This window comes from Acanthochromis polyacanthus, chromosome 1, assembly GCF_021347895.1.
Source record: "Acanthochromis polyacanthus isolate Apoly-LR-REF ecotype Palm Island chromosome 1, KAUST_Apoly_ChrSc, whole genome shotgun sequence".
NCBI classification, from domain to species: Eukaryota; Metazoa; Chordata; class Actinopteri; family Pomacentridae; genus Acanthochromis; species Acanthochromis polyacanthus.
In genome coordinates this window covers 20345540-20489718 of record NC_067113.1, presented here as the reverse complement: position 1 = coordinate 20489718, position 144179 = coordinate 20345540, and positions in this window count along the sequence as shown.

Sequence of the window (144179 nt, the reverse complement as noted above, 5' to 3'; positions counted from 1 at the left end):
TCTGTGAACCTACTTCTGGTTGACATGTCAAAGTCTGTGCCCTATCAGACGATTCTTTTCAAAAGTGACCCAGATCGCAGTTTCTTGCTGTTCCCCTGCTCAATTTCTCTACTAAGTTTCCTGAAAATCAGTTTGCGTGTTTTTGTGTACTTCTGCTGGCAAACAGACAACAGTGAAAACATTACCTCTGTCAAGGTAATAAAGAAAACAAGTGAAACTTAACTAAAGGGATTTTACTGAGTGAGATGACAGCACATAATCTGTCAAAGTTGTACTGAAGCTTCCAAATCACGCTACAACTGCTCAGAAAAACCTTGAGGAAATGACAAACAGACAAAGCCTTGACGTAGCCTTCAAGCCATCAAGATCCCAATCCAACTGAACATTTACGAGATACATTGAAACAAGCCTGATCCACAGACATCCCACCCCACAGGGCTCTGTCAATGTCCTGCTACTAGACGCTACATGACACCCACAGAGGTCCTTGCCCATGTCGTGACTGTTTTAGCAGCACAGAATGGGCCAATATAATATTAGCATTATGGCTGATCAGTCACTACCTTACTATGTTACAACAGAGTACATACAAAGTTGATTTTTTTGCCGTTTACGCTCTGACTTCATCACTTACAACAAGTTCACACTGAGATCAGAACACCACAAAACCACATCAGATACTCCGTCTGACAGCAGCTGTTGGAGAGAATTTACTATATGTGGACTGAGCTCCAGCTGTCTGGTAGCTGTCACGTGTCAGGCACATTAGTCATGAAGGGAATAGACTGTCTGCTGAGGCTTTTTTATGTGAGGGCTGACATAGATAAACACAGCAATACACTTGATATTCTACAGGAGGCCGAGCCACACAAAGTACAGCATACCAAAAGCGCTAAGCTCACGACTTGAAATAAACAAACCCCACTCATTAGTTGCTTCGTAGCAACACGAACCAATGCGACAGATGATTTGTACACAAATTTAAGGTTAACAATGAGCGCAGCTGAGTTGCAGCAGCATAAACAATAAAGCAGCCGCTCAGAAGATATAATTAATGGTGACATGAAGATAAGTAAAACAAGCTTCCCCATAAACCTACTTTGAGGTACAAATTAGCAAAAATTAGCATCCATCACACAATATAACTTCGCCCAAAGGTAATATCTGTGAGAGAGCATTTTTAGTACCCCATCAATAGGGACAACAATTTCCTATCACTGTGGTGTGTTATGTATCTAAAGTTCCTACCTATTGTATGTTTCATTTATCTTCTCATTTGGCTTGCTGTCACAGTAGCAGCACAACAAGTTTATCTAGGATTCGCCCACTTATCATCAAATTGTCTCGGTTCCCTAACATCTGGCATGAGCACTAATTAGGGTGTTTTTTTTTTTTGCTGTTTCTTTGTGTAAAGTGGCCCTTTCAGTTGTTTGGCTGCACTTAGAAAATGATTGTGTGTCTGGACATATTTATTCTGTATTAATTTTTACTTTGAAGCCCTGTGTAGAGTCTGAACACTTCAGACTTGGGCAAAATCTGCTTGTAAATAAGATTAAGGCAAATGTTAATGTCACATACAGAAAATGTACACAACTACAAGTGCTTCCTGTGAATACATCTCCACTTCAGCTGTCAAGGTCAATGCCTTGCCATGCATTTAAAGAAAGTGGTCCAGATCTGCACTAAAGTTTAACTGCTTCTTCCTTTCCCCAAGCTCCATCTCGCCACTAAATTTCATAAAAAATCAGTTTGGTAGCTTTTGCATAATTCTGCCAGCAAACAAACAGCACTGAAAACATTCTGTCAAGGTAATAAAAAAAAACAACAAATGCCAGTCACTTGTTTTGGTAACAGAAACTGAATGCTTTTGCTCTTGAACCTCATTTAACCGAGGATGAAACTTAACTAAGGAGATTATTCTGAGTGAGATGACATCCTGTAGCACATAACGTGTCAGCGTGGGACTAAAGCTTCAGTTTGGCCTTTAACGTTGTGGTTATATAAGGTTTAGTGGTCTGAAATGCAGCACCATAGTCTAAGGGTGTGCATGCGATCGTGCAGGAGCGTGCATGCACATTTATGATTGCATGTGAATCCGAGACATGCCCCTGGTTGCAGTAGAGTGTGCATCTCAGGCAATCCATAATAGATGATGAAATTTGGCAAGCCGTCCAGCCTTATGGTCCTTTCCTCCTCCTGCAGCTGCTTGTTTTCCCAGAACTCATCTGTGCTGCTGACCAAGAGTTGTGTGCGCATGTGTATGAGAGAGAGAGAGAGAGAGAGAGAGAGAGAGAGAGAAACTGTGTCCGTATGTCACTGTCTTTGCCCACAAGCACTTCACGAGCATCTTTCCATTCCTCAATATGTCAGACTTGAATATGAAAACGGGCAACTTTTTCATCACTCAACCACCATGTGCACATATGGCCACAAAGCTGATGGTGAATGTCAAAGTTGAGTGGAAAGGCCAAGGAGCAGTGACAAAGCGACAAAGCGCCACAGACTATAAATCCAAGCCACACTGTGGTGACAGACACAGATCACAGTTCAGTTTTATCCAGACCAATTAGCAGTCTGATGTTAGAATAGATTTTGTTGTACAGATGTAATGTCATGTCAAAAATCTCCATGGATAGTTATTGGTACATACTGAAATACTGTGTTGAATTATGCAATCTGTGCAAAAAATAACAATAATATTAAAGAATTTTATGAGGCAAGGCTGACACCGTCAATAGTCATCTGCTTTAACATTTACTTACTTATTCAAACTTTCGTACTGAGGTTAATTTAAATGAGCTGCAGCTTATTTTTTATTTTGAAATGAATATTTTTAAAATTATCCTCATTTTGCAAAGAATAGTCGCATTTTATTTCCAAAGATTAGATACCTAGCTTTGTTCAGCTGTAACAAAACTCACCCACCAGCACTAATGAACGCATTACTTCTCATTTGCTTAATTGCTTAAACAAAACTGTGCATTATAGTTTTAAGAGGCTTATTTGTCAAACTATTTCTTAGCGTAACCAAAAACTAAGTGGCAGTTTTTTCATATGTACCATGAAGATATGAGAGTGGTATTGATCTTCGCATGTCAACTATTTTTCTAGAGATGCAGCAATACGGTTTTCCCACTAGAGGGGTAATATTACATGCATTTCAGGTCAATTCACAATTAGTTTAAGCTCAATATAAAATAGTTTACCGGCACCATTTGACTTCATTTTATTGTGGGGATGCAGGGATGCAGCCATGTTTCACTAGTTTGATTACTGCAGTGAGCCCATGTTTTATCATTGCTGAATGAAATAATGGTAGAAATAAGACTTCTAATAAACCAGAATTGTCCTTTAAGTGATATTTGTAATCTGGTCCGTGGGTTTGGAGGGCAATTCTGTGCCTATTCCAGACTGGCTAACTTTGATCAAGAGTTATCAAGGATGGTCAGTGATGTATTGTTGTAATTTAAGTAGACTTTTCATGAGGTAAGGTGGCCTCGGGCCTCCTGGATAAATTGTTTCAAAGTCATTGACCCACAAAGTTCTAAGTTTCTCCCTTTCTAGCACACTTGCATCCATACAAGCAGCGGTAAGTCGTGTGCCGTGATTGATGGGATAGGTTGGGCTGGTAAGATGGGATGCCTGTGCACAGGCTGTACAGCAGCTGTTTTCTCCAAGCTCGAGGAGAGCATAGACGGAGAGAGTATGTGTGAAAGTGAGGGAGAGAAAGAAAGAGAGAGAGGTCGAATAGAAAGCGAAGGGAGGGCAGAAGGAGGGAGAAGAGATAAAGCAAGTCTACCTTCCTCTTGCCCTTCAGGCAGACCAGGTGTCTGTAGCTCCACGCTGAGTCGTACCACAGAACCTGGCACGGCTGCTCTCAAACAGGTCCTCCTCATCGTTCTCCCTTTCCCCAAGGATGGCCGCAATTAACACACACAGAGAGTGCACAGTGTAGAGAAAACATGCCGAAAATGACAACGCCCCAAGCCACAGCACATGGAAGGGAAAGAGAGAGAGGAAGAGAGAAAGACAGAGAAACAAAAAGAGAGAGAGGCAGCCAGAGAAGCACACCGGAGAGCTTGTTTTATAAAGGTGCAGGTGCAGGATTTGAGTGACTGCCAGGTTGCACTCTCCTTTTGGTTCCATATTAACGTTGTCAGCTTTTTACCTCCCCTCTCCTCACCTGCACCGCTCCATTCCTCACCATGTTCTGCTGTTTGCTCATTTTCAAGTGCTCCCCTCACACCCAGACGCTACACGATACACAGCAGTACAAGAAAGTTTGGCAGAAACTTTCCGCCTTGCAGCCATCCTTTTTGAATTTAAGAAATGTTTTACAGGTTCCATAGGAAACTAACAAGGCATTCTCGAATCAAAGCTGACAGCAGCATACATTTCAGTACATTAACTGTTTGAAAAGGTCAAAGATACTTACACTTTTTGACAGGATGCCACTCATTTCTGATGAGTGAGGTGTAGGGAGTGCAGTGACTTGGTGAATAATTAGGCACCTGTGTGATGAAATAGCAGAGACGCAACGCTGCGATTGAATCAGATGTTGCAGTATGATAGAAAATGCTTTTCTGACTGTACAAGAAAGACACAACATTGTCGATGTTTTTGAACACGCCATTAACATTTGTTCATCTACCTGCAGTTTTTGTTGTTTAATCACCAATTTGGAGTGCACTTCTACTGAAGCTCTGGAAATCACAAGAAACAGATTTAAAAAGAATAAAAATAAGCAATAATGGATAAGATATCCTGATAAAAATGGCCAGTATTGCATCTTTCCATTAGAAAATCCCTGCCTGACAAATATCAGCATAATCTTTCTCATGTCAATTACTAGTTTTACCACCCAAGCTGATGACAATGCCATGCTGACAACATCAGGTTTTTGTTTTGTTTTGTTTTTTTTAAATGCAGACTAAAGATAAAGCCAGAGAAAATATTTAAGAAATATTTTTACAAACTGAATAGGACTCCAAAACACTTGTAGAAGACTTGCAAACGGACCTGTGAAATTTGTATGTACCTGAAAACCTTTCCCTTTTTTTAATGTAAATTTGGCATTTATGACTTCATGCTTCTGATAATCGGTACAGATGGATAGGAGGCCAGAAAGGGCTCCAATATTTATTCTTTTAGCTCTGTTTTTGGTCTCCACCAACCTATTTGGCTCTTGAGCAGTTAAATGTTTGTCTTAGAGTGACAGTCAAAAAAAAAAATTCATGAGAAACATGAGCGTGAACCAGAAGAGCAAGAACTTTAAAACAGTCGAAAAATGCTACAAAGAAGAGCTGAAAGAACTCCCTTTAATCACATGCAAACAGTCATGTGATCCATTGTTGTCATATTATATATGAGATGTGGTTGTTACTAATTACTCCTAATGACAGTACCGGGCTTATGTCTAATGGCTATAAGTCTAACTAGCTAGAAAAAAAGTACATGTTCAAGCTAAAAAATGGTTGTTTATAGAAATAAATTATACGCACAGCAGGTGTTTGCACTGTCATTTAAAAAGAGCAGGAAGTAGGCACCTCACCATAGGCCTGTTGAAAATGTCCCTGCACTGGACAAATCACAGTAAAGACGCCTCCAATCCCAAGATTCTACACTTCTGCTGCTCCGAAAGCCTCAATATTTATCTGCGTAATCAGCTTTTAAATTATCATTCTATCACATAATCTATTTATTTTTGTCCCTACAGATGTTTGTCGTCATATTAAGAGCTACTTTTAATCAGTGAGACAGATGTCTCTCATGACAAAATCAAACTTCGGAATCTGCTGAAAGGCACATGTACACATGCAAGCAGTCATCACTGCTCATTTTCATATTTATGTGGATTATTTCTATGAATAAATAAATACGTCCTTATTCAGTCTACTACTGCATTTTGATGAACGCAAAGTGGAAATTTAAAATGTGGCATTTTATGCAGTTATTTGATTTTCCTCACACCTGATTACTTCATGTTATCGCATATCGTACAATGAATCAAATCTCCACTCAGATTTGAATAGATGAAGAGGGAGAAAGAGCTTTTTGTCACTGCTATGTAGGATTCAGATTTTTCATCATGATGAAAAGTATTCCAGTCCTCTATGAGCTATAAGGCCATGCTTGACAGAAGCTGAGCTTGGAGAGGAAAAAGTTTCACAAATGGCCAAATGTCACTAATTAGTTTGAACTCTGCATTTTTGATGAAGCCAGTTGGTGTGGTGGGGTGGTGGTGTTGGCAGGGGGCAGCAGGAAGAGGGGGAATTGATGGGCTGTGCCTCAAAATGTAAATTAAACAAAAGGCGGGAGTTCACATGACAGCTTTGGAGGGGCAGGGCTGGAGCCTTCTGATTTTCTGTGTGAGAAGGAGAACAAGTGGAGCACAGTGCACCAAACATTGGCACATGGCAAACAGCTCGGAGGCAGCGGAAGCAAAATAACTTCTGTTCTAGGGAACAACAAAGGAGGAACAAACAGCGTGGCCCACAACTTTTTGGTCCTTATTATTCTGTGATTTCGTAATCAAGAGGATGGGATCTGATCTACAAACCATGGACAGCTGGTTCATTTCCACCGCCGGGCCTTGTGGGAGATGTAGTTTCTTCTCTCAACGACATATGCAAATCCCAACTGTCCCTCCCCTCTCTCTCCATAATTGCCGACTTTTCAGCAACAGAAGGAGGCCCATTTGTGTGTGTGTACATGTGTGTGTGAGAGCGTGTCTGTGCATGCAGCCTATGCTCTCGTCAGGGTCCAGCCTTATTTCAAGGGATAAATAAAAGATGCAGAGTTCTTCTAAAGGAGCCCAGCAGAAGGTAGACACAGACAGGCAGATACGGAGGGATTCTTCAGAGAATCTGTGCTGTGCATGGCGCTGCATCGATTCTCCATTTGGGTTTTGCAAGGTTCAAACACACTGCATTGTGGGCCGCAGATTGTGCTGCCTGGGCGTCCCTCAAGTGACATGTAAAAAGCCGGCCCCCCATCTGCCTGACAGATTTGTGCGGGCAGCCCCTGAAAGCTTTGGCAGAGAGAGACAGGTGGGGATGGACAGACAGACAGACTGAAGGACGAGTGCCACTCAGCACCCCTCAGCTGCCACCAGAGAGGAGAAAGTGAAGCTAACTTTGCTGGTGACAAAACTGTGGCGGAGAACAAATAAAACTTTGTCAAACTGAGACAACACTCTGAATGTGCACCGAGCTTCACAGAGTAACTTGATTGCTACACCTGTCTATAAGCTCCTGGAAGCTCCATAGGGCAGGAAACAGACCTGCTGATGATACACCCTGACAGCCTGCATCAGGGTAAATTATGGTAATAGCATGCAGTCATCTGCCTGGTGCCATTTGACTCGACAAAAACACTTAAACACTCCATCTATTTCTCTAAGTGGGAAGCAGAGAGGCCATCTTGGATGGGTGGGCCTGTGGGTTTTTTGACAGGAACAGAGCAGAAGAAACCTAGTGACGCTACAGTGACATCCCACAGTCTGTTCAACACAGAGGCAGGCGGACTTGCCTCCTCAAAACCTGCCAGCATAGATGGATGTGTTGTCATACATTTAATATGAGAGTGCTGACATGAGGGGCTATTTCTTGGAGCATCAATCACGAAACCTGGAAATGTAGGTTTTTCAATCCATTTTGTTTCTTGTTGCAGCCAGTTTATTTTTCAGTCCCAGATTTTTTGCAGATTTGTTGCATATAGTTTGGTGTGGTAATGTCATTCCATTTGTGGTCCTGGCAATATCAAAATTGAAGACTAGATAGCAGAGCTTATTATGGAAAAAAAATCTCTGTTCAAAATCTCAGACCTGGGATGGGTGGACATTTTGGGAACTACAATTACTTGCTTTTACATCTTGAATTATTAAGGATGTTTGTTACCAGTCTCATGTCTGGGCTTTAAGTCTGGAGAGCTGGAAGATTAGTAGTATAGCTTAACCCGTTGCGCTTCAGTGTTCCGCCCGCGGAACACTTTGAGATCTGCATAAGCATTTCCTTAAATGTCTGAAGCTGCAAACGCGATTATGCAAACACTATACACCCATGGAAAGCTTAGATTCTCATGAATCCGCCGGTATAAACCACTTTCAGATGTGATTACCACAGCGGGTAATATAAACACATTTGTCTGACAAACAACGAATATCCATCCATCCGTTCTCTATACACGGCTTCAACGTACACAGCGCGACTCACATTTGTGTGTTCATTATTACACACAGATGAAAATATTCCACAAAAAACGGCCATAATCCAACCTTAGACATCCAGACGAAACAAACCAGTAAAATATTTTGTCTAAAACATGTCTTGAAGTCGGTATATAATCCACGAATAGGTCGTTTTCGAGGAAATGCACCTCGCGATGCGCGTCCAATATTCCCTGTATTTCTCGTCATATTTTTATTTACAAATAAAATATTAGCGATTTTTTGTACTGAAAACGGCTGGAATTGACTGCACCTTATAGGGCTATCATAAAAACTGGAAACAGCAAGCCTTTGCTTGTCAAAAGTTCAGGAGTCCATAATATCACTAAATTCCACATGATATCTTGCTTATTTACATCTATACTAACAAACCGATATAGTTTGCGGGACGGTGCATCTTAGCCAACAGGCCAGGCGGAGTGACTTTCCAAAGTTTCAGCTGATTTCTTGCAATCTCACAGTGGCAACAAATATCTTCTTCAGGCTATCGTGCACCAAGAAATGAACCATGTTAATTTGTACCGTGTTTTTGCACTATGAAGAAACCCAGGTTTGTTGCTACCTTCTATTGCAAAGCTGTTCTAAGCTAAGCATCTCCCTGCTTCTTCAATGTGCACATTGAAAGAAAGAAAAAAAAATCCCCGGCTAAACAGCATTAGACATGCTTTTAGTCTGATCACATTAGGGCTGTTATGGGCCTCGATGTAATGACTGTTCAATCAAATCAATTCTGCCATTCAAACTGGGAATCAATAGCGGTATGTTGTTATTACGAAATGTATCTTGTTGCGCGGGCGAGCAGCTGCTCTCCCTCTGGGAGCTTTCTCCTCAGTATATATATTTGTCCCTTCATCTCATCCTCTTTTTTTTTTCCTTCATCTCATCCTCCATCTCTCTGCTGAAACTCTAGACAGGGCTATCTGAATGTCAGGCAGACAGAATCAATACAAAACATGTCAGTGACAGGTTACTTTTCTCTGGGTGTGTTGTCAGACTATATAAAGAATCTGATTCACTGGAATGATGGGCAGAGTCAGAACTGCAATATCAATTCCTGGACCCCCCAAGATATCACAATCATTATTATGTTCTACGTTACTAACCTAGTGTTATATAAATTAAAGGAAAAGTAAGTAAAATAGCATAATGTTCCAATATAGAGATTAAAACATAACAAAAAGATACCAACTAAAAGACACTGTACATCCAGTGGCGAAGAAAGCATCGACTTTTACAGAACGTTGTCATTGGTTCAAGGTTTCATGGAAAGAAATAAATCTTTCTCACAGGCTATCACAGGTAATCTGACAAATCAAACCACTAGCCACCAATGAAAATGAATTTCATCACCTCACTGAGCAACAACAGAGTTTAAAGAAAGCCATGTTGAAATGCAGCCTCAAGATGAAGAGCAAAGCAGAACTGTCTGTCTGGTTGAAAATTTAAAGTCTGTTCATATCCGACCACACCCAGCATCACAGATGACTGTGCTTTGGTGCCGTCAAAAGTGATTTGTGCATCTATAATCACACACTGTGGAGAAGTGTCTGTATTATTAAGGGAAGAAACTGGACACCACTGGAGATCTGCAAAAAAATATTTTCAGCTGGTGCTCGGTTGCTTTATCATTAAAACACAAGCAGCTGAATGCAAAGAAAAAGACCAGGACATTGCTGGACTAAAATTAAGGTCTGATCTGTCACCCTATTTTCTGGTTCGACAACATAAATCAAGATTAAACCACGCTTACAAGGTGCAGCGCTACATATTGTTCCTGTTGCTACCACCATTCCACCAGTAAATTCTAAGCCCTCAGAAGACGAGTACATAAATTACATAATACTGTATGTGAAGGTTTGTCAGTCTGAGAGCTTGTCAGATGTGTTTACCCTCTATAGCATCTCCGGTAGATGTTTAAATTAAAAACAGAGACGGAATACTTCATTTCATCTGCAGTGTGAACTGTGCTGTGATATATTCCAATAAAACAGCAGTTCCTTATTTGGTAGCAGACATTTGTTATAACAAATGGACTTGTACCATACATTCATTTTAAAGAAGACAGATGGACAGGCCAAACAGCACAGAGCAACCAGAAGCAACACATCAGAATTGCATTTCTGTGAAACCACCTGCCTCTCCTTTTCCATATACATGTACATATATTTATGCTTTCTCCTCTACATTATGCTGAATACTGAGAGGAGAAATAGAGCCACAGGGCCTAATTAAAGACCCTATCTTTCTTGTGCAGGGTGACTGGTTGAGGTCTAGAGGAGAAATGCACTAACTACCTCCATGCGCACACATACACAACAGTTATTAAAAAGTAATAAAACTACAAAAAAAAGTCTATGTAAGGTAATAGAGATAAAAAATTTGAGAGAGAAAGGGAAGCAGGGCGAGAGACTACATCAGGCCACGGCTGGGTGTGAGGCTCAGTGAGATAAATGTCACTTCTAACCCTCCGCTGGCCTATAGAGCACAAATGGAGCGACCGCTTCTCCTCTTATCATCAGCTGCACACGCACACACTGCTCTCTCCCCCTCGCTCTAGAACAATTAGCTTTATGGTGGCTCAGAGCCTGTGAAATGTCATTCTGCCAGGTAAACTAGCTATTATATCACAAAGGCTGCAGCTGAGTCAATTATGCAGCATAGGGAAGAGGGGTAAAGAGCAGGAGAGGAAGAGAAGGGCCCGAGAACCGGGGCAATGAATTCATGGGTTCATCAAAGGAGAGGGCAGAGGGGTCACCGGTGAGAGAGGCCGGGAGGTAGGGAGGGAAGGGGGGGGGGGGGGGGGGGGGAGAGAGAGAGAGAGAAACAGAAATGGAGAGCTTCAGTTCAGTAGGTTGTCAATGGTATGCTAATATGACATTTACATCAGAGGAGATCACATCATCAAATCAAATAAGACGCTAATTTAGCTAAAAGGCTCCATATGCGTTACCAGACAAAAGCCTGGATACACCTTCTCATTTAATGTTTCTTTCTTTATTTTCACGACTATTTACGTTATAGATTCTTAATAAATGATGGTCCAATGAAATGCAAACCCAATGGGACGGCATGTCGCTGCAGGATGCTGTGGTAGCCATGCTGGTTCAGTGTGCCTTCAGTTTTGAATAAATCTCCAACAGTGTCACCAGCAAAGCACCCCCACACCATCACACCTCCTCCTCCATGCGCCACGGTGGGAATCATGCATGTAGAGACCATCCGTTCACCTTCTCTGCGTCACACAAAGACACAGTGGGTAGAACCAAAGATCTCAAATTTAGACTCATCAGACCAAAGCACAGATTTCCACTGGTCTACTGTCCATTCCTTGCATTTCTTGGAACAAACAAATGTAGTAGTGGTTTCTTAGCAGCTATTTGATCATAAAGGCTTGATTGGTGCAGTCTCCTCTGAACAGTTGATGTAGAGATGTGTCTGCTACTAGAACTCTGTGTGGCATTTATCTGGGCTCTAATCTGAGCTGCTGTTAACTTGTGATTTCTGAGGCTGATGACTCAGATGAACCTATCCTCAGCAGCAGAGGTGACTCTTGGTCTTCTTTTCCTGGGGTGGTCCTCACGTGAGCCACTTGTGGATACATTCAAAGTTTTGACAATTTTCCAGACTGACTGACCTTCAGTTCTTAAAGTAATGATGGACTGTCTCTTTACTTAGCTAATTGGTTCTTGCCATAATGTGGATTCTAACATTTGTTAAACAGGGCTGTCAAGTGTGTACCAACCTGACATTTGCACAACACAACTGATGGTCCCAACCCCATTAAGAAGGCAAGAAATTCCACAAATGAGCCTTGACAAGGCGCACCTGTGAAGTGAAAACCATTTCAGGTAATCAAAGCAAAGGGTGGCTATTTGAAGAATCTAAAACATAAAACATGTTTTGACATATTTCACACTTTTTTGTTTACTACATAATTCCATATGTGTTCATTCACAGTTTCGATGCCTTCAGTGAGAATCTGCAATGTAAATAGTCATGAAAATAAAGAAAAAATGAGAAGATGTGCCCAAACTTTGGACTGGTAGTGTGAGTGTTTGTATCACTTGCTCTGTCATAAATAAACTGGCTAGCTAAAAATGAAGGTCACATACATATTTGAGATAATAACTTCACAAGCATGCCAGAAATCAAGCACTGGTTACACATTAGGTGCGTAATTGAGTTAATTCTGTAGTTCTGTTTGAGAAAATAAATAATGAATGAGGCTCAATATATGTAATTAGATCTTTTTAACTAGCAATACCAGTTTAAAAGATTTAAAATAATCCACTGCATGTGCAGCAGCTGCATTCAAAAATGTACTTTAAGTATCAAGGGTAAAGGAACTCACTTTGTAAACAGGATGACCCCTCTTCATTATTTATTCTATTTTTGTCTAATTAATAATGATGCAACAGTGAGTAAGCTGTGTTAATATTGCAGTCAGGTCATGTTGAGCTACAATCTGTTAGTTCAATTTAGAATTTCATATATAATACTTTATAAGCTGAACGTGATTTTTTTAAAGTTGTTAGCTGCAAACTAACTAATGGGTACAGCTGTCAACTAAACATCAAGTATATGCATCTCAAAATTGTACTCATGGGCTGTAAGTGTACTCAAGTTATATTCCACAGCTGCAACCAAGTGTGTCATTTATGTACTTCATGTTTTGCCGAACATCAAGACACATCAGAGTGAGAATGCGATGGAGGGATGGACAGAGTGAACCAAAAGCCGTGAGGCGACTCTGTGTTCTAAGAGCAGGCTTGTCACAGACGCTGTCCTCTCAGCAGAGTGACCAGATGGAGCCTGATGCTCAGGGCACATGAAGGTGGCCCCTGGGGGCCTCCCAGCCCACCCCCTCACTGCTCCTCACCCCTGAACTAGGGCTCTGGCTGGGCAAAAAGGACCCGTTCTCCGCCTCTCGCCTGCTGTGTGTAGGCCACTCTCCCCCAAATCCCCCTCCCGTCTACCCCTTCCCTCCTGCAGCGGACAGTGCCCAAATGCCAGCACGTCCCACCTGGGCCTAGCCAAGCCTGTCCCTACTGTCAGGGGGCAGGCGTGACACGCAGTGCCGAGAGCACTCACCCCTGACAGGAACACAATGGCCCAAGGACTGGCTGGCTGACTGGGCTAGGTACAGATAATACTGTTAATCGTGCAGAGTGGCAAACAGCTTCCCAGAACAATGAGAAACCGGCAGAGCGGTGATTGGAAAATATCTCCCACTACTACCATACACGCACCCACACAAGGCATACATGAAGACGCACACTTACACTCCCACGGATGTGTACGAGAATGTGCACACACATTCGTGCACATACAATTTAACATGGAAAAATTCATTTGCGCTTGTAGCTACCTCTGAGCTCGTATCAGCCCAAGGTGTTCAAGCCTGATAGAGATGAGAAGAAAAGGAGATTCCTACCTTTTTATATACAGAGGATGTGTAAGTCACCAGAAATCCTCCAGCCTTTTCTCTCTTATAATCTAAGTTATGGAACAATGAACGCACATTGCTCTGAAATTCCGAATTTGTTTTCTTTGGCTTTTTTTTTCTTCCTCTGTCTGTCTGTTGAAAGATATTATACACAAATATATTGTAAAAGAAGATAAACTTGTTCAAACATTTCAAAACCTTCATTTATATGCAATGGGTCCTCCACTGAAGAAATGTAGCACATCCTATTCTGTGTTGCATGCTCAATGCACTGAACCAGCTAGAATAAACAGTACCAAAATACTGATGATGTATAAAAACTTTGTGGTTCTCCGTATAAAGTTTTCAAATAAAATGAAAAAATGATATAAAACTTTATCACTGCAATGTTTGACATTCTAGTTGCTACATGCTCTATCACAGCATTTTCATGTGTACACTGTGGAAAGTTCCACATGTTAGTGTGATTTTGTTATCACCCACACCATCTTCTGTGGGCCTTACCTCACCTTACATTTACTCTGTACCTACAGTACATGCATAAATTGGATTTGGGCAGGTTCTGTATGTCTTTTTCAACGAATGTAGCCTACATGTCTTTTCATTTCCCCCAAATACAAAGAAAGACTTTTGGTTGTTTGTGACATGTGAGTCAATATTTATCACCCACAAGAAGACAACAAGTACTGTACATCGCTACAAACATACCATCTGCACTATAAAGCATGGTGGTGGCAGCATCATGATGTCGGGATACTTGCCTACTGGACAGTTTGGAAAGGTAGAGTAAAATAAATGCAGCAAAGTACAGGGAAACCCTAGAGAAAACATGATGTAGTCCAGAAGAAAACTGTGAGAAAAATTTGTTTTCCAGCGAAACAATGACCCAAAGCATGCAGCCAAAGCAACTCAGAAATGGTTTAAAGACAACAGGGTGAATGTCGAGTGGCAGAGTCACAGCCCACACCTCAGTTCAATTGAGAATTTGTGGCGGGACCTGAAAAAGACAGTTCCCATATGTAACCTGACAGAGCTTGAACAGTTTTGCAAAGAAGAAATGGGGTAAAATTGCATTGTTAAGGCTCTTTACGGCTGATCCACACAGGTTCAATGCTGTAACGATACCGAAAGGTAGAATTACTAAATGCCGTGGGTAAATACTTAAGCTATCTATTAACATTTTAGGATTTTAACTAATAGACATTACTTTCTAGCGACCTGTTTCACTTTGACATGATAGTCTTTTTTTGTTAAAAAAGCCGATTTATACTGATCGTGATTCAAAGCTGAAAAGCAGTGAAAAGAGAAAACTTCAAAGGGAGGTGAATACCTTTATAGGCACTGTATCTATCTACCTGTGCTTCAGTAGAGTTCAATGTGTCAACAGTCTACAACAGCACAGTTACTGACACAACTTGTATTAGGGTATTATATGTTAAACATAAATTGTGGCTTTTATCATACCTCAGTACAGGTCATTTACTTTGTGGATTTGCAACGGATTATCCTAAGAGGTCGTGATTGCAGATTGGACTTCAAATATTTCTATATTGTCGGTGGAATTTAGGAAATCGTCTAAATTCTCTAGCCATGCACACCTCTCTTTGAAGAGTCAAAAGTTCTGCAAAAGGCTTTGGAGTCAAGATTTAACTCCGAGAGTATCTTTAAAGTGATAAAATTACACCGATTTCGAATAAGCAGCTTCACACTTGTGAACAGCTCGAGAGAAATTTGCTGTTTCTGCTGTAAGTTTCACCTCAGGTTGTACTGTACATGCAGAGACTGTATATGTACTGTATATCTCCTTTCTGTATTTTTAAGTTTTCTAGGAGACTCATTGCCATACAGTCAGGCTGTTGTAGCCAATTACTGCTGCTAGCTGCTCAGATGTCGTCAAATTGAGTGGCAGCTTCCCCAGCTCGCCTACATCTGGGGTGTGAGGGGTATGTGTCGCAAACAGTCACACGTCCTCGAAATCCACTGTTTATCACCTGCTGACATTCATATTCATGTCACGATGCCTGTCTGGCCTGAGATAGGATTCAGTTAGTTCACTGACCAGCAAGGCTTTGCACTGTCTACTATGCTGACGGCTTACAACAGCTTTAACCAGTAAGGCTTTCAAAATGTTCGTCATGTTCTGTGTGATGCAAACCAAACGGTTTCAAAAAACGTTTGCCATGAAGACGTATCATCACATACATAGGCATGGTGATGCTGCAACAGAGAATGTAATTACATATATTATATTCTTTTCATGAATATGTAAAAACTAATTATACATTAAACAATTCCCTTTTTTAACATATTTCTTGTTGGTTTGCTTTTAAATGGGTAATAAAAATGCCTTTTTAATTATTTTTTTTGCCCAGGAATCTACAATCAACATCCAATAATAACAAAATAAATGAGAAGTTACTAAAAATTAGAAACCACTTCAGATTTTAGTCATGTGCATCCTTTTTGCTTTAATTATCCCTGAGATGTGGCAAATTAAACGGACTGAATGCAATTTAGAAAGGCAGACGTGCATGTCAGGACAAAAAGCATTTAATGGCATCCAGTGAACTCTCTGTAGACCCCCATGATAAAGCTGTAGTGAGACGTGGATCAGGGCATTTCGAGAGCACCTACTTTGACATTAAAAAGTCTGAGCCACAAAGATTGCTCCTTGAGCTGGCCAGTCACCCAAAAGCAACTAGCCTTGGTCAGGGAGGTGACCACCAGCCAAACAGTGATTCAGAACCTGCTACAAGGAAAACCATCTCAGCAGGATATTATCACTCTGGCCTTTATGGTAGAATAGTTACATAGAAGCCACTCTGAGTAAAAGCACATGACACTAGATTTTGTGTTTTAATGGCATTAAAAGACTTTAGGAGAATGAGGAAACACATTCTTGGATCGTATGAGCTGAAAACTGAACTTTTGGACAGAACTCCATACACTATGTCTGGCAAACACCTGGCACTTTTTATCATCTGGCCAATACAATCTTTACATTGAAGCATGGTGGCAGCAGGATCATGCTACAGGAGTGTTTCTCTGCAAGAGACAGGGACATTGGTCTGAGTTAGGTGAAAAATGAACGCAGCCTGAGACTGAGGTAACACTTGTTTAAGCATGACAATGACCCAAAACAAATATTTAAGAAAACCAAAGAGGCTTAAGTTCAAGTCTCTGACATTACTTAAATGGCCCAGCCAAAACGCAGGCTTGAACCTCACACAACTTCTGTGGAGAGGCCTGAAAATGACAATTCATAGACGCCTCCCACCCAATCTGATGGAGTTTGAGAAAATCTGCCAGAAAGAACTAAACAAACTGCCCAAATCTTGGTGTGTATAGCTTGTAGAGATTTACCCAAGACACAAAGCTGTAATTGCTGCCAAAAAGGCTTCTATAGAGTACTGAATGAAGGGTCTGAACACTTTAGGAAATGAGAACTTTCAGTTTCTGCTTTTTCACACATTTGTGAAACTGATGAGAGGATGATTTTACCTACAAGGATTTTAAATTATTTCAAGTTAAATATACAACACTCTTTAGTGTTGAAATAGGGAGTCTGGACCCACTGTATATAGAATACAGCTATCACAGACAGCATAAATAATTCATAGATAGCTGTTTACTTTATGCATGTACAGCATGTCAAAATATAAAATTGCCAACTCAATTCATTTGTGATATTTTAATCTTTCTTATATGATACCAAACAACTTACTCAGCTTTTTGTTCCTATGCATGTTAACCTTCGTGATGGGATTTGGCCCACGTCTGTGTGTGTGTTTATTCATGTGTCTGTTGGTGTGTCTGTGTGAATCACATGGGGCTTCTCTTCCCTGTTTGGCTCAGATTTTGGCAGCCCTCCGTACTCTGCCATGCATACGGAAACATGCAGGAGTGGGCCTGGAATCAAGGTCAGGCCTGGAAAACGATGTAGCAACACTCCTAAGACCTGACTTTCTGCTGAGTTTGGCATTGTGCTATCCGTCCCTCGAGGCCACAGCCAGGAGTCACCCATCATGCTTATCCAGACCAACCTGTAATGAGCTCCTGGAAGACAGTCCAACTTAGGGATAGCGTTTGGAAATGCTTGGCATGGCGGTTCTGTAGAAGAGACGACATGGTCCTTTGGCACAAACACAAGGCCTACTCCAACCAACCATAGATTAAATGTTACTTAGTGAAAGCTTCCGTTGTTGAAAGAACTCACTTCAAGAGATGAAAAGAATTTCTCCTAAGGAAAAGATAAAAACAGAAACATATTACACGTGATATTCAGTAACTAAGTATTTTTATAAAAAACATTGTTTGCCGCAATGTCATCCAATCATCATTCAAAAAACTCCCGCGTTACTTCCTCAAATGTCAAGAGGCAAGAGAGCATAGACAGAAAGTACAAAGACACGGAGATCAGAGAGCCCCCTTACCACTTTTGTGCTGACCTTAAAAGGAGCAGCGCACTGTGCAAACATCTGGTCCATCAGCTGGATCCTATGCATCAGCGGGCACAGGGACACACTGGGACAGGTTGGCGGCTGCCTTTGACAGCAACAGTTAATTTCCAACATAATCAATTTATGTGCAGCTCCATAATAACCATCTGTGTTCTGTACGAGGAGGACAGTCCTGAGGAACAGAACAGTGCTGGCTGCTCCTCCTCTCCATGAGCGACGCCAGGAGCAAAAGGGAGGAGAAGGAAGTGGAGGAGGCGGAAAACAGGGAGAAGAGGAGTTAAGGAAGTAGACTGGCGGGGTGGGAAGCTGAGATGCTGGGTTGGCGATGACGGGAAGAAGAGTTAAAGGACAGCAGCAGCGAAGAACCATAGAAGTAAACTAACGGAAGACTGAGGGAAAAGAGGAAATAAGAGAAGGGAGCGGAAAGTAGGTGAGGAAGAAGAAAAAGGAGAGGACAGGGAGGAAGAGAGCAGATGATGAAATTAGGTGACCATTTTAAACACAGTCAAGGACAAGGACAATTTATTAGCTGAAGTCAATAAGGTTAAGAGGATAAGAAAAAAAAGCGTCTCCATTCAATGTAGCTTTTCATTACGGGATGCAAATACACTGAACGAAGCGGGTCTCCTCCGCATATCCCCACTATAAATTTGGTTTTCCTACAAGGTTAGCTCCCTTGGCACTTGAAGCCCACTGCATCCTCATCCACCTCCAATGTCAAAATTTGCCAGGGAAGGTGTCACTCAGGCGATTACTGAATCACCTCAGTGAGCCAATTACACTGTGTGCTGTCAAAGCCAATAGCAAACAGTGCCTCACACACAGACGCCCACAGCTTGGCTAGTGTGAAACAAAACATGAAAACGGAATTAAGCTCCGGTGACCCTTCACCCCACTACATGCAATTTTCATAAGAGTAATCAGCATAATGTGCTAGCTTCTGCAGATAACTTCTGACTTGCTTTGACCTTAAAAGGAAGGGGGTTTTTTGTTTTGTTTTGTGGGGGAGTAAGCCTCGCATTACATTTGAACAATTACACTTATCGGTAATTTTACTTTAAAATCATATGTATATGTTCAACAGCAGGATACAATAAATGACTGTTATATATATATGTATATATATATATGATCAGATATTATGTATGTATGTATGATATGTTTGATATGGTTGTTTTAACATCTCAAAGTTTAAAAAACACATTTTATGTGGAGTTGTGTTATATTTGTTGATAATTACTTTATATTTTCTAACTAAACTTAACACAAAAATTATTTCCCTGCTGAATCAGGATATTTACTCATCCAGTATCCTGCTCCAACCTGAACCTAAACCATGGAATTGTTTTGATTCTGGTGAGAAAGTAATGCTAATAAATGAATAACTGTCACTAAAATTTCCCCACTTGTTTTTCTCAGGTGACCCACCTATACAAATAATTCCTTCCCCGCTTGTATTTTGTGCATGTGCGTGCAGAAGAAGAAGCTAAACTTATAGAGCACACAAACACATGAATACAGCTCAGGCGCACACATATATCGACACCAAATCACACTCAAACATCACAAGCCAGCTCGCATCAAATCCACCTGCCAGTGTGAACCTCAGGTGTGTGATGCGGTCTGAAATATATATTTTTTATACACCACTACTGCTGCATCCAATCTACTGGTAGCCCTCAATGCAGTCCATCCAACCTGTCATGCATTATACATGTGCTGTGTGAATGTCCATGTGTCCCTGTACATCCTCTGCCGTCCTAATTGACATGCAGCGGGCCCGAGCAGCTGTGAAGCTTTCTCTGCATGCGTGCGTGCATGTGTGTGTGTGTGTGTGTGTGTGTGTGTGTGTGTGTGTGTGTGTGTGTGTGTGTGTGTGTGTGTGTGTGGTGTGCATAGCTCTCAGTAAAGCCCCTGCATCCTCTAGGCCACCTGGACATAATGGCCTTCAGCTGCCACCATCACCACCAACACAAGCAGCAGCAAGAGCTGAGTTAGAGACCCATTTCTAACACATGCACCCGGATTCTCTTTACCACGCATAGACCAATATGGTTGTTCATTTAGCAGAGTGCAGGATGAAAACGGACAACATAGACAAACCTGCTAGCACAATAGCGCACCCATACACACACACACCTACACTGTCCAAACAAAGTCTTAAAATAATATAACGTGTGTCATAACCCTAGAATTTTAGATGTAGTATGTGAAATCTACAGAAATGATGAACTATGCAACAGAAAGCTGCAAAATCCATTTTTTTTATGCTGGAGGTCTCATGTGAAGGTCTCCATGGCAAAGAGAGAGAGAGAGATGTGTCCTTTGCAACATCAGATTTGTTTGCAGTGTATATATGATCTTGAGTGTATATGCGTGGGAGGAGGGGGGGGGGGGCTTCTTTTTTTTTCAAATCCTCCCTTTTTCCACATCTCCAAGCCTTGGTTCTATATTTTTTTTCTTCCTTTCCTGTATCAGAAGCCTTTGATTCTGTCCTGCTTCTCAATTCTTCATGGAACTCCAGCATTTCAAAGAGTTCTTCTTCTCTCCCCTCCTCCTTCCCAGGCGGAGTGCTGGCCAAGTCTGGGAGAGGGACTGCCCATCAGAGGTTGGCTGCTATCAGCAGGGGGCCGCATGTCTCCAATTCAGGTCAGCCTTGGCTACAGACGGGGACTTAAAAGCAAGCCACAACACGTCCTGTGATCCCAGTAAGCACGCTTGTTAGTGGAATTGATAACGGACCCATACACCTGGGTCCTCTGAAGTTGGCATGGCATTTTAAAGGGGAAGACAGGGAGCCAGGGCAGCCAGATACCGCATGCAAACGTGTCGAACCGAGGAAAGGAGGGATAGGGGGGGAAAAAGGTCTTTTTGGCATGTGACGAAACAGAATATGTTTGGGGGAGCGACCTAGAACATTGTGGAATTATGTACAAATACAGGGCATATGGCATGGAATCATTCTGAGAATCCTAAATATGTGCTGGCTTCATCATGCTACCCCCTGTAATTTTCTTTCACAAAGTTTGAGTAACATGTAACTGTGAATACCAAAAAGCATGTACACACTTGAGGTCTTTATGCTGTATGTTTACAACAACACAGTGAAATGTGTACTGTATATCTGATCTTTGCATTCTGCTTGCATGTATGCATTTTTTTTTTAGAGGCGGCTGACACAGTATGTCCCACCATTTCCCTTCCAAACAACAGTAACACAAGCACCATGCTCAGATGCCACATTTATGATAATCAGAGTATAATTCATTTATTGGGTCTACCTTTGCCATGTGTTGACCCCACGGCCATGTTGCCAGCTCACATCTGGGCTGCATGGTGTGCCGCTCAGTCCTGGATGGGATTTGCCCCTGGTGATGGGGCATCTGGGAGACCAGATGAAGCTGAGGCTTGATGAGTGCTTTGTCTATTATGGATATGGGTCTTTATGGAGACATTGACAGCTGCACATTGACAGTCTCCTGAGCAGGAGGCCTACTTCAGCAGTTGTGCTCTTTCTGTTGTCTCGAACACAGAGAACAAACATAGAGCTCTGAATATTAGATGGATTCTCTGCTTGCTACTGCAGACATAAAGTAAAACCTTAATTTTAAAGGAGCGTGATGGTGTTTTTTTTTTTGTTGCGGTTGCTTTCAAAAACCCTTATCAGCCTCGTCACAAACCTTTTTAAAACATATTTTTTAGACAAAGAAGACAGGAGCCTAGATTCATAATGTTCAATTTCAAGTGAAGAGAAGCCTCCAGACCACACATGCATATTAAAAAAAGCAGCTATTGCAGCCTGCCTAACATCTCTCACTAATGCACACGTTTAGCAAAGGCTGCGTGGAAGATGCACCCACCACTATCAATGCATGTTTCTAAAAATTATGCCAGTCAAACTGTCAAAATTATCATGAATGAACCTATCAGTGCATCTGTTGTGTGCCCTGACACTCCTAAGTGATAGGTTCTGGGTCGGAGCGGTGGATGGAGAGAGCTTGACGAGGAATGCGAATGAAAGATTATCCACCGACAAGAGACATGTAGCTACAGACCAGGCAAGCCGAGCTGACGTTCTCCAACCTTCCCTCCTGCCCGCCATTTGTGAAGGATTTGGGGATTTCATAATTTCCTGTTCTTTCTGAAAGGGGGATGGCAGCACCTGGTCCACACAGCTGTACTTCATTTAGAGAGCAATTTGAAAAGAGCGAGGGGGAGAGGAGAGGAGCGAAGCAGCCTTGTCATTAAGGGCTCCAGAATGGCCTCCGTTTGTTAGACACATGGCACAGAGTTAATGCCGCTGAATGGGGAATAGGCGCTGTTGATGCTGTCACAAATTTCTCATAAGTGCTATGACATCTGAAAAAGCCACTCCAAGAGCAGGGAGGGGGGGAAATTCAAATTTTCCTTATCAAAGAGGGGTTTTTTTGTAGGTAATTGACAGCTGTGGCTAGGATGTAAGCATGTGTTTCTGTCTGTTAAGATGGATATTCTATTTGTGTACCATTTCATCTTTCATACACCTTGAAGTTTGTTGGGTATGCAGGTGACGGCGGCGCCGGAGTTCGTATGAATGGGTTGACAATGAGAATAATAACCAGATTGTTGGTAAACTAAGGTGATGCAAAGGTTTGTTGTGCGGATGCGCAGCTGCCTCGCCTCTTCAGAGTTGATCTAATTGATTTTGACGTGCACATGTGGAGGGGAGAAAAAAAAAGTGAGGCGGGATCAAAGGCAAACGCTTTATTGCCACATCACAGGCCCCTGCTGCATTTTGAATTCTACCAATCTGTCCAAACAGTCAGATAAAATCCTGCGATGAAGAGATGCGCTGCTCTCTCTTTTCTCGTTCACTCTCTCTTCCCCTCCCCTTCCTCTCTCTCTCTCTCCCCCCCTCTCTACATCTCCTGCCTTCTTTGCTCTTCCTCTGCTTTAGAGTAATTCTCAAGTGGTAATAAGTGATGCAAGAGCCATCGGGGCAGCATGAAAACACTGATCCACAAAGGTAAAAACAACTTCCACAACAACTTGTCAGAGACTTGACAGATGTTAAAAAAAACTGAAGCAGGAGGTTGTAAAATTAAACTTTGAGAGTAGCAGAAACAGCCTTAGATACTCTGGATCTCTTACACTATTTGAGTCAAAAGTGAGTTTCCAGGCAGCTATAAATGCTGGCCATTCTGATGACAGAAAGTGACCAGCCAGATCAGAAAGTGGTGGAAGTGAAGTAAAATTAACTGAAACGTCATTTTGAATTGGTGGTGCTGACAGTGACTTCATGCAGGCTGTGCAGCAGCTACTGCGAGTAGTTTCACTCGTAGCAAAAATGGAAACGAAAGCTTTATTGGCTTTGCGTCTCATTTAGCAAAGCAGAGTTATGTAAAAACTGGATGGTTTGTCAAAGCTAATATGATAGCTTTCTCCATTCGTGGATTCTCTCATTTCCCTCATGATAACAAAGTCAAGGCAGCTTTCTGTGAAAATGCAAATGTCAAAATCTATGTGAAGCATCAATTGTAATGTGGAAGATCTTATTTCAGTCAGAACTTGTGCTGTTATTAATGTGTAAGCACCTCAATCTCAAAACAACCGCTACAATCTGTATCTGTAAAATCTCTTTAAAATAAGGTCCCGTTTAAGTAGAACAGCACAAGAGAAATGGTCTACTTTTCACACCTCACAACCTAAACACACAGTTGGTGTTTTTGAGGTGTGTGCATCACAGCTGTCTTTTTCTGTAGTTAGCCATCTTGACTGCTCAGTGAGCAATGGGCTCTGTGCTCGCTGTTAATGGGATGTTAGCGTGTGGATCTGAAAGCATGTGCCTATGTCTGTGGGCAGAGTGTAATAACAGAACCACAGTTGGACTAAGCATGCTGAGCTCGAAGGGAGAGCTGCATAGAAAAGATGAGACCAACATACACACAGGCAACAGTGACACACACATACACACACACACACACACACACACACACCTGCCAGGTGTGTGAGGAGGCTGTGTGATATGGAGCCAGGCTTCCACAACCGACCAGTCTCAGAGTGCTGTGCTGCTTCACAAATGAGTCAGAAACAAATCCTGGTAACAAGCACACCAGTGGAGAATATCTGCACTGAGCCCAGCCATCCACTGCCACAAACAGCTTCTTGTATAATACATTTGATCACGGAGTCTCACCTCATACTTGCCCGCCTGCTCCAACATTCACTGACACTGACATAACAATGATGGATTCCTCTGCAAGCACTGGAACCTAGAAGCATCCTTCACACACACACACACACACACACACACACACAAAAAAAAAAATCCAACAACTTGATGAGATCTGTATGAAAACTTGTGAGTGGGCTCTGCTGTTTGTCAAGTGCGCCTTTGGCAGGGCAGTGGTGGTAGTGATGGCTGTGGGTGGTGGTGGGGGTGGAGGGGGTCAGAGGGGGCTCTTGGCTGCTCTCCTCCCTCCTGTCAGCCCCCTCTCTCGGCCAGGCAGGCAGGCTGTGTTGGGCTGCCCGGCTCCTCGGTAGCAGATGCGAGCCCTCATGTCAGAGGCAGGCAGTGGCCCGACGGAGTGCCGCTCGTGCTCATACCTCATTGAGCCATCTCCCCTAGCAGATGGCGCGCTGCTGCGGGCGCTCCTCTCCCCGATAATTACCAGGCCTCGCCACAGATGGAAATGTCAGTCAGCCTCACAGGTCCTGGTTCCTGCCACTGCCTCCGTCCGCGGCCCCTCTACCTAGGCCGGGCGCTGCCAACACTCACCATGTGTTCTGTGACTGCTGACTAGGCAGGCAACAAAAGAGAAATCCACCCACATGAATATTCATGCAGGGATGTTAGGTGGCTAGCTGTAGACCAGACTGGGCACCGGCAAATAGTTGGCCAGGTGCGGGTTGTGACACCGATTTCCAACCTTTTTTGTCTTCCACTTCTATACTGTGTCACTGTTCACGTTTCATAACACAGTGCAGCAAAGAGTGCCTTGATCAATCTTGCACACACTGGAGAAGGAAAGGTGAAATTGTACCTACTGCTTTGTACAGTTGTGGAATGACATATTTAGGAGATTAGGATAACTGTGTTTGCAAAATGGATTAATTCTAGCAGATGCCAGGACTAACCCCCACTTATCTGTGATAAGGTGACCAGATGTCTCAGCTTGGCAAAGGCAACACTCTCCGAGTTTTATTACTCGGCGCCAAAGCATCCCCCGAGAAATTTCTCCGTGCATTCACAGATAATCTACCTTCGCAGAGAACAAGGCGACAGGGTTTTGCCTCTTTGTGTATTTGTCCATGTAAGAATTTGTGTGGACGTGTTGCCTGGATGTAGAAAGCTCAAGAAGATTAAACTAAAGTAAATACCTTTGTGCCCAAGTGCCAGCATTGTGAGGGGAAAAAACAAAGTAAGTAGTAGTTTATTGGAAAAAATCACTTAGGAGTACATGTCTTCTAATGATGTTTCCCAAAAGAAAGCAGCAATGAAATTATTTACTCATCTCAAATGAGTTTGTTTGCTTCTCAATAGGAATCATTTATTCTTTTTAGCATGTGCCAGAGGGAAAACCATGATGTCATTCAAAAATGGTTAAATATAATCTGTCGATCAACATTGTACCACCTTCAACAGAAAGGAAATACAGCTGCTGTTCGCTCCCATTATATATATTTCAACTGGGAGAGCTTAAAATCCACAATCACTGATTACAGGTGATGTCTATAATTGCATGTTATACTCAAACAATAACAATTTATGACCCATATGTCTTTTTACGCTCTGAAATGTGATAATTTTCCTACTGCATTCCAGTCTAGGGTGCACTATTTCACTACAATGTTGTCTGCAGGTCGAGGAGGCCCACAGAACAATGCAAACTGGCAGTGGTTAACTGAAAAGGTGAAATGAGTCATAGTGAAGATGACTTTAAGTTGATGTGTGGTGGCGACATCTTGCTATTTGCAGTGCACCACTGCTGACAGTTGGAACTCCAGCCACAGAGCTCCCTTTGCAGGTGGTGAGGCCAATGCTGTTGCAGAGCAATGCAGCTATCAGCTTCAAACACAGATGAAAAATGTCACATCAGCTCACTCATACTTTAAACCCAACTCTAGTGTGGTTTTCCTTAATGACTACAGATGGTTAAGCAAGTAAAATTCATCTTGAATGCCATGAAATAGGGAGATAGAACTGGACCATACTTCAAAAACAAAATCACGATAATTATATATATGGTCAAAAAGGAGTCAAGAGCAAATTTGAACATTTTAATATTTATTTTGCCATTGACAAACGGAATATGTCAGAAATTTTTTGAAGAAAATTACAAAATACAAACAAAATCTGCAAAAACCAAAAATTGCTTTCCATAAAACATCTGAAACATCTCAGTATTCTTCTTTTTATACCACAAAAACAAAGCAGTAGCTAAAAGTAATCCCTGTTAAGTAGCTTACCTTAAATCCCCGATCAGATTGTTCAAACAGGGTGCTAAATATTTAGGTAAATATGCTAAAAAAGGATCAGATTTAGGTACTGAACCATAAATAGCAGCCGCACACTTTGGCTAAATAGCTGTCAGACTTCAAACCCTTTTCTTTGAACCTTACTGTTTTTGTATTTAATGATTTCTACCTTAATACGGAAGAAAACGTCACGTAAACTGCTTAAGTTGCCGTAAAAAAGAGAAAATGCTGAGACACTGTGGCATGGCTGAACCCAATTTGACCTCTCTTTGAAGGGTAGCTGAATGAAAAGACACATCTTACTGACATACAGAATATGCAAATGCACCCCAAAGACCAATCTGTCACTTAATCTGAGGCAAAACTGAAGACATAAATAACCATATTGGCATCTGTGATTAATGAGTTCGGTCGATTATCTGCTGTGCAGTGAAACTGTAGATAAAGTTTTGATCATCTGAATAGTGTAGAAGAATCTGTTTCATCATGGGGATTAATTCTAGCCCAACTGCCAAGTTCTCACTCACTGATCTCTTGTTAGGCAGACTGAGAGATGAAACTTGAAAACATATGACGCAACATGAGTGAAACGCAGTCAGCATAAAATAAACAGAAGTATCCAGCCCTCAACAAGGCTGAAAGTTGTTAGCACCTCAATAACTCATACTCTCTGCAAAACAGTACCCTGGAAAGTGAAAAAAGGCAAGTAAAAATCCTGTTACTAACTAAGAGAAGACAAAAATGTATAGACAGGTGTGTGTATATAATCTGCCTGCGTGTTGTTTGATTGCCTCCCATTTAGCAACCACTTATAAAGCCTTTGTCAAACCGCAAGAGTATAACCTCTGATCATAATTAAAAGTGGTCAAATGAGACTCAAGATATCACACCTTTGTGTTGTACAGATGCAGTTCAACAGAATGGCATCAGTCTGCCTCCCTTTTTCTTTCTTCTTTTTGTCTTGGGCTGACAAAGCTGGCCCCTCATTTCCATTCTGCCCATTATGCAAATGCACACGGATCACATATTGGTTCAGATGAGTAAAGCAAGTGCAGAGGCCAGGTCTCCTTTAGGACCAAGTGGAAATTTGCACTTAAAAGCCATTTTGTGTGATAAAACAATGGCCCAGGTGCTGTGCCCTTGACCAAGGGCTTTATCGTCTCCTGTGAGGCAGAAAGTTGGTGTCACACCTGTTTCAGCCCCTTTCTGTGAGCTCGTGGCCCGGCTCATTCAGTCTGGCTGACAATTGAGTACAGATGATGCTGTCAAAATGAATGAAAGGTTTCGCTGTTTTCTAACCCCTCCACTCCACTGACTCATCGCAAATTTGTTGCTTGTTCAAAGTGCGTGTTTTGTGTGCATATTGAGGATTGCTGTGACAGGTGTGAAAAATCATTCTTTTTTTATAGTGATGCCTGTTTTTGTGGATACCACATGCTTATTTCTTTCATAATCTTGGTTTTCATTCTTGAAAAACAAAGGGTCGACAAAGCTCTTCGACCTTGTTAAATATTCTACATTTTCATTAACTGTTTATTGTTGTCAAGGGGGCACTGCGTTTGATAGATTAACAACAGAGGCCATATGTTATTTGTTGCCTGGCAAGATTTCCTCTCCTCATGCAATTCTGTTGTTAGGCCACAAACAAAGCTAGATCAGAGAGATTAGCACCCATCACCTAATGCACTCAATCAACAAATCACCTCAAACCCTATCAAACAATACTGACGTTTGGCACCTAACCAAAGAAGAAATCACTCCTCTGAGGATTTTCTCACATAATCTGGTAGGATTTGGTGTAAACAGCAGACCTTCTGTATACAGGGCTATAAAATGCACACTCAGAGACCTGAATCTTTTCACCAATTAGCTTGCATATACTTTGCCTATGCAATATCTGTCTATGTGATAAACTCCTTTTGTCCAAAGAGACAAGTGCATTCAAACCACACAGGAACAAGAGCAAGATATCATCAAAAATTGACAAAAAATCATGTTCCATGTTAGAGTACAAGTGCTTTAAAGATTTATCTTTCTGTTTTCTGAATAAGTGCAAGCAGAGTTGTTGAAATTAAGTCTGAAAAGCTGGCGTGGAAGATGTAGTGAGGTACAGGAGTCCAATAACAAGGCCAAAAGGTAGGGTTTAGCCATTGCTTAGAGGTGCAAAGAATAGCTTCCCTTCACTGAGAACACTGTAGACCAGCGTCAGAATTTTAAACAAATATAACAGCAAGTCAATGATATAAAACAAGAAAGTAGTGGGGTCGGAAGACTTAAGAAGGTAGAATACCAGGTGGGCAGCAGTCTTAAGGATTTGCTGCAAAGGTCTGATGGCAGATGCTAAAGCATAGAGGGAGTTGCATCAGTAAAGGTGGGTGACAATAAGTCCATGGGTGAGTAGCTGGGATACTTTCCTAGTAATGAACAAATAAATTAACCTGATTATTAAGTAAGAATCGACAGGAGCGAGCTACTGCTTCAATGCCTGCCAAGTATGACAGGTCAATACCACTATAATAAAATTCTGCTGACATTTTATTTTAAATATTTTTGGATAAAACTCTACAGCAATCTAAAATTGTTAAAAATATCAATCCATTCTCATCTTCTCATGTCAATCCACATTTACGCACATGTTTGGTGTAAGATCATATAATGTATGATCAGGTTCCCTACACTTTGAGATATTTTCAACTCGATTCCCCTGATGTCTCCACTACCTGCCTGGCAACCTAACACAAACAACGAGATTCTAGGGCATTAACATGTCCCACACAAACCCCCAAATTCTGTTTTTTGAACCGTAAATAAACAAATAAGATAAAATAGGTTAATTTGTGAACTTTAGAGATGTTGGCAGATGGATTTTGTTGCCTTCACATAGAGTTATACAAGCTGTTACCCATTTCATAGACTATTATAGTCATAGACTATTATGAAATAGACATAAGATTGTATCTTTTAGTTTCTCTGTTCACAACTGAACCGTTTCTTTCATAATTTAAAACTTTTCAAGTTCATATAGAAAAAACGGCATCCCTTACAATGTAGTCTATTTCACTAAGTCAAAAGTTAATACGAAAATAATGATTATTAATTATTCAAATACATTCTGGTTGGAGACAAATTAACAGGCACTCTCATCAAGTCTAAGCATTTAAAGAGAAGTAAAAGAATGTCAGTTCTGTAGTGAATGCACATATAGCTACAAGCTTCCCTTTGGGGTTTGTGCATAATTATAATTTTGTACTAGTTTGATAAGATAAGGAAAAACAATGGTTGTGAAAAAAATGTTTTAAAAATTTGCTCTCAAACTGCTGGAGCCAATTATTTCCCTGTGATGAAAGCATTCCTTTATCAATAAGGATCATACTACGCAATTAACACTGAGCGCAGATAACGACTAAACAGTCTCCACAGTCTGAAAAGGAAAAGCTGTTCTGCAGAGCTATGCGCATTTGCATTGCACTCACATAAATTCCATTTCATTCCGAGTATCACATGCACTCCTTTTTGCAATCTGCACTGCACTAAGGGCCTGCTGCTTTCACAACCTGTCCTGAAGAGAGAGTAAGTGAGAGAAGCTGTCTGCGAAGGAGGGAGCGAGCAAAAACAGGAAAAAGAAGTGCAGAGTAGTTGAGAGTGGGTGTGTGCGAGTGAGTGAGAGAAAGTAAGAGTTGGGTGACCTTGTTACCAGTTGGGTTGAGTTGGACAGGCTGGTAGGAGGTTGCTGTCTACGGGGAGGGACAGACAGATGCTCGCTCTTCTCCCTGGGCAAAACATCTCGCCTGGTGCAGGCAGCACACAATCTGGCCCGGGCAGCTGTAACCCTAATGATCACTGGTGGCGCTGCACCTGACCGACCGACCAGCTCAACACTCATTCAGCCCTCCCCTTCCTTTCCCTCCACTCCCCGGCCCTCCATCTCCTCTTTGACCTCCAATACCTCAAAACTCTGTGTAGAAACTAGTTGTGCTTGCAAAGCATAGAAGAAAGAGGGTGTGGCTCATGTAAAAAGGTGTCTTAGAGCAGACAGGGGGCAAAATGTTGCTATCCAAGTGGAGGAAGCATTTTGTTGCGAAGAGAAAGATGAGTGATCAAGGCATGATATTGAATGCAGATATAAGAAAAAACATGAGAAATACAGCATGGAGTGATTCATAAAAAAAATAGATCAAGGAGTAGGAGTGGAAACACATGTAAAAGGCGAAGGAATGGAGGATACAGAGGAACGGGGGGTGTGAGGAGCTCTCATGCTTCCCTCCTGCTACCACTGATCCAGTCTGAGCTGCTTATCGGGTCTCTCCCACACCGCTCTCTGGTGTAAGGGCTCAAACTCCTGGGGCTCTGACTAGCTGCCTGGAAATGTGTCTGGATGAATTGTAATGTTCAATATGTATATATGGATGGAGGATTGAGATTAATGACGAGATGGATGTGTACGTGTATTGTGATGGCTAAACAATGCATTGGCATATTAGATACAGTATGTGTATGAGCGTCCAACGCCTATTGTTATACAAACCCCCCCCCCCCACACACACACACACACACACACAACAATATACACATCAGACTTTGCCAAGGACAGATTGATATAGTCAGAGGCGTATTTCCATCAGTGTCCCTGGTGTTCATGCATACTATTAATATTATCGAGACAGAGCAGTTATTCATAACACTATAGCACAAGGATTTTGGGAAAAAAGGAAATAATTAATTGGAATTATGGATAAAATCTCAGGAACAACACCAGGCGGATAGGTCAAGCTGTCACCTATATTAAATAATGCATAATTTCTTTCTTTCTAATCACAACTGCTCATTTCGGCTGTAGAGGGTCACTTTAAAATCAACTTCTTCCTCTTCCTTTTTATGGTATTAAGTTGTAGCTAAACTACAAATAGACTGCACTTATGCAGAGATTTGATACCTCAGTGAACAATTACAATATTCTTCTCATTCACTCATTTTTCTATAGTATTTTTTTCATATTGGAGAGGAATTATGGTTTTACCAAACATGTTTTTGTTCACTGTGAATTACGAGTTGTAAGACTCCTAATCCATATTAATCAAAGCTGAGCTGTTGTTTTCTCTCGCACACATCACACACACATACACGGACACACACAGCACATAAAAGGTCATCCACAACAACCTCCTGTGGTAAACATTTTAATCCCAATTAATCGCTAATTCAGCTCATCACTCTATCTGTTCATTTCTGCGAGACAGACCAATCTAGATTTGCACGGGTGACGGAGAGCTCATCTGCTTCGTGAGCCTCAAACATGATGAAAAGAGAGTGACAGAAGATTGTTGGTTTTTTTCTGGTCAAGTGTGTACTTTCAAAAGGGGGTGCTAGTTAGCTTCATTTGGCTCCTCTGCCTGCAGTGCACGGAAACGGTTGGAACCCTTGTTAGGCTAAATTAAAGAGGATAGAATATAGGGATAGAGGATGTCACTTATTCAACACAGAATTGCAATGATTTAGTATGTTTTTATTACAAAACATATAATAATCGTCAAGCAATAAAATAAATGTTTATAGATAATATCTTCAGAAAGTCCTCAAACTCTTTTTTTCCCTGATAATTAATACATCGTAGCATGTCCTTCTTAGCAAAACTGACCAGAGAAAAGATACATGAAAGTGTGTGTGTGGTGTCAGAGGCAGAAAGAGCAAGAGAGCTCTAGATGCCAGTGACAGAGAGAGAGAGAGAGAGAGAGCATCTGTGAGTGAGAAAGGAAACGGACTGAGAGCCTGAAAGTGCAAGAAGGGGGATCGCGGTTGTGAGTGTGTTTGGAGATCGGCCTGGGCCAAGAATGTGTCCGTGACTGCTGCTCTGTGTATCTGCCTTGCCTGGGTGACACCGGTGACACAGACATTTCCCAGCAGCCTCCTTGCAGTCCTGAGCCACTGCTGATCTTCCGGGAGCCAATGAGTACACACAATCACACACACACACACACACACACACACACACACACACACACACACACACACACACACACACACACACACACACACACACACACACACACACACACACACACACACACACACACACACACACACACACACACACACACACACACACACCACCCAACACTATCTCTCTGTCTTTCCCCTCTCTGGGCCCGGCAACAGGCTCTGTGCTAGCCTAAGCAGAGCAGGACTGTCAGAACCATATGACCCCGGCAGGGCTTCACAAACCGTGCTGCTGCACTGCAATCATACTGCACCGGCCAACACGGCTCATGTTCACAGCATGTTTCCAGCACAGCAGCTCCTCCTCTAGGAATCGTGACCCATCCATCAGCTTCGTTTGGTGATTTGTGGAGGTTTATACGCTGCCGTTGCACAGATGAGACTTCAGTCTGCTCCATACTGATGTTGCAAACTGCACTGTATGGTCAACGGGAACAAAATGTGAATGAGTTCATTTTTAAAAAATCGTCACTCATCTACCGTGACAAAGTTTCCATATCCAACTTATCAGCCAAAACATCAGCAATTCTGTTGGTACATAGATTTTTTTTTGTCACATAATTTGTGACAAATTCATATATAAACAGACAGACAGACAGACACCGGACAGAGGAACAGGCAGACAAGCAGGCCCAGGAAACTTAAAAATCCACCAGCCAGGATCTGGAGAGTTCACATCCTCCTCAAGCAGCCCAGCCGTCTATCTACCATGTTTTCTTTATCAGCCCCTCGTCATCCGGCAGCCTTGCACATGACCAAATTAGTCCCAGTATCAGCCGTTATCTGGCCGCGGATGGCCTGCCTGCCACACCAGAATCACTCTCTTCCCAGCCCTCTGCTACACTGGCTGCTCCGGACTGAGGAAACCCAGGCTATGAATCCTGGGTTTGAGCCTCAACAGACTCCGCAGAGCTCCGGCACAAGGAAAAAGGCCTCGCTTCCTTTTAAGGCGGCTGGCCACGCTTTGGTTTATAAATATATGAGATATAAATTATATATTTATATACCAAGTGAGGGTCAGTCGGTTCCCTGAGGTAACATGAAAAGCGCCGGGAAGGTGGGAGAAAAATAATAAATGAGATTGTTGGGGTATAGACCTGGGGATATTTGCTTACTTTAGGTTCTGCCGGCAGCAGATGTACACCGACCTTGTAACTTTGAATTTCTGGAATGGCTGCGCTCAGTGGACGCCCTGGCAGAGTGCGCTCCTCTGCGTAAGCAGAGCTGAGGGAAGATTAGAGTTTGCACTTGGCTGGTATTACCACATGAGTCACTCATGCCCTGCATGTGACGTCTTAAGTAAGTTTCAAGTAGCAAAGTCTCAAAGTAGAAGATTAGCCACTGGCATATGTATTCATCTTACTTCATGTAGCATATTTCTTCTTGGAACTTTGAGCAATGCAGTCCCATGACCTTAGGTGTACTGAAGATTAGTTTCAATTTCAAAACCACTTTCTGAAAAACTCATGCTTAATTAGAGGAGCTAGTAGTCCTCTCTGAAGAAGTACGGATAAAAGAGTCAATGAAAAATTTATATAAAGCGCTGCTGCTGTCTGTCTCTTTTATGTGATATTCAGGGTAGAAAATATCTTAACTGTAGTTCAAAGAAGATATAAACAGGAGTACACAGCATACATGCATAGTTCCAAACACATGCAAATGCATACATACACACACATACGCAAGATGCTACAGAGGCCCAATAGAGATGAGGAGAGTGTATGTCAGGGGGACAGGATGGATGCGAAGAGGTGCCAAAGACCACAGCACACTGTCGGTGCCAAGCAGAACTGAGCGCCCACTGTCATCCAAACATAAATAAAGTGCTTTTGGCTCCCTGCAGCCACCAGTGTGTGCCGTGCATCCGCCAAGCATGTTTTTTCTAACAAAGTTAAAAACAGGACAAATTTGATGCAATCACTTGCTGGAAATAAATATGTGCCATGTCTTGGACAGATAGGGTGTGAATCAGATGGTCGGTCAGTTATTAAGTTTCTTAACATAACTTCAGGATAGATTTGCTCTTCAGACTTTTAGAAGCCTTGGAGGGAAAAGACACAAATTGGACACATTGCACAGATTTCATCCTTATTTACTTCTTTGCAGATATGCAGGATGCCAACAGGAGTCGCACATATTGAACCATATGAACAACTTATTGATTCTCTTCACTGGGCAAATGAGACTTAAACGTAAATACATTGCGCTATTATGGCCGGGATCTGCTCTTAAATTCTCTCCATGTTGACTAAGAATGATGCAACATTATGGCTAATCATGCAGGAGACAAATCACTAGTTCTGTTCAGTTATTATTGAATTTGTTTGTGCATCGGATACTGTCTGTGCGAGGATGTGTGTGTGTGTGTGTGTGTGTGTGTGTGTGTGTGTGTGTGTGTGTGTGTGTGTGTGTGTGTGTGTGTGTGTGTGTGTGTGTGTGTGTGTGTGTGTGTGTGTGTGTACTGATGCTCCTGTTCCAAATAGCCTCAGGCTCTATTCCCACTCTTCACCCTTGTATCAGTGCTGACTGATTAAGGTCCTGATCTCCACTGCTTCTTGAACAATGCTCACACCAACGTTGCTGCCCTGGCCCACGACTCTTGGGTGGCTAAAAAGGCATATTGCCATAGCAACTCAGCACGTCCTCTGCCAAGGAGCTGACCTGCTACTCACATGATCAGCCAACTAGTCTCTGTCTCTGTTTTGTCTCACTCTGTCTCTTCCTTACCCTTACTGTCTCCCTGCCACATCATCTCCTCACCTACATCCACACTGCTTCTGTTTGGTTTCAGATAGCTCCCCTGCATATAGAGTAGGGTATAAAGCCCCATAAGCCCCTGCTCTACGCCATACCCTGTTTGGATACTATTGACTTTAATACCTCAAGATCAAAGTTGTAAATCCGGGAGTGGGGGGATATAAGCTGGAGGAATTCATAGTGGCAACAGTCACCGCTGCTAACACTCAAGTGCCAAATTGCAATAACATTTACAGCGTATTTGTGAACCAGTGCCATTTTACTTCACAAACTGAGATAAGGTGTACATTACAATATGGGACAAGAGCACATTAGCACAAGCTCAAAATGTTTAAAAATGTTTCTCAGCTTGTATTTATATCTGGAGAACAATATAGACTTGTATAAAGTCTAATGTCTGAGAACCTCCTTGGTATCAAACCCTCTGTGTGATTTGCCCTAACCCAAATGGGACCTCCAGGGTCCTTCGACTAGGTGTCAGTTCGCACAGTCTGCTTTAGTGAAATCCATCTCCTCCATCACCGGCAGTGGAAGCTGACTGGCTGACTTTCTGTCTTGCTGGCTGGCTGGCTGGCTGGCTGGCTGGCTAAGTGAAACCCTGGCCGGCCTGTGATCGCTCTGATGTGGGGATTTCTTCCGGCACTGGCCACTCAGCTCCATTCCGGAGAAGTGACTCCTACAGGAAGTAACACATTAACAGAACAATCAGGTTCCTTGTCAGGGAGCTTTACACTGCCAGAGCCTGCCATTAACACCGCTGGGAGATCTGGTCAGCTGATAAGGCCTGACAGATGAAATTCACAGTAGGATTTACAGGTTGCAAGGCTACATAAATCCAAACTAGGGCCGGAGATGGCTACATTTATTTGGTGTCAATTTGACAAAAACTGACTTAACAGCATCTAACACTGAGATGAAAACCTGCCAGAGGATTTTAGGTGAAGAAGAAGAAGATCAAAACCAAGAGAAAATTGATCCCTAATTTTATTTTCCTACAACTCTTAACTCTGGAACAATATCATCATCCAAAGCCAAAGTAAAAGCAGAGATTAAGTCTGCAACTCAGTAGGTAGTCCTTGACAAACCCAAGTCATGCAGCCAAATATGACAGCAAAGCTAAAAAAAAAAACAAAAAAAAAAACAAGCCAGTAAGAACAGGCTTGACAGCATGTGACTATGCTCTCTTAGTTTATTCACCAACTTTTTCCTTGGCTTCCTGAATCCTCCCCCATGATGATGTCATGTCACCCACATCACGTTCAAACTGCAGAAATGCCCTGTGGTGATTTGTTATGGCTAACACCAGGACCCACAAGCAGAAAAAAACAAGCCAAACTAATACCAATGAGATATAACTCATCTGAAGCTGCTAACCAACAGATACACATCATCAAGGCTGATTCGATGTTTGGCATACCTGTAATGGTACTTTTGAAATAATATTGTTTTGCTCCTGGGAGATAACGTTCAGGTTGACATTTACAAAACTCCCACAACTCCTTGAAATTCCTATCTAATGGGCTATTGGCCTTTCAAACATTTACTGTTGAGGCAAATATTCAGAATATGCAGTTTGGTATCAGCTGTAACATATAAGCTGTGAAAAATAATTGGACTTTATTGTACCACATAAAAAGACCACAACATAAGATTTTTTTTTTAAAAAAGTCTCTTTCTTTCCTTCCTTCTCTCCCTCCTCTCTCCAGCCTCTCCAACCCTTAGAGGGGAGGAGAACACAGCCGTATGTGTGGCAGGTGGACTTCCTGTCTTTGTAATTAGAACCAAATTAGGTTAAACTGCAGTTCTTCCCTCAGCCCACAGTCCACGGAGAGCCTCTGCCCCTGCACCTCCAGGCACACAGAATTAGCCGGGCCACACACTGGGAGCCTAATGGACAACCGTGTACACCATGGCTGCTGCTCGCGAGCTCGATAACACCTGCACATATCACACATGCCATGCTCTCTCATCATTAAACACTGCATTATATAGCTCCTGAGCGTTTACACGGTAGGGCTGATGCCGATGCGGTTGTGCAGGTGGGGTTGTGACGTGAATAAAGCTGGGGTCCTATTGGTGTGAGATGGAGTCTTTATTTTGGGTGTGAGCAGAGCTCTAATTGAAGACTGATGGATTTACATTAATTTCCTCCTCACACCTGCCTCCTTTATCTGCTCTCAGATAGCACAGGAGCGATGGGTCTGCTGGCCAGCCCGCCAGCCTTTCTATTATGAATAATGGGCAGAGCTGAGCGCATGCCTCTCTTCAACGTACACAACCACACAGAGCACTATTATTCAGTGCAGTTGGTAGCACAGTAGCAAATGTACCTGTGAAACTGTGAAATCCAGCCTGCTCGGGCTGCCAATAAAAAAGAACAAAACAGGGAAGAGGACAGGTGCAGCTCCTCTCCTGCTGTTGTCTGTGCACATTCCACACAGCTCTGACTGGTCAACAAAATGAGCAGCTTTTTCAAGTGACAACACTGAAAACAATAGTAACCAAAATAAGTTTGTCCATGGTTGGCAGCAATTCAGCACCAAAAAAATGTGATAATTAACCAGGATCTGTCTTTTAAAGCTGAAGGGTTAGAAGTTTCGACGTTCGACTGAGGCGAACATTAAACCGTCCCTCATCTGTCTGTTTGGTGTTGGAGGGGGTATCTGACCTAACATGGAATCTGAAGGCTGGGAGGCCAGGGGCTAATGGTGAAGCACCCCGAGCTGTCAGATGTGACTGACAGAGCTAAATGCTCCGCAGAGATGACAAAGGCAGAGGAGGAGGAGCTGGGAGGACAAAGCAAACTGCTGTGTATGGGAAGTCAGGAAAGGGAGGGTGAGGGTGGAGCAGGAGGATACGGGGTGGAGGCGGTAGGAAAAAGAAATGATGGAAAAAGAGGAGTATAATGTCTCCTCCAATGGTTCAGGGCAGACCCCGCCAGCTGGAGAATAATTGCTGAGTTGGGGAAGGGAGAGGAGAACAGGCTCACATGATTGACTTGTCATTGATCATAATCTTAATTGCATGCATCCAAATCCCTTGGGTGTGATTTGTCCACTTGGCACGTGTGCATATGAGTGTGAGTGTGTGTGCATATGTTCGTACATGCATGTGTGTTTATGTGTCGATGTATGTTCATATGTATGTAAACACAATGTGTCGGCATACAACATTAGATTACAATAAACCATCACACAAAGAGAGGAAGAGTTTGAGTTGAGTGTTAGTGTTTTTGCAACACATGGCTGTTCACCAACCTAATCTGTTATTTTGGTTGACCATATAAAACAACAGGTGTGTAAAAAGTACATTATGACATAATTGATTGATTGATTGATTAAATATGTGCAATAAGGATGCTTTTGAAAATAACGGCATTAATAGTTGGCTCAATGTGCCTTATTGCACTGTACAAACTGCTCAAATTTTGTTTTGCTGAACTCAACAAAGACCTCAAGTCATTGGCCAGGCCTCCAAACTCCCCAGATCCAAATCTGATCAAGCACCCACAGGATGCATGAAAACAAGCCCGATCCGCCGAGGTCCCACCCTGCGACCCACAGGACCTCAAAGGTTTGGCTGCCAGCGTCTTTATATCAGACAACACAAGACATCCCAGAGGTCCTACGTTTGTGGTTGACACAATATTAGGCTGTTGTGCCTTTAACAGAACAGTCTGACTGAAAATAAACTTGGCTTATGTTTTCATCTAATCAAGGCAATACATGGACATTTTACACGTATATTTGCTTATTATATGTAAACAAACCTTCTAAAGGAAAAGTGTGACAGCAGCCGGATCACTTACCTGCTCTCTTGCCCAGAGTTGGATCAATACCACTTTTATATCTGTGTGTTCAATGTGAGCTTCCTTCAGCTGTCATTTAACTCATAACAGTTTGTCTGTCTCTGTCCAAAGGTAGCAAATTCTGCCTACCAGCAACTTTAATGCCTTTAAAATAATACTTGGATTTATGAGATATAATGTACTAGACTATTTCTTGGACAGCCCCTAACAGAGTCATGGAGAACAAGAAATAGAGCAGCACATAAATCCTCATAAAACCGCAGTGTCATTTTGAAAGTAAGCACTGATTCTACAAGTGAGACTCTTAGTGATCTTTGGAAGTCCTAGTACGCAGTCAAGCTTCAGGTTTTCCAGACTGTATGCTGAGGTGAAATACCTAGCTATTCATTTACAAGCATCAGAAGATAATAATAACTACGATACATTTGGGAATGTTAACAACAGTCAACAAAAGTTTAGCTTTTCCTGCAAAACTGGATCTGTTGTGGTGCAAACATGAAGAAATAGTTGCACTATAAGACAACCTTTTAAAATTATTTTATGCTGTATATGGACATCAAATTGCAGCGACTGTTTGCCAGTTGCCTGTGTTGTCAAATTCTAAATAAATAATTCACAGACAAGGCAAAACACAAATCTTTGGTGAGACATAACACTCTTTTTGAGTCCTCGGGTAAAGAAAACAAAAGCAGTGGGGCATCAGTGGAAACACAAGGCAATTCTCAGATGTAGTTTGATGAGTAAGTGAACCCACTGATTCATCCTTTTTTCCAAACACTCTATGTATGTTTCTTACAAATGACTTGACAGAAAATGATCAGAAAAATGATCTCATGCAAGTACACACCCGCGCACAGACACACACACGCACACGCACACACACAACAAAGTGTCCACTCATTCCCCATGTGTTCCCTTGTACTATGGAGCGATTGATGTGTGGTTAAATAGCAACTCTACAGTGAGAAACTGACCTTTCTTTATTGCTTTCCTTTAGCATTTGCACAAATGGGATTTCCATGTACAGACCCTGGTGAGCATTAACACAAAGGCCAACAACTGGAACAGTATTGTCAATGCCAATGGAATTACTCCGTGACTAGCAGGAAAAAATACACACCACCCTGCTCTATTGTACACACTTGGACCAGTAGCCTTAATCATTCACTGAAACCGAGGATAACATCTCTGGCTCTTGACATGCAGGCCCATTTTAAGTGCTGTATATACATATTATATATACTATCGCTTTTAAATTACGCTGAGAACAGAGACAAAATGTTGTCAGGTAGAGGATGTCTTGCATAAAACAGCTCTGTCTTCCGTGTGTGTGTGTATTTTTGTGTCTATGCATCTGGATGTGTAGTCATGTGTGGCATTTGGTCAGAGCGGGTGACGTTTCTGTGTGTAACTAACCTTAGGGAGCTCAGCTGTGGGACAGCAGGAGGGTCTACAAACCACTGGCCAGTCATGTGACCTTTGACACTTAGCAGCCATATGCTGTGCAAAACAGGAAAAGGCCAATACTATGAGAAACAACACCATTTTGAGAAAGACGTGTTGCTGCTGATTATTTTTAACTGCATTTATTCAGTCACTTTTCAGTATTACAACCACTGCCAAAGATATATCGAAAAATCTGAATATATTAAACAATGGCTGATGCTTTTTTTTGTAATTAAGGTCAACTGAGCCTATAAACAAATAAACAGGCAAACAGACAGTGAGCTCAGTAACAAAATAGTCCTGTGTCTGTGCAGACATGCATGGATATACATGTGTGCATAAGTTACGGGTGAAAGAGGGAGAAAGGGGGAGAATGCGGCGAGAGTATATGTGTCAGCTGCCCGAGAGAAGCAGGAAACAGGACAAGGTTAATGTTCTATGACAGACAGAAGCCAGCAACTCTCTTTAATGTTGCTCCCATTAGGGCGCTCCTGGTGCTTGCATCCCACTCTAGCATCCTTTAGAAGACGCCGCTGCCAACAACTGGTGGGAGAGCAGCGGCGTGCCAGCTGCCAAACATGACATTTGCTGGCTAGGCCACTGAACCCCAGCGGGTGACATCTGCAGAGCAGCCTTTCATCCCCTCGTTGGGTACCTGTGTGGCCCCCGGCCCCTGAGAGCCAGGATGAATGCACTCACTCTTCCTCCCAGCTGGGTTCCTCATAGCCACAGGGCCACAGCTCTGACACACATGCACACCGACAGATATACAGTACACACACATGCACGCACAAGAATGTGTAAGTACATGTGTTCAAACACCCACACACAATCAAACGCACACTCATATACTCACACAAAAGCACACCACCTCTACCTCACAAACACCTCTACACAACAAACAGCTTCCAGCGTCAACATCTGCAGCTCTGGGGGCTGCTTTTGTTTCCCCCTGTCGTTTCATCATCAGGGGCTGGCAGTCAAGTTGCGCTGCTATTGTTGTTATTTCAACCACAGACCTCGCTGCAACTGGCAACCAGGGATGCTATCTAATCCTCACCAGAGGTTGATCAAATATGCAAACGCAAGCTGGGGCCGGAGTGGGTGAACACATAAAGCAAACAAGCCGAGGAGGAGGAGATGCAGAACTGGAGACAGAGCCAGTATGTGGGAATTTAGGAAAATGGCACAAGTCTAATGTTGAATGCAGACACAAACAGCCATAACATGCCATTCAAAAAGTTCAAAGTATGACTCTGACATCTGTCTACAGATGTAATTTACCTTGTGGTTCATCGTAACGATCTATAAATCTGCTGATTTGCAACTCGTTCAGGTTTGAGTCGTGCACATAAAAGGCTGGTACATTTTACCCATTTGTGCAGAAACATTTGCAATCTGTGAGTTATTAAAATAAAATGCTACCATTGCTTTTCAAGTCTCAATCAAAAAAGTGATGTCCCAATTCCCATCTCTGCACCCCTTTGTTGTGATGGTATAGCTGATGCTCAGGATTGATAACTCTCAGATCTGTCTGCTTCATCATCAACAGTGGCAAAGTGTTCCTGTTTCTCTTTCTATCTCTTTAATCAGGCTTGATCTTTGACCACTTGTTGTTATGAGTGGTTCCGTGTAGGGGTTCTGCTCCCGGCTGACATCCCATTAGCCCCACATTAGGAAATTCTAATCACTGTGCCACCGGGACGCTGGGACTCACAGCTCCTATTTCACTTAACCTCCAGCAGGAGAGATCAGACTCTGCGTCTCAATGTTTGTCCCTAATTACCTCCCTACAGTGAGCTGCCACACACAATTTAATCCAATTTTCATCCCCTCTCATCTTTAACATCTCACAAAGCAGTCACACATGCATGCAATGGTTTATATCTACAACCCATGCGCTTCCCACTGGTGTTGTAATCACATGTTGGATCTGCATAATTCGATCAACACTTGAGTTGACACCTGTCACTTTTGGTTTTGTTTTGTTTTGAGGCTGCTCACATCTTTAGCACAATCTTTAATGGTGGTATAATATGAAAGACAGACATCCTGGTCCCTTCACCTGAAGCTGGATTGTGACAAGGTATCCACAAGAGGCCATCTTTGTTCTCTATGTGGACAGCAAAATTTAATTACGGTGGGTAATCAGAATGAGTTATATCAAATGAGATCTCAAGGTCAAAGTACTGTAAATCCATGAACGTATTTTTAGCAAATAGTCATTTGTATTAAAAGTATTTAAAAAATCATACCCCGTAATGGCCTAACTGTTCCCTAAAATACATAATTTGTGTGTTCAAAGCATACAGAAACAGTGAACTAAAATGTAACTTAATAACAAAGAAACATTTTGCTAACTTAATTCTCTAAAATTGAAGGGGTGGCAACAGTTTCAGCGAGCATTGCTAGTATGCACAACAAAGTGGTTGAGGGTTTAAAAGTGTTGGATTGTTTTTTTTTACTGTGTGCAGCTGGCATATTCTCCACATGTCTACTGGGGATTTTCAATGGGTGTGGTTCTCTCTGATCCAAAGATCAGAAAGAATTATCTGTAGATTGTTTTGGCCTCTTACCCAGTATGTTGGGATTCCTGATTTAGTCTCAGGTGCAGATTAGGGGAATGTCGATACAATGGTTGACGTCTGGCTCACACATCGAAGATTCCACCTGATCATCTCGTTTTGCTGGGAAACCTTCTACCTATACACTATTCTAGATCAAGAGTAACCCCCCTAAGGTAATGGCCTCACCCAGGAGTATACTGCACCCCATCATACCACAAAAAGCACTCAGGAACAGCTTGAGGAACACAACAAAGAGCCCAAGGCAGTGACCGAGCCAAACTCCCCAAACCCCAATCCGACCTCGTGCTGGAACAAGCCTGATCCACGGAGGCCCCACCCAACAACCCAGAGGACCCAAAGGAACCTCTGCCAACACTCCGGTGCCAGACACCGGAGGACATCCCCAGAGGTTGCACTGTTCTGGTGGCACACACCAGCTGCCAACACAACATTAAGCTGGTGGTTTTAATGTTGTGGCTGATTGGTGTATGTGTCCAATGCATGTTAGGGAGTGCAGATATCAGTCTTCCTCCTTAATCACTGCCGTGTTGAACTTGGTATTTGCTTGCAGTTAGCCTATTTGTTGAAATAAATTCAATTTGTGCACATTGAAGAGTGGCTGAAGGGTAGTATTTTCCAAATCCTGTACAAAAACGATCTCACAGTGTTTCCCCCCAAAGTTTGGATTTGTACCAGAGACATATTTTACAGATGTTGCGGGATAGCAAGAAAAAAATAAACTGGGGACACGTGGCCAAAAGAGTACGCATAAAACAAACATGCACATAATTTTGTTGAACACTTGCACCCTTGGGGGTATGAACAAGGCTGTGCAGCCATGTACACACTGTGGCAACCAAAACAAAATCAACCACTTCTTTGCTTTTCTCTTCAAGTTATCATTTGTTGATCAAACAACGTGTACGACTGCATTTGTATTGAGACCATGCTGGTTCAATTTCATTTTTGCATTAAGACCATACTGGTATAGTTTCAGCAAAAATAAGGGGCCAAGCTGTTTTGGGCGGAATTACTCTGTTGTATATTTCAACATCTCTTTGTTGTTTTTGTCATATTTTTTGCAGATGATAGTGATTTTTCCCATGCAAGACAAATCTGGAGTCAACAGTAGCAAGCAGAGATTAGTTCCGAATTACAGGATTTAGCTAATAACGGCTACCAAACTATTTCCTGCTGAACCAAACCTTTATCAGAACAATATTAAAGGAGCAAAATATCACTTCACTGCATATAGAGCCTAAATATTGAAGGATCTGTGTCAGTGTGAACAAAGAGACATGACTACACAATGTAAATTTTAGAGATTTCCACCAAGTGCCAATGCCTTCTCCAAAATTTGACTGAGTTTTGTGTGTGTTCAATTGCTTGCATCTTTGCCAGCCTGATTCTGAGCAGGCATGCTTGTGTGCATATGTTTCTATATTTGCATGTTTATGTCATGGTGTGTGTGTGTGGTTTAAAACCTGTGATGGCATCCTCACGTGTCCTCCTGTGTAACACAGTCTTGGTCCTCATTATCATTTCTCTCTGGGCCTGTTCTGGTGTTCGGAGCCCCACCAGAGGGGCCTTTGGCTCGGTGGGAGAGGTGTTGGAGGCGGCCTGGCCCCGCTGTGCTCCTTCCTTCCCCCTCCACAGGGTGCCAGGCACAGCGTGTACCACTGGCAAGCCAAGCCTGACAATGAGGCTGTCTGCACAGCCAACACCGTGTTTGAACAGGGCAGGGGGTTGCCACGTCATGCTGAACACACACATGCAGGAAGGCCTACTTGCACACACAAACACACACGTGCACACTAACACATACATCCCCACGAGGCCCACTCCTGGTGGGTTCGACACATGTTCGGAAGATGCTACAGAGGTGAGATTGAATGTGCGGAGTGAGTTTCTGCAGGTGAGAAACATCACAGGCAGAAACGTATAAAAATCTGTGCTTCTATTAAGATTTATATCAAGCGTTTGTGTTGCATTGTTATTGCGTTATGGCAGATTGAGAATAAAATGTAGGACAAACACTACGTGCATTCATTTAATATACTATTAATGCAGCATAGGATTAAATCTTTTAAAAAGTTTCAAATAAAAAGTGACTGCAGTTCACTGTTTTACTATCCAACTCTGTCATCCTTGATGCGGTAATTCAGTCTCCTCCTCCCTCTGACTTCATAATTTCAGCATATTGCGTGTTCCACATTAAGTTTTGATTCAGTCATATGTTCAGCTCTCAGGTGTGCCTCTGAACCATGAAATATTAAACCTATGAATTCAAGGAGATGTCACATTCTGTGTTTCATTCATTATGTACCTCTACACTACATTGTTGACTCTTTGAATTCTAATAGGTACGGATAGGAAGAAGTAGTGCAATCTTCATGTTGGCTTGACAACTTGTTCTCAGCATCTGTTTAGTTTATAAAGTCGCAACTTTTTCGCAGCTTTTTTCAGTTGTTATCTGGACAAAAATGAAAATCTGGTGAATGTTAAAATGTTAAAAGAGCATTAGGAAGGCATCCCAAAAATGTAACTGTGTGAATATTGGCTGGAAATGTGTTAACATGTGAGTGAGTGAGTGAGTCTCCATGTGTGAATGTGTTTACACAATCTCCTCCTTTTTACTCTTCTCTCTAAGTGTCACATCTCTTCTCAAAGCCATCCGTGGGAGTCGATCCCACTCACAGTCCCAAATAAAGTAGGGCCACTGCGATCAGATATCAAACACTGATTCCTGCACATGCATGCATATTTAGACACGGGCACGATAAAGACACATACAAATCACTGTAGCCCTCACGTATCAGATTGCAAAAACAGAAACGGAACATTGTGTCTGTCTCTGTTCTGCAAAAACATCAGCAGCCCTCACAGTCTCCTTCCAATCTTAAACTCTCCCTCGCTCTCCCAGGCAGTCAGGGGAGACGGGGAGTTCAGTAGGGGAAGAGATTGGGTTACCATGACATAAATCTCCACGTCTCCTTCTCCTGTGTGTGCGAGAGGTGGGCAGCAGGGCGACGAGCCTCTTAGCACCAGTGTCTTTGGGAATGCCGGCATGTTCCCTGGAGGAGATAGAGGAGATAGGCCTGGCGCCTCCAGAGGAGTCTCTCACCCTCACTCCCTCCATCCTCTCTCACCGTCTCTGCTTATCTCAGGCAAACCACAATAGGGTTTTGTACACTGGAGCAAAGCGTGAGGCTTCAGATGGCAGTCGAGTATGATATGCAGGAGGACGGAGGGCTAGAGAATCACTCCTTCTGTTCCCCACAACGATATGGTACAATGCAACACACTACACGTCTCTAATGGATGAAGCACTGCTCCATGTTTACCTGGCATACATTACGTGCACGCTGCTTTTGTTGTTTGCACTGAATCGCCAAACACGGTCGTTTTTTAGTGCATGTTTTTAAATGAACCCATGGGTGCTTCTTTTAGTTTTTGTCTAAAGTATTTGGCGCTTTTGAAGCAGTTGATGGTGTCTGGCAGTTTTCAACCACTCTCACGGACGCTTCAAAGTATTTTTTGTCCACTATATTTGGTTCAAACTATATAGACACACAAAACACTGGTTCCAGTACCATGGCTCAGATAAATAGCTGTGTTACCTGGACTATACAAGCAGAGACAGGACCAATCACATGAGGGCTTGACCAGGTACAGGCTCATGTATGGGAGATTAGATCTGGCTCAGTAAAGATTTGTACCCTAATCACCATCTTTACAAACGGTCTGTTGGCTGCTGCTAGTAAGAGCATGGGAGATCAAAGAGGTGATGACACCATGCAGCATTATGATGGACTGCTGTAGCAAACAGGCACATGCTTGTGTCAGTATCTGTCCCATTAAGGCGATGAGTGAAGCCCATCTCATTTCTGCCAAAAACACAGAAACACATCGTCCCACTGAAGCCTGTGTAGCGCATCACTGCACAACCTGGAAATACTTAGGTTGAACATAAAGCACAATAAAAAGTTGACATGTCATTTATGTTTCAGGTTTTTTTATTTGTCGTAAAGGTCAAACGTTATCAATCTACAAAATACTGCCGGGCAATCACATAGAAGTCACCCTAAATCTTATCTGCAGCGAGCTTCACAACCTTGATGATTGCAGAGGCCAAAGGCTCTGCCCTTTCTTGTATTTACTCGAGGCAGGTAAATTGGAGAGCCAGCAGCTGTAATAGGAAAAAAAGCCTTGGAGACACTTGAGTTCCCCTGACGAAGAGAATAGCAATTATTCTGGAAAATCAATTTTCAACCCAATCTTTCTCCCTTATCGACCAAGAGGCTCCTTGGAGGTTGAGAAGGTGACAGGAAAATTTATATCCCAGACTCTATTAGCCGAGCTCTATTTGCTATTACAGAGATGCCCCTTATTTTCGCCAACATTTGACTGAGCATAAACACTGCGGCTGAGCACATTTAGCTCTGCTGTCTCACTGCTTTGGGTGTATATGAAAATGGATTTATTTTTCTAGAAGCTCATTCATTTTCATTGATTGAATGCCTCTTCTGACTTGGTTTGCTATTATGAATCCCATTTGTTTGATGGTTTGAAAACAGAAAGGGTTAGCAAGGAAATGAAAACTTTGATACCTGCAGCTACTATCTATTGGAAGAGACTCAGGTCCCCTAAGTTTGAATTAAATTAAATCTAAGCTGTAGGTGCTGCTATTGCTTTCCTTCTTGTGTCTATGCATGTGTCTGTGGGTCCGTGCACACACTAACACATGCACCTAGTGTCATACCTCTTCATGATTATTCCCACAGTCTTATCAATGTTTATTTTCCTTCTTCCAAAAGCCTATTGCTCCTGCATTCTTTGCATGTCACTCCCTGACCAAGATTTATCGCCATGTTTATCCCATTAATACGTCAAGCCATTATGTAAACTGCTGCAGTGATCATTTTGACTGGCTCGCTATCACATTGGTTTGGTTTATATATCTTTTGCTTTTTTCTCTGCATCCATCCGTCTCCCCTGTTGTTATTTGATTCTGTCTGACCACCTGCAGAGCTTCTGTGCATTACTCTCATGTTATTCGTTCATATGTACACATTAAATAGTGTACATGTATATGCACGCGTATGTGTGTGTGTGTGTTTTGACATCACAGAGAGGTAAATTACAAGTGGCAGCGCTCTGATATGGGCTAATAAAACTCCCTGATCTGGAAGTGCTAAAGGCTCTTTCAGCATACACCCTGCAATATAGCCTGCTAGCACTCTCCCTCTCTCTCTCTCTCTCTCTCTCTCTCTCTCTCTCACACACACACACACTCACAGACATCCCCCAAGACTACTGTGGGGCCATTTTCATGTTTAACTATAACTCCTCAAGAGGAAATTCATTACATGTTGTCTGTTCACCATACCCACACACACAAGAGCGCACACATGCGAACAAAAACAGTGACACGACCACACAACCAGTATGGGGGAAGACAAAAACACACATATGCGCACACACTATATCCTTCCCTCCATGTCTTAATATCCTGACGCAGCAATGGAAAAGGGGGACTGGAGGATTTACAGTGCTGATTCTGAGAAGCAGCATTTGCTTTTGGTTACCAGGGACCTCTGTGGGTTCAGCAGGCAGAGCTTCATACCCCCCCAAAACTTGTGTCCCTCTCTGTCTCCTCCTCCTCCTCCTCCTCCTCCTCCTCCCTCCTTCGATCTCTCAGTGGAGAATCAAACTGTGTGTGCATGTGTGTGGGGGTGTGTTTGGTGAGAGGACTGACTGTTGAAACAGATGCCGGTATGTGTGTGCCACCTATGTCAACATGGCCGGTCTCCGGACCCGATGCTGCTTGTAGATAGGACCCTGCCCACAGAGCCACGGAGTCTAGACTCCAGATGTGTTCACACATACACACACACAGAAGGACCAATGCCAGTTCAAAGCAATAATTCTACCAGATGACAACCATCCACTTACAGAGTTCAGTGTTGACAATAATCCTACCCTCTTGAAAAGCGATCACAAAATTGCAGATTCTCTTATTTATGACCAACTGAGGACATCTTCGCTGTACACAGTAAGTGGGAGCGAAGTGCAGAAACGCCCTATCACAATGACATTTGGACGCAGTTGACAATGAAATAGCGTTGGCCACCATGTTCACGTCTGAGCAACACACTGAATCAATTTCCAGCAGAAATTTTTACACAAAGCATGCACACGCAGTGCAACGATGCCAGGTGACGCTATAGCAAAGAGAAACTTTATCCGATTGTTTATAACTTTTGCTGAACATTTAAGTCAATATCAAATGTGTTCTTTCATCGTATTGTACATTTAAATTACCCACTGCTTCCCTCAAAACTGCACTGAAATAAACAGAAACATATGCTGGTCGCATATGTTCAGCACTGCTTTATTTAGACTGTTCTATAGCGACACGACAACAAGAGTGTTTTTGTGAAAAAGACACATGGGTAAATTGCAACTGTTATACAAAACAAGACTTGGGAAGAGGAAAAGTAAGTGTTCAGAGCACAGATGCACCCGCTCTCTTGCTATCTCCTGTGCTTGTGGGTATACTGCCGATCCAGCTATTCTTGTTGGTTTGTTAATTGTTTGTCACCCACCAGGTGCCATCTGTCTGTAGTCCCACAGTCCCCGAGCCATGTGGGCCGGCCTGCCTGGCGCCTGCCAACGTCACTGACCTGGCAGCAACCGTCCACACCTCCGTCACACACCTCCTGATCCGTCTGGGATAAATAGCTTCTCCCTCAACTTCTGTGCCGCCATCACGGCTTCCCAATCTGTCCTGTGTTAGAAGGGGGAGCGGGAGGGGGTGACAGGAAGAGACGGGGAGGGAGGGAGAGAGACAAATGAGAAGAAGGAATGGTAGATGGTATGGATAGAGTGAGAATGAACAAGAGATGGAGACGGATGTGTGCGGAGATGAAAGGGTGAGACGTATATACAGTGATAGGATTGTTTTGTGCTTTTTGCTCTGTTTTACAACGAAAAGAGCTCGAAAATCACACATTTGTGTCAAGAACCCCGGCATACTGTGGATATCAGATTAACAATTAAATGGCGATTATAATAACTCTGCCGTAAACACCATTTTCACCCAAAGTTTTAACATCAGCAAAGCATTGCATCACCAGAAGTTAAGGATTTGCACAGCATCAACTGCACTTCACCACTGTAGGAGGCACTCCAACAGGCAAGGGGAGGTACCTTCACCTGGCCTGATTGTTGGGGCAGCTGCGTGTTGAAAATGAGATCAGCTGCTTGCTCACCGGGATGTATGCGGCAGTCTGGAACTACCCAGGGCCCTACTGTACCAGCTAGCATACGGTGGCCCCAGTACAATAAAGACAGGGCGAACAGCCCCTCTCTCCCAGCCTGTCTGCCTGCCTGCCATCCTGGGGCATGTTGGGTCACCTTGACGACTGGGCCCGGTGAGGGAGCCGCACCCCACTTCAGGGCAAAGAAGGAGCAGTATGGGTAATGAGGCGTTGCCATGCAAGTGGAACAGCTTTTGAATAACCGCCGCCACAGATACACACACACACACTATTCTATTTGTGTTTTACAGAAGGGACACAGCTTGTAGGAGAAACCTCTCTGGAGTTCTTAGTCCACGAAGGAGGAGATTCATGGGCATCATGGTGGAGGTCAGCAAGTCACAAGAGCGTTCATGCACAGATAGCTCCAATAAAAAAGAATAAATATGATGCATGGTTTGTATTTGAAGCATGGAAAAAGTAAGACGCCTGCAAGTATTTTGTTATTACTCGATGTAGCACCATAGAAGGGACAAGATCCAACTGTTCTTGTGTGGTTCTCAAGTTTTCCAGGCTTAATTTTTCATTTTTCGTTTCTTGTAGTCACTGCCTGCTCTTCATTAAGAAATACTTTGTGAGAGGTTACAGGGGTTTCTAATCCATCCAAGACCAAAACCCAGGTGAACAGTTACATTAGAGGGAGCCAACACATCGAGCTGAGAAAATAGCGTAAATCAGTCACCCATGAAAAGATGGCGGAAAAAAAATAAGATTTTCCAGTCCAGCATGGTCTCGTTATAATGACTGTCAGAGATGAGGTTTAATTCATTCCGCATCTTGGTCTCATAAATGGAGGGAAGGTACAGTATTCCCTCATGTTGACTCAATGTTAAACATTCGCTAATAGCCTCCGAAACTGTGCGGCATCCCATGAAGCCACTGGAATCCTGCGATGGGTTGAACAAGCCCCTGTGGGAATTTTATGACTAAGTCTACTCACACAGACACCCAGTCACAAGTAATGTACACTTATAATCACCAACACAGATGTGCCAATTGTTCATGGATGCTGTGCTGCTAATTTGAGTATAGGTGGAACATTGTTGTTGGTTTTTTTTGCCGTAGCAGGATAGAGAATAAGACAGAAAAGAACTGGTTTATGAAATAACAACAAGAAAAAAACACCCTTAAGTGAAAAATTGAAAACTTAAGGTTACTGACCGCATACGGACACAAATGTGCAAGTTTGTTTTTCATTAGTTTCGCTTGTCTGAAAGGAATAAGCCTCATATGTCCATGTCTTACGAAAACAAGAGTCCAAAGTAGCTGCAGTACATTGGATTCATTCCAAAATTTGAGCATTTCATATGGGTAATCAAATGTGTTTGTCTTTTTGTCTTAAAGTGTTTTTCATGTGCATAAGTGGTGCATATATTAAACAATAAACCACATATGAACTTTAGTAGTCTTCTGCAGAAAACCAAAAGGCTTCCACTTTGTTATTCAGCTATTCCTTCTGTTTGCAATTGGAAACAGCCCTTTACAAATATAAATTGCTAAAACCCGTTGGAAACCACACTGAGATTCCACAAATGCGTGCACCATATCGGTATTAAGCTGCAAAGCCATAATGCAGAAAAATGGACCACAGAAAAAGTTTTTATTTTCACAGGTTTCTCAGGATGATGTACGATTGCTGGATGTGTGTTCATTTTTTTTATTCCTACGTTTCTTTTTCTTCATGTGTGTCCTCTCTGAATATTAGTCATTCTCCTGCAAACTTTGCTGCAGATGCTGGCAGGTCTGGCCTGAAATGGTTATCAGAGCCAGATCCCACTGGCCAGCTTTCCAGTAACACTCCTACATGGACATGGAACCAGAGCCGGGGTTGAGGCTGAGACTGGGGCTGGAGTTGGCGCTCGGCTGCCAGGGGACAGACGCCAACAGGCCCAAGAAATTAATACCAGCAATGGGGCCTCACCGAGGTCCAACATGCAGCTCCAGCTGGAGCAGAGGAGACGAAATGGATGACTGGCAATGATGTCACGAGACAAGGTGGCTTGAGGGTCCCAGCGCCAGTGCTAGTCATTCCCCACCTGGAACTGACAGCAGGAAATCATCGCTTCCTACTGATGAGCAAAGCCCAGAGATGGATGCACTACTTTGCTTTGCTGAGAATTTGCGTGCCAACTTGACAGAGATTTGATTTTTCGGCACGGCAAAATATGTTAAAAAAGAAATTTGCATAAAAGACAATCAGTCCATCTCGTGTAATTATCAATCAGCCTTTTTTCCCCCAGTTAATCAGACTTCATTCAAACTACGAAAAATGTCAGCATAAACACTATTACTTTGCTGTGCGGCAGCAGAATCTCCAAGCCACTCTAAAGAAAGGGAGGGGAGGCATAACAACAACGAAGAGTTAAACTGAACCACTGCTGCCAAACCAAACCACAGCTTCCTGACATTTGCTGCGCTCATCATTTGAAGCTTAAGTTGCCAAATTTGATTTAGTTTGACACAACATATTAATCACCCCAATGGGCAATCACAATATTATTAGAGGTTGGACAAAACTTGATGAGAAAGACTTGATAAGACAGATGACTGTTATTTGCATTCGGACTGTCATGAATTTGAGGCGTTTGGTCCTCCGGCATCCGGCTCGAGGACACTGAGGTTGCGATTATACTGTGAAAACAATAAAATCACATCACAGTCGCTAATCTGTCACTGTACATTGCAAACAGTTAAGTGTTACCATCATCTGCGTGTTTTTGTAATGAGCTCTGGGGGACAACCAGGGCAGTTTTATGAGCTGAAATCTAGATCCCGGGTGTCCAATCACAACAATGAGGTTTAAACATTGGGAAATCGTTTACGTTGCTTTGGCTCAGGGGGAGTTTCGCAGTATCTCAGTAAAGTTATCACAACAGAAGACTACTCATGCACGCACACAACATGCCACTAACCCAAGTCTGTATAATCTAACTAAAATGTGGTTTCTTAATACTACAGAGCTGAAGAGAACTCCGTAGATTAATGATTAGGAAAAGACAACCATTTAATTACATTCTGCTTCTGCACAAAAACAGTATATATTCATTTTAATCTGGTGACTTCAGCATTCAAAATAGCAGCATGAATGCCTGCCTTCTAATTAATTTGTAAACTGCATAATTGACTTGTAATGAATCAGTTCAAAACATTTCTTTCTGTGATAAAAACTTCAAGTGGAAAGAAACAATCAATCAGCACAGCATTTGTTGCAAAACTAATGAACCAAGACAGATTCCTGTCAAAGAAATGAAGGCCAACATGTTTCAATAAGGAGGCTCGTTTCTTGTTCCCATAAATATGTTATCGTCGGTTATGCAGAGCTGGAAGGCGTCCAATTCGAGCCATGAGACAACATATTTTGTGTGGGCTAGCTAATAATGTTTGCCCCCACTGCAACTATCTATTCCTGCCCTGGAAAGAAAAAGTTTTTAAAGAGTGGGTGGAATTCATGTACAGTAAAGGGAAACGTGCATTCTGTCATGGAAGGAAGGAGTCGTGGTGTAAAGTCAAATATTAATTGTAAAAAGACAGATCTGTAGACGGCCTAGCTCACAGTGGGATGAAGAATTTCGCTCACCCACACTTTTAATGGAAACAGGCGGTGAGCGTTCAGCTGGGGACAAATACACAAAACAGCAGAGCTTCTGTTTTCTTTTCCACTCCACTTTTTTTTTCCTTTCTTTTTTTTAAACCGCCCAACACTCCCTGATGGCGTATCGTCCTAAAACTGACCAGGCTTGAAATATGACAAGTTTAATACGTCCTACATCACCGCTGAGCGCGATTGAGTTACTAGAGCAACAACTGGTCTGCAGCGGAGCTCTGGGAGCAGCAGCGAGAACATAACCTCCTTGTCAGAAGGGTTCAAAGCCGGGGAGGAGACTGAAGGAGTGTGTGCAGCAAGAGAGCAGAAGAGGAAGGAGGCTTTCGGGTTTGCATTCAAGGCAGCAACTCTGATGACAGGTAAGGAAGAAGAGGACTGGTTGGTTGCTGCTGTTGCAGTGTGGGTGGGTGGGCCACCAGGGGAGGCAGAGAGAGAGAGAGAGAGAGGGAGATGAAGGCAGGCAGGAGGGAGTGTAGGAGGCAGGGCAGGCCTACCGGCGCTGTCACCAGCCCCGGCGTGGTTTGGATAAGACTCATGGAACATGTGGGGGAATCAGCATGAGGCATCACACCTGGAGGAAAAGACAACTAAATCCAGCCCCCAGTACAGTGGGCCCGGCTCCACCAAGTCTAGCCAGCATCTGGAATGGATATTTTGGAGATGCAGCCGACTTCACAGCCCTTCACGGGTGCTTCTCACTCTACCTTTTGTTTAAAAAAAAGGAAAAAAAAAGAATGAAGAAAGAAAGAAGCAGCGCAGTGAAAGGTTGCGGTAAAATAAAACGAGAAGTCTCTCCGAGGATTTGTGTTTATAAATAAATGCTGTACTCAAAGTTTTTCTCATTGCACGCTATTCCAATCTGCTTGGCATAATGTTATTGTGTTGTTGATAAAATAGTGCACTTTTTCTTAGAATCGCTACACTCCCTTCACCCCCAATATGCTTCCACTTGACTCCTTTGGCTTTAACAAGTGTACAGATGCCAGCAGTTTTTTGGTTACAGTAGCTTCAGTCTGCTTTGCCATCTTTCAGCACTTCAAAGAGGAACAATGTACCCACTCACACTCGAAATCCAATCTTGATGTATTTCTTACATTTCGGGGGAAAATACTCAAAGCGGTGGAGCTTTAGTTTAAACCGAGAACGCCGCACAATCAGCGAGAAATCCCAGGAAAGGTGCAACCCCGACACATCAGGATGCACGAGGAGGAGCGTGATGCGAAGCAGCGGTCGCGGTTTACGCCTGCTTGTGTGTATATGTGAGTCTGCGGGGTTTGTCGGGGGCCAGCCAGCCGTGTTGTGACTGGAGCAATCCCGGCCACAATGTTTGTTTTACACAGAACCGCTCACTCCACCCAAATAATCAGCCGCTGTGGGCCTTTCTAATCCCCACACAAAGTCAATGGAGCCAGGTTGAGCTGGCGACAGCCGCGATAAGATACTCAAACACAGCCTCTTGATCTACGAGCCACGGCCTCTCCTTCTCACACCCTCTGTCCCCCTCCATTTGTTTCCTCTATTGCAATTCCCAACGTGACACGGATTTGAAGTTCACGGGTTGCATTCAGAAGCACTTGGCTATGTTTATTATTTTCCCTTCCTTCTACCTAGCTGGTCAGCTGAATTTTGTTGTTTCCCTCCAAGCTTTTTTTTCGCATTCTTGGAGCGCAACATACGAGTCAAAGTGAGCCGCCGTGGTCTGACAAAGAAAAAAAGAAACACCCACTCGTTTGCAGAGGAATGCATATTTGAATTAGTGTATTGTTATGGTTTTGGCGAGGCTGGTACTCGCTCGGCAACTCCTGGTGCGCGAGTGTGATTCTGTATGTGCGTGTGTGTGTGTGCAGTGATGGAGGTATGTGGTAAAACATTCATTAACATTCCATTCATGACCTCAGTATTATGTCCACAGTGAAGGAGAGCATATATTTGCCTTTCACACTCTTGCATGGGATGAGGGGAAATGATAGAGCATTATGTGTGTCAGTGTGTATGTGTGTGTGAATGAGATAGAGAGACAGAAAAAGGGACAGAGCAGGCAGGAGAGCGCAGTGGGGAGAAGGATAAAACACAGCTCACTGATACACCATAATCTATCTGGAACCATGTCTCAGTATCACAATATTTCACACATTTACGTATCACAAATTTGGCAGTGGCAGCCTTCTCCTCAGATCAGTGGAGTTATTTCTGCCTTGTGTACTGGATGCTGCAGGACGAGATACAGCTCGCGACGCACAGATGGGAGAGGCTATAGCTTCGGTACCACAGTATCACATGCAAAAATGTTTGGTATGTTTTAACACAGATAAAGCTGACATATTCCGAGGCGTTTCGCAGACAATACCCATGAAGGAACAATCTCCCATCTGGCAGTGCAGTCTCTCTGAAATCCTCTCTGTCATGCTCAATGAGAACTGGAGAGACAAAACATTCTCTGTCTGTATATCAGTCTTATCAAGGCTGTACCTTGGGCCTCGCTGGATATCAACAAACATCACCTTGCAGGCTAGGACTTTTGAAAAGAAGAAAAAAAATCCTGCACTTTACGTTCGTAGTTTGAATTTATAAACATCTCTCCACGGTTTGATGGCATACAGAAGCCGTTTATGTATTCATCTCGGGGTACAAGTATGGGATTGGATAGCAGCACAGCGGACAAACTTCTTAGCTCTGGAACCACATGTACAATTTCCTGGTTAGGATCAAATCGATCAGCTTTACACTGTGTCCTCTTCCTTCCCACGCCTCAAGCAAAGAAGGATTACTCTCTGAGGCCGGGTTACCCTGCTGCCTTCAGAGGAGGAATGTCAATGAAGTCACTGCTGTACTGTTTCTCTCCACATGATGGTGCAGAGGACAAGTCTCCCTCCAGACAACATGAAAGCTGACATTTACCTTTAGCTTGTTGGATATGCGTGTCCACCACACACAGACATGCCCAGACGCTGCCGCTTTAAAGGAAGGGAAAGCTGCTTCTGAGCGTTTTCAGCTACATCAAGAAACCAACCTACATGGCACATAAAATATTTATTTGTGCAAGCAACATGTATGTAAATGGAAGTGAATATGAGGTCTACATAATCACTGTTAATTATGTTTGCATTGTTTGTATTGAGCAGATGCAAATTTGTCCAACGGCTTATGCTGAGTGGGCAGTGCGGGGTAGAACAAATGCATGTTTTTGCTAGTTTTATTTTAAACAGAATTGATTTATTCACAGCTGTATGCACGGTTGTATCCAAACAATGGACGGACCTCAGCGTCTTTTACTCAGTCGCACAACCCAGAATGACACACAGTCCTTGCCTGTGCCTCCGTTTGTGTGTGTGTCCTTCCTGTCTGAATGTAGTCACACCTGCACTCTCCGTCATGATGTTATCAGACCCTAAACACCTGCTCCACTGTCTAAGGTCAGCAGCTACATAAAACTGACTCCTAGCACAGCGACATGGGCGTCTGAAAATACACTCGGTGTGTGTATAAATAAAAAGGGGCATGTTTTCTGTCTGCGGTCATTTATATGCAGCTCATGTCACCTCGCACATCGCTCACAGGTGTCATACAACCCAGAGTATGACCTGAATGGAAGGAGGGGTGGATGGAGAGAGAGTCAAAGAGAGAAAAAAAAAGAGAAACAGGAATACATGGCTGCTTATAATTTGGTGCTGTGCGCTCAAACATCCACAGTTTTTACAAAACATTTTGTTTCTGTGATATAAAGTCTCCATCTATATGTTGACAAAAAGTCAGTGACTCTAATGCAGTAGAGTTTTTGTCAAACTGTTATCTACTGAATATCTGGTCATGGTTCACTATGCATTCTGTATGTGAGCTGAAAAAATATCAGGTGTGAAATGGGGGAAAAATGGTTGAAACCAATCTGCACAGCATTATTTCAGTGTCTGTGCACAGGACAGAGAGAAAGTACTAACTAACCTACCTTTCAATGTGCAAGACTGTATCCAGAAAAAGTTCTGACAATGGAAAAGAGCAAACCCTCAGAAGGTTAAAAGGCGGATTGTTTGTAATTCCCTGATTTACAGCACTGATCAGAGTGAAATCAGTGAAAATAAGAAGAATTAGAGGATTATCAACTTTATAATAGTTCCTGAAATTATCGAGTTTGGCTAAACCAACTTTATTCTGTATGTCTCTTCTTAATATTTGTCAAAAATAAACAGTTTTAATTGAACAGATTCTACAACTGTCTAACTTAGTTGTGATCAGCAGTTACATGAAAAAAAAATCTGCTAATTTTTGGCTGAAACTGACTGAACTCCAGGCTGCATTTACACAAGACATATAGGAAAAACGTGAAATGTGAAAGGCAAAATATATGTAGCATGTAGAGTCACCATTCTTTCAGTATTTGGTACATCGACAAGCACTTCAAAATGTTACACATTTTGACTGCATTTTTTTTTTTTGGTAAACCAGATAATAGAAGAAAGCCTTTTGAAAAATAATTGTGACATTGTACCTTTGTCATATTGCACAGATGGTATTTTTTTGTGAAAAAGTTCTGGCTATTTCTAGGTGTGGTTGTATCATTTTCATAGAGGTGCAGGAAAAATAAGTCCACAGTGAGTAAAAATGGAGCAAAAACAGCAGAAACTGTTGGAAGTTTAGGTGGTTTAACAAAACAGCAGAATGATAACAGAGTAAATTAAAATGAAAACAGGGAGTCTTTACTCACCATTTTTCTCGTTAACCCATTTCTCTGTCTTTTTTAGACATTTATAATCATTTATTCATATTACTCAAGAAATATGCTCTGTGGGCTTATTCACAGTCCCACTGACTTTGATTCGACTTCAAACAAAAATTAAACTGAACTCATAAAAATACAGTGTTGCACATAAAAAGCAAGTAACATTTCATAGATTTACATTGTCTCCTTATGTGCCTGATGATAACAGCTGAAAGCTCTCACGGGACAGAAAATGCACCAGCAGGAAAGTCTTAAGAGGTCTGCAGAAAAAGTTTAACTGAGACAAAGTGGAAGGCAACAGACTGTCAGATGAAGATTTCAAAAATATTCCAGTGAATGCATGACAAAATTAACCCCTTTACGTGCATTCGCTTGAATGTTCTCGGGCCAGTTCCAAGGCAGTATGGGGTTCCCTGGTGACATCCTGCAGTAATGCGTTTGAGCCACCATGCTTGGCCCTGTTAATGAAAAAATGGCATTTCAATACTTGCAGGTGATCCCATCTATCTATAACCCATACCATATCCTACGACTGAAAGCTAAGAAAATTTGCAAAACCACTTTACCTGTGTTTATACACCATTAGTCATGCTTTGCAGTTGCTTTCTGAATCTTCTGATATAGGACGGTATTAAAGTAAATTAACTGACAATTTGAGAGAGCCTCAATCCCAAACTCTTCAAGTCAAATTCTGCTGAAACAAACACAATTGGTTATTCTTCTGCCAGTACTCAGCAAAAGAGTACAGGCTACCTGAGTGGATGCACTTGCTTCCATTTCTCAACTGAAACCATAGACTGTATATCTAGTGGACATAGCATCTGGCTCCAGAATTGAAGCCAACCCGGAAGTGTCAAAAACTTGCAATATCACGCCGTCCGCTAGGGTTGGCTCCAAAAAGCTTTGCTCCATAGACCCCAATTCATTTTTGGAGAAATAAAATTTGATAGACTGATTTTCTACAGCTCAGGACTTTTTTCCCGTTAGTTTTCATGGTCAAAATGAGAGATCAGGGGGCCGATCTTAAAATAAATCAATACTGAATTTTAAATAAATCGTTAAAGTTGGTGGAGCCAGGGGGTGTGGCTATACTTGATAGACAGCAACAGAAGCCTCTGCGGTAAAATGTGGGTGGGATAAGAGAGTCCTCAGCCTATCCTGCCCCTAGTTGCTCTCCGGTCCAGTCTGTTTGATGACGCTTTTTACGTCACTGGCTCCAAAAAATCCAAAACGGTGACCAGGAAGTAGCACAATCTGTGCTTCATTTTCTCGGCGTTGAAACCAACGGGTGACGTCACGGTTAGTTTACGCCTGACCGAAACCCTACTCATGGAAACGAAATACAACTTAATCCAACACCTACAAAGAGGATGCTTGACTTGAAGCTCAATCTCATTATACAGGCTTAATGGCAATAAAGGCCCAGAGACACTCCAGTTGTTTTAATTTCTTATGTATTGTATAGAAAAAAAACATATTTGCTCTCACTTTGTGGAACTGTATGAAAAACACTGTTAATAATTACCTTAATATTCAGGAAAGTTAACATTAAAGTGCCTATTTATTTTACCAAAATAAATGTAAAAAACTGACTCAAGCAGCAGCATGTGTTTTTAAATGTTTTGTGTTTCATTTTTAAAGAAAATCAGGCCGGTTATGTCTTTGTTGCTGGAACTTACTCTTTTTGAAGAATGGTCCTCTCCAACTAAAGACAGGCTCGCATCCAGTTTGACTGAGTCACTTTCTGTGTTTGTTATATTCCAAGCCGCCTACTTTTGACCAGAACCCTCCCTTATTATGTTCTACTCGGTGAATTGAATTGAAAAATGGCAAATGGCCATCGCAACACTTGCAGTGTGTACATGTGTACAAGCTGCTGACAGACACTTAAGTTTGAATGGAAAGTCTGGCTAAATGTGCAAAGAAAAAAAAACTGTCAAATCTGGAGTAAAAACTCTTTTGTATGTGTAAATATGTGTGTTTGTTTTGCCCAATCGTTTTCATGGAGATATTTTGTTCATATCAAAAAGGATTCTCAAAACTCAAAAAACTTTGCCAAACCCAGTTTTACTTTTAGCAAACAAACAAAACAACAGTGTCACTGCAGACTATTTTGCAACCATATTTTGCCATCAGCTGTATTTACTTTTCAGATAATTAATTGGTGAAACGCAGTTATTAATAAACAAGACAGGCCACAGAATAACATCCTCCAGGTTGCAAAGCAAAGTGTATGGGAAAAAAAAGCTGCTATTGTGGAACAGGTTCTTAACAAGGCTGCAGGACATCACCGCACTGGTTGGATTACTGTGTGTAGATAGTGTGGAAAAAATTGCATTACATTGTTGTGCCTGTTGGTGCTTTCGCTCAGCAATACTTCCATTTTCAATCCTTAATGACAAACAAGAAAGCTTTTCTGATTGAAAACAATTCCAGCACTTCAAGCCATAACAAAAATCATGACAAGAGCGTTTTCACCAAAAGGAAGACATTTCACGCACTGGGAGCCTTTTGTGATATTTTCTCTCCCTCCCTCTTACCCTCCCTCTCTCTCCCTGTCTCTTTCCTTTGTGTGCGTAAATCATCTCTTCCCTGCGGCCTGTCTGTGATCATGTTGATGGGAAACAAAGAAATCATCTTGAATGGCACATTAATTTCCTCCCTTCTCCCCCTGCCCTCTGCCTAATGAAATCCCCTCTGCCACGGGGCCTGAGGAGCCACACTGGCAAGTCGTCACCAGCCAGTAAATATGTTTACCTTGGAGCACTACGCTAATGGACTGTTTACTAGGGGGAGGCAGCAAGGGGTGTTACAGAGACCAGGCACATTGGGTCTGGGGTTGTGTGTTCCTCAGACCAAATGACAGCTCTTTTGCCTCCCCCCAACTCCACAAAACCAACAAACCACCAACCACCTGATCAAGAGCGGCTGTCAGCGATAAAGAGTTCAGACTGAGGACCAAAAAGCAAAGAAACATGACTGGATTACAATGAGGTACAATAAATCCAGAGTTGGATTTGTGATTGAGGATGGAATTTCAGTATGCAGAAGTTTACTTTTGACTGTGTAGTGATTTTTGTCAGCAAGTATTTAGCATACCGAGACTGTGCCGCAGTGCATTTGCTAGCCCATTTAAGTGTACATCTAAGTTATTTTTTAATAGTTTTCCCTAATTACAAACTTAGAGGACAATTGGAGCCCTTACTGTCTATCCTGGTTGACATATAATGTATACCTTGAATAAACAGCTAGCCTAACTGCTGCTGCAAGTCAGGAAATCTCCCCCAAACCAGATCTTGGCATTTTCTGTGCTTCTTGCATGGCTTTGCATTTCTTTCACAGGTGATTATATCCAAAAGAAATATAGGACACAGAGTGGGGCCATTCCCTGGCTGCAGGGGGTCATACGTGAGGTACATGATAACAAGGAGCTTGCCCAAGAAAGCTGTAGTCAGTCTTTAATAACTTACTGCAAAGACAGCACAAGTACCATAACAACAGCATTATTCTCACTCAGAATCAGTTATAATTAAGTCATGGTACCAAAACAAACATGCAAAATAGAGATGAAGTGGTCTAGTGTAACCTAAAAAGTGGAACTCCTAAAAGGTGCTCTGTGCAACATTCAGGACGAGAGATACCAGCATCTCAGATCAAAACAGACAAGTCAGCCACATCCCAGCCTTTTCTTTCACTTTCATATACAACCAAAAGAGTCACGTACATCCAAAATCAAGATCCAACAACCAGCAATCCATCCTCAACTATGATCCCAAACAAGCAGTGAGCAAAAACATCAAACAGCTGTGGCAAGTTGTTGTCAACCAAAGTACCATTATCTTCACTTCATCTGCCTTCCTTTATCTCCACTCCTTTTTTCCAGTTCATATGTATCTGTTTCCTCAGTTTGTGGGAGCTGAGCAGTGACACAGGTGAAAGAAAAAGGAGTAGCAGAGGAGCAATTTGAGGCATCATAAGACACTCATGCTGAGTTCAAGTGCATCAAAAGCACATAAATTAGGTTAGTAACACAGATAAAATACTCTTTTTTAATTCTTTGTTGTTGGGGCGCTGGATAAATGCTGGTTTTTAGTGTGAGGAGGGCCAACAGTTTCAATGGGAGGGACTCAGATGCACTAACGTGCTAGCCTAGCCGCGCTAGACAACCCACGGCAACAAATTTAATTCTCTGCCAGGGTGGGTCTAGTTACCCTCCAAGGCTCGAGGCTGGATTCTCCTAAAACTGGCCGGACGAATCACCATGAAGTGTAGAGTCAGAAGGCGGGCGTAACGAAGTGACGACAGAGGCGCGACGATTCTGACAGAAACAACCGGCGCACAATAAACAGTTATCTTTCGACTCGGCTTTGGCCACAGCCCTTAAAGATTTGAAGCTAAAATTTAACTTGAAAGATAAACAAAGGACGGCACTTAAGTGTTTCATTGAGAAGAAAGACGTATTTGGACTTATGCCGACGGGATATGGCAAATCCTTAATATACCAGTTGGCTCCGCTGGTTGGGAAGCTAATGGGACTTAGCCACAATCCGCCGGCGCTCTAGGAACTACGTCAGCCTATTCGTTGCGCTGATTGGTTGTATACCTACCCAATTGCTGCAGAGTGATTTGAAAGACAACCTTTTAGCCCGCCTCCCTCCCTGTCGAGCGGCCCTAGACCCTTGTGCCTTCAGAAACATGGGTCTAACGCGGCTAGGCTACTAACGTGCATTACCACGCACCAAAATGCATGCACTGCAGAAATGGCTGCCAAAACATAGAACAGTCCAGATTACAACACATGGAGATGGAGTGTGACGTCATTCTCAGCTAAGGCAATTGCACCACTGTATCTTCACATAGCATATAGTTATTTACCGCTATATTAATGTCATCTTTATACACAAAATCTTGAATATACCATAAGTATTTCACCATGTGGAACAAAAGCTTAAATACTAACAGCGAGTAAAACAAATGTACGTCTTGCAAATTTATATAACGTGTCACTGTAAGACACATCAAGCTGCATGTGTTGTTTTAGTGTCATCTAAGCAACCAGAAACTGCAAACAAACGCGTAGGGCTCTTCAACCGTCAGCATACAACGCCTGACAGAGTTGTGTGCAACTTACTTTGACCTATGTGACAAGGTCATAGATACGCTTAAGAGACACTGAGTCACCTTTAGACTCATCAGTACACTTCGGTCCATATACAGTCAGTAATGTGACCATCTAATTACAAATATATCATATGACAGTACAGTGAAAGACTGTGGATTCCTTTTTTGGCAACAGAAGGTTTCCTGAATTATAATACATTTAATTTGACTTTTAAATACGCATTTAAATATTTTCTTGTACTGCGTAAATGATTTAAAAGTGCAAAGTGAACAAAATATTAAACCACATATGGTATAACATCATTCCATCAAGAGCCCATTTGGCAGTGAAACCAATAATATGAAACAGAGAGGCAAGAAAAAGGCCTTGCTTTGATTTTTCAGACCACCTCACTGACAAACGGTTATGAAGTGGGTGCAGAAATTAAAGGCAGCGTGGCAATAACAGTGCACCTCAAGAGCAATTTATTTGAGGGAAATTATATTTAGCAAAAGCAGGTCAGAAGTAAAATTCCTCAATGTGGATTTATTTGAGCTTAACATTCACATTTAAATTTGCTGCCTTGACTGCTGCAGCAAACCCTCGGAAACACAATCTGCACAGCTAAGCAGGCGCTATTCATCCTTTACACATTTTAGGCCCCGAGTGCATATTACACTTAATAATCTGGTGGATAAATTTGTCCCCAGCTTAGAGACAGACAGTTTACAGGTGCAGGTGGAGCTTAGTGTTAGCTCATATGTGTGTGTTTGTGGCTGTGATGTCATTATATGATTGTGAATGCAGATGTTTAGGTGTGTGTGTGTGCCTATCCACATGATTTATTGTTCCAAGGGCAACAGCAGCAGTTGTCTGCAATAACGCCCCCTGTCTCATGTACGGGTGTCTGGCAACTGGCAGCACTATCAGCGACTGTATGCCTACATCCCAGTGTCCAACACACACACACACACACACACACATGCACACACACCAACACTATCACACAGAGAGGGCCCTGCAGCTGGTGACAGGCTGCTTCTCTCAGTCTGCTGCCAGCCTGTTCAACACACAGCTCTCTATCCAACTCTTATCTCTATTGATTTCCTCCCCTGCCTCCAAACTTAGATATGCACTCTTTAAAAACAGGCCAACTGCAGAGTTTGGGCCCTGAGAATGCAGCATATCTCACTACTTGGGTGGTGAGGTCCAAAGCGCAGACACCACCGCATTTGGCCATCCTAATTTTGCCGTGATTAGCTCCAAAAGCACTGGCGATATCCGCAGCGGCAGAGGAGTGAGGCGACTTGTGACTTCCATGCTTAAATTCACAAGAACCTGAATCGGATAAAAAGCAGCTGCTAAATATGCAGCTGGGGAGTTGCCTGTGATGTATGTGTTAGATCTACGCTATGTCCATATATTGACACGGCCATGATTTTCCATGTCAAATGTCTCAGCAGGATATTGCTGAAGGCTGTGATTCCTATCCAACTGAGATGGGAGATTCCAAACTCTCCCCCTCCCCTTCACCTCTGCAACATTTTCCTGCTCACCCAGAATCTCTCTTTGCTTTTCGCTGCGGTTCCTCCCACCCCCCCATCTTTTTCTTTCATTCCCTTGTAGATCTTGCTCCTCTTTCCCATTGCACCTTATTCTCCCGTCCCTCCCCTCTCAAACCTCCCCCACTCACCCACCACACACACACACACACACACACACACACACCCTTTATGCCGGCAGACTTCATCGATTGATTTCCCCTTACTGTGACACATTTGGTGCAGCCGCATGTGGCCTATTAATTATATCCACAGCAGACTCTCGTCACGCTCCTCTTTTCCCAACAATACAGCCCCCCCTCTGCACACACACACACACACACATATATATGCAGCACCCTCAGAGCAAGCACCCAGGGATCTACTAGACAGCATCCATGACCCTGCAGATCACCCTTTAACCACTGGATTCGAGTAAGAATCAGACGAAGGCGGGGAGGGGTGAGCTCAAACCTGGAGCATTTGAGTGGAGGCAAACAGACAGTGGCAGTTGAGGCGAGGTTAGGCCCATGTTGCGTGTAATCTGGCTAACATCTGTTAGCTATCATGTGTGTGGCTCCATTTAAAGTCCAGAGTGGACTAAGAGCCCAAGGAGGCTCCCTGCATCCCCCGCTCACAGGCTTTTAGCAGGGCTGCTCCAAATGTTTCCCTCTGCACGGGCAGACAGACAGAGGGACCGAGAAAGAACAAGAGTGGAGAAGAGAAGGCGGCGGAGACAGAAGCTGACACGCACTCAGCAGAACACAACAGCACTTAGCAGACGGCTTTTTTCCCTCCACTGTGTGCACACGCTGCTGTTTGTGCGTCTGCCGGCATGTGTGTGTGTGTGTCTGTGTGTGCATCTGGCAAACAATACAGTAAGCCTTCGCTGCAGGCCTCTTACAGCCTCAAAATCCCGGGTTTTTATATTTAGCTCGTAATCACTATAATTTCCAAATTAGATACAGGCTGGCCAAGTACACATTCCTTCTGTACAATAGCCCTAAATGTCCTATCATCTCCGGAGACAATCTCAGAAGAGAGACATTTTAAATATTAGAGTGATATTCAAAGACAATCCATAGTAATGAAAACAAGCGGAGCGCGCTAAACAGCTGCTGTTGAGGATATTGTGTGAGGGGAAGGGAGGGGGGACACAGATTAAAAGCAGATTACAGAGCCTTTTCCTCTAGGGCCTCCATATTCCAGATTGACAATGTGGTGGGATTGGGAGATCAACCTGGAGATTTTCATATGAAAAGATGTTTTCCATCAGAGATTAACGGCTGTTATTATTTATTAACTCCCCCCCCCCTGTTCTCAAAGCCTTGTTTAGCCTGCTGCCAGCACTGTGAGCAGGGCAGCAGAGAGAAATGAGAGGAATGACACAAACACAATACAGTATACATTCGGCAAAAGAAAAGGGGAGGGAAGAAAGGATGGAGAAGCGCATCGCATGGAGAGGCATTTTGTGGCATGAAAGCAAAACGCTCAGGATCGTGCTTTACATCTTACCATAAACAAAGACGGGCTCATGCATTATTTATTGGCAATAATACTGAAGGGTGCATGCATAGGACAAATACATTAATCATATGATCATCTGGAGTTTACATTTGCTCATACTGTATCTGCTGGTTTGTTTGTGTTCACTCACTGATTAAGATGCTTTTTCATTTGATCATTACTGCCTGAGTTGTCTATAGAATTACATGTGGGAGGATAAAAATGTAAACATGTTGCTGCATTTTTTTTGTTGTTGTTGTTGTTCCTGTGTGGCACACAGGAAGTGTATAATAGCATTATCTTTGCTTTAAATGTCGTAATCTATTAGAACTAAATCAATTCATTTTTCATCAAAGAAATAGTGAAGCAGTTTTCTTTTTATTTCTTCAACATAATTTTGAGGAATTACACAATATCAGAGAAACCGAAGCGACCAGGCCTATACTGGAGATAAAATAAAAAAACCCAAACCATTTGTTAATCCTACTGACATTATCTGATTCATTTTGTAAGCAGCAAAAGTAATTATAGTGTCAGAGATATTCTTTATGGGTCCTTGCCCATTACCATGCTCTATAATTAGAGAAAAAACAACAGCAGCACCCAGTCGAGTAAAGGGGAGGGGGGTTACTCCCTAAAGTCAAGAAAAGAGACCATAAAAATAATAAATACATACATAAGAAAAATGAAAAAAATCAAATAAAAGAGGGCCCCATATTCGCGGCCGGCTATTGATTTTAGCCGATGTTGGTACAAACGCGTGTGTTCCATTTTTATATGTGTTGCATCTGTGCATACACGTGTGAAGGTGTGCATGTGTCCGTTTACGTGCCTATGTATGTGTGTGTGTGTATACGCTGGGTTGCACATTAGTGTGCTGGTGTGTCTTCACAGATGATCCCATGCCAAAGAGGAAAAATCCCACAGGGTGAATCAATAGATAGTGCTGGATAATGGAGGCCTGCTCAGACAGCTGTGTTCTGCCTCTCTGTGTGCCTGCCTGGCTGGCCGGCTGGCTGACTGACTGAGTGAGTGAGTGGATGACTGGCTGGCTAACAGGCTGGCTGAGGGACTTCAGTTAGCCCACGTAGCATCCCACACCTGCCAAGGCATAGCTTGCTATGTACTGGTCAATGGACAACACCCACTCACAGCTCAGTTCACACAATAATCACAATTACAGACACACACACCGGACCATGCACATTTGCATGAGCAGAAAGTGGAGAGGCACACCAGCAAACATTAAAAAAGCATGAAGTTTGCTATTGTCACAGAGGTGCTTCTTTCTGACACAGAAAGTTGATGTGCTTTTAAACTCCACACATACTCACCTTCTAGCAATCAGAAATGTGAAACATTTACACATCAGGGCCACAATGTAATTTCTTCCAAGGTTCCTTTCCCTATAATCCTCTACTTGATTGTGTAAAAAGAATCTGAAATGATCAAAGCCTGAAGCAATCTCCTTCTCCCTCTCTCCCCCACACTTCACAATCAATAGCAATAAAGATAAATCCTTTACCTCATTTCCTTAAGTGGCCCCTATATTGATCTACAGCCTCCAACTTAACAAAACAGCCAATAAATATTAACAAATACCGCAGCCCTGATGGAAATTACCAACAGATTACAGTCATGTGTCAAAACAAGAATTATAAATCCCCCCCCCACTTTGTCGTCCCATTAAAAAGTATTATTTACAAAGATCATCTGACTGAAGCTTTCAATTAAATATCTGCTGAGAGCGTAAAGGCATAAATGATGAAATGGCGCTGCAGTGGCAGATTTTCATGTTAGATTAAAGCGGCAGATAAAACACACACAAAGAAAAAATGATTATGTTTCAGATGAATTTCTTCATCCACAGTCCAGCGTGCAGTTTCGCTGGTTATCTTCTTCCCCGCACCCGTCACTCCCCTCGGTTTGGACATTTCAGTTGTGGTGCCATGACTGATAAAGAGCTGACAAAAAATGCAGAAAAATATTCCCTAATTAAAGAGCCACGAAGAAAGACTGAAGGTTTGTGCGTTACATTCAAACACACACACACACACACACACACACACACACACACACACACACACACACACACACACACACACACACACACACACACACACACACACACACACACACACACACACACACACACAAAGAGTAGCACAGCTTCTGCAGGCTTGACGTGCTGTGGCTAATGAGAAAGGACAGTGGACCACTGTTACCATGTCTCTTCCTCTCCCGAAAAATGAGTTCATCGTTTCACATCATTATTTAAATCAACCCCCTAATTCCTAAAATATTAGCATATTTAAAAACCGGCTGGCTCTTTTCTTGCCTTAGGCTGACGCAAGTCGCACTGATACAGAGGGAAATGATGAACGGGTAACTCCTATGAACGCACTGCAGAAATCGCTCACATCAGATACAGCACAGCTCCAGACACAATGGCTGAGAAGCGAACATCTTAAATGTCTCTGCAGGAATGTTTGTCACGGGGCAGAAGAAAGCTCACCTCTATTATTTATAATTCACGGCACAGCAGTCATTAGCTGTCGACGTTACTCAGCTCACATCCTGCTCAGTCATCGGTGTTGGCACGGAATACTATTTATGACCACAATTATTAATACTGAGAAAAAAAAGCACACCACTGGTTCCAGAACATAAAATATGAAAACACAAGCATAATACCAAAGTTGGGTTTCACTCTTGTTATTTTCATTTCTGTTTTGATAATATTTTCAGCATCTAAACCGCAATGTGATCATGTGTAATGGTCGCAACGCCGCTGGTGGAATGCGTAATAAAGCGAATTAACCCAGAAACATCAAGCTACAAATATTTTTGCCACTTAATACAAAAACTGCACAGTTTTCAATTTCGATGACTAATCTGCAAGACAAATCTCTCTGACGGATCATATTTTACTCTGACTTCGGGGCTATTCTATACACTGTGGTTTCTTTTTAACTTTATCTAACAGACACTGGGTTTGTTGACATGACTGAACAGCAAAATGAGCGAAGAACTAGAGAGAAACAGTGAAAACAAAGATTTGGTTGCAACAGTTGCATGGGAATATTTAAGCCACAGAAGGGATGATGTTGAACAAAAACAGGTACTCTGTCTGCAATGTCTTACAACTGTTGCAAAAACACGAGGCAACATGACAAATTTATTTGACTGTTTACCACAAAGCCACTACAAATAGTGGTTATCTGCTGAAAACTCTTGCATCTTTTTTAATGCTACAACATATGCCGCAGAAAAGACAAATATCACAATGTCAGTTTTCTCTAATACAACGCAGCCCTGGTTCATTCAATATAATATGTCAGACAATGGTTAAAGGAATACATACATAAAACAACAGCACAATTTCTCAAAGCAAGTAGACATCATTAAATGTCTTATGTCCAGCAATGCAAAGAACAGTTAAGTTTCCACACTTGAGAAGCTGAAACGAGAGAAATGCTATGCTTGAGAATAGCTGAAATGATTAACCAATTATTAAACTTCTTGCCAGTTACTTTCTTGGTTGATCATTTAATAAGTAACTAATTGCTTTAGCTAAGTACTGAACTGTTTTTTTCCAGCAAACTGCCACTAGAACTGTGTGTCATTTGAAAAAAAAAACAAAAAACACCACTACCAAAGGAGAATAATAATAAAAGTGCACTCGGTGTGAGGAATATCCTTTTCTTTCAACAGAACGAAGCAACCTTCCAAACACTTACACAGTCTAAAAGTGGGAAAATGATGCTTCAGATCAATACAAAGAGTAAGAAACCGATTCAGGTTTAGTGCATAGTTTTTTTGAACTGGCAGATTTTAGCATCAGTAGTAGCATTAGTGTGCTAAACTAAAATGAGACCACATCATAAAAAGTTAAAAGAAAAAAAATGTATTCCTTTAAAAGTACAGAGGTTAAAATGGAAATAGTCTAGTACAAGTGTCTCAAAATTGCATGTTACATTTTATTTCTGTCATACTCTAAAGACTGGGGTGTAGTCTATAGCCCTATTTTCTTCATAATGTCTAAAAACATGACGTAAAATTTTCAAACTTTCTTTGCCGAACTTGTAGCATGACCCTGGGTGAGAGGAAGGAAGACATGGGACACCACATCGCTATGAAGCTGTAGATGCAGATCCACAACTTGATCCTCTGAATGGAGCTGATACTCAACACGGCGTCACCGTCCAAGCAGGTCAACAAAGCTCCAGGAACACATGGGTCATATTAGACCTACGGTGAACGATGCAAGGCACACCGTGCAGCGCATTGTCCTCAGCTGAGCAAGTGTGTGCAGGCGTGTGCGTGCTAAGTGTGTTGTGCACATCAGCTAAATGGAACACTGCTGAAGCGTGTCACCGGAGCAATCAATAGACATACTGTAGACATCTGGTTAGTGAAGGTATGTAAAGTATGCATGTGTGTGCGTGTGTGTGTGTGTGTGTGTGTGTGAGTGTGGCTGAGGGGTATTGTCCAGAGTCCTCTGAGTCATGTAACATTGCACTGCCTTTGTAATCGAAGAGGAGAGTTCCTGTAATGTTTTATTCATTGCAACATCAAAGATACATCCAAGCACAGGTGTCAAAACTCCCATACTCAATGTCATGTCCAAAAAGCGCACTTTTTCGATGGATTTACTGAAACTCCACTTGATTTTTCTCCCCATTCAAAGCAGATCGGCTCAATCGAAACCAAACTAAGTTGCATTACTTTCTGCTAAATTAAATAAAACTGAGAGTGAGACCGCCCGAGAGACAGACAGATACAAACGCACAAATACAGAAGCAGAGAGAGAGATGAGTGCTAGTGTGAATAGGAGGGAGAGAGAGTATGCTGAATCCCACTCAGACCACCTGCTCATCAGTTCCTCTGGCACAACAGATACTGTCATTGTCCACACAAACACAAACACGCACACACACGCACACACACATACTAAGCTCAAATATAAAAATCTCCCGGTGCGCTCACAGAAAGCCTTTCCCAGTCCCTCCCACATCAGATGCTGGGCACACAGACTTGATTTAAAACTGTTAGGTGCCATTCAATATGGGCTTGGTTTGGAGCCAAGCCTCGGACATTTCTCAAAGGTTCTGCTCAGTTACCTGCTCAGTTATTTGTTCCAGCACACTTCAGAAAAGTAGCCTGTGGTGTGTTTGTATGAGCAGTGTCGCTTCTCCTCACTTGGGCCGCCTTGGTTGTGGTTTGTTTGTTATTTTTTCATAGTTTGGTTGTTGTCGAGGAATAATTATTTGTTTCATTTCTATGTAATTTAAAAAGATTGTTATCGGTCACGACGGGGGGGGGGGGGGGGGGGGGGGTGGAGGCCGTGCTTGGTTAAAGGTTTTGCCAATTAGGAGAAATGTCACAGCTGTAGTACACTGCAAACATAGAATAAAAAGTAAAGCCATCTGGGATGTCATGGTCTCTGACTAACATTTAAAAATGACAAATTAGGGTGTCTCAGTGTATTTTTAATCAAAAAAGTTTACAATACCATTTTTGGTACGAACCAATATCTTTTGCAGTGGAGTGACTGGTCTGTTTTCACCCAGTGCCACCTCCCCTGGCTATTATTCTCTATTGAGGGGATTTCATTGTAGAGACAGGTGCAGCTATGCATCAGCCCTACCCCCTAGTGAAGAATGAAGTCCACAGTGTACACGCAGTCGCAGAAATACATGATGTCAAACAATATATAACACACACGCATACGTACCCTGCACCCCTGCTGGCCATGTATTGTTTGGTCAGAGCACGTGTGTGTGGGGATACTCAGGTACCCAAGGTAATGGCACCTGGGGTTATTCAGGCCTAAATGGCAGCTCTGGCTACACCGCAGCTCACAAAGTGCCTGTATGAGCACCGCAGAGACTAATGCGCCTGTGCACACAATGTCTCGCTCAACTACAAAGGACAGGTGTGTGCGTGTCACTAAATTGTCCCCCTGTTGTCTGGGCCTCTCCGAGTGGCAGGCCCTGTCCATTAGCCGCAATTTAACAGGATGATCAGAGTGCTTGAAAAGGGCCACATCAAACAGGTCTGGAGAATCCCAGGTGCCCAACGCAAACGCAGGCATCAGCAATAACCAAGCCCACTTACAGGCCTAATGTATTCTGTGAGGGAAATGAAGATGTTCCTCCTCCATCCAAGGCTCTTTTGTTCTGCGGCGGACAGACAGGGGGGATTGTTTCGAAGTTCACATGATGTCTGGGTGATGAGAGCAGTGAGGGCAATTATCTTTCTGAGATGCATATTAATATTTCACTAATGGAAGGTTGACAGTCCTGTTATGGTAAAGTAATAATATACCGTTGAGAGCGTGGAATACAAAAGCGATGTTAAGTACAAAGGCAACGCAGAAGCTCAGATCTTACACCCTGATTTTAGCTTCATGAAGCTGGGTAACAATGGCGTGAATTCGCTTCTCGCTGTGGTGTTTATGCTTTCACGGACACAATGGTCATTCTAGGTACAAATTTTACTGTAATTTTAGAGCACACTGAGTGAAGCTGATCTTTAAATATGAAGCTCCTATTTCAGATTTTGAAGTAGATTTAATAGGATAAGACAAAAGAAATAATATGATTCTATCAGTGCCACTATTTTGCAAAATACATTCAACAAAAATATAAATGCAACACTTTTGTTTTTGCTCCCATTTTTTGAGATGAACGTAAAGATCTAAAACTTTTTCCACATACACAATATCACCATTTCTCTCAAATATTGTTCACAAATCTGTCTAAATCTGTGATAGTGAGCACTTCTCCTTTGCTGAGATAATCCATCCCACCTCACAGGTGTTCCATATCAAGATGCTGATTAGACACCATGATTAGTGCACAGGTGTGCCTTAGACTGCCCACAATAAAAGGACACTCTGAAAGGTGCAGTTTTATCACACAGCATAATGCCACAGATGTGGCAAGATTTGAGGGAGCCTGCAATTGGCATGCTGACAGCAGGAATGTCAACCAGAGCTGTTGCTCATGTATTGAATGTTCATTTCTCTACCATAAGCCGTCTCCAAAGGCGGTTCAGAGAATTTGGCAGTACATCCAACCAGCCTCACAAGCGCAGACCACATGTAACCACACCAGCCCAGGACCTCCACATCCAGCATGTTCACCTCCAAGATGGTCTGAGACCAGCCACTCAGACAGCTGCTGAAACAATGGGTTTGCATAACCAAAGAATTTCTGCACAAACTGTCAGAAACCATCTCAGGGAAGCTCATCTGCATGCTCGTCGTCCTCATCGGGGTCTCCACCTGACTCCAGTTCGTCGTCGTAACCGACTTGAGTGGGCAAATGCTCACATTGGATGGCATCTGGCACGTTGGAGAGGTGTTCTCTTCATGGATGAATCCCGGTTTACACTGTTCAGGGCAGATGGCAGACAGCGTGTGTGGCGTCGTGTGGGTGAGCGGTTTTCTGATGTCAGTGTTGTGGATGGAGTGGCCCATGGTGGCGGTGGGGTTATGGTATGGGCAGGCATCGGTTATGGACGAAGAACACAGGTGCATTTTATTGATGACATTTTGAATGCACAGAGATACCGTGACGAGATCCTGAGGCCCATTGTTGTGCCATACATCCAAGAACATCACCTCATGTTGCAGCAGGATAATGCACGGCCCCATGTTGCAAGGATCTGTACACAATTCTTGGAACCTGAAAACGTCACAGTTCTTGCATGGCCAGCATACTCACCGGACATGTCACCCACTGACCATGTTTGGGATGCTCTGGATCAGCGTATACGACAGCGTGTACCAGTTCCAGCCAATATCCAGCAACTTTGCACAGCCACTGAAAAGGAGTGGACCCCCCTCCAACAAAACAAAACTGCACCTTTCAGAGTGTCCTTTTATTGTGGGCAGTCTAAGGCACACCTGTGCACTAATCATGGTGTCTAATCAGCATCTTGATATGGAACACCTGTGAGGTGGGATGGATTATCTCAGCAAAGGAGAAGTGCTCACTATCACAGATTTAGACAGATTTGTGAACAATATTTGAGAGAAATGGTGATATTGTGTATGTGGAAAAAGTTTTAAATCTTTGAGTTCATCTCATAAAAAATGGGAGCAAAAACAAAAGTGTTGCATATATATTTTTTGGAGTGTACATGCTCATTAATGCAAGAAAATATGCGAATATTACACAAGCAGCATCAGCTAAGAGAGAATCACACCTCTATGAGCTTGGAGACATACAGTATTTCAAGCTTTCATTTATGTTGAACCACTCCGTCTTGTATGATATCATTTCTCTGCCTGAATCTAGGCCAAGGCCCAAGCAGGACAGTGGAATTGGGACCAAAAGGACACCATGTCCCAGGTTACCGTGTTGATTTATGACCAGAAGTGTGCCCCTGTAGTGACCTTTATAGGTGTCACCCAGACAGGGATTCAATGCTCAGGCCGAGATGACAAAGCTTCTCTCCGAAGGTCATGCCCTGCCCCGCAGCCACGTTCTCTGAAACTCATCACAAGCCCTGGACACACTTCTCCAACTGCATTAACTTCTTCTGGGAAAAGTGTCTAGCTCCAGGCCATAGGATTGTGACACTAAAGCAATCATAACCACCTGCTCGTTGACGTGCCCCAACTGTGCTGAAGTGCACTGTGCTCCTTTCTCAGGTTCACTTCTCAGCCAGTATTTGTCATTCTTCGCACAGCGCTGATCCACATCAGTTTATACATCAGGCCATTTCAGTCAACACATGCTTCAACCTGTTTTATTGTAATATAAAACAGAAACCAATAACCTAAAGTGAGCACTATCAACAGTGGAGGTTAGCAGTCAACATTTACACTGAAAGCAAATATACACACCAGAGTACAGAATCCCCAAAAACGGGATAATAGCAAATTTTCTTTGAGGCAGGAACACTCACAGTCACATCCGACCACAGTATGTGACTGATGAGCTTCAGACGCACAAGCATAAAGAGATGAAGAAAGAGGGAGACAGTCAGAGAGAGAGACTGGGTCCTTTTACACTGACAGGTGTGCAACACTGGCTGGCCCCTTTGAAAAGCATCCATTTCCTTAGCAACTGGACGTCAGCTCAATTCAGCCAGGCGATTTTAGCAGATGGCTTGGTAAATACCTTGCCATGTGTTCCTGAGGAGAAACTATAATGCATCATGACAAAACACACGCACATTCGCCCAACCTCACACACCACATTCACATAATCCATAGCTTTTTACTCCATCCTCCCTCTCGTCCTATTTAAGGTTTGTTTATATTAAGAAAAAAGTAAATTGTGTTTTCATATGTGTGCAGGGTACGTTTTTTAAATCATTTCATGGCCATTCCAACAAGAATAGTGAATGTAATAGATTGTGTTTATGACAACCAAATGTCTCTTTTCATTTAATTGTGTGATTGCGGTTACTACTATTTTATACATATGGTGCAGAACACAATCAAGGGTCCCTCCATTGAAAAATGTTTTCTAAGGTACAGAAAATGCAGTACATAATGAAATACCTTGAACCATGGAGACACACAAAAGCTCCTTTCAACCGAAACACTGTGGAGACACATAAACTGGTTGCTTCCGCGATGCAGTGCAGACGTGTTGTGAATAGATGTTTAAGTGGGAAGCTTTAGGTTGAGGGACCAAGGTCTCTATATGAAACACCAATCTTTACTCCCTATTATTCTTTACTCCGTATTATTCTCTCTCTGTGCTGCACTACTCTGACCTTCCATATTATGTTGGCAATCCTTGACCCTGAACATTACCCTCCCTCTGAACACAAACAGTTCAGTCTGTTGCCCATTCTATGGACATCACTGTTTTCATTCTTGCAATGTTGTTGCTTTCTTCTGTCACTTTCTCTAATCTAGAGCACTTATATGTGCACTTGTCCTTCCTATATTTATCTGTCTCTTCTAATTCTGCCCCTTCCCTTGCTCTGTCACATGTTGCAGCTGCACAGGGCAGCTGGGACCAGCTGTACAGTTCAGTTCAGCTACAGACCCTGTCATTAACATTAAGCCCCCTGAGTGGCCCAATACTGAGTCCGGTGGGCATTGTGTATGTTTGTGTACATGAGTGTTTGTGTGTGAGAGGCAACAACAACATGTGTCCCTAATTCAAGAGGCTAGCAGCAAGAACATCTCCAATGGATTCCATATTTGTTGTTGTGTTGGGTCAAATGATGGTGTTGCTCTGCTTCATTAGATGATGTGATGGCCCAAATCTATGTCTTATAAAATTTAAAATTTAAAGAAAACAGCAACACATTTATGGGTACAAATTCTTAGCGGTTTTAGATAAAGTGGGCTCTTGATTTCAGAGACAGATAAAAGCAGGCTTATCATTTCTTGCTGGCGACCATCGATTCTGTCAGCTCAAACAATGGCTGTCACAGCGCAGATTTTTATCAGCCCTCGTTACAGCAGCTCACTGCCTAAGCTAACATTAACTCTAAGAACCAACATTGTCTTTTTGATGTTTCCAGCTGACCTATATTAAACTGAGAAGGCTATAAAGCTGAATGCCCCGGGGGAAAAGAAAAACAGCATTCTCACCAGTTGAGGATGCTGAAGACACAGAAGGACAAAAACAACATTGGTCTTAAAGTCAGATCGGACTATTATTTTGCTCAAATGTAGTATTGTGTGGCTGCTTAGTTTACATATCTATTAGTACATTTAAATAGTATGTTATTATTCTTAGCATTACAAGATTAAAACTTTGTCAAGATGAGAAATGGGACTTATGTGTTTGGCAAACAGCACAAAGCTGTCTGGGGTTGTTGGAGTGTAAATTACCTCAAATCAAACAAAAAGTCGAACAGAGTTGGAAACACCACCATTAACTCTGACAGCATCTAGAACTAACTAGCACAAAGTGGGAGAATACAACAGTGTAAGCACTAATGATGAAGTGAACTTTTATACCACAACTCCACAAGTGAATTTAGCTGGATAATGATCTGCCAAGTTCTGACCTTAGATGCCATGCAATGATATTACTTTCGGTCGTGAGATAGTTAGTCAAATATATTTATGAAATCATCAAAAGTGTTTCATCTTTATAATGCACAAATATCAAAAGAAAAGTCTTAAGTCTAGGAAACAGCAGTGGATCTTGTAAATGTCGAAAAAAAATCAGCTGCTCCAATGTCATTCTCAATATTTAACACTGATCATAATCTTTTTCTAGCTGGAACAGTGCGATGAGTTGTCAAACAGGCAATGAGCTATCCAGCATTTTGTAGGTATATTCAGTGACAGGCCTCCTGATACCTGATGAAGCTGTAACAGAAAGAAAATGATTTCAGACCTGCCCACGATTGTTTTCATGGTATAAATTGTAATTAATGTGGCACGAGACATACACCATGTGCCAAAAGTTTATTCTCCCCAGAAAAACAAAGCTCAGAGACTGAATATGCAACAAAATCATTTGATTCAATAACCAGTATTTCTCCCTTTCACTTTGATCATGGCTTCCAGTCTTTCAACTATGGAATGTACAAGGTTCTTGAGTGTGGATGGTTCTACCTTCCCCTACAAGCCTAGAGTTGAGCTGTTTCATGGTGGTCAGTGGTGGACTGGTAAAGATGTTCGGGATTCCCCAACAGTTCTCAACTGGGTTGAAGTCAGGGGAGTTTGGTGACCATTCCTCCTTATGGGGAAAGCCAGGCAGATGCTCAGAACACCACTGCTGAGTCATACAGGCAGTGTGAGCAGGGGCACCATCTTGCAAAAATACCAATTCCTAACGTCTGTTAGACATTTTTCGTTCAGTCACAGACCCCATTTTTTCCTCCTATCCAAAACTGGAAGTAGTACCTTTTCTAGAATGTTGCTGGTATAAGATTGTGCATCAACAGTGGTACCTTGCAGCACAATGTGCAGTTCTGAGAATCCTGAAGTGGACATAGCCCCACCAAGCCATATTATGGGCACTGAATTTCACTAGCTCAGAAGATGGGACTTGTTTTGGATGTTGGGTTTCTGAAATAAGTAGAGAGGGCATTGATCAGACAAAATCCAGTTCTCCCAGTCTTCTGGAGTCAGAGTTATGTACTTCTTTGTGAAAACCAGTCTCTTCTCCTTTTGCTTTTTGGTAAGTCACTTGATACATTGCCTCTTGTAAGCTTTCAGGCCCAATGCTTCTGTTGAATAATGATGCACAGTGCTCTTAGAAACATCTTCTCCAAGATTTTTCAGCTTCTGACTGAGTCGCTGGCATGACTGGTGTCTTCTACCCTTGGCCTTTCTCATCAGATCCTTGGTTCTTGCAGTCAGACCAGATGGACATCCTGAGCAAGGTAAGTCTTTGAAGGACCCTCCTTTGTTGTACCTTTACCACCACTTCTGAACCCAGCAGATACTTCTGCCAAGGGTTTGAGCTCTCTGCTGACGAGTTTTTTCTGCATTTCGATGAGCAATAGCATGTGCATGAATCTCAGACTCTGACAGAGTAGCTTTTCCACCCTTGCTCCTGGCCATGGCAACAATGTTTCAAAACATTTGGTTGTGAGTGTAATGCATTTTGGTCAAGCAAGAAATTTAAATACTGGGACCTGACAGTTTGATCAGACAAGCAACCAAACAGTATCTGATCGACCAGGTGTAATCCATTTTGGTGACAAACAATCAAACATGTTGTCAAGCGGGGAGATCAAACTTTTGGGACACGGTGTATGTGCTTAAGCAAATTACATGTTCATAGATGTAATTTTTAGATGGCAGGACTGTACAGCAATGTGAAAAACCCTGTTTGTTATCTGTGGATGACAATATAGAAAATGGGGCTCAATAAATTCAGTTGTACTCACTGCAGTAGGTTGTGAACCCGCAAAATAGGACTACTCAGTTCTAATGAGACAAGAGCAGGTTACTATTGTATACTACTCACTTCTTAGTGTAAAGAAAAATATCTTATGTGTGTGTCAAAAGATATAAATAGCAACCTTTGTGGCTCCTGTCTTTTTAAAATACTTTGTATTCATTTCGTAGAAAAATTACATTTGGGTACTGACTATGAACACTTTTTGTCATCCTAGTTCATTGCTAGCCTCCTAACAAGATAAAAATATAACTCCAGTACAGATACAGCCAGTGCAGAACCTGTATCCATGTCTATGCAGGGATGGAGCTGGCCGACTGCTGGCTGCCTGTATGTGTGCCTGCCACTGCTACTGTGCAGCATGTTAATGCACATGAACAGAGCTTTGAGTCTCCTTCCCTGCCCACTGCCTGTTCACCACTCAGCTCCCCATATGCCGCTCCCCTGCGCTCCTCTCATCCAGCCACTGGGAGCTTGATTAAGCCTGACTTGTCACCAAATTACACACACAAAGTTTACATGCATTCCCTGGCTCTCCAGCTGTTGCAGATTTGTTACAAAGAATAAATCTTGAAGCAGTTGACTGAGCAGGTCTGGGATGTCTGCCGCCTCATTGATAGGGAGAGATGGTGAGAAGGGCGGGGGGAGAGAGAGAGACTGAGAGAAAAAGAGACAGAAATTGAAAACAAGAAAGACAGGCAGAGACTACATAAGAGGAGCCAGGTTGATTCCATAAATGACCTAGCTTTGTATCTGCTTTAATTAGTTTTGTAAAGCTCTTATGAGCAAAAATATATCTTAATAGACTGTGCTCTCAACTGAATTCTGAGATCACAGATAAACAGAAAAATTAGACGACAGGAAAAACAGGTTTGCAAGAGAATTGTACTCTTTGTCCATGGAATCAAAACACCCCAAAGATGTTTAGATTCAAGTCTGGTGACACACTTGGTCAGGTCATGGTTTTGTGTGATTTTGGCAGTGCGCTTTGGACTGTTCTCATGGTGGAATATTTCTCTTCTGCCAAGCTTCCCAAGACTCAGAGTAATTTCTTCAGCCAGTGTTTTGATGAATCCAAAGGCATTCATGGTGCCATCTAAGAATGTTTTCTCCACAACATGTTTGCATTCATGCAGCCCCATATCATCACACTCCCACCTTTGTGCTTCACTGTTGGGACTATGCATTCCCTGTGGTAGTCCTGACAAGGTTCATGCCAAACATGCTGGACCAAATCTTAGCCAAATAAATTCACCTTGGGTTTCAGCTGTCCAAAAAATGTATTCCATGTTCTTGAGTGAAGCTTCATCTTGCAGTTTTGTGATGAAGAGCATGAAAGGAACATAGAGTTTGACAGTATGCGTTGTCTGAGCTGTAACAGAAACTGATTTCTAACAATAACCTTTGTGTCAAGCCTGAAGCACGCCTGTCTGTTTTTTGCAATTAGATTGTAAAGATACTATACTGGCAATGGAGTCCTTTTAGGATAACAGCCACTTCAGTTGTGATTAGTGAAATTCATATTACATATTACTCCAGTGCTGGCCTCTCTGCACTGGCTACCAGTTCATGTTAGAGCAGACTTTAAGGTGCTGCTACTAACCTATAAAATTGTTGATGGAATTGCCCAGTCTTATTTATCCAGCCTGCTGAATCTGTATGTCCCCGCTCGGGCTCTCCGTTCTCAGGGGACTGGACTTCTGAATATCCCGAAGGTCTGTAAAAAGACGGTGGGGGAACGGGCTTTTTCTTTCCGGGCACCTACATTGTGGAACAGTCTGCCTGCTGAAATCAGGCAGGCATTGTCCATTAATGTATTTAAAACTAAGCTGAAGACCCACTTGTTTTCTCTTACATATGAATCCTAAATTGTTTGTTTAACTGATGTCTTTTTTTATTGTTCTGTTTTTATTGTCTTTATTTGTATCTGTTTTTATTTATCTGTTTCTATTTCTGTGTACATAAATAAAGTTATTATATTATTAGTGGTATTATGGATTATTCTATACCACATAATTACTGCAGCAACTGTCTTTTCACAGATTTATAATTGGTCATTGATCATCTTGTATCCTTTTCCTTATTTTTTTATGTGAAGTCTCAATGAATCAAATTGTGTGGCTAATTCTTTCCCATGTGGAGCCGTGATGTAGCCTAGCCGCGCTAGACCCATGCTCTGAAGGCACAAGGGTCTAGGCACGCTCGACAGGGAGGGAGGCGGGCTAAAAGGTTGTCTATCAAATCACTCTGCAGCAATTGGGTAGGTATACAACCAATCAACGCAACAAATAGGCTGACGGAGTTCCTAAAGCACCGGCGGATTGTGGCTAAGTCCCATTAGCTTCCCAACCAGCGGAGCCAACTGGTATATTAAGGATTTGCCATATCCCATCGGCATAAGTCCAAATACGTCTTTCTTCTCAATGAAACACTTCAGTGCCGTCCTTTGTTTATCTTTCAAGTTGAATTTTAGCTTCAAATCTTTAAGGGCTGTGGCCAAAGCCGAGTCGAAAGATAACTGTTTATTGTGCGCCGGTTGTTTCTGTCAGAATCGTCGCGCCTCTGTTGTCACTTCGTTATGCCCGCCTTCTGACTCTACACTTCATTGTGATTCGTCCAGCCAGTTTTAGGAGCATCCAGCCTCGAGCCTTATGGAGGGTAACTAGACCCACCCTGGCAGAGAATTAAATTCGTTGCCGTGGGTTGTCTAGCACGGCTAGGCTAGCCGTGATGCAGACATGCAGACAAAGCCAATAGTTCCAAAATTGAGCGAGTTCTGGTGTTCACAGATCTTGTTTATCTAATTAGATTGATTGTCAATCACTGTTGTATTTCAAATGCTACAAAAAATACTACAAAAAAGTGTGGCACTGACAAGATATACTCAAAAGTATCAGTTCATGTGTGCAGTGTCAGCAATTGATGTGATTTCAGCTACTATACTGCCCCAGCTACAACTAAATAACTTCAGTACACTCAACCACTATGCTGTAGTTTGATAGCTTTTATTTGGTTTGCACATCACCCAGATAGCGAAAATGTTGACTTAACAGCACGCAACCATTCTTTCCATAGCTACTATCCAAATTCTACTGCACTCATCAAAAGAGTACAGCTGCAAGTTGGCTTGACCTAAAGTATTCGCAATTGTAGCGATGATAGTTTCAAGTCAGGCGTAAACATCAACAATCAACATACCTTTAGCAAATATTATTTTGTGTAAATACCGTTTGATCGTATATGCAAGGATTAAATAGGTTCGCAAGACAAAAAAAAAAAGTCATCTCCACAAGTTAGGGAGAGTGTGCATGGTCTGCTCCATGGACATCCACGTGTTCTCATGGCAACTACACTACAAGGGCAGTAGTACACATTCTCTGTAGTACAGTCACTTGATAGGCTATGACCCTTCACCACTTGACCTTAGAGTGCACCAGAAATAAACAGATTTGATTCCTGTAATTACCACTTATGGCCACAGAGGCTGCTGCTGCCACGGCTCAACATAGTGCTGCTTTAAGTTAGGCATGCCTGCCTTAAAAATATGAGCTTTTCACTCTTTCAGACAGTTATTACCAATAAATCCTCTCAAAAGAAGCAAGATTTAAGGACTTAACACTAGATTTAGCTATAAGAGGTTGATGAAAGGTAATGGCGATTTCTGTGAAGTTAGTGTACTTGACGTTTCCTCTCAATAAGTGTTTTTTATAGTCTCAGATAATGACATATGATTCTTTTTTTCTTCTGTTTCTCATCCACCTTTTATGACTATGATTTCTCCCTTAGATCATCTAAATGGCTACTGCAGTAATTGCTGTGTGGGCATCATTACCCAAGAAAGCATGAATAAGACACAGTAATGAGCAAAAGCCCTGGAGCTCGCTAGACCGTTGATCAATACCATTAAACAATGTGCACTTTGAGCTGAGCCGCATTCGAGAGCTCCGACACTCAAATGGATATTCCTCATAGCACTAATGGCTTTGAACTAGGCCTCCATTACCATGTATAAAACGCAGCTTATTAACATAATCAAATCTCTCTCTGTGTTTTTTTGCGTCAGAGATAATATGAAAAGACAGGAGGTTGCTAATGTAATTAAGCGTATGCTATAATTACTATCCCCTGATCACATGACCTCTTCTCCTAACAAAGCTGAATAAATAGTCCCATTACCCTGACTACTGCGTTGTGATTTGGTGCATTGTCAGTTTACGCGTTGTCTGATGTTCATATGTAAACAACATGGCTCCAAGTCACAATCCTGCTTCCAGATCACAGTGATAAACACCAAAGACTTCAAGAAAAGCAGAAAATGCCCCCCCCCTCCCAAAAAAGAAGGCAGAAAATCTGCATACATGTTTAAAAATTTAAACATTTCAGTACCAAAATCCATTTCTGTTACAGTCAGAACCAGCAGGACTGCAGCAAAAAAATAAATAAAAAATCATTATGATCAGTGGGTTTAATTACAAACATTTTAATTTGCATCTCGGGGCACTATTCATCACATCCGTCTCGACTAGCAGCCCTGTTCTCCCTCCATATGCCCAATAAATAAATAAGAAGCTAAAAGAGATTCTGGGGCCCGAGAAATGATTGCTATTTCACTAACAATTACCAGGATGCTAATGGCTATTGTATTGATTGCGCTGCCCTTTGAGATCAAGGTCATATGAAAATGTAATCAAAAAAGCTTTGATAATTCCTGCTGAGCCATGAAATTAAAAAATGCAGTAGTGGAGCTTGGCTGAAATATCTTACCACCATTAAACATGACTGTAATATGTGTACAGTGTCACTATACTCGATTTTCTTGTAAAACTGCAAAGAGTAGTGTAAATTCCAATTCCTACTGTAACCATGCTTTGATGCAAACATAACATGTCCATGTGCAGAACAACAAAACTTAGATGGAAACACAAGCAAACCTCTCAGCATCCCTGTCAAGTGTGTATACGTGTGCACCACAGACAATACAGCATCTAGTGTGCCATCATTAACATGCATCTATTGTGTTGTTCTCTAACTTTAATATGACGTTAATGTGATGCTGAGAGCTAATAGAATGATTGATGAGGTCGTGAAACTGATCAGTGGAACTGTGTCAGCTAACAGTCACCAAAAGCTCAATAAATGACTGAACGATAATGATGCGTCCTCATAGCTGCAGATGGTTCTACTGTATGCGAGAATTAAACAATGGCTTCATAAATAACCATTTAACCCTGGAAGCATTTGCTGTCATTCACGTTTTGAAGTCATTTCCACAACTCAAATCTGAAATCCACTCATTAATTCGCTCAGGCAGACGCCCATCCTCACTATATCAGTTCTGTCAACTCATTAAAAGCACATTCTTTAATAGAGGGTTGTACTAGAAATGAGATGTAGTTTGCTCATGTGTTAAGATTTATGTTATTTGTGGTGCCACCACCAGCGCTTGCTGTGCCTCTGGAATAGGTAACTGTTGCAGTATCACCATGTAAAACTGGCAGTAGGCAGAGAAATACAAGAAATATGAAAACAAATGACACAAAATAATTTAGTCATTAAAGGAGAAAAATAAGCATCTGCATGGTTTGACGCAAGGCAATTCCTCCTTAGCAATACGAAGGAATTCAGACATAAAGTACACAGCAGACCCAGCCCTGTGCGTGCCTATACCCTCCAGACATCCTCCCCCATATCCCAGAAACCTCTGTGTGTTTAGGAATCAGGCTCCACCATGACTCTGCGTAGCGCCTGGGAAGATATCGCCACACGTCCAAAAATTTCCATCAATGGAGGCTCAACTCCTCCGCAGCAACTCTCTGATAGGTTAATCCCTGTATCACACTTCAGCACCAGTTCACTAAGCGGCTTAAAAGGACACATTAGAACGATGACAATGACCCGCTAATGGTGTTACATTTCTCTGAAGCATTATGAGCTATCTTTGTCACGTTTATCTTATAATGAGATCTGTCAATTGGGGGGAGGAAGATCCCACGCAGCAGCCAAGGACGTTGATATTTCACATAATAAATAATGACCTAGAAAAGGGAGAAAACAAACCTTGATCCCTCTCCCCTGATCTGTTTTCTTTGCAGGCGACAGAGCGGGCAGCCCCATGGGGGCCTTGGAGCTCAGTGTCACCATTTAGATTACTGGCTGCTGTGCAGACTCGAGTCCTCAGGGCCACCACAACACCCCCAACCACACCATGTGTGATTGATGACTGCCGGTTCCCATGGGCGTTTTACAACATTTCCTCAAGCAATGTCCCCTGAAGAAAATGTGCCATAATTCATCATGCTATTACTGTACCAAGCCCAAATAGTAATTTCGTCCCCTCTAATTTCATTATGGTATGCATTTTCAACCTCCTGTATTCTTTTTATACAATAGGGAGAGCACATTCTGCACTGAAGAAAGTCTGCTGTGCATTCAAATGTGGATTAGAAGATATATACTTTTCTTTGGAATAAAATATGCTAATACAAAATAATAAAAGATATTTAAGTAAAGACTTTCGTCAAAAGGATGCTTTCTGAAAAGCTATTGCAAGTTCCTATGAACAGTCTATGTTAAGTGAAACTTTTAAAAGTGCACTTCTGAGGTGAATATCAGCTGATTCATTGTGTGCTGTGCAGCAAATTCCACATCCAAGGAAAAATATTTCAACGTGTTTCTCCGAAAAGACCTTTTGTTCTAACCTTTCTCCTTCATATCCGCCCATTTGGACCATTTGGAGTTATTTATTTTTAGTATTTCACTCATTTAAGTTTCAACTTGTTCTTCCAAGAAAAGTTGAACATGTAAATGAGCAGTGGAGTGGATAAAACTTTGATGTTTGTCACTGTGTAGGTATAATCTGCATTAACATGTATAAAAATAACTAAAAATGCAAGATTTTGTTGACTTGCACATAATGTCACAAGAATTTTAATATATTACCTTGTCCAAGAGCATACGTACTTGTACAGTTACAGATATTTTGTCCTTCTCTTTCATCTGTGCTTGACCGCAATCGATTTCAAATGAAATACTAAGCCTCAGTTTGAATTTGAAAGGGCTTTTTTTTAATGTGTATGATGCAGCCCTCCTAAAAGGTGACCCATATTCAGTGGAAAATGGGTATCGCTTGACCCATGCTGTGCATCAAAGGGTTAATGCAAAGTGCCCAAACTACAAGGATTTAAAACTAGACACTTGGCTTTTGAATGCTTCTCGGCCAGCCATGTGTCACTGCAACAAAAAAAAGACCATACATGACTCAGAGCTGATTTAAAGTTGGCATTTAGATTGAAGTGGACTTGAAGGAAAGACGTAGCAATGCAAATGAAGGAGATAATACAAATAAAAGTGAAAATCTATCAAAGAAATGCCAAAAGTTGTTGGTTTGTTAAACTAAACAGTTGGGTACATTCTTGACAAGCACGGGAAAAGCAGAATTGGCAAACGACCTAGTAGATCAAGGAGCACGTCTTGTGGAGACAAACACCCTGGTGAGCCGCAATAGCAGAATGACCAGGTTGCAGTTCACAAAAACAGAAAAAGAAGCGGGAAGAGTGTGGAGGGGAAAAAAATAGCAATTTGTGATACAAAGCACGGCTTCATCTGTCAAACATGATGGTGCTTCTGTTATAGTTTGGCCATGTAAGGCTACCAACGAAACTGGCACGCTGACATTTATTGAGAATTTCACTGCTGACAAATGCAACAGAATGAATGAAGACGAGCCATCGCTTTGGAGAGAGCGACTTGTCATTACTTAGCAGGACAACCCCAAGTTTAGGGTAAAAGTAACTAAAGAGCTGGCCAAAGTCCAAAAACATCCAAAAGAAACAATGTGTATCTATCCATTAACTTTTGAACCCCTAAATGTTGACCACCGTGTGTTAAAAGCGCTATACAGTAGACTCTGCATTTCTGAGTCAAACTGAAGCCGAGACTTGACACTTCAGTGTGGTATCTATTACTTTATTTCAAATTAAATGTGCTGAAGCAGAGAACCGGAATAAAAAAAAGAGTGTATCAAAATGACTACAATCTAGACTATATGTGCCTCCTTATTAAGCATGACTACCCTTTAAATAAATACAAAGTAAAGAGTATTTTATATGGAATTTTGTTTTTATATGTAAAATGTTTCTGTTGACAAACACTGCAATTTCTAATGAGATACCTAGAATTTTCTCCCAACCCTCCAGTGTCCATTGATGACAATCATTACAAAGGCAGCAGAAGTAAACAAGAGAATTGTGCTAAAATTGTTGTCTGAATAAAATTAACTGTAGAAGAGATGTTTTCCTAAAAGCTCAATATAAGCAACAAAACGAGTCACTGAGAGTTCAAAAGAAAAAGAAAAAAAGCAGAGTTACTTGGGGAGTAGAGATTGATGGTTGAAATGACCGAGCAAAACCAAGTCAATTATGAACCATGTTTTTTTTTAACATGTCCTCTGTATATTAATTATTCCGTCTTTGTTATGCATTTTACGTGGGTTGCTGCACAGTCGCAATTAACTTTGCCCAAGCAACCATTTGGATGATTGAAGAACTGACTTAATGGGATGAGAGGACTTTGTTGTCTTGTTCTGTTTCAGACACACACACACACAGACACAAGGTTAGGATAACACACATTATAATTAGTTCTCCACATTATGTATCGCGTGTCAGTATGTTCTGTGTATATCCATTTGAAATGTAGCACATACTATATATGCACACGTATGGACGCACACACAGTCGCACGCGCTCAGGAAACATAAATAAACACACTTCTCCAGACAGTAGTATCGCTGTCTAGGACACTAATCCAAAAAGCGCTAAGCTCTATTACTTTTAATTATCCCTGACAGCCTCTTGCTTTAATCTACACAAAGCACGTGCAAACGAGCTGTTACACTCTGCCTCCAAGAAAGGGGGACAGGAGAGGACGGCAGGCTGCCTGCCTGCCTGCTGAGAAGGCCTTCTCTGTGCATGACATGGACATGGGCTTCGGTGACCCGGCTGGCGCTCGACTACGTCTCCTCGCCGGCTGAAGGCTTTGGGGCCGCCATGTGGCATCTGCTGCCATGGGGCTGCGCATGAGACTGGGGCTGGGACCGGCCCTCTGTTCACCAAGCCTGTCTATAGAGCCGAGGCACATTTCTGGGACCTGGCGCTGTGTTGCGAACCAAACCGATTCTACAGAGGAAGTGGCAAGGTCACCCCTCGCTCTGCCTGAAAGACCTCCACCTGCCACATTCTGCTTGGCTGTCATGCTACCCACACATGGGTGGGGGTTAGAGTGGGGGCACTTTGTTCAAAATTCAAAAGGTAATCCATTGTGTACTCTCTTTCCATACACAATATTATTCACTCCAGTAACACATACAATTAGTATGGTACAAATTAAGTAAAAAGCTCAAGTCCAGATAGAAAAATGATAGATTTTACGATGCTTTTGTTTCATCTGGATATAACCGGACATATAACTCTAAAGGCAAGACAACATATACACTCAATAAAAAATATATTGGCGCCCACTGCTATTTATCTTGATATGTGTGACATCTATAGTCTGAGCCAGTATGGTGAAGTTTGTGATTGAACACATCCATAATGGTGTCTATTCCCTGGTGAGGGCAGGGGGCGTGTTTACCCCTGAAGGTTACTTCTTGTAAATCCTTGCATAGTTTATTCAAATAGTGCCCTAACCATGGTTTCTAGGATTTTCCCCTTACAGCAAGCAAAGCATGACCTTTACATTTGACGCTTGACAGTTCTTCAGATTCACCCAACCAGAACAGATTAATGCATATTTATGTGTTTGCTACTGAGCACTGGATGCCTCTTTATCTCTTAGAGAACAAAAGACAAAGAGCTCTTTGCAGATGCACATGTGCACCGTATGCATCTATGCAAACTCACATAAATGCAAGCAGACACCTGCATATTGGTGATTTTTTTTTTTTGGATCTGGCCCTGGAGAACAATGCCGAGATTCAGCATTGTTTAAAAAGTGGCATCCCTATAGTAATAATTTAAAGGTTGCCACTTTAAAATTTAAATTTACAGACGCATTACTAAACCATACTGGCTGACTGCCGTTTTCACTGCTCCTTCCCACTGTTCGTGTTGCCATTAGTCGGCAGCATATAGCAGGCAACTGTATGTTTTTTGACATAGTTGGTCCATTTTACACATTGGCACCTGGTCGGGGGAAGATTCAGCCAAGATAATCTATTTAGATTGGCCAGGTTGAAGGCTGTCATTTATCACGAATATACAGCCCCTCCTCAGATGGCAGACTGACTGCTTCAGCCAACCAGAGTCTAGGTCCAGTGGCCTTTACGTCTGTCACACTATATGGATGACTGCGAATCTCTGCAGTCTGGTCCGAGGATTAAAATCTCACAGCTTGAGGAAGGACCTGGCAGACATGTAGATTCCACTAAGACAACATCAGCCTTCTGTTTCTCACTTAGACGCCACTCCTTAAAAAGCCCATTGGCCTGAAGTTTAAAGCATTTCTTTTCAAAAACTATGTTTGCTTCCATAAAAGGGGTCAAATTTGAAACAACAAAAGGAATTACAGATAGAAGTTACACACTTTTTTCTTGAAGCATAACAGAAATGAGCAAATATTAGCTCCTCTATTTCATCCTACACTGTTCTATTTCTGCAAGAGAAACTAAGTTCCCACTTTCATGTGATTTCTTCATGCCGCTTGTTTGTTATGTTATGTTTGTGTATGTTACGCTGCATGTAGGAGAGAGAAAAAGACAGACAGAGACAGCATGGATGCCTGTGTGAGGTTGAAAAGACTCAAGGTTAGCTGGGTAAGGTCCAAGGAAACAAGGTGCAGCAGCCTAAACACAGGCAGCCTTTCCCCTCCATCTTATCAAGGTCTGAGATGAGAGGTGAGAAGCAGGACAGAATTAGAAAGTTAACCTCAACCTTCCAGCTATAAAGCACCCGGAAGCCAATGAAGAGCTAACACGTAGCAGCAGTATCTCTGTAACTGTAATGTATAATGATAGCTGCAGTATTCAATGGTTCATATTTTTAGCAGGGCCTAGAAGAAAAATTACACTTCTGTGTTAAAGCAAAATAAACCAAAACCTGGTTTGGAAACAGTGTAAAAATAAACACTATTAACAAATGATTTCCAGGGCAGATCAGCATTCACTTTCTCAAAACAAAAAAGATATTTCTGAAGACAAATTCTGCACTATTACCAAGCCCACCCACTCCCTCAGCTATTTGGACGTAGTAACCTCCACGCCTCAGTGCCACAAAGTTCTCTGGCGCAGCGAAAATCTAAGCAGTCACATGTGCGGGGGCTCAGAAATAGTGCACCATTAAAAGGTCCTGACTCACCTTGTTTTAAGCACAAGGTCTAATTGCCAGCCTCTTTTCCAGAGGGCCAGAGCAGCAGCTGGCAGCAGGCAGCACCTACAGGGATAGCCACTAACGACGGTGGAGCTAGCAAAGAAATAAGGCCTGTAGACTCTGGCTCGCTCACAGACATTCACTCTATTCTGAGGTAGGCAAACACTACAGGAGACAAATACTCCCAGAATGCCCTCTGTGACTTCTCACCATACGTTTGACTCATAAATGGTGTTATTATTCCATTTCCAGTTCAGTCGGTCTTAAGTGTCTCGTATTAAAAGGCGTCATTATTCAGGACACGGTACCCAGTTGTTTAGTCATTTAAATTAGAAACGTTTAAGCCCTGCCTAATTCACCAGAGACCCATTTTTGCAACATATTAACAGTAGTGATAAAGGTGAGGAGTGGTGCACTATTTCCTCTTTAGGTGATACATCATTGCTATTAAAGGTTAACAGCTGCAGTGGGGCTTATTTTAGACAATCCAAACAACAGCCATTTGTATTTGTATGCAGAGTGCCTCATGCGTCTCCCACTTGTTTTCTCTTTTTGTTTTGTTTTACACAGTTTTTTCCTCACTTTTTGTACTGCTCGTGCTGGAGGTGTCTGAAGGTTAGATGCAGTCAGATACAGGTGTGCAATGAAATGTTGCATCTATGACAGATTGTTTACTGAAAGCAAGCAGAGACGTGGACAAAGCAACACACAAATACACAACCACACAGTGGACAGTAGCTCAAGATTTCAGTAAAAAAAACTATTTATTTACTGTTTGCAGTATTTTGTGCTCACTGCATGGATAGGAGAATGCATAGAGTTTTTATGCACCCCAATGCCTCCAGGATTTTAACCCACAATTCATAGTGGACACCTCCTCAGGGCACAGTTGACCACATATACGTCAGGAGCACGAGGCTGTCCCACGCAGTGCAAACACAGCACACTGCTGCCTTTCTTTCTCTGCTGGCCTGACATCGCGAAAACACCCGACACAGAGGTGCAACTGACTCCCACACTGCCTTCCTTACCGTCTCACCTATATTCGCCCTCACTCAATTACTCCCGTTCCCAAAACAGCAAAGCTGCAAGGAGGATTTCGGTTTCAGCAACAGTGTAAATGACCCCAGCTTAGAGATATTTCTCTCCAGCTACTTAATCTAACTTCTGCCACATTGCAGGTGGGCTGAGAAAATCTCTTAGGCTGGGTAAAAAAAAAAAAACAGCACAGATTTTAAACCTGCGTATGTGTTTTAACAGTAGAAATGCTGAGACTCTGTCCAGCTGGCCTTGTAAAAGTCATGGGCTCCGGCGAGGGCTAGGACAACGCCATTTGTCATAACGTCAGCAAATTCAATAATTAATGGGCCGTATCCTATCACAGCTCTCCAGTTTTGCCCCCCTCCTCCAAGTCTCAGATCTCTGTCCCTCAGTGTTCAGGAGCATATTGTAGGCTCCCTCTGTGGTTCACAGTGAACATTTAATTCCTCATCATTAAGAGATGTCCACTTGAATCCAGACAGTTATTTGCTCACAATGACAAATGTACATATTCACTATATCCGTTCACACAGGTTTCTCATGAAGCATTCATCCCAGAGAGCATATTAAATGCACCTATTGGCATGAAGTGATGAACTATGGCACAGAAGGGTCAAAAAAATACATTTGTATTAATCTGTTGAATACAATGATCTGTTTAGAAATATATTTTAAAATAAAAAAGATTAAAAGATATGTGCATATGTGTATGTTTCTGAGGTTGTGAATTTGTATGCAAAGGGGGAAAAAAAAACATGGATGTGCATGATTTTTGTAAGCCTATGAATATTTGATCACCCCTAAATCAGCTGTAGAGGGTTCACTGTTTACAAGCCCAAACTAACAAAGACACAGTGTGAGTAGAACCAGGCGTGGCAGCAGGGCCCGTCCCAAACACAGCTGGCACCAGGGGACAGCAAGGTGAGCTGGGAACCACCACGTCCCTTTTGATTAATGTGAGAGCGAGCGTGGGAGACTGGGAGGATGGCGGCACGGTGCCCTGCTCTGCTCTGCCCCTGCCAAGGAGGTGCATGTAGGTGAGGAAGGTCCAGCGTTGACCCAAATGTCTCACTGCTCAGTTTGTGTTTGAATCGTGATTCGGTTTGACAGCGTTATACTGTACATGTTTAATTAAAACTTGAGTCCCGTGACCTTACGTTTTCCTGACATGAGGCCATTTTAAACACAAGATATGAACCCTGGGACAAAATTGTCTGGTTTCCTAATGTTGAGCATTATAATGTAAAAACTGATAATCTGACAAATGTTACTGTACAAGGTTCCCAGAGGAAAATGTAAAACAAGCGCAAAGATACAGGTTCAGATTTTACAATTTGACTCATGCCAGCTACAACCGAAGTCTACTACTTAGGATTGGTAACTAATACTTAGGGAGCTAGCTATCTGACAGGCATTCCAGTTATAAATAACATGTAGCTGTTTCTAGCATTGTTAGATAATTTGATAACAGGTCATTCTGAACAGCCGGTTTTACACTACTTCTATGTTTTCCACTGGGATAGTGTGCAATCATGAAGTGCCGCTGTAGAATAAAACTATTTCATCCATGTAACTCAAGGAAAAAAGAAGAAAAAACATCTTTGCTTTATATGTTTAAGAATGCAATCATACAAGCACTTCAAAAATCCGGCTGCTTGTGAAAAATCAGTGGCTGAGCACAGTGCAAAGTATCTCCCCTTCATCCGTGTCCTCTCCTAAACACTATGACCACACAGGGCAATGAAGTAGCCCTTCTGTGGGGGCAATCTGTGAGCACAATCAGCTGGTGTGAAAATGTCAGCCTCCCCTCCCTCGGTTTCTTTGTTGATGCTGACATTTAGCCTGATACCGGAGGGGATTTGCTATAGCACATCACATCAAAGGCAACATACCATGCCACTGTAGGCAGGGGTCAGAAACGTGTTGAGCCGTCTGATACAAACCTTTTTCTGTGCTTCCTATTGTTACATCCCTTTTCAAAACAGCATGAAGAAGCCAAACATGCTTTCTCCTGCAACATAGCATCAAGTGAGCTTTGCAACAGCCCGCATTGCAACCACGCTGGATGCTGTCTCTAAGAGACCACATTCCCTTCTTTGCATCTTCCCCACTTCTCCGCCCCCTTTCCCCTTTCTCTATCCCTCTTCATCACCCTCCTCCTCCTCCTCCACCCATCACCCTCTCCCCCAGGTGGCTGTGGGGCCGGCCTGTCTGAAATGTGATAGGCATAATCCCATTTAGCCTAATTGCATCTGCGGGAGAGCAGCCCTATGTGTCCCATCGCGTGCCTATCGAACCCCTCAGAACACATTATACACACATATCACATAGAAACCCTTCTCAAAGCAGAGTCAGATGTGTGCACATGTACAAGCATGCGTGTTCTTGCTGGGCTTGTGAATGTACCGCACTGTCTTTGTTTGTTCTTATCGATAAATGCTCCAAAAACCGAGACGCTGATCTCTCGTTCTCAGACACATGCTGGTGGGGGTCTGCGCCCACTCTGCATTAGCACAGAGAAGTCAGACAACCGTGCTAGCAGAAGAGTGCTGCACTAAAGGGCCTAATGGAAAGACTACGGGTTTAATTTGTGCATGTGTGTTTGTGTGCGCATGCATGCATGCTCATGTGCACCTGCCTTAAGGGGGCTGTGGTCCAGTGGGTGAAGGGAGATGATGCTGCTGTAGGGAAATCTAGGGAGTGGTTCGCTGCAATGGAAGCTGTAATGAGACTCAGTGTTCTCCCAGGCTACTGCTCACATATTATCACACTAGAGTGGAGAGGGCAGAGGCACCACGGCCAGCAGCACAGCAGCACATTAAGGGTCTGTTTATGGTCTCTCAGAACTAGTTTGTGAAGCCAAAAGCGTTACAGCCACGTTTTACAATCATCCATCTCACGTGTATCTGACAGAGAGACACTCCTGTTTAATCAATGTCTACACAGCTTCAAGTTTCCTTTTGTGTGATTTACATGCATAACTATAGTGATTGTGGCCACATCAAAAGTCAGATGTGTGTATTAGAATGACCACACTGGAAATCCTCCCGTAACAGAGAAGATGACACAGTGAAAATGACATATATTTTATAACAGTCTCTCCAGGGAGACATTCATAATGTTGGAGTTGGTTGCCGAGACAAAAAGTATCAAAATACTTAAGCAACGACTGAAAAAGAAGAGAGAAGTTTGGTCCTTGATCTTGGTTCATACCAACATGGCTGGCAAATTACAACATAAAGTTGGTGCAAATGTCAGATTACTGATTCTGGAATGTTAAGGAAATGGATAAATAAGCTTTTTTTTTAACCATTTTAGGATGTCAAAAGGCAGAGTGGACAAGTTATCTAGTACTGTATAAAAGCCTGATTTGTGATCACTGCACCATCCAGACTTGAAGTCGCTCTTAGCTTTAGAATGCGCTAATTCTTAAATAGCAGAATACTTTGGATGGCATTTGATCTACTGTACTCTTTTTTCTATTCTCGTACAATTTATTCATTCATGCGTTCATGCATCTGCTTTTTATTGTGGCCCCTTCGCAGAGAAGCTGTGACATATTGAGCTGTAACAGGCTGCAGATCAGTCTGAAACACAAAGGAAATCAATGCCCCGGAACTGAGTTACTCCATTGGGCTGAGTGCAAATCATTAGATTTGAATGGAGGGATGAAGGACCATTACAACAAATGAAAATTTAAAAAAACAAGGTTCCTGTGGTGGAATTTAGTTGCATCCAAGGAGTATTATAATTATGTTGAAGATACAGATCATCACAAACACTGTTTCTGGAGATGGATAGTAATCAAAATAATGACTACTTCTCTGTTTTGTTATTTTCTATTAAATGGCACGCATCATTGCAACCAAGTCTTTGGGGGAAAAAAAAAAACATGTGAGCCATCATCTGCAAAATGAAACTATTAACTTGAAAATAACGAATAGGCACGCTCTTCATAATGTGATATCACACTTATAGAGTGCCATTGAGTACATCACATTCAAATAAGTCCCATATGGCCACATTGTTTTGGAGACAGGGACGAGAGAATGCTCAATCACCTGTTATTCTTAAGTATGGATAAAACTGCAACGCCGGTTTTCAAATGAGACAGCTTGAGTGTACCTCTACTGTATAAGAATAGCCACTACATTACAGAATCTCCAGCTGTTCCTTTATCCCCTACTCAATCCAGTCATTAAAACTTTCACATCTTTTCAAACATTTGTTGAGAAAGCTGCCAAACCACGCTCTCATGTCTAAGCAGTAAACACATTTCACACAAAAAAAAAGTTAACGAAGGGACAGAAATATATGTAGGAAAGGAGGGTTACTGGAGGAGCGAGAGAGCATGAAAATCTGAGTTTCCATATTGTACTAGTATTTACTTCTTAAAGTTGTTTTCCAAGGCTTTCTTTCTGTGTCTCAGAAGTATGTGCCGTGTGTGTGCATTTGTGTGTTTTTTTATGTACTCTACATGTAATTCCACATGTATGCATGCCCTCCAGGTCCTCAAGTCAAGGTGTGTGTGGGTGCAAATTCGATTACACTGAAGTTAAAGCAATTTCCTGCGGAATTCAATTCTTGTCCTCTGTTGCAGGTGAGCTCCCCGCGGATGTCTGTGTCTTCTCAAAGAAATAAAGCACCTATAAACAGCAGCCTTAACGGGGGGGGGGGGGGGGGAGTAGAGCCAAAATGCAATTAATATGCAAATTCAGGGGTAGACTTAATGGGGAGCCTTAACAAACATTCGTGTGTTGGGAGATAAGGCTGTTTTCAGGTTGTTTTCCTCTAACCTCAGCCTGTCCAAAGTCAAAGCCTTGGGGAGCTGAAACTCTTGAAAAGGCGTGGATGTTGCTGGTAATGGATTATTGCACTGGGAGAAGTAGGGCAGGCGAGGGCCGTGTTTTAGAGTGCACGCTGTTCGTCATGTCACACAGTCGTGCAAAACGGCAGTCTGTTAACTGAAACAATTCACTTTCTTTCCTTTTTTATTATTCCGTCTCTTTCTTCCAGGGGTGAGCAATTTTCTGTGAATCCCATCAGAGTTTGCCATGGGTGAGGAGGGGCAGCGGGGGGAGGCACGGAATGAGGAGGATAGAGGGAGGAGTGGAAGAATAAGTAGCCTGAGGCGAGAGATGGAGGGCAGCAGAGAGAGGAGAGAGTATGCATTCAGATTGGGGGGAATTCATTTGCCATTCTCAGGGCCAGCCATACTTCAAGAGGCTTAGGAAGGACATGGAGAAGGGAAAGATGAAGCCTCTGATGTGGAATGACATGCTTGATGATAGAGGCAGAGGAGAAAGAGAGAAAAAGGAGAGACTACTATGAATCACAGCGACGGAGGAGTAGCGAGAGCGATGCTTTGCGGCAGGGAGCGAGATGAGAAAGAAAGGTGGACAGGTTCGGGCTGCAGTCCTGCAGGTCAATGCTGTAGTCGAGGACCACAGCAGCTCTGCCTGATGGATCTAAGTCCCCTGAGACACTACCCACTTTTCCATCTCTCCATTCCCCCTCCTGCCCCCACCCTAATGATTCATCCACCACCTCCAGCCCCCCTGTGCCTTCACCATGATTCACACCCACTCCCCAAGCTAAATTATTGCTGCGGGGCCCTTGGAGAGCTCCATCACTCTCCCTCCATCTTCGGCTATCATCAAACAAGTATATGAGCTGAGACCAGCGCCTGATTGCATTGAAGAGCCCAGCTCAGCAGTTTTTATGAGACTATGCGCATTTGTTCGCACACTCGAACTCACACACCGATGGCTTTGATAGCACTTTTGCAGCAAGAGTTTTCCATCTTAAAATGCTTGAGTGTTTACAACTGATGATGCAGAGTCGATTTAGTGGAGGGCAGTGTAATTCCACAGGCAGGACACTATAAATGTTGATTACATGAAGGTTGAGTGGAATATCTAATCATCAGGGACCCATTGGTATTCTTTTCATATCGCATAGCCTCAGTAGAAGAGAGCACAGAAACAACTATAGCTAATTCTCCACCATAAGCAAAGTTCCCAGATAGAATACTGTAAAAATCATCTTGATTATTCAATCAAAGGTTACAATATACCAGGTAGAATTCTCAAAGATGATGGTAATAACTTTAAATATTAGCTTATTCATATGGGAAAGTAACTTATTTCTAATAACGTCCAGCCATGCAGATAGTTTCAGTTTTATATGCACAGATTTTGAGCAAATGGGATTTTTGTTTTGATGCTCAGAGTATCAAAAATAGACATTTAAAATTTTCACTAGCAACACCTCTTTCCAGAATTAGAGTCCTTGTCAGCCTTGATAGTACACAGAACACCCTGTCTTTCTTGGCAAAACTGGCTCAGAGGAAAACTGTTGGAATAAAGTTAAATATGTGGGTATCTATGTTAAAGTTGACATCATTCAAACAAAGACAAACTGTCATTTCATTTTTAACATGACATTTTTTAGCCCCACATCACAGACCAAAATACCTCAACAGCTATTGAATGGAATGCCATTACATTTTGTGCAGATGTTGATATTTCTCACAGAATGAAACCTAATGACCTTGGTGATCCCTTGACCCTTTTTCTCTTGTCGCCATGAGGTCCACATTTGCAGATTGTGGCTAGTAAAATATTGCAACTATTAAATGGATTGCCATTAAACTTTGTACAAACCTTAACAGAAAAAAACATAGCTTTTTGCTCCTTTTACTTTCCATCTTAAGCCATTATCAGGTAAAATGTTTCATTCGCCTTGCTTCTTGAAATACCTGCAAGCTGTTTCCAGTAGCACTAGTCACCAAATGTTAGCTAACACACACTAAAGGCAGAAAAACATGTTCCACAGTCTACCTGCAAAACATGCGACTTCGCTATTTACCTTCAAGCACTGCTATGCCAATGCACGCACTAGCATGGCTGCAGAGGCTTATTCTTGTCTGAATGCAATTTTTCAGTGCTGTCAGCATCACAACCTCCATGCAAATAAAGCCTGTCTGCATGGCCAGATAGAGGCAAGTGAGAAAATATGTTTATTTGTAATCTGGGTGAAGCAGCCCTTTAATGCAGCCAGGCACCAACACAGATCACCCTCCCACTCAGTCACACGCCCATACAGACGGGACGATCTGGCATGTACCGGCCCGATGATTAAAGTGTATTGCGCTCACCTGCCCAAGTCCAATCAGAGGGCTGCGCTGATTGCAGCAGCTTGCAGCAGACAAGAGATGGGGGACTGGAGGTGGTGGTGGAGGAGGGGGGGGGGGGGGGGCTGAGGGCTCTATCGCTGGTTGAAGTGACACTGTGGTGAAGCGGTGGCAGGGCGGCAGTGGAGCTGCAGGCCCGGGGAGGATCCAGCTCAGCTTGCCTCTCCACTCCTCTCTGGCCAGACGGGGTGAATCAATCATCTCCAAAGATGTCAGCATCTGCCCAAGCAATTTCAGATTGGAATAAATGGCAGATGGGGATGTTGTTCCCTCTGTTTAATCAGTTCCACCAAATGTGGTTTTATCTCTTATAAAATGAAACCATCTGTAGCACGTAGGTGTAAGGATCAAGTGAGGGAGGACGGAGGGAGAGGGTGACAGAGGGAGAGAGGAGAGATGTGCGTGTGTTTGGAGTGTGCACGCATATGTGCATGTGTATGCTTCTAAATGTGTGTGTGTGTGTGTGTGTGTGTGTGTGTGTGTGCGCGCGCGCGTGCGTGCGTGCGCGCGCGCGTGCGTGCGTGCGCGCGTGCGTGCGTGCGTGTGTGCGTGTGTGTGTGTGTGTGTGTGTGTGTGTGTGTGTGTGTTTGGCGTATGTGTGTGTGGCGACGGAGGGCAGAGAGAGATGGAACACTGTGAAACAGAAGCAGAATAGTGGGAGTGAAATAGGAAAAAAAAAGGAGAAGCACTTATCCATTATAAAGAGGGAAAATGTAATCTTACTGCGAGCTCACACCTCCACTCTAATCTCCTCTTTCGCCCTCAAAGGAGTACCACCCAGGGGCCATCACCATTATATCTAGACCCATCTATTTCCTCCTCCGCCTCCAACCAGACACCGGGGCTGTAATTTGGTCCCCCTAGCCCCAGCCGAGGCAGAGACATCCCTGATAAATCCCCTTGTTTTTAACCAGGGATGGTGGTGTATAAGCATTATAGCTCTCAAAGCTCTTGCTTCAGGGATTGTCTTGGTAACACTTTGCTTTTGGATGGCCTTATTCCAATGTGCAGCCAACTACGGCAGAGTTTAAGTGGGACGTGCAATAAAAGTGTGTTTCGGAGAAAATCCTTTGATTACATTAGGTTAATGTAGAACACAAGGCAGCGACAATGTCAGAACGAGCAGCTACATCTGCACACTTGCTCTCACACAGTGTTGTTACACCCTCGTAAGCACATTATGCACAAGAGAGGCTTCTATTAAGCACTATAAAAGTAAAGTGCTACAAGACTTTTACACAAGGTGGTGGAGAGAGGCTGATGGAAAATGGAGGGAGGAAGGCAGGGAGATAAGAACGAAGGAAGACAGGCGTCAGGAGAAGAGAGAAATACAGTACTGCAGGCTTCCATGTCCCACTGTGTATGTTCCTCACATGTTCTGGCTTATAGCTGTCATTAATGAAAGTCTGACAGGGTAATTCACTGGAGACTCTGAGGCAAGAAAATTCAACACCTCCTGCAAGACATCATCACTCTTCTATCACTCACATCCATAAAGAGATAGGGCCGCATATGTGGGATGGTTTCGCCAGCAGTCTTTGAATTGCATTTCTACATTTCATGTGTTAAGGTGTTGAATTTTTTTTTTTTTTAAATACATAAACCCAGATGAAAAATTTGAGAAGGAACAATTTGAAATTTAATACAAAATCTTCCCTCTCTCAGCTGAAAAAACCCCCCCCCGACTATTATTCCCTGTGTGTCGAGTGGAAGGCAGTCGACTCTTTCTAGACTGCCAACATTGGGATTACACTCGTAGCCAACAACAAGTGATGGGCAAACTGTTCCTTGATCATTTTCTCAGCCAATCATCAAGCCTTATTTTTTCACTTGGCAAAAGACTTATAAATCTTAATTGTTAGATTCATGTCAATTATGATAATCCATGGAAGTCGATAAGCACATACAGTATGTCAACTAGTATGTAAAACTATATACTATCACTGACGCAAGTGTTATACGAAAATAGATAAATAAAACATGAAAACATGTTGGTCTAGAGTGTTCAGTTTGAAGATATGGCAGTGTTTGAATTATTCTCAACATATGCACCCATTTCAAATTAAGAAAAATCAGCTCGGGGGTTAAAACATAAGTAGAACATGGTGAATAAATTTTGGATTTAATACATTGTGTTCATTATGAACATTTTCTATTCAGTTTCAAATTATGACCACTTTGTTCATTATAACTCAGTCATCTCATTATAAGCATTAAATGAAATATAATGTCTGCTTTGACTCATCTCTTTATTGGAACTGACGATTTCAAATTATTACTTCAATATTTTTTATGTTTATTGAATCAGACGACAAACTAGGATTTAAAAAGAACATGTAAAATATTTCTGAAAAGCTTAAAGCCTCGATAATCTCACAGAAGACTCGAAGACAAAATGTTGTGTAACGTTTCTTGAATGTTGTACAAGAACTGGAAGTTATTTAATCCGCACAGATTTCCCGTCATCGTGATCTGGTAATTAAAAAGAAATTCGATGTTAAAACACTCAGAAAGAGTCCTTAATGTTTCCTTTTTCTGATAGTAATATTAAAAATCTTCACTTATGAAAGGATAGAGGACAATGCCGTTGTTTAATCAAGCTTCTACAAACAAAATGCAATTAATGTACATGAAGTACCCAAAAATATCTTCCAGTTTCATTTGCTAAGGCTAAGGTTCCACTGTGTCTCATGCAGATAAAGGCTTTGCTGTCCGTACAGACTATGAAAGATGCTCCAATCTGAAGTACTGCCTCTGCTCTACTTTATAGTATATGGCTACTTTAATATTTTAATACATATAAAATATTTTCAGTGCATAACAGTGATGAGAAAAAGCCTCATTTATGTGTATTTTTATCATCCCTCCTATAACAAAAGAGCCATAATGAATTTTTCTGCTTGGTTTTGTAGAGGCTATTCATTGACCCTCCTTCCATCTTTCAGAACCCCTGTCCCTGTCGTGCACCCTAATGCGACGGGATGTATTGTGATGATTGTGAAAATGACTTAAGACTCACGCTGAGTGCTAAATGGACTCCGTAAGAGCCGGCTATATCTGGACAGCAGAGTTCATATCCACTTTATTTTCTGGTTTTATTAATTTTTAATATTAACAAAGGCCAAAACGGCTCACAGTAATACAGAGACAAAGAGACCCTGGAGCTCTTTGGCATTTTAAATTGATGTCAAGCGAGGCATAGCCATTCTTCAAAGAAATATATTTTTAACCTGTGAATCAGCGCAAGGCGTTACACAACAGATGCACATGGGCAACAAAGATTTATGCAAAGACGAATCGGACGCCAACAATGAAACTAAAGGACGCTGATGTGTATTATACACTGAATCAGACACTCTCTTTTTCTTTTTTTTTTCTCTCTCGCCGTCTGTCTTTGCTATTCTCTCACCAAGTGGGGTTATTACTGTTTCAGAGATGACTTGTTAATTAGACTGTTCAGACGTCATTCAACTCCACTCAGTACAGCTGGCCGGTTGGACAATGCGGCGTTAAGTATACGCCGCTATTAAAAGGATATTAGGACATTATTAGGCCATCATGCAGGATTTAACACTTAGATGTGTTCTGAGGTTTTTTTGGTGCTCTAATGAATAAAAATTAATCGGTGAAATAAGATAAACTTAATGTATTTCTTTTTAAAATGGTCAACATTTCCATACTGAGAACCAAATTAGCAAGAATTGCTAAGACGAAGGTCAAAACATCAAATTGTTCTTAGTGGCAAAAATTGAGCAAACAGCATGTTTCTTTTGTCATTACAGACATTTAATCTAATGCAGCATTTTGCAAGTTAGTAGCCATCCAAATGCAACTATTGCACATCCCATCTATCAGTTTTTGCCTCCTAGAAACATTTCCGTCATAGTCTGCAGAATTTCTCTATTTGGTTGCCTTTTCGCTATTTGCAGTTCATTTCTGTCTTTGCAGCATTTTTCTCAAGTTGTTACTGTGTTTTGAGCTCTCAGGCCCCCTCAGGCAATAAGACTGTCAGAACTCAAGAGTCCCCTACTGGTGCATTAAATTTATTGTACTGGAGAGTGAAGAGGGGAGAGAGAGAGAGAAAGAGACAGGTAAGAAGAGGGAGACCAAGTGATCTGCAACCAATAAACTAAATTCACCTCATCAGAATGGGATAATTGCTGCTGTAAAAAGCATTTCTCATTTGTAGTACAATCAGCAGTGTCAGGAGGGGTATGGGGTGTGTTTGACTAGACAGTAATCAGTCGCGTGCAGATAACCCATACCTACTGGTGCCACAGCAAAAGCACAGGAACCTCTTTGTGCTCTTCCATCTGCAAATAGAGCCCATTAGCTGCTGCTGGACGTCCAGACGCATGGCCGGAATAATCACCCTGTAACCATTCTGCTTGTCCTTTTGTGCCGCCATGTCTGCCATTCCATTTCTATCTTTGCGGGACGAGGAACCAATTTGTGCTCCAGCAGGTCTTGAGACGGCCAGGTAGGCAAGCAGTGAGGAAAGAGCCGAACAGAACGAACAGCCAGCCATACATATGGATCAGGTCGACAGGCTGAGCATTAATGGCTTCCCTCTGGAATCTAAAACACCGGCACAGGCCAGAGAGGAGCTCCTGGGGGAAATCAGAATACCAGCAGCCATTCAGGTCAGCTTGTACGTGTTCGCTGCATGTTACAGCTCCATTTTCCTCCCCCTGCATTCGCAGCCACAGAGCCTTCTCCGAGGTGATTTATACGCTTGTATTATGTATTGAGTGGAGAGCATTGTTGACTACTTTCTGGAATACAATTGGGTTTCTGTCGAGAGTGATGTGTACAAGGGTGAAATATGGTTTGGGTGAGGGGATTGATTATGTGTGAAGACGAAGCGCTGGTTTTGCTGTTGGAGAAGCATTTTTACATTATTTCTGAGGTACAATTGACGTGTTACAGCAGCTCTGCCCTCTACAAACTGAACTGGAAAGTGGTAGGTGGAATAAAACGGAAGAAACAACTGCGAAAAGGATTTGTGATTTAGCTAACTGGTCAATCAACACATAATTACTGCTAAATAATACCAATCATTACCTGGTTATAACCTCTCGATGTAAGGATTTTTTGTTCAGTCTATACAAGAATTCGTTTAAACTATACAAGTGATTTTCCAACAATATAATAGAAGCAATAGACTTGTAGAACCTGTGACCTTGCTGAAATGCCGTTCTCTCCCACACAGCCGTCATATTAATGCTGCATATGTCCTCAGAACTGAAGGTCTTGTAAGCACCAACTTGTGACTGAGGCAGGACATTGGTAGCTATTAAGAAACGCTGTATTATCCACCAGGGAAATGACTGTATCTTATTAAAGTTCTTAAGCTAGCTCATCCTTGAAACTTTAAGGCCGTCTACTACCATGGCAGCACCTGACGGGTGTAGGTCAGAGGGGCCAACAGTTCAGAATTCCAACACAGTTTGACAGATCTGAGAGTGGAAAGGTCAGAAATCAGTTTCACTTTATTGATCACTTTATGATCACGCTGCATTCTCAATCCCCCCCCGAGTCTACTGTTGCTTTAACATATATTTTGACATATGTCCAAAATAAAAAAAAATGAACATGCATCATTACCGGCACTAACACCCAAAAAAAGCCATCTCACACTAAAGCTTTAAGTTGCTCCAAGTGCTCTTGATAGTTCTGTATTTTATATTTATTTTATTTCAGAATTTGACCAGCTCTGTCTTGTTTGAAAGAATATTCTAAAACGTTTATTTTGCTGTACGAATTGATTTTAAATGTTTTTTTTTTCTGTCTTCCCTCACTTTTTCTTTTGTTGCCTGTGCTATAACATTTATGGCATTTTAGTCAGCTCACATTCTTTTAAATGAACTAAATTTAAAAAAATAAAATAATTATTTTGTAAGGAAAGATTTTTGTGGCAATTATGTGGAAAACCAAATACACATCCATCCAATATACCGCCACTAAACTATAGTATAACTGAGCTGAATGGCAGAAATGTTCAATGAGCTAAATGTACACAGTTAAGTATGCCCTTCCAACAAAGACACAACAATAAAAAAGGATGATGCAACCTCAGCATCGAACACTGCAAGCAACACAAGTTGCACACTGACTAAGGGACTTCATTATTGCATTTTCTGTTACTCACTATCGTTCTAACTCATGCCAGTGATCTCTCTCCATGTTATGAAACCAACAGTATGGTTCCAACACATTTAGGCAGTTTTATTCTGGGGATTCTTAAAAGTCATTCAAAGAATTGCAGGCGCTCACTGACTCATGGTGCAATGACAATTAAATCACACCACCACCTCGCAGCATAACTCCTGAAACGCTGCCATTTGTCACACGGAGATTCTAACAAAGATGGATTTCTCACACCCTCGACAAACTGGTTCCTGACTCGCTGTGTTTACTGCTCAACACTGCTGCTCCTTATAGGTTTACAGAACGTTAGCCCATTTCATATCCCGTAAGAAGTGGTAGGTGTTTGTGTGGAGAACAAAGGGCTTTATCCACTCTGGTTAAAGAATGCCAACAATGTGACTGTCATACGGAGGACTTGTGACCTTGCTGAAGTGCCTTTCCCCTCCCACACAGCCGTTATATCAATACTGCCTATGTCCTCAGCGCTGAAGTTCGTCTAAGTTCTGACTTGTGACTACAGTAGCACTTCACTGAGAAATGTCCTAATATGACTGCACTGTTTGAGTGAAAACAACCTACATTCCACTGCATGATTGAGATGATATTTTACTTCACAAAAAGAGCCTGTGGTGATCCAGAAATCCATTTTCAGAGCTCCGAAAGACAAGAATCTCGCCTGTGTGGCATCAAGCAACATTTTCTGCAGTAGTTCACATAGACATGCGAGCCAAGGAGGGTGGATGGATGTTTTCTGAATCCAAACCGCCACCTGTTTATTCCACAGTCGCGCACAAAATGTAAGACACGCATTCAACAAACACCTGAGCATTCAGAGCAGACTGCCGATCAAAGGTAGAGGTATTATAAAAAACAGTACGACGGCAGGATTCACAGAAGGGCTGCAGAGTCTGGCTAGAATATACATACAGATCTTTTCACGAACAGCCAATATGAGTTCATCCTTGGACTTTAGCCCTTTAATCACACTAAGTAATGTTCATGCTTGATGTTTAGACCACGAAACACAATGTTAACTTAGTACAATGTTAATGCAAACTGTTAATATAGAGTGCAACAAAACGTGGTGTGCTTTTTTCAGCCAAACTGCCTAAACTAAAGCTACACAGAAACACAAGTTCTCTGTTAGACAACTTTCTGCTCTGCTCTGCTCTGACAGTCCTGTTTGATTGTGCATGCGAACACATCCACACCTCTTTGACTCAACGCATCTCGCTGATAGACTCCAACCGGTCATCCCTTTTCTCCCCACTCTCCATCCATCCATCCATTAACTCCCATCATCATGCTTCTTCGCTCTGTCTTTATTGCTGTCCACTCAGGGTGTGTGTGTGTGTTTGGCTGTGCGTTCCTACTATAGATGAGGCAGGGATGGCTATGTCTTGATGCGGCAGCAGCAGTAGCAGCAGCCTGTGGAAACAAAGGCAGGGTGATTTATAGCCCCGTACTGAGAGCATAAATCACACCTGCAGCGCCGCGCCTTTAAACGCCCTGCGTCCTGACAGCATTTACCTTTTATAAATGATTGGGCTGAACCTCCCATGGAGCCGGAGACCACAAAGCTCACTCACTCCCCATCTAACTCTTCCTTTGTTTCACCTCTCTCTCCCTCCCTCTGTCTCATTTCAATTTTCTCTCCCTATCTGTCTCGCACGTCACTCTCTCTTTACTCTCGCATCTCGCCGCTCGTGCGGTCTCCGTCTAAATTTCGCCCTCCTCCTCCTCCTCCTCCTCCTCCTCCATCCTCCTTCCTCGTATCTGTCCCCGCCATGGCCTTCCTTTCTCCGTTTGCAGGGCATGATGGGATGCTCCCAGTGGCGCCTCGCTCTGCGCTCACCCAGCGTCGACGTCTGTAGGGGATATATAGCTAAAGCTGCTTAAAAGGCGGCCACACTGCAACCGCATCCACAGCCGTTAAGGAAATGAATGTGTCAGTCTCGGCCCTATCTGCCTTCCTCATGACCACTTTTGTGTGTAGCAAATATATAAGGAGGGAGGGGAGGTGTTGTGGGATAAACGGCGCACACACATACACACGATATGCCACACCTGTGTACCGTGCAGGAAGTGTGAGGCAGGGAATACACAGCCCCAGCTGCAGGAGTGTGGCTACAGATAAAGGTGACGTCTTGAGGCCATTACTTATCCAGCACAGCAGCAAAGGTTTGCAGATATTATACCTGCTGTCTCCACATAATAGCTCTGGGTTGGAAGCCACACGCACACACACATTTGGATACACACACACGCAGCGCGCACACACATGCAAACAAAACAAGCACAAACAACACGGTACGGCAGACAGGCCCACACAAATTCAGAGACGCAAAATTTATACTTGTTTTCATTGCTAAATCACAAACACACACAGGCACACACTGCGATACCTCGCCTCGCTGAGTTAAAACAGATGAAAGAGCTGGTAAATGAAATCTGACTCAACAGTTTAAAATGCAGCACTGCAGCACCGCGAGCATCAGTAGAACAAAACGACAATATTTCTCAAAGCTGCCACGGTAACAACCGGCAGGAGTATCTAAATAAGGGTTTGTTTAGAGCCTCTTGGTTTTCTTGAGAACATTGCATGTCTGGTGGAGCAGTGTGAGAGGGATTTTTGTGTGACTGTGAGTGTAACACATGCAGTATAATATTTTAGACGAGAGGTAGCACATTAGGCACCGATATCAAAGTCACAGCACTGTAAAAAAAAAAAAAAAATCCTGGGGAAAAGTGAGCTGTCTTCCAGATTGGGAAAAAAAACACCTACAGTAAAACAGTTATTCCTTCTCTTACCCAATTAAGTCTACCAGTTAATCGAGGGTTAAATGGCACAGATGCCTCATGATATATTCAAAATACAAAAGCCGCCATCATTTTTATGTTAACATTTTGGTATTAGCTTCCAGCAACTACATAGATATAAATAGATGGAAAAGTGACCCACACTTCAAAATAAGAGCGTTCGATAAACTAACTAAATGGTCCCTGTTTTTTCCCCAAATAATCATTTTAAAAAAGTGAAACCACAGATATTATTTTAGCACGCTACAACACATTTTAAACACATTCTATACAGCTTAAGCAGAAATAATATCAACAACAAACTTCCACCTAGAAGAGAAACCCATCTCATCATGTCCCTGCACAACCTACAGCTTGCACAGTGGATTTATACCATCCATGCATTAGCGCTTCATTTAGTCCCAATTCCATCTGTTAAATCCTTACACACTTGATCTTCTCCCTCTAGCGCGGGGTTCTCATACAGTTCCAACTTTTCATGGCAACGAATGAAAAAGAGGGACCCGGACAGACAAGATGAATCGAAACCCAGCCAGTCATTTCAGCTCCAGTTTGAATGTGACAGTTGTTCTTTGTATTTGCGTTGGACGGTCTACAGTGGAAACGAGAGATGCCCTGCAAATGTGAGCTATTCCGCTGCCAGGATGCCGGTTGTTCTACTGTAACTGAGCAGGAGCCTGTGTGTGTGCAGAAAATAAATACCAGCACCCTTGCAGCGAATAAAGCTTTGCAGACATCCTCAAGGTCTGAAGAGATTTTTTTTTTTCATTTGTAACAGACAATTATAGTATATGTTTATTAAAAGAGACTGTAAATTGCAATGTTTTATGAATTAGCAAGAACATGATTAGGGCTTTATGTTGTTGGCAGAAAGTGCTGTTTATCGGCTCTTATGTATATGATCATCAGGGAGGGAGATGAAGGATGGAAGTCAGCAAAAGATTAACAGTTGTAACTTTTTCCCCCCCTCCTTTGTGCAACATATTAAGCAAAATGACTCACTTGGTAAGTGAAACTTAGAATTTCAATCTAAAGGAAAAACAAGCTCAGACGTTCCTTCCCTCTGAGAACAAGCTAAACCCTCCGCAGAGGCTAAGAGGCTAATGTTTGGCTGCTATTAGCATGCCCTCTGTTAGTCTTGCAGAGAGGCCTTCCATGTAGCAGGCCTGACACCCACGTTTGACCTCCTTACACCTCAACACGGAGCAGGGCGTCCACTCGCCTGAACCTAACCTCGCTCTGTCTGAGGTAAGGGATCAGTAGAAGCGATGGTTCACGCTGTAGCAGCAAACACACAACCCAGCAACAATGTTTTCTGCCCAGGGTTAATTGGCTTGATTGTTGCCCCAGGCGATGGTGGGTTCTGTGGGGAGGGGGGGCTTCAAGCCTTTGCACTCGCTAGGGCATATAAAGCATTCAGATGGTATTAATTAACTATTCATAAGAGTCTAGCCCTCTGTCTAAGGTATGTGTTTACCTCATCTTCACCACCCCTCCAAAGATCTCCTTTTATAGTTACTAAAGCTACACCTCTCCACCATCTTAAGAGAAGGTTTAACTATTTTAGCTATGCAGTCATTTCAATGTCAATCTTACCCCCATCTGGTGCGAGACATGCTTTTGGCTATAGGAAAAGAAAATGTTTTGATATGACGGATCTGTCAGAATGAAAGCGCAACAATTTCACTTATGCCAAACCCTCATAAAACAATTAAAAAAAACGGGCAGTGCGGAACATGAGTAAAATGCTGAACACAGCTTGAAAGGTATGAAGAAATAAAACCCTTTGATGACCGAATCCGAAACTCAAGTGAAGGCACCAGGTAATGAGATAGTGAGACTTAAGATTAGAAAATGAAACTTAAGAATCAAGAGCAGTTTAACCTCTGCCAGTTCTAAGCTTCACCATGCTGATTAGTGTCGAAATGCCGCTTCTATCCGGGAGTGACTCTACTTCAGTCAGTTTATCGTGGGAGTTTCTGGCCTACGTGAGCAAAGATTGCCGGGTTATGACTAAGGTGAGGCTGCCCTAATCCAAACCGATCTCATAAATTATAATTCTGAACCATATCAGCATCTGAGGCCCACTAAACACTCTGCTGTGCCATGCGGTGCTGAATCTTAAGGGCATGGTAACAGTGTAGTGCGCCCGAAAACATGTCAGGTCATCTCAACCTCAACCAGAGCCAGTTCAGTCTCAGATCTCACAGCTTTGGAGCCACTTCTGCACAACATAGTTTTAAATTTAAAAAAAAAAAGCTCATAAGCAGCAGGAGAAAGCAAAAGAAGCGCCACATGACTGGAACTGAACCTACTAATGAGCGCGCATGCGACGACACTTATATATACAATCATATCCACTCTCGCACACGGAGCACTACAGCAACAGCACAATATTTGCGCGATAACGCTGGCTGTTTGCAATGAGCGTGGTCTCCCCTCCTCCTCCTCCTTCTTCTCCTCCCCTACTACTCCCCCCCTTTTAAAGCCGCACCTGCTGAAGCCCCCACCCACCAACCCTCCGCTATAGCTGCTATACATTATGTGGCTCAACATCGCGGGCAAAGAAATATATAAATAAATATAAACACTGGCTCTGGAACATGTTTTCTCCCTCCTTCCCTCCCTCTCCCCTCCCCTCCCCCCTCCCCCATCCCTCCTCTTCCCTACACTGAGAAGTAATGAGGGGCTACCTGTAATTACAAGCAGCTGCTGTCTTCCCTGACGAACGCTAATTGCCAATAATGATTTTGGAGAGCTGTAAAAATTCACCGGCTGACGCTCTCTCCCTCTCGCTTGCTCTCCCTCTCGCTCTGTGTGTGGTTTGTCGAGGCAGAGAAGGAGAATGAAAGGAAAGGAGAAGAGAGGGAGAGAGAGAGGGAGAGAGAGAGAGAGAGGAGTTGGTGGGTTTATTCTCTCCCTGCCTGTGTCACAGTCGGGAGTGCAGTTAGCTAATTTCTGTTGCTGACATATCAGAACCCTCAGTCGCCTGTTTTGCCATCTCTCTCCCTCGCTTTTCCTTTCTCACCTGTTTGCCATCTCCTTCACGGGCTGATAACAGCTTTATTAGTAGCTATAATGTGCAGGTGGAAGTTTAAAGGTCCCGTATGAGCACGGTGAGGAACAGAGGGGGAGTGTAGACGGGGAAGGCTTAGGTGAATGGGTGAGGCGCCTAATAAGCCACATGCATAATTAAAAGACAACGATGCCACTAATTAATGAATGCTTGTGTTTGGCTGCGCGTTGTAATCGAGACGGCGTCAGCGTGTGAGAGTCTGTCTGAGGGAAATTGAATTAGCCCCAAAATTAGGGAGAGGAAGACTGGCAGAGTTAGGGGACTGATGCTTCTCGGTGCGGCATCCCAGCATAGTGCGAGTTGAGATCTTCGTTCTGTATATATATGTTTTTACAACATAAAGACTTACAAATAGTTCCACAGTAAAGCATGTCATTCCTGATGGGTTAACTATAGCCTGTTCAATTGATTTTTCAAATTTCAATGAAAGTAACGTGCCGTGTGATTAGGATTCATCTACATCTCTATCTTTCTTCAATCCACTGGCCCAGAAAACAGCTCTCAGTTTGCAATAGAAAGAAGGAAAAAAAGTGCCGTCCCCTTGCTTTTCATCTTTATCTGCTCTGGAATTGAGCGCCATTGTCACAGTGATAAGTGTTCAATAACAGCGCGAACAAACACGCTGATGGGGTTGGATCCGTGCATAAAGTCCGCACATGAAAGAGTTTGTCGGTCAATTTTTACTGCACAGAAACCCGCCCACCTTTGAGCTGCTATCAAAGACATTATAAACCTGACAAAGTTCCCACCATTCACGACAGCACTTTTACAGACTGTCCTCTCAGAGTAATTATCACAGAATATGCAATTAGTAAATCCCTTTGATTTCAAAACTTCTAACTGCTTTCACTGCACAGAAATGGTTGTGAATGATAGAATCCCACTTGAGTCTAGGTGTTTTGATTTAAAAAATAATAGTTTAAGTAGATTTCAACACAAATTCCAAATGCATATTTTTTTCCTGTTTTATTTTTTATTGCAAATTACTTATCTTTTTATTTTGGCTGATTTGTCAAAGAAATATATTTAGACTTCAGAAATAGGATGCACATTTTTATTATTTTCTGATATTTTATAGACTAACCGATTAATCGAATAAACATGCAAATAATCTGCACATTTATTAGGAAAATGTCAATTTCAGTCTAAAGCGTACATAAACTCACCTGACAGTTTAAGTAGAACTAAGCACTGAACATAAACACTAATCCTAAAGTGGGTTCACCTCAAATTTTCTTCATCTCCTTAATTTTCTTTGTCAGAAAAATAATAGTCTGTCACTGGATAGAAATATCAAATGACTGGATTTAAAGAGCCGGGAAGAAATAATTACTTTCATGAGACCTTTGTGGAAAATGTTTCACAGTTTCCTAGAAACAACTGTGAAATGAAAGAACGCATTTTCATTTTTGATTCTCCAAAGCTTTCAGATAACCTGCCTTGTAGGCAGGAGCTAAAACATTTACACTGCTCTTTTTCTAAATAAATTGAACAACCCTTCTGAAATGTTTTTCTTTTAATGCTGTGACTGTTGTAGAATATGAAGCATTGGTTGTATTTATTCTAATTTTGCACATATTATATGCTGGATTTCTTTCTGTATTTGTATTTCTTGACCAAAATTTTAAATTTAAGATGCAATTAGCTGCAATGTCAAAAAAACTACTACTTTTTTTTTTAAATCAAATGTTAGATGTGGGGAATTAAATGTACATTTCCAGCCTGTGTGTGTTATTCTGCTGAGTGTATTTATTTATTCTCGGTTTGATCGAGAACTGCTGGTTTTTATGGACATCTGCGGTTTTGCAAAAGACCTTTGAACACCCTGAACTGTGGGAACCTCTCGCAATAAAAGGTGCTTAAACACTATCTTATCTCAGCTGCCTTGAACAGCTTACATGTTTATTGTTGTGTGTTCATTACTCTGTAATTATTACATGAGTTTGAGTTTCTTCTCTGTGGGAAAATAGTCATGCCACTGACTCATATTGATGCCGTAATCCGCCGAGAGGTTTTTATGTCATTTTCAAAAGCAGAACAGAATATTACTTTGAGCTTTTGGGAGGCAATAAAACAATACGACATCACACTGTTTGATCGTCTCATTGTTTTCTTTGTAACGTTGCACAATACCCAGTGGCTGTATCCAACTTCTTACCTCCTTATTCTCTTTCTATAATGGGTAGGCAACCTGGAGAAACTGCTTGTAATGATTTCATTGTTTGGAGAGCTCCAGCGAGTTCTCCTCCTTGAATGCACTGATGTCATGACAGTTTGGAGTACGTACGCCATGTAACATGTGGCAAAAGGCACTATTAGATTACTTTCTTTTTCAGATTTAGCCTCCTTTTGCACTCCATTACATGCATTCTCAGATTGCAAATTGCTCTCGCCCTCCCCGACGCGATGTAACAGATGCAGAGTGACTGCTAAAGTCTGTGCGGAGAAAAATGTTTGAACTAATTAACAAATATGGTGGAATAGTTAAATACATTAAAATCTCACTGCTTCGACTTTATCTATCTGTAAGGCCTAGTGCAAAACTCTTAACAGGCTGAACCAGTTTAGGCATATTCCCCACAGCCAGCTACTTTGGATTTGAATATGGTGCCTGATATTTGGTATGTAATAAGGGGCCTGCAGCCTTTTCCCTCTCAGTGAGCAGTAAGGGCCCGTCTTATTGATAATACCATGCATGGATAACTGAGTGAGACGCCATCAGATACTGAAAAACCAGCGGGCTTAAGGGAAATGAAATTTATTTGGAGGCAAGAGAGTGAGGGCGGCAAGGAAAGCGGTGGGGATAATTGAAACGGGGAGCGTTCAGTTGGGGAGAGAAATTGAGATGTTGTCACCAAGTCCTCCTTATCATCATCAGGACCACTGTGCAAAAGCAATTAAAGAGCCAAAAAGAATATCTGGAGTTATGCAGAATTCAAGAGAGCAGAACGCAAGTCAACAAGGTGCCTCGTGCACATGCAAACGCACACACACACACACATGCAGAATGTCAGGAAGAAGGAGAAGAAGATGAGGATCGAAATGATTGTAGCTTTTTGTTTTCTCCAATTTGAGATTACAATGAAAGCCTCTTATTATGGGCCCACCAGTTATGCATTAAAGTCAGACTGAAATTATCAGTGTTCTTGTCTACAGAATGATTCAAACATGTGTGAAACATTTAAAAATACGATATGTTTTGCTAGTTTTTTTCTGCATGTTTCATGACCAATAATTGCATTCTTTATATATACAGCCCATTATGTGATTTCACTTGCACAGTTAAAATAATTATTGGCTGAATGGAAATGTGTACCACATTATGTACAATGATGGCATAGGCCCATGCCAAGTTGCTCTCACTGTGGTACCATATGAGAGACTGCGGGTGCAATTTATTTTTCCTTTTTTCCCCCCTCTCTCTTTTGTTTTAGACAGAATGCATGGCACGGAAAAGTTTTAGCAAAAAATAAAAATTCATCCTACTTTATAGCAAACCGACGGCTGTTTGGATTTAGAAAATGTCCGTCCACTTGCAGAGATTTCTGCGAGGCAGTCACAAGTGGAGGCTATTTCGTGGTTTATGGCTAAATAAATGATCAAACATGCAACTGCGCTTCAATAAGTACAGAGATTATCGAGTCCCTTTCTCACACAGTAACAAAGGCGAACGATGATGAGGATTTTACAATCTCACTTATTCCCATGTCTGATTTTCAGGATGTTCTGGCATACCTCAATAAGCTAAATCTTGTCATTTCCTTTCTCCAAATTGAATTTCTAAGGGGATTTAAATGGGCCAACTATGAATGATGCCATGGGCGAGAATGCTCAAATTACCAACAATGTGGAGAAAAATGAGTCTGAAAGCAGACAAGAGGCATCGGGGGGTTTGAAGATGTGGGTAGACTGATGCACTTTCACAGACAATTCATCAAAAACCTCTTTTTCTCCCCCCCCCTCCCCACTTCCACGTACGCCGGCCACTTCTTTCTCCTTCACGCAAGTTGAAAACAACCTGTCTGTAGAAAAAGACCGTCTTAGCTGCAACTTCGAGCGTGATTGGGAAAGACGCGATCAGGAGAGAGAGAACGCTGCACTGCTGAGAAACACAAAAATGGAAGAAAAAGAGGAAGAGACTGGGTAAAATGATAATAAAAAATATATAACGGCAGGATAACAAAGAGAGAACTGGAACGGGTAGCGACAGACAGAGAGAGAGAATGAGAACAAGGGAGCGGGTGAGAGGAGAAGAGCAGAGTGGCGGTGGCTCGGTGGGGGGGCCCATAGTAATGAACAGGTGGTGGGGGGAAGAGAAGGTTAAGCCTGTTTCTGTGGGTGTCGCTGGAACCTACCCCGTGCTGCGTGGACAGATGTGTGGACGGGCCGCTAGCTAGCTCTCACTGTCTCTCCCTCCCCTCCTGCCTGGCCGGTGCTGCCAAAGCCCACTAGCCTGTGCTCAAAAACTCACTCATTTATCCGCCTTTGTTCTTTGTTATTTTTGGACTCGGACGCGGCAGCGAAAATTGTCTCTCTCCAAGGAGAATCACGTTCCTGTCTCCCCGTCTCGTTAGCTTCTGTCCATGTACGATGCACAATAATGTGACATTTGGGAACGCTGTGATGTTTGGTTTTGTTGTTTCGATGCGCCTTTGAATCTTGTCTGCCTGTGGCATATAGAAAGAAAGATTAGGAGAGTTAGTTGCTTCTGTTTGAAAAGCCAGGTGGCTCAGGGAGCCCCAGACAGGTACTATTCTAATGAACACACACGCTTATACTGCTGTTGCTTCAGGCCTGTTAACAACCAGAGAGGAACAGGATGTTGTCACTCAGACCTTCCACTGGGTGTGTGCAACGCTGCTCACGAGTGAGTCGTTTCACTGAGGGCTGTGTGTGACAGGTGTTTCCTTGTTTGTCTATCAGACTGGTTTAACATTGTCAGCTCAAAGGCAATGATTTATAATTTATCAATAGAGGGCCTAGTGGAGTGAGAGAGGAATCTCAAACTCTCCAGACAATTTAAGTAATCAAACTGTCATTTAGGTCTTTAAGGCATTCGGGAGTGGAAAAAAGTAAGAAAACTGTGGAAAGTAGGGAAAGATGTGTGTTTGTGTGTGTCTTTCTAGGTGGAAATCACCTGTGTTGGCACAGCAGAGTCTGTATTTTGTCAGTGCATAGAGATCTGGTCTGCACCTGTTGTCAGACACACACACCTACACACACACAAACACACACACACACCAGATGAAAATCAGTTGACAGCATGGCCAGCTTCATCAGATGTGCCCACTCCTGTTCCGTTCATTAACGTCCAACCGAAGGCGGCTGGCCTGGGGCCTACTGCTAGTCCCACTCGGCTAAACAGCACCCCCACAAAGCAAACACAGAGAGAAAGACAGCGAGAGGCAGACATGCAGGCGAAAAGAAAGACGTTTAAACAAAGTAAATAAGAAAAAGTGGAAAATTTGAGTGTTTAAAAAGAAAATGGGACTGCAGCGAGCAACACCAGAGCACAATAGAAAGAGAAAAGACACATACAGACACACAGGAAACCAAAAACTAGCGTTTGCCGAAGATTGGCGAGCACAGCCATAGCCTTGGTTTGGAGGTCAGCTGGGAATTTTGGATTGGCGTCGCCTGTGTGACGCCCACACGCTCTGCCCGTTCTCCCTGGGATGCCAGCGCCACCTGCTTACATTGTGGATGGCAGCTTTGGTGCCCAGCAGGAGGGCTGGACGGACGGACTCACAGACAACATGTTTCAGCTAGTTTGTTTGGAAACCTGCGGCCGCCCAGCCAGAGAGAGGAAAACTTTGGGAGAGAGGGGTGAGAGAAACAGAAACAGAGAGAAGGATTTTCAAAGAGTTTGCCACATCTTGCTTGGTCTCACTGTCTGACTGGTAAGACGTGTGACAAACAGTGACCCGGAATGATTGGCAAGTCAGTTATAGACTGATAAAAATCCAAGTGCTGAGATTTTTTTCGCCGCTCATTTCTAATCGGGCATGGGAACGACGGTGGCATTTAGCCATTCTGACGGGCAGGTTTGTCATATAATCATACAAACCCCGCAAATATCCATCTCAAACCAACGTTATCACACCATATGAAACCATCTGACCGGTAAAGGGAAGCTGCTACCGTTTTGGCCAATATATGCACCAACAGTTCAAACCTGTGGGAACGAGAGAAAGAGGTGATTTCCCGAAGCCTCCCACTGAACGTGAACTCTTTTAATCACCATTTGCATACAGAGTCAGCACCTTGGCCAGACTCATAACAAGCGATACAACCCTCGAAGGAATAAACATGACATAATCATCGCCGACACTTGCTTTTTTTTTTCATTATTTTTACTGAGGTGAGTGAGCAAAGAAGGGGAAAGGATTCTAAAGAAAAATAAATAAAAATCACACACTGCATGCCCTATTTTTATGACTTATCGGAAAAACTATTTGAGGATGGCGGTGCAGCATGTGTGTTTTTCCTGAGGTAAGGGTGAATAAGGTGTGGGCAAGAGTAAGCGAGAGAAGAGAGCAAAGGGACTGGAGGGGAAACCACCTGCGGAGGAGCAGAGAGCGCTGGGGCCGGAGGAGATGAAAGAGCGAGGTTTTGATCGCTTCCTTCAAAGCCCCTCCAAAATGTAAAAGTATCCCGGAAGACACACACAACCACACACTCGCTATATCTAGAAGTGAGCATCCGGTGTCAGAGGAGTTTTCTGAGAAGGCACTCTGAGGTACATCTGATTTTTTCTCTCTCTCTCTCTCTCTTCAACACTACGAGATGTTTCTTTTGTTCTTGAAGCAACTCCCAGACAGGAAGCCGGGGCATGAGATGAAGAGCAACTTGCTTCCTTCTACACACACAAAAAAGTGTCTTTCTAAGAGGTTTTAGTGCTCCTACGCAATGTCACAGCAGCCTTCAGCAATATATTTAGGACTCATGAGGGAGGAGGCTTGCATTGATGATGAACTGACAAGCAGTTTACAAACAACAAGCAAATTGCCTTTCAATTTAAGGCCTGACCTTCTTAGTCTTTTACTTCACTGCTTTTCCTTTATAGAGCCAACAGTGGGAAGAAGAGAAGAGAAGAGAAGAGAAGAGAAGAGAAGAGAAGAGAAGAGAAGAGAAGAGAAGAGAAGAGAAGAGAAGAGAAGAGAAGAGAAGAGAAGAGAAGAGAAGAGAAGAGAAGCACAAATGTTCTCTTGATATTTATGCACAGCCACGACGAGTCTAATCAATCATTAATATTCAACTGGTAATAGTCTCCTCAGACTCATGCATGCAGACGCTCACACACATTCACACACAGCAGAAAGGTCAAAAGACATCTGTAGGCCTCAATTAAATATGGAAGATGATACTTTAGGACCCCTCTTTCGTGCTATCTCCCATTTTATTTGCATGAACGGGTATGAGCCCTTCACTGTATAAAACACTGATAAATCTAATGAAAAATACAAGATCATAAATTATGCATTACAAAAAAAAAGAATCCAAAACAGCAACAGTAGGTGAAATAAAAGTGTTGAACACTTAAATATGTTTAGAAATTTGGGTAAATGTATGTATATTAATGTTTTTGTAATAATATTTTTATAAAATTAAATCACAGAATATAATTAGCACATATTGTTTATTATTGGAACAAATAAGAAGGGTCTTCCCTTTTCATTTTATTAAGATCAGAGGTAGACTGATATGAGGTTTTGGGGGGTTTTTTTATGTTTTTTGTTAGGGCAGATACCGATACTGTTTATTAGTAATCAAAGATACTAATAAACTGATAACAGGAACTGGTATACATTTTCAGTAAAAATCTAATCCAAAAAAAGGAAAAGTAAAGATTTATTGAAAATACCACATACTTCAGCTTCAAATTTTGTTGAAATATCTGTGTTTATTTAAGTTTCATTTGTGTTCAATTGAAAGAGAACTTCAACATTCATCCCATCAGAGTTAATGTGACATGATGTGCAGCCAATCAGATGCTGCAGTGGGTGGGACATTGTCTGATACCTCAGATTGGTGACTTCAGATAAAAAAGAGGCGACTGCATCAGCTTAAATTAGTTTCAATTAATGTATTTTAAAAGGAATGTGTTAAAATATATTTATCGATAATTGGAAAAATGCTGAAAATCAGATCCAATAATCAGCCTGGGCGATGATCAGTTGACCCTTACTTACCATGATCAATCATAGTAATACATTTGAATACTTTTGTTTCACTAACTTTGTATCACTGTAACTTATAACCTTAGTTTGCAAGTACTTAACATGAAGCAATACACATTTCTTTGAGGATACCAAAAGAAGACTATCTCCTTTCCTTCCAAAGTCACATTTGCTTCACTGACATGACTATATTTCAGTACAGTAAAGCAAAAGGAAGTTGTATTATAGAATATAATATATATATATATGACCAGTGGCGGCTGGTGGTGAAATTTGTTGGGTGGGCTAACAAATGCATAACACAGCTACAAAAGCAACATCACCTATGATACACACAGTTACATCAATTACAAGTGCACTATACTTTTTTAGTGCTCTACATTTACACTCTCTCTCACTCCATCACTCACACACACACACCACTACAAAACGTGTTCCAACTACAACGACTGCCCACAGATAGCCTGCTGCAACTGTCTTATTACAACTGTTGGGTGTAGTGCAAAACACCTTCAGTACAACAGATGACCTCAGCAAAAACAAAGTGTCACAGTCCTTTAACAGGTCAACATGGGTCTACCTTATTTGAAAAGAAGCTCACATCGACGGCCGATGTGATCCCAGTCTCTTAACTTCCAGCTTTTCCTCCAAAGACATTGAGGAAAATGGACATGAAAGCAAATAATCCACCTCGTTCATGCTAACGCCCGCCATAGCTTAACCTTTTCTCGCTGCGTCAAAGGCCTGTGGGCTAACTGAAGTTAGCCCAAATGATCAGTAAATCACGGGGGCGGGACATGACACCTGTCAATCACTTACAAGAGCGAAATGAATGAAAGCCACTGCTGTGTTAACTCGCTGCTATTGGTCAAAAGTCAGTGGCCTGTGGGCTGCCTGAAGTTAGCCCAAATGATCAGTAAATAATAGAGGCGGGACATGACACCTGTCAATCACTTACAAGAACCAAATGAATTAAAGCTGACTATATCTGCTGGAGCTGTAAAAACTAAGCCCATTTAGAGATATTGTATGTTTGCTTTTTTTGACTGATTGGTGCTGTTGCTACCTTTGTTTTCACCTAAACTTAAAACAATCTGTTGTAAGTTATTTGAAAAATAATTTTCTCATCTTTTTTGTGTTGGCCTGGAAGGGCTTAGCCCTGTTAGCTCATTTATACCAGCCATCCCTGTATATGACAGTCCTCTCACTTTTTGTCCGATTCTCCATCACTCACATCTTGTTAACCTTCTGCCATTAGTGAATACCGGTTTCTATTTGTCATGAATCCAAGTTGCTGTCAGCACTCTCTGGGTGTTGTTTCAACCTTCCAATCGTTCTTCTTTATCCCAAAGGTACAAAGTCAAATCATGAGAAACAAATTAAGGGAGAAGGGGAAAAAAAAGAATTTATATTGTGATTGAGCGAGCGAGAGTGGTCACATCACACCGCACCGCACCACAGGAAGTCTTCCTCCAGTCAATCATAACCGTCAGCCTACTCAGCTTCCTGCGCAGCAAATCTCATTTGCTGCCTCTTCTCCCTCGCTGGTGCGACTTTAAAGGGGGATGTGGGGATAATGTGCATTATTACTTTTATCCAATGTGAGTGAGGCAGGCCAATAATTGCGCAATGTTGGAGTTTTATTGTTCCCAGCTGCTGCGATCATTACTAAACGTCAAGGAGATGCAACATTTCCTGTCGACTTAACGACAGTAATCACTTCCCTCTCCCTGTGCTCTCTCTCCCCTCCGTCCGCCGAACACTCCACCACCCAGCCCAGCCCTGCGAGGTGCGGAGATGAGGCTTCTTCATCATCTTTATTGGATTCCTCCTCCAAACCAAATCATGGTAAACACACACTGCATCATTTTCCCATATTTTCTCATATAGACTGACTGCCTGACTGCAGCTGCTGGAATTATTGGCTAATAATAAACTTCTACGTCCGTTCTTAGAAATGCTCCTGAGTGACTTACAGAACCTGCTGCACTCCAGTACTTACAGCGCTTCCAATGCAAGAAATCTGTCATGAGCAACGTGGAGGAGAGAAAAGAAAAAGTTGCCTTTCTTCGTTTTTTTTTAGTTTCCCCTCCTCCTTTTCCTTCTCTATGTGTCTGTCAGGCAGGTGAATGCCCTGAAGACAACACACCAACAGTCTGACTTTATTTTCTGAAGACGTTCTTTGGGCTTTGGCGGAATCTTCACAGGTATCACAGCCGAAGTGAGAGACAGAGAGAAAGAGCTGAGGGAGGCGGTGAAGATGCAGTAAGTGGCACGTAAGGTTGCACGCTGGTTTGATGGAAACCGACGAAGCTGCAGAGACAGTTTCCCTTTGGGTTGAACACACGTTTTTTTGGTCTTTTCAGATCAATAAAAAAATTAGAAAGGTTTTATTTTCAGCAATGTCAAGCATTAACCGCCACATATTTAACTGCAATACACATGGTCCAAAAATTCCAGTTTAAAACATGCTTTGAAATCTGTTTTCATTCTATACTAACAGAAATACTGTGGGGGTTTTTTCCAATAAGCTGCACCTGACTGCAGTAAATGAGATTTTAATTGTTTTTGGCTCATCCCAACTCGGTCCAGCTCGTGCAGAAATATTATTTTTCAGTATATGAAGAGTTCATTTGCAAAAACAGGTAACTCCGTTTTCAGAAAACTCTTTTTTTTTTATTGTTTACTTGAGATAATAATAAAAATAACACTAATAATTTATGTTTTCTCTATTTTGTCATGTATTTTTCAACTGAGTCAAATCCATTCAACTTCAGTTTGATTGATATTATCTCAAGTGAACAATTTTAAAAAAAAAAAGTTTTCTGAAAATTTACCAAAACGGAGTTATCTGTTATCTGTTTTTGCAAATTAACTCTTCATATGTTGGAGATGAGGTGCATTCTTACACAAAAATGTCACAAAATCTACATACGTGACTTCCACCGACCTTTAGAACTGCTGACAACAAGTTGCAGTTTCTAAAGCTTCTTGCTTCTGGAAATCATTTACCCACACTGTATTGTACCATAGACCGGGAACAACAGCTTACACAGATGTCACCCCCGATTCGCTCACTCATCACATGTAAACACCCTCAGTCTTTCACTTAAACAAACACGCACACCTTGTTTTTGCCTTATGGTACAGGGGAGGCTCTTTTTCCTCACACAAACAAATATTCCTCTGCATTGCCGCCTCCCCGTTCTCTCGGTATGTGTGTTCATTTTAAACTTTGCCCGGCTTTTGATCTGCGCTGCGGATTGTACTCCTGCCTGCTGCCCTGCTCCCGACAACCACATATGGGGCGTAAAGAGAATTATTCATTGTTTTCACCGCAGAACAGAAGTGTTGGAGCTCAAAGAGCAGCTGCCTTCACATAGTTAATTTAACATTGCTGGGGATCTAAGCTGCACTGATGGTTGGAGGTGTCCTGCTCAATGCCCTTCTGTATATTCAAAGGTATGCTTATTAAAAATAGATGGCGGTGAAAATTAGCCAAAAGTATTCGATTGGAGATCAAAATGCAACTGCACGACGTGGTCGCCAATTCAAGCAAGCACGGCTACAGAATTTTTATACTCTTCATTCTAAAAAGTCTGAAGTAAGGTGCTCTTTCTGCTAACTATTTTATCCAGCAGGGGAACAATTTATTCTGTGGGTCCTTCAGTCTCCTGGTGATTTCCCAAAAATTAGAAGCAACTTTAGTTTTATTCAACTTTCATTGCATTTTCATTAAAACCTGCTGATCAATTAATCCTTTGAATCCTGTTTCAGGCTAAAATATCAAATATTTACTGATTTCAGGTTGTCAAATACGAGGATTACTTTGTTGTTCTTGTTTTCCATCACTGTAAATTAAATTTGGGCTTTGGAAAAGGAAGACTGATATTTATTAGCATAATTAAACTTTTTATAAACAAAACATTCAATTGATTAATAAAGAAAATAATACTGATATTAATGAATGCTGTTCTTTGAATTCCATAAGACTGTTCTTGAATTTGGCAGTAATTAGGAGAAAATAAAGAAACATTCTTTTGGCAGACTTTCAATTAATACATTTAGACTGGTTTCTTGGCCAGCTGAAAATGCAAAAATCTAAAAAATAAATAAATAAATTCTCTTTGAGTATAATTGTAAACGACACCATATGCATACAATTTAACAAAAACACATGAAGTATGCAGCAGATAAATTAATATTTGAATTTTTTTCTTATGTTTTAGCAGGTCTTTTAATGAAAATTCTTCTAGACATCAACAATGGCTGAGCTGTGCCTATCAGCACAACTACAGCATCATTTTCAAAGTTTATTTTACAGATCAATACAAAATGTATCAGCAAAGACTCTCCTTTAGATGTAAGACCGATAAAGAATCCTTTCAAATTTCTCTGGAAATTTGCAGAATATTACAAGGCCTGTTACAAAAAGCATTACAAAACACAACACACTCTCATATATTTCTGCACGAAGTTAAAAAAAAAAAACAGAGACCTCTGTTCTCTGGGGTACAGAGAACACAAAATGGTGCTAATTGAGACAGGGCAGACTGTAGCTGGTAGCAGTGCTCATCACTGCAGTTCACTGCTGAGGAGAGGAGAAGCTGCTGAAACTCTGTGCCAGATCTCCTCATGCACCACTGATTGCAACTACTTGGCCTGATTTTGGCCTGGACTAGCCTTCCACTATTGTGTCCCAACTCACCACCCAGTGCCCAGTTCCTGCTGCCACTATCCCATTACTTGGAGCCCAGTGCCCAGCGGTGGGTTGACCTGGAGTCCCACAGGCGTTCACCCAGCACAGAAGAAAGGTTTGTGCCAACAGTTAAAGATGTGCAGTGGTGTGCACCATCAGCCGCGAGAAATGATCACCAACTTCACAACAACAAACAGTGATTCACACAGTCGGGGAAACAAGTAGTCACTGGCTATCTGGCCTACAACGAGAGGAAACTAAAATGAAGGGTTGTGTGAATAAACATACTTCATACATCATGGGGAGACAGTATTTAAGACAAAAACAATATTACAAGACACGCTTGCCATGATTTTGTCACACTGTCAGAATAACACAATACTTTTCAATAGATATGATAATTGTGGATACTGTCAGCTGGAACAGCAACCCAGCCGTGACTTCAGTCCATCACAGAGAACCAGTCAGTTGCTCAAGCTGTCAGAAAGTTTGCTGCTACACAGTCCTAGCAAGGCAGCATCTTGTAACTTCACTTCTTATTCTGTTCCTGTGCCAGACTCCTTCCTGAGCCAAACTAGGAAATGAGACTCTCTCTGAACCTGGTAGACTGAACAGAATGTGAGAATTGACAGGTATGGCAGCATCTGCCAAACTGTGAGGCTTCCTGCCTCTGCCATCCCATCGCACTCAGGATCAATCTCCATGACTCACTGAGCTCATATCCACATGCCGTTTCCTATCAGCTGGGAAGTTAATGTACAGGTTAATTATCCAGGCAACTCTGTTTGGAGAAAACAGAATCGGAGCCAAGTGCGGTTTGTTAGGCCAGCATTGTTGTTGTCATTCGTGATATTCCGATTTACTTACCACTCCTTTCAGCTCGTGATAAATCAGTTGATAAGGAAATGCCAGAAAGCAAGCACCATTTGCACGGCTGGTGACTTGATGGCCTGGACAAATGAAGGCAGATGTTGTAAAATCACTCAGCTGCTGCTTATAAGTCTGCAGTAAACACCAACAAATCAGCAGCCAAATACTGCCTGTGTAGAGAATGTAAGAGAATGTAATTTGTCATCTTCATCCTAAAGAAGCCTCTGCACTCAAAGAAACCTGAAAAATTACCATTTCATGATTCACAAATCGATTTTCACACACACTATGAGGCCTCCATTGTCTTCATCCGTCTCCGTCCTACGCTGCACGTCACATCGCCATCAAGCATTGTGAGATCACCGAGCGGGGATGATACAGACATTTCCATCTTCATTTTTTAAAGCATATGTGACAGACAGCGCAGTTTTAAGTTTCTACCTCCATGCTTCTTTTTATTCCTCCACACAGACCCCTTTGACCTGCTCAGCTCCACTGTTCCTCCAGCGTTGGGCCCGATCACAGCTCAGTGCTTCACAAATCATTAGCCAGTAGATGAAAGGGGGTCTACAGTAGGATTAGGGAACTGCTGCACATGCCCCAATGATTGAGGAATGCTCTCCTGCCCCACTTAAGGACAGGCTCAAACACTCCAGACTCCTGCATGTCTGTAGCTAAAAAAGACAGCACTTTCAGGTCTGGACCGCGGTGAGAGGTTTTACTGTAAGCCTCATGTGAAAATGTTCACGTGCATGTGCTTTGGAGGATTCCCATTCTGTATGCCACGGAGACTGACCATGAAAGAGAGAAACTTTGAAAAGAAACGCATAAAAGAACACTTACAAGTAAATGAATGTTTAATTTTTGCCTCACATTCATCTAGTTTTAATAATCATAGCCGCCTGGGGCCCTGAACTTCAATAAGAGATGACTACTCCACTCCCTGCATCACAAGACAAAGCAGCCTCCTTTTCTACATCGCTCTGAAAGTGCTTTGATGATGCCACATTGTCTACTTCAACTGGCAGGGTGGTTGAATTCTTGTTACGCCTATCCTTATCTTACCTTTAAGCTCAGATCAGTAAGAATGGGAATGGCTCAGAGCACAACCGAACCTTAGTAGCCAAACCCTCATTAAGATGCAGACACAGGAGTATGCTAATTTTACCCTACATCCTAGAGAAGTAAAAAGACAACAAAAAGGGGCTTCATTAAAAAGACCATGCATTATTCAGGGAGCAGCAGGCCAGAGGAATGGCTTAAGGCCAATTATCCTCTGCTGGAATCTTCCCCTGGCTGGCTGCTATGCTCTACACCCAATGTCTCTCTCTTCTCTTTTCGTTATCCACGTGTACGCTTACACACTTAGCTGCCACTTTGTTAGAGGCATATAGCTAAAAATCCTACAATGTCTACTCTCTTCATGACGGTTATAATCTTCAGTTTTGTTAAAACTGTTTTTGTGAAGTGTTGATTCAACTGTGTGGTCATTTTGGAGTTTGTGGTTAGTGGAGCTGCTGAGCTCTGCTGCATTATACATAGAGTTGTTTCTGTTATTAAGCCTTCTCTATTTGATTTTCAATGGGGTGAACAAAATTAAAGAAAAAAAACGTCAGTACAATGCAATGCAATTAAACAGCACACAAATCAAACCTTCAAAATCCTTCTACTGTCAGAAATGGAGGACTTCCTGCAGGATTCTTGTATCAGACTGTATTAAAAATAGGCAGGTGCAGCCAATTCACACGCAAATGAGTATAACTGTGACTAAAAAGGCTGGTAATGTAAGGTAGATATTAAGGTTTAGCACAGTTAAAGTACAGCAGACAAAAGAAATGTGTAAATGGACATTTTTGGAATTTCTGAAAACATTTGAGTCTTCATGGTCACAATTCTTACTTTAACTGTTAACCATGTTGCATACCATCAAAAAAAAAGTCTGTGACCTGGATATTCTGAGGTTTAACAAAAATAAAGCTCAAAGGGAACTCGGACAGAATGTCTTTCATCAAGGTCAATCCTCTATGTCACAATGTTAAGAAAACTGGTCCAGACACACATCAAAAGTTAGTATTTCCTGTAGCTTGTTCCACCTCTACACCAAGTTTCAGGAAATTCAGCTTAGTAGTTTTGTGTAAGGTAGTTGCTAGAGGTACAGACCCGTACTTTCCATTTGCCAATCAGATACACGAGATCTGATCACGTGACTCCCGGTAGACGCTGGAGGTACGGACCCGTAGCATCGGTACTACAGGTACGGACCCTAAACCTGACCCTAACACTAACCCTAACCTTAACCTTTGCTTACCTTTCAACAGTTTGCAGAGGTTAGCAGCTTCTTGACTCGCGAGACTCGCGTACGGGTCCGTATCTGTCTGGCAAATGGCTACGGGTACGGGTCCGTATCTGTATACACTACCTTTGTGTAATCTTGCTGACTACAGACAGACAAACAAATAAATGGCACTGGCTGCACTAAACAAACAATGTCCAATCACAGAAGTGCAACAATTGAGTAATTATCTTCAACAAATCTATACAGCTGTGCAATTTTAGCTCTATAATTGCATAAATTAATGTTTCCTTTATGTCCTTTTGTCAACACTCGGGTCCCAGCTATCTTATCTGAAAAAAAAAATTTAAATTGTCACTGGACATAGCGACCAGAGGCTTCATGCTTATTGACCCATTCAGTGTCAGTGTTAGTTTAACATTCTCACACTGAATGAGCAGAGATGCTGCAGGTTCTGGCCATGCTGGAAGGCTAATTAAAACGTCTATTGTGAGTTAACACATCATACATGTTTAATAAAATTCCATCAAGGCTAACCCTGCTAGCATATATTAAGTAAACACCTGGTGGACTAGCAAAATGTTCCAAGTACGACTTCATTTTTCATTTCAGGATTGTGTGTATGTAGGCATAAACAGACTTCTGGCCATAAAAAATTGGATCACAGGAACCAGGAAAGCGTCGTACCAAATCAGACACCACGTAGCAAACAGCTCACAACAACTGCAAACCTTAACAGCAATTAGGCAGAATTACATGGTAACCTGAAGGTATGATGAGTGACTTACTTCATGAATCTCAACACATTTGTTTTTATTAACATCATGCGAACAACTAGCACTTATGCATGGGCATCAGCGCTTTTTATCAATCCACCTTACAGGCCTCAAGTTCCTTTAAAATGTTCTGACTGGTTACATATTTTGACTTCATGAATTATGACTCAGTTAGTTCTCTATTATTACAAACAGCAAAAATAACACAGTTCTCTGTTGTCACATGACAGTTTCTACATTCATTTTAGTTTATTACTTTTATAGCAGGCACTTAACCCAGATCATAAGTTAAAATTAAAGATTATTACCCGAAGAGTCAGGCAGGTGTCTAAAACATTTGTGTAAGGTATTTGCATATTCAAGCAGAGCAGTAGACGATACAACAAAGAAACATTCACTTTTTTGATCTCTGGCAGCTATCAAGATGCAAAAAGTACAACACTTTGCTCCATGAAGGTTTCAGTAAATGGTAGAACTGCTATCTGAGGAGACGACTGGATCTTTGGGACATGTTTCTGATCAGGTTCAGATACAGGAAGGAGAGTTGGTGGCAAGCGGACGTCATTGCCATATCAGACCCACACAGCAGAAGGAGGCTGCAGTCATAGCACACAGCTGCTGGGACACAATTTATTAACACTGGAACATAGGGAAGTGTGTGTTTGTGTGTGTGGGGAGAGAGAGGAAGTCATGTGGCAACAGCCTGTCCTTCTGTCAGTCATCCTGTCACAAGACTCGCACAGTGTGCTTCATTGTGGTTGTGTGGTTGCGGATGCATGTGTGTGCGGCGATGGGATTTATATGAATCTGGCTGCAGTGTAAAGGTAGTTCAACATGCATCAGTGCGAAGTAGTTTTCTAGCCGTCTCCTTCACTTTGGCCAGATTCTTCCAGTGTTTCCAGTCACATTTAATTGTCCCAGCAAGACCACATGTGTGTGTGTGCATTTGTGTGTGTGTGTGTGTGTGTGTGTGTGTGTGTGTGTGTGTGTGTGTGTGTGTGTGTGTGTGTGTGTGTGTGTGTGTGTGTGTGTGTGTGTGTGTGTGTGTGTGTGAGCCTGGGCCTGCTCCTGGGCCTGCTCAGTAATGAGAGCAGACAGTGCATCAGCAACAGAACCCCAGACCTGTCTGCTGCATTGGAGATATATGGGGTGACCGAGCATCTGAACCCTGCATGACACACAGGCGCACACAGAAGTGCATATGCATGTATGCTGGCTAATACGCACAGACAAACACTCCAGGGACAAGGTGGAGAAGGTTAGATGAGGACATCTATCTCACACTCAGCAGAGGTTACACTACCAACCTGCAACACAAACAAACACGCCCCTTCTGACGGTGCATGATTCCAAGCATCTTGATTTTACCTTCAAGAAATCGAAGGAGAAATGTTATGAACACCACAATATTGCAAAATTGAGGTTTGGCTGAGATAAAGATATTTGTTTTGAGAATGTATTAAATGATGATGAATAATGATGTTGCCTTGTTGTTGTTTTTTCTTCTTGGCACAGCATTACCATATTTCAACCATTACTAGAAATTACAAAATATAGACTGCAGACTGAAACATGTTAAAGATTGTACAGAGGAAAGGCAAAGTATTTCACAAATAAACTGACTTTGATAGTGAGTTACAGACAAAGGCTTAGGTTTATATAGAATTTCAGACATGTACCCATCAAATCCAAAGCACTGGTGAAGAGCTCCTGCTAAGGCCAGTGTTATACTTTCCACGTCCACAAACATCCCAGGCTCTACTGCACATGTATGGAACAGAGTCGTCCCAGCAGACTCCAAGCAGAATAGAAAGTGCTATAATAACCACAACTACCCGTCTGTGGTGTCCGGCGCTGTCTGTGTGCACATCGGCAAGGGAGTAAATCAAGGCTTGCGAGTGAAAAAGTGAAACAGGGGGACAACTGAACTATTGATCCTGCTCCTCTAAATCTGTACTGTGCACTGTCGGCTAGCTGGTGGTCGTTCTGTGGAATAGAGAGCAGCTATGAATCTGACACGGCTAATATTTGAACTTTGACGAATCAATATCTGTAAATACTGAATAAGAGAAATTTATGAAAAGGCTCTTTATATGTGTGCAGACATGTCAAAGTATTAAAGAAAAGAGAGAAGTGTGCTCACTCACTCACACAAGTACAAGTCAATATGAATTCTGATTGTTTGACACAGTGAGTCTCTATGCTGCTATTTTAATTATATAAGCCAGACAGACAGAGGACTACCACACAGGAACATGCTTCAAAATATCCTCTGTCTTTCTCTCACAGACACACTACCTATGGTTGGGTATTAAATGCCACAGTCGCTGTAACTGCCTCGGTTTAGGGGTCCAGAGCACCAGCTTGTGCCAAACCCCGGCACAGTGAGAAGCATGCAAATGTCTGCAGTGTCCTCGCCACCATCCCTGAAAGACTTAATATACACAAGAGGCCTCGTTACCTAGAAATCTGACTTTTGCACACAAACACACTCACTATACTGTGGAAGAGAATACTGAGCAGGTTGAAATACGTGCACATGTTTGGATGATGTAATGCGCCCCGTCTCCCCCACTAAAAAACAGGTTAACTAAAATGTGCTCCAACCTCCAGGCTGCTGTAACTTCAATTAGTCCTCTGAAATCACCAGTGTCCTGGATTCATAGATAAAACTAGGAGGGAGTTAGAATTCCTGCTCCTATCCCCCCTTCCAGGCAATTTTCAGCCAAAATCTGGACTGACGATTAAGTAGGATTATGTACTCTATAGCGAGGTTTAGCGACAACCATGTCCTGTGCTCAAACCCTGTGAGAGGGTGTGAGTCGGAGAGTGTGCATGTGTACGTGTGCATGACAGTGAGCGAGAGACACCGAGAGGAAGGCAGAGCAGAGGAGAGCGAGCTTTTGTTCCAACTGAGCCCCTAATTAGCCAGGCTAATTGAGCTGTTAATTGATCTGTTGTCTTAATTAAACATCTCCTGACGCTTCTTTGCTCCTTGTAGTTGGGAATCTGAGGGATATGCATGTGTGTGTGTGTCTGTGAGTGAGTGCGTGTGTAGCACAGAGGTAGCTAGCCCAAACAGATGATGATAATCTGAGTGGGCTGATGACTCCATTAGACACTTTTGGCTTGTTTTAGTTTGGGGCTAAAGCCATCATTATAGATTTGTTTGGGGTTATCGTGGGGGTAAAATGCATTTAAAGTACAATCTGATTACATTAATCTATGCAAGATGCACTTTGATAAAGCTGCCAATTTCAACAAAAATCTGTTGACTGACAGTCGGGGGACTTTAATCACTTACTCCACCAAAAGCTGACCTTTTAGTTCCGAAAACGGAGCCGTCGGTTTATTTGTACAATGCTAACACGTAATTTTAACTCACCTTTTATCATTTCCACATGGAATCAAGTAAGACTGAGCAGAAAGAAATCAGCCAGCCACAGAATTGAGATATCACATTATCTTGATAGACAAACTAAGCAGTAGAAGCACAGTAAAGGAGCATTTAGTGAATCACTGTCAGTTTAATTCAGTTCTTTTAAAGCTCTAATTGCTCCTCAAATCACGGAAATTCAATGCAAAGCTGCAATACAGAAAGAAGTTATACTTGCAGACTGTACCTTTCTAGTAACATTTCCTTAAACTAATCTCGAAGACGTTATCAATTTATATTTACATATTTTGGGAAAAGAAAAAGTTAACTTGCTAAATGCTGTCTTAAACGTGTTATTTAATAGACACAGAGCATACTTGTTTGATATGTCAGGTAGCCAGCAGTTACTCCTAGAATTTATTTTGTATTGATTTAAACAAACCTCCACTATGGACCTTTTTTTTTCTTGTTTCTTAAGTGATTCTTCACACTTTCAAATTCAGCTTAGCTTCTTAATGCCCTTGCCCCTGTCTCCCTCTCATTTTAATCCATGTTTTCTGTGTCCACCTCTGGGGAGAACAAGAATCGCCGACCAGTCAGGTGGACACACAAACACACACACAAACACACACGCACTGAGATATGCTAATATCTGCAACATACTGTGAGCGCTGTATGTGTTTGTGTAGGTGTATCTCCATGTGTGTCTGTTTGTCCGTATCCATGGGGAGGATGCAAAGCGGAGATGCTAACTTTATCATCTGCTCGGAGGGGCGGTGGGCAGATGGCGCTCTGGGGAGCTTGCGACACCGGCGTTTCCGAGCAGACTTGGGGAGCGCATGAAAGGCCGGCTTTGTCGTCGTGCGGCCGCCGGGTGTCAACAAGGGTGTGATGAAGTAAAACCAGTAGCATGAAGAAAAGGAGGAGGAAGAAGGAGGAGGGGAAGTGCATCGCAAAGTTCTCGTATAGCCTCAGAATGATTAATTGAGAACGGTAATGGTTAACCAGCATGGAGCGATTCTGTCTTCCTGGGAATGTCACACAGATTAACTGAAGCATTTGACTGAGCTGACCCTTGTGCTAAATGGGTGGAACACAAACTTGGGTGGAGATGTAATTTATAAAAGAAAACCAAGCTCGCCTTAACTTGGGACATGTTGAGAAACATTTTGAAAAGATTCTGATTGATATCTATGAGCTCACCAAAACATGCAACCGCTTTCTGCCCACTTACAGTTGGAGATGACAAACTATTTCCCACGCAAAAACAAAGCAATTATGTCTGTGTTTCCTAATCTATTATAGCAATCACATAAGTAATTCTTTTTTTATTTAAAAATGTACTTACACTTACCACCTCGTATGAGTTCTACATACAGCGAGACATATTTCAAAGACGACTATCTGTTTGTTGGTCATTTCCTGTCTTAATCAATGTGTTTTGCCTGGTCTTTCAATAATCAAGCAAGCCAAGCACACCATGGCAGATGTCACATCCATACTCTGGACTATTAAAGAGGTTACCATGGCAGCACAGGATGGCCAGATACTGAGAAATCTATTATAGCTCTAAGCATTGCAAGCCATGTTGAAGGCAGTACATTTTGCAGTGTGAGAATATCCATACACTGAATATAACAATGTTAACAATTCAAAACAATACATGTTTTATTTCCTATATGCAAGCGTCATGAGGTTCACAGAAAAACCTCCATCCTCTAACATGCATCCAGTGCCTTGAGAAATTCTGCAGCAAACTCCTCACTAACAGTATGTTTACAAGCTAGACAAAGTAGCTCCGTGCCAACCCTGATTCTGTGTGCACGACAAGCTCAGATAGCTAAATGCACAGAACTGCACTGCAACGCTCCACATACAGCGTCTCCACTGACAGCATTTCAATCTTAATTGGATCTTTGTCAGGTCACACACACAAAAAAAAAAAAACAACACACACACCAGATCTCATTGTATGATTTAAAACTTCCCTCTGTGTTGTGCCACAAGTTATCACAGAGCACTAGCACGACTGGATTTACCATCAGAGAGAGAAGTGCAGTATATCAAGTTCCACATCAGCACAGAGGAAGACTGCATGGCAACCTGCGAGTGCGATGTTGCACGTCTGCACGCAGGACTGTTATGTTTTATCGACAGTGACGCCTCAAACTGCACAGTTTACGACAGATACGGCCACAACTGCAACTCACGGTATTTTGGTTTTCATCTCGGGTGTTAGAGATCTTCATGTCAGGTTATGTACAACTACCCTCCTGACTAGTAATTCACACTGCTCCACTGTGTGTTATAGCTTGATATCAACTGTCCTCTCATGCTAAGGCAGGAGGGCTCATGCTCAGACATTCATCACACTTATCATAAACAGATAAGCTCGGTCTAGTGTGCTGCACTGGAACACATTACATATGTCAAAATAAAGTGCACTAAAAGGTTTTCTGCCCTTTGCTCACATGTGATAGTGTGAATGTGGCTGCCACGGTGTGAAAGAGAAAGTTTAGATGGAAAGAGGCAGAGACTGCCTTAATGGAACACTGACTGATCAATACATCAAGATCACTTGAAGTTCAAACTCGCCCACGAGTATCCTCCGAGGAAACTGTGCGAGTGCAATCAGGTTTAGGGTAAAGCTTGGTGAAGCGTCTTGCTGAAGCATATTTGGCTGTTTAGTCAGTCCCAGAGTTGTGTCCAGTGCCAGTATATTAGTGATGGAGCTGGTACATACAGGACCACATGGCCGGCTGTAACTGGTGAGTGGGTGTGGAGGGGAGGCGGAGTGAGCGGAAGTCATTATTACACTTCCTGCAGCTGCTTTACACCTACTGACCACATGGACTGATTGGGATAAATTCAGCATTAAACTTAATATTAACAGGTGTTCCTCTCCGCGAGCACAAACACATGCACATGCTTTCTGACCACATGCCTCATTTAGTTAGGCTTTTTTTAACTTCTTTTTTCCAGGAAAGTATTTCTGAGTTTGCAAAATGAGGAAATATCCAAAATTACATCCGTTCGCTCAGATGAGCCATTCAACTGAGAATGGGAAAGTCCATTAGACTCCAGAACAGAAGGAAACAAGTCCAAAACGAGTGCGCTTATGTGGGTGGAATGAGTGTGTCTTTGTGTGCGTGTGTGTGCGTGTGTGTGCGTATGTATATGTGTTCATGGCATTCTGCCTGTATGTGTATGCTTGTGATTGAGTCAGGGTGCATTTCTCTGTTTGAGGGAAACTTTGACAGCCTGGTGTCTTTGTTCTAAAGTTCAGACAGGGAAGCAGATGGCTCTTCTCAGTATGACTTAGCAAGCTAGCTAGCTGTGGAGTGCGACTTCACCGCCTCTTTTGGTGCCACTAATATTGCTGTATACAAGGCAACAGCCAAGCTATAGATTGAGCCTGTCAGCCACAGCAAGCCAGCCAGTTATAACTGAGGAGATAAACATTATGTGACTAATAGGAGGTCCAAATTAATCTCCATCATGTTTGTGCTGCTTAAAGCTCAAACTGCATATACAGGGCTAAACAACTGTTTTCTGGCAATGTAGATAACAACGTGGAGACTTATAGTGGTCAACTGCAATGTGTGCATTTTGTAATAAAATGATGATTGTGCATTTACCAAAATTATTTGTAGAAAAAGCAACTTAAGATAAAGCAATGTATAGCCGAAAAATTTATCTTGGAAAATTTTTAATTTAAAGTCAATTTAACATAATTACTGATCATTTTTAATGGCATTTTCTTAATAAAGAGGAACAGAGTAACGGTTTATTTTGATTTTAACCACCTAACTCTCTGTGCAACAACACACTATTTATTACACCGTATACTTGCATGTTATTTTCTTTAAAAATGCACATTTTATTGTTGTATTTTCTCTACATGTTTATATATTTAGGACATATTTTTCTACTTATGTATATCTATATATTTTTTTCACTGTTTATATTTCTAAGACCGTAACATAAGCAATTTCCCCTCAAAGATCGATAAAGTATTTTTGATTCTGACTGTTGCATCTATCAGGCTCACAGTTAAAAATTGCACAGTTAACACAGCAGCAAATTAGAGACAAATAGATACATTTACAGACATGAAAATACATAAGTAAAAAAGGAGTATTCACACTGAATAAAGCCAGTGAGTGAAATCAACTTTAAGGTGAGCTGTCCTCAATAAAAACATCAGTAAGATGCAATATAGAAAGAAACTTCAAATAAACTCTTGAACGCTGTAAATAAAATAGTATAAAATGTGTGCAATGTAAACGTCATTTTTCAGTGTTGGTGCTCAGTGGGTGGCCATGGCAAAGAAACTTTACCGCACTGAGGTTATGAGACAAACATTCTTCGGGGGATAAAGGGTAAATATGCTCCTTTATCAAAGATATGATAGACTGTTATGAGTCAGTCTGGGAGTACAATAGTTCATGCAACCAAATTTTGCATTTGTGTTACATGCTTTGATGGTGGTTTTCATGCAATGCATTGAACTAAAACTATCAACCACTCTATTGAACATTGTTTTATTGCTACTGATGAAGTGTCTATCATCAGTACACTTCACTATTGTTTTATCACTCAGGTCTAAAATCTGCTGCTAGGCCGTACACGTTGTAAACAGAGCAGAAATGTTTTCCTGTAAGATAAGAAAGGTCATCATGATGTGAAACAGTGGTGGGATGAATCTGTGACTCCATCAGAGAAGCATACTGGTATGTTACTGCCTATTAAATCAACATTTCCTTTGTCAGATTTATTGTGTCACATTTATTGCCTTGTTGCTAACTCTAAACATGCTGCTTCTGCCACGTAATCTAAAACAAATTTAACTAACCGCCTAACAAGAATTTTCTCCAGGTCGTAAAACCCCTCCCTTTAAAACAAAACTAGCTTGCGGTTGTTCTTTGTTTAATGATTCTGTTACTCTTGTAAGCCACATGACTCCGATCAGCTGATTCATCTCCCCCCTACCAAGACAAATAAAAGACTCCCACCGCAGAAGTCAGGACCTCACATTCCTCTGCTTATTTGAAAAACCCCAAACTTTATCTACGGCGGTGAAATCCTCCCTCTTTCACTCTCTCACTTTTCCCCCCTTCACAAGACGTTTGGTCTTTAATGTATTTCAGAGAACATCTGCTAACTATCACTGAACCTCGTGGGATTTCCATTTAGCCCAGTTAATTACTCTATCAAGCCAGGTTCATTATCATATTCCTCCTCTTAAAAAAAGAAAAAAAAAGTGTGCCCGACACTGTGCGACTGTGCGTGTGTGTATAGGTGTAAGGGTAAGTGTGTACCCAGACGTGAGTGTGGCGTGAGTGTATGTGTGCTTGTATGTGCATGGCACCGTCTTAAACGCACTCCTAATTGCAAGTGGTTCAGCCATAATACTCGTGTTAATGAACCAGAGCTGTCTATAGGAGCCAGCTCTGGAAGTCAAGTAGGGAATCTGTTAGTTTGCCTCTCTGGGGAGGACAGTGAGCTGGTATTAATCTTGATGAACAACAGCGCTGTGACTTCTGCTCGTCTGCTTCATTCCCCGAAGAGGTTAGTCCAGGTGACTGATGGCACCGCCTCCCCGTCTCATAGGAATAGCATGCGAGGATTTTCGTTTGTAAATGAGGCATCCAGTGTTTAAAAAATGTGACATTTGCTCTTAAAAATTATTTGCAGCTTGATGTTTAAATTCATTCGTAATCTCTATCTAAGTGAGTGCCAGTTGTGAGCCTGTGCAGGAGAAGAAACTATGCATATGTGAGACATGATGGACGAGGAATTAAAGCATATTAGTCGAAAATATAACTGATCTTTACTTTAAAACATTTCCCATAAAATACATTTCGTCAAAAAGGAGCAGCAGGATGTGCCGTCTAATGAATGGATACACATTTTTCACCCAGAAGGTCAAATTTCTCCTTCAGGGATCACAATCACGAACAACAAAAAAATAATAATACATCAAGGAAATGCCGTCTTCCCTAATATGGATACCAAGTACTTTGAAATGACACCCTTTATAATGAGTTTGCTGTCATATCATTTATAAAGTGCTTTCAAGTGACTGACTATTGTTTTCTATCTGGAGGTCACAGGATTTAAAGCATCGCCAGCTGTTCTGCTCAACAACCATCAAAAGAAAAACAATCACAGCCCCATCTACTGAAACGTGTGTGAGCTGGGAGGGTTGGCAGGATCAGGAGAGTCATGTGAAATGAAAAGGTCAAAAACGAAAAAAAAAATCACCTAAAGTTCCATGACACAAAAAAAAATCAACATGAAGAAGTAAACAAAAACTTGTGAGAGCTTGTCACATCCACGGCTTTTACTATTTAGTCAGAAACAGCTTAGAATATAATTTAAAAGTTTCACTTTACTATAAAATCCGGTCATTTAATACATGCTGGTTCATGTTGTCTATTGTGATCCTGATACTGTCACAGGTTTTCTGATATTACTGCAGGATTTCATACTTTTATAGTGTTTTCTTAAAGTTTGTCACGCAGTAATACTTCGACTAGCATCATCATTCCACTTCAAAATTAAAAGAGTTAAATGTGCATTTAACAGATCTGTAATAGACTTTTAATTGCTTTCAATTATACAGGAATTCCGTGAAGGACCAGCCAGTTTTCCAGCCTTCATTTATGGTATCGATCAACCATCTCTCTAACCACTTTCAATGCAAAACCAGCACCTGAGCACAATGACTGCTTCCCAGCACATCCTGACTGTCTTCCTGTATATGAGTATCTATATGGCAGAGTGGGTGTTCGCCGAGTGCAGAGCAGTAAAAATCTACCCTTTGATGAGATTAGCTGAGTGGTGTACTTGAAATAACCTTTCATGCGCTGCCATTATTGTATTAATCTATTCTAAAACAATTTGGTTGAATTAATTAGGCCCTACATATTTCAGCAACACTCACAGGCTGCCTGGAAACAGATGGCTCTGAGGGCGAGCCACTCTCCAATGTATGTGTACGGCTAAGGAGTAAAAGAGAAGAGAGAAGAGAAATGGGAACGACGAGAAGAGGCGAAGAAGAGGAAGAAAACGGCGGTGCGAAGGAGGGGAGAAAGAAGAGAAGTAGAATGTGTCAGCAAACGCCTCCATTGTGCACCTGACGGCACGACGATGGAGAGAAAGTGAGTCAAAGATTGAGCGAGGAGAGACAGAAGGAGGAAAAGTTGCTCAGGGTCTCGGGTCCTAATGCTTATCAGTTCCCCCGCAGCTGACAGGAGATTGGTAGCTTAACAACAGTTGGGCAAAGAAGGCTATTATCTCAATCCTACAGTGTTCTGGATGGGTTCAACCTTGAACAGCTTGTAGATGATGAGCCTATCCATATGGTGTTTAAATCGCTCAGCGTTTCCTCAGCCATTAACCTTCAGGACACCTTGCACTTGTCCTCCACTTTGACTGACAGCTCTGTGCGGATTTCATACAACATTCCCACAATTAGGTAAAAATTTCCTGCACAAGTAATACAATAAATGATATGGAACCACACGCAAACAGTGATTCCCAAGCATTTTCTACTTGTGACCCCACGTGGCATTTTGGACAAGAAAGCTTTTAAAAAACCTTCATATTTTTCAAACTGAAGCGTTCAGAATTTCACAACAGAATCTAAAATTTAAATTAAAGTCAGAAAAAATAAGTATTTTTTGTTTGTTTGTTTTTTTCCCCACTTCAAATTGGCTTAATTATGAGGTGACCCCAACAAATTTGTCTGAGCCACAGCTTGCAAACCACAACCAATTTATTAGTAGCTGTGATGTTTTCGCTGGTGGCATATCTATCGTGTTTTGTGTGGCTACGAAGTGTGAATACTCATGCTGCCTATGTGCAATTAAGACGTGCAAATACCCGTGCTGACTCATAGGCTGAATTTCACTTTCAAAGGGATGGGCAAGAGTGCAAAGTTGCGAGGACAGTCAAGATGTTTTACAGACTGTGGTGTGTGGATTTAAGAGGCGAGGAGCTTGAGTGCTGAAGTGCCGAGGCGTTTACAAGCCGCTGCCACATCGTGAAGGACAACTTAATGGGTAGCAAAGAGGAGGTGGATCATAATGCACTTTGTGGCCCCGGTCCAGCCAAGTCTTGACTTTTTAACTGGAATCTCAGCCTTGCTGATGAGGAGGGCCCTAAAGAGGAAGGACAAGCGGAGCGTTCCATAAGCGCCGGCTGCCTGCCAAACGACCGACCTCTCATTTAAGTCCAGCAAGCTACTTTATTTTATTAAATTTTGATTCTAATAAAATAGGTTTGATTAACAAGTTGCATTTCGCCACGTGTGGCATTTTACAACCGCTAGTCTTCATTTCAAAGCAACGTGAGTCTGACGATGGAGAAACCAGCCATCTGCATCAGTCCCACCCCAACATGCTTTATATGAATATGTGTTTGACCGCTCAGCTGAGAGTTTGTGTTCGGCTGAATTTAGAGTGCAGTGTTGTTCTCAGTGTTTGTGATTTTTTTTTAAATAGGATAAAAGACTTTAAGAATTGCACTGACTGCACAGACAGAGGATAAGTTCAATTACTTCACAAAAAAAATTAGAGGAAGCAATTAGACATTCGTACAGTAAGTAAAAAAAAAAAGTCCACTGAAAGCACAACATCAACGATCCCAACAGAATTTTATGCGAGTAAATTATCTTTATTTACTTTTTACAGTAGAAGCTGACTAGAAGTTGAGTTAATTCACTGGATTTATGTGATCTGAGTCAAATGATTTCCATACATACTTTTCTCTATTCAGTTATTTTCAGGGTAGGTTTATTTGATAAATGTGATATTTTAAAACCCAACCTGAGAATAAAAACATGTTCCCCCTTAAACTAACCTCGTTTTTGTGCATTTCTGTTGCTGGTAAGAAAAATGCATTAAACATCACTGTGGCGTGTCTTGATAAACCTTGCAGTGAAGGTGTAAAAAAATAAAAACATAATAAATATACACAATATTTCTGATTAATCAAGAATAAGCATGGTTTTAATTCAATTGCTATGTACAGATTGTACAGGCTAAAATGTACCAGAAGATTACCTCACATTTGCAATAAGTCACTTGGTGTTTACTATGAGGTAGGAAAACTAATTAAACGCAGTATTTAAGATCACTGCATTAGACTACCAAATTTAGGCTTTAAAGGCGCATAAATTTGTCTGAGAGGCACACACACACAGACACATATAGCTGGCTATTCTATACCTTTCTGTAAAGCCCTGCAACAAGGGAGAGAAAGTGGAAAACACAATGGAGAGTGGGACAGACGGTAAGAAAGACGATGCTGAGGTTCTGGGGTTAGGTAATGTTACCACAGAGTACTTAGCTCACTCCAAGTCAACGTCAGCTCTTGTTTCAGAGCTTGGGTAATGGACTTCAAACCTCTGGCACCGTCTCTGCAGCTCGGGAAATTAAAGTTTTCCAACTCCTGACTTGGCAGGAGCTTTGGCAAATGATACCTTTCACCTGAGCGAGAGGGAGGGAGGGAGACGTCTCCGAGAGGATGATGTCATTGACAGACCGATCTCGAGCCATTTCCAGGCCGAGCTGGAAACAAAACACAGGAAACCAAATAGGGAGGGTGTAATACGCCACCATCAATCTATTGTACGGTATATTTCTATGACACAAGCCGGTAAACTACAAATGACTATCTCGTATTACCCTAACTGCCCTTTCTTTCTCTGGCAGTAAAGCAGGCTGTGGTCCATGCCAGTGTCTCCTCTTTGCCCGCATCACTGCCGTTTAAACTAACATGGACATCCTGCTGCCCAACACGAGTCGGGCAGAGCGATCCCTTGTGCCTGCTTTTATTACCTTGTTGACACCAGCTGCTAGTTTTAAGCACTTTTAAATGCTGAGTCTGAGTGGTGGCTCAAATCACAGAATTAATGCCGTTATTCCTGCCCAGCTTTCTTTTTGGCAGTGCTTTTAAGCCCCAGACTTAACAACAAGCCTGGGTTTTATGCATTGAGACAGCTGGTGGGAATAAGGCAGTTGCCAGTGGCATAAAACACTGAGTGTGCAAGCGCGCGTGTGTGTGTTTGTAAATGTAGTCAGCGTGTGCCTTCGCGTGTGGGAGGGCATCTGAATATTAAAAACTGTCTTTTAAAAGTTGCTTGTCTGCAGTCCAAATATTAAAATTGCACATTTGTCGTACTGGTCAGTCTTTGTAAACAAGGATTTATCTCTCACGCTCAGTATTTGGCATTAATAAAGGTGATTAAAATGCGGTGGAAATGTGACATACTGGAAACCAAATGTTACAGATTCCTCCTTCCTCCTCACCAGTTTGACACTCAACTTCCACTCTCTCCACACTGGCATGCTTCATTACTACTACGCCTGTGTGAAGTCACTCGCCTCTACTTGTACACAAACACGCATACATACGCACATATACACATGCTACCCACCACACTCATGAAAGTGCGCAATTCCGTGTGCCCCCCCCCCCCCCGCTCCCCAACACACACACACACGCGCGCTTTCCCTCACTTCACACACACAAACTAAGAAATGCTATCTAGCAGCTGTACCTCTCCTTATGTGCAGAGAGTGTTGATCCCAGTTCTTCTCTCACACACAGTGAACATATGTCAGTCAGAAACAAGACAGACCCTGTATTTCGTCTCCCGAATAAAAAGTTTGCGCCTCTTTTGTGCAGCACTTCTAAAGCCTCCCCAGACTCGTGCGGAAAGACCCCGAGTGATACGTGGAGGTGACCTTGCTGTGTCTGCGCACACGCGTGTTCAAATGCGCGACCGTGTGTGTTATTACAAAGGGAGGATCTGAGATGCCTTAGGTAAGACAAATACAGACTCTGATAGATGCCAGCAGCACCTGTCTGATTTACATTTCCTAATTGCAAATGAATTACCAAAGAAACATTTCACCAGTGCCGACAGGAAGCACGACACCGAGACGAGTTGTGTTTTCGCAGAAATATTTATAGGAGGCTTAGAAACCTTCCGCATAAGCCAGCGAGCCCCTGAAGTCTGTTCGAGGGTACTGTATATGCAGGAATGCAAATTCTGTACTGTACTATATGTGTACATACATTCAGAACTTCAGGCTTTATGCACAAGCTCTGCAGTGTGAGAGAGAACAACAACTCTGAGTAGAAAACAGTGCTACTTCTACCATTCAACTGGAAAATTGCAATGATGCTCAGTCAATGACTATAGAAATGCTACCAGCTTGTGAGGCACAGTATTTTAAGCAAAATGCTACCATCAGCATGGCAATAATGCCGACATGCTGACTTGTAGCAGGTGAAATCTATCAGGTTTACTACCAAAGCTTTGTATTTTAGAAATCTAGCTGCTAAAGAGCACTAAAGGTAATTCTAGTTGATGCTAAGGACAGCATGTAGGTATTTAGTAATGAAAGTATGAGACAAATTGACATTTTGATTAGATTATAGCTCTATTTGGGCATTCAGTGGATCATTATTTTATTTTTATTCTCTATGGGCCTTCTGCAGAAGCAAATTTCTGGGAAATTCATCCAGGCATTTACATTTTTATTCACTTAACACCATAAATGCAGACCTCATGGTAGTCTGACTCACCAGATTTGGATTGCAGCTGTCAGGATGCCACTGGCCACAACTTTCACACTGAAAATTTTAAGCTTTTTTGCCAAAGATTTGAAACATGTAGTACGGCAGCCCTGCTATTTTTTTCAGTGAATTACCCATTTCGAGCACAGTTCTTTCCTCCCTGCACGCAAATAGTCTACCAAAACTATCCCACCATCACCATTTTGAGTGAGCACCGTTGCTACATCCTGTTTTTAGCCCCGCCTAAGATGAGCATGATTGGTTTAAAGAGATACAAACATGCCAGAGCAGAATGACAATGTAGTTCAGTCAGACTATTCTACACAGACTGTGTCTAAGCAGGAGAATGATGGGGCTATGTGCGACTAATCTCTTGAAAACACAACAGCAATCTGGCAAACTGTTGTTGAATTCTGTCTCAATCTGGACCAAAGTGAAGCAATCATCACGCTGACAGAGTGCCATTTTCTGCGAGCATGCCTAAAGGTATTATTAAAAATGAAACCTAAATACCTGATTTTCACCTCTAATAATACAGATAAAATTCTCACAACACCATGGCTTGATCTTGGGTTACTTCATTAGCAAAATAATATTTAAAATTCAGGTTTTGTAGCAACTGTATAATGACAAGGCATAAATTCTTTAGCATGTTTTAAACTCAAAATGCACCATCTTCTTACAAGAGGCCCCGCAGGTCATAAACGGGTCCAACAGGTTCAGGCTGACAGTCAAACAACCTTCAGGTCCCCTCGCCTTCACCTCAGGACAACAACAGCAAACAACACCTGTCCTGATGATGTCATGTTCTCACTGGTATCCCATACTCGCCTCAAGACATTTACCGATCTTAGTCTCCTTTTTCTTCGCCGCTCTCTCTGTAACTGTACACTTCCTGTTCTCATTATTTACCAACAGCCAGCATCATCTGTCAAATTCAGCTACAA